Here is a 115954-nt window from a genome sequence, read left to right on the forward strand (position 1 = left end):
TCAGAATGTGACTTTATTTGGAGATATGGTCTTTACAGAGGTGATTAAGCTAAAGTGAGGTCATTAGAGTAGGCCTTAATCTAATCTAACTAGTGTCCTTATGAAAAAAGGGGGAAATTTGGACAGAGAGACACATGTAGAGGTAAGACAATGTGAAGAAACATAGGGAAAAGACGGCCATCCACAAGCCAAGAGGGGAGGCCTGGAATAGATCCTTCCCTCATGACCCTCAGAAGGAACCAACCCTGCCAATACCTTGATTTCGGATTTCTAGCCTCCAGAACTGTGAGACAATAAATTTCTCTTGTTTAAGTCACTCAATTGTGGTATTTTGTTACAGCAGCCCTAGCAAACTAATACACTACCCAAGAGCTGAAAGCACCCATTTCCCCGAGAAGCACAGGTTTCTTTTAGGGAGAAATGATATTTTCAAGATCACAATCTGGCTGCTAGGTATGCTCATGACTACAGGATTTGTCACTGTTTCTAGGCCTCTTCAGTGGATGGAGACATGAAAAACCTTTCTATTATAAAACAATACACAGCTACAGAAAAACATACATTTTAAACATAAAATACCTCTAAGTTAATATTGATATTTTCAATTCAAATTCAGGACAGTAGGTTTTTCTATGTAACCCCTCCTATATTTAGTCTTCCACACTGAAAATGCTGGTACTCAAGGGCAGAGGGTAAAATAGAATTCAAATATTCCATAACTGCTATTTATATTACCCTGCTTTATATACATCACAGGCTCAGAAAAATACAAATAGAATTACTGAGAACAGACAAAAATTTTTCCCATATTCCTCTCCCCATTCTCCTCCCAGTTTTAGTAGTTGTACTGTATCTACATTGTCAGAGAGCCATTACATACCATACTATCCCTTTTAATCCTTATTTAATCCTAGTTGTACACGTAATTATTTGTTTAATGCTCATTAGCAGGCCTAATAGCAATGTCTCTTTAGTCAGTTTGATTGTCCAAAGGTTGTTGTCTAATAGACTCCTCAGTGAGAAAATGAGAGTGATATTCTCAGAGTTCTTGCATGTTGATAAAGACTTGTCTGTGCTTTTTATACTTGATGGTCAGCTTTGCAGTTTATCCTTGATTCTCATTTGTTTTCTTTGAGTGCCTTAAATATGTTACTCCATTTCTGTCTGGCATAAAGTGTTGATAAGTCTGATGATAATCTCATTGCGTGTGTCATATAAATCCCATGTTCCTTTTGCTTATATATCTAAAGGATTTTTTCCTTTTTTCTTTAAAGTCATTAATTTTACTAAATTATGTCTTGGGGTTGTCCTGGTGAATACTCTCAGATACATGGTGTACTCTTTCAACATGTAATTTAAGTTCTTTTTTCTTTATTATTTCAGCAAAGTTTTCTTGAATTATGTTTTTTAGTATTTGACTTGTTCCTTCACTTTGATTTCTTTTTTGAGGACTTCCTTTTATCTATATGTTGGATCTTTGTTGCCTTTAATTTGTCACTTTCTCTTGAATTGTTTCCAAATCTTTTAACTTCTTTTTCATTTGAAAAATTCTTACTCTTTTCATCTTTTATTTCCCTTAAGGTATTATTTATATGTTCTCTTGTGTTCTTTTTAGTTAAGACTTCATTTCTAAAATGATTTTTTATTTTTAATTTTACGTTTAAAATAAAATGTGATATGTTTTTTTCATGTCAATATCATTTAGATTGTTTTTCTTAATACCTTTTAGATTATTGTCAAATTAAAGCTTATGGTCTCGATGTATTCTGTGGACACATGTTTCTGATGTCCTTGCACTGTTGGAAGTGATGTCATTCTGCTCCTTATTTTCCCCTCCCCCTTTTTTGGTATAGTAACTAATTTATTGTCGATTTTTATGTGAAAAGAGATTTCTGAATTTTTAGAAGGAGGCATGGTTCAGGGTAGCTTTGGTAACCTCACAGAGCTCCCTCTTTTGTTTCCATGAAGGGTTAAAAAGTGTTAACTGCTTGCTTCCTGAGATTTCCTGCCTGTGGTTCTTCTCTTTCCTTTGTCTATATTGCCTTTATCTTGATTAATTTTGATTCTACTCTCAGAAGGCTGGGTCAGGCTCTATTCTGGAAGGGAGCCCTAGCTGGTAATTTCATAAGCTTATTGAGACCAATCTGTTCTAGTCCCTTCCATCCTCCCTGTAGGCCTCTCACATTCATCTGCCATTGGAGTAGGGGAAACACCTCCCAATTTCAACTGCTATTCACAAATTGGTCTTTTGCCTTTCCAGTAAATATCTATTGGCTATTTTTTCTTCTCTGTTTTCAGGTGCATCAGAGGCCCTATTGCTCTCCTATGCTTTCTCCCACACAAATGGAAGGTCTTGTGGATTTTGGTGGCTTGTTCTCATTTGCTTGTAGTTTGGGTTTTCTGGGGATACCTTATCATCTAATTTTATGACAAATGTTTTCGGTTTTGCTATCTAGTGGCTCTAGGTATTGTAATATGGGGATTTGGAAAGATTAAAAAACTATGGCACTGCTGCCATCATCCCAGAATCTTCTCACTCTTAAAACATTTTTTTTTTTTTGTGGTACGCGGGCCTCTCACTGTTGTGGCCTCTCCCATTGCGGAGCACAGGCTCCAGACGAGCAGGCTCAGTGGTCATGGCTCACAGGCCCAGCCGCTCCGCGGCATGTGGGATCTTCCTGGACCGGGGCATGAACCCATGTCCCCTGCATCGGCAGGCAGACTCTCAACCACTGCGCCACCAGGGAAGCCCCTTAAAACATTTTTAAATGTATATTTAAAGCACAACAATAGTGTCCAGCACACAGCCCATAATAAGGTGGTGTCCTGACCCAGCAGGTTGCATCAGAGATCTTAGAGCTAGACAGAGCTTCAAGGAATCATCTGGTCCAACACCCTGTGGTCAGGCAAGAAAAGCATCATCCTAAATTTCAGAATAGGTAGCAGTAGCACTCCGAAATTAAGCACAAAGTGGAACCTACTATTTAGTAGTTTTAAATTTTGATGTTTTCTTATAGTGTTTGTATAAAAATCTAAATAAATATCTACCACAGAATATTATTCATTCAAACTAAAATAAACGTCAACATACAAACAATTCAACAGTGCAAACAGCAGGTTTATGTTACATTGGGTATGGATGAGTGTTAAAATGTCTGTATTGGTTATAGTCGTGAATTGGAAATATTAATTTAAAATAGCTATTTAAACCAAATCTGAAAATCAGCTAAGAGTAACATCCAATTCAATCAGTTCATGAATAGCTTTTTGAGTGATCCAGAATATTTTAATGCAAATTCTTGTGAATTAACTGGGGAATAAAATCTCTGGTGATGGTAAAATATTGAATTAATGATAGAAGCTTCTTTTTTAAAAAAGAAAGACAGCTCTCCATAATAACAAAAAGAAGTAACTACAATACAAGATGAAAATAACCTAAAAGCAAACAGAACATGTCATTGATAGAGTCCTTCATTATCTAGCATAGCCTGTAATGGAGAAAATGGCAAGTATAATTCTGTTATCTTACCATAGGCAGTACACACACACACTGTAAAATCCATCTCTTCATTTTCTGGTTGAAAAGATCATTGTAGAAAAGGAGTGCCAGGGAGTGGAGGTCATGCTGATTTATTGGCAATTAAACCTGCAGGATTTCTGCACTCCCTTCAAAACAAAGTATCTGAGCCTATTCAGCCAGGATGATTATATAGTGGGCTATCTACTAAAACCCAGGAGTCTTTCTGTTAGCGCACAACAAACACAATTGACTTGTCTGTACTTAGAAGATTACTGCTATTTTCTGTGCAGATTCATGTTGTATTTTCCTCAAATAGCCTAAGCCCAAAGAATTACCTTGTTCATCAGTTCAATAAGCAGACTCTTACCAAGTGGTATATAATTCTGCTTGGGTGTATAAGAACTTTGGTACAAATAAAAATATGGACTCATTTAAAGCAAGGGAATGTATTACTGAATCCATATAATCTCTCTATGGTGCCTCAGCCCCAGCTTAATGAAATATTTGAGATAATATTTTGAGGGTTTGATGCTTATTATGGACTGAATGTTTGTGTCCCCCCAAAATTCATGTTGAAATTCTAACTCCTAAAGAAACAACATTAGCCAGTGGGACCTTTGGGAGATAATTAGGTCATGAGGGTGGAGCTTTCATGTATGGGATCAGTGCCCTTACAAAAGGAACCCCAAAGAGCTCCCTTGTCCCTTCTGCTGTATGAAGATACAATAAGAAGTCAGCAGTCTGCAACCCAGAAGAGGGCTCTCACCAGAACCTGTCCACGCTGGCATCCTGATCTTGGAGTTCCAGCCTCCAAAACTGTGAGAAATAAATTTCTGTTGTTTATAAGCCACCCAATCCTTGATACTTTGTTATAGCAGCCCAAACTGAGACAATACTAGTGCAAATTAACTGGCTTTTATCCATTCCATGTCTAGATACAACCCAGGTTACCTAGGCTAGCTGTTTAGACCATGGATGCCATTTATATACAAACATTCCCACTTGTCCTACAGATGGTGATAGGTAGGCTTAGGTGCTAGGAATGAATCTCAGCAACACAGGTAGGTGAGAAAGAGAAGGAAGGTAGGAATAGTTAGTTGAGAGTGGGGAAAAGTGATCAGGTTAACATTTCTGCCTCTGTCCAACCTCATTATACCTGAATTGCTTCTACTCCTTAGGAATAGGAATATGGCCACTGTACGTTGTACCATATAGGATCTGCCTCAGGCACTTGCCTGCCTCCACCATTCCTACTTTCTCTTCCTCCCTACCGGCCTGTATTGCTAAGGTCTCAATTATTCATCCATTCATTTCATTCATTCATTCATTCCGTAAATATTTATTGAGACTTTAATATACACCAGTTACTATTCTAGGCCCTTGCAAAATGGCATGGCTCTGTAATGCATCTGTTTTTAAAAGTTGTTTTCATTTATAAAACTTTAAATAAAAATGATATATTTATTTTTAAAAATATAGAAAATGAAGAAGAAAATTTAATCTGCATTATAATCTCAATAAATACTATTAAGCATTTCACTGTGTATCTTTTTGGTCTTCTTTTTACCTCTTCTAATGTTTTTAAGTTGAAACATTACAGGCATACAAAATGTTAGAGATCAACAAAATAAGCACCCATGGACCTATTACACCGTTTAAAAAATAAATTATTACACAAATTGTTGAAGGCCCTTTCCCAGTTGTATTAAACTTTGTCACTGTCAGGGGTTACCACTACCACGAAGGTTATTTTTACTTTTACCACACTGACAGGTAGTATTGTAGTATATTTTTACTACATATATGTGACATATAGGACTGTTTTGCATGTTTTTAAAACTTTATATGAATATCATTCTGAATATACTCTGCAATTTGCTTTTATCCCTTATCATTGTTTTTGAGTTTTATTCATGTTTGTGTATATAGCTCCATTTCATTGATTTTAACTGTTGTATCATAGATATTCCAGTGGATTCTTTTTACTCATTTTCCTATAAATTGACGTGTAAGTTGGCTCTAATATCTTGTTGTTAAAAACATGCAATGACCATTCTATTCATATCCCCTTGAGCACAAAAGGGGGAATTTCTCTAGGAATAAAATTGTTGGAACAAAGGCTGCAAATTATCTGGATATTACCAAATGGCTCTTCAGAGTGGTTGTATTAACTTATACCTACCACTAATATAAGTGTAATGTACTCTTAAAGTGTAAAGAGATATAGCCATACTCACACTCATGCACATATTGTATATATATCGGTGTGGATATCATATGTATGTATCAGGACTCAGAAGATCCAAGCCTGGATATTCCCACCTGGTTCTCTTTCCTTCTCTTCTTTGCCCTGACCAAATTTCTCTCACCTCCCTGGCCTTCGAGGCCCTGCTCCAGTTCCTCAGGAGGCCTTCCTTATCAACACCCCTCTCCAACCCCTGACTTCCCGAGGCAGCCCCTCACATATACTCAGCATCTATGATGGGTATTTAGTGTTTCAGAGGTCTATGCTCTAGCTCCACATCATATAATCAGCTCCTCAAAGGCAGGAGCCATTTTGAAGATTTATCGGCACCTTCCAGAGTCCAGTGCCACATTCATAATGGGTTCTTGAAGAGATTGGTGAATTGTTGTTAGACTGAAGTCAGTTTCCTTTTGAAACCAAGCAGGACCCTGTGGGGCCCTCCCTGGTACAAAAGACTTTCTGTGTCCAACATTTCTTGTTTGTGGGAAAAAGGCTTCCAGCCTCCTAGGCCTTCCCTGAGTTCCAAAGGGCAGATTCAAATGGTTACTAATTAGGAAAGTGAGGGAATGAAGAAACAAAAGAAAGGCAGTCAAGAAACAATAGTGCAGCTATGGGGCAGGGTTCTGGTTCCTCCTCGGGGGATATGTATAGCAATCTGATATTTATCTCTGAGTTCCTATAGGAACTAAGGCCCCCAGGTGGAGGATGGTAACTTCAGGCTGAGCATAAGCACAGGGAATCTAGACTGGTTGGAATCAGAAGGCTGATGATTGAGATTCCTGGAACACCACCCTGTTAACTTACCACCAACCAATCAGAGGAAGGTCATACACCCCGTAGTCCTCCCCGCAAATTTTGCCTATAAAAACTCTCCCCCAAAGACCGTCATGGAGTTTGGGCTTTTTGAGCACAAGCAGCCCGTTCCCCTTGCAATAAACCTTTCTCTGCTCCAAACTTCGATGTTTTGGTTGGTTTGGCCTCACCATATGTTGGGCACATGAACTTGGGTTGAATAACACTTTTCCTCCCCTAGAGAGGTCAGATTATATTCTTCGAGTGACTTTCTAGGAACAGCTATCCTCCCCAACTTTGGTAATAACCAGTTAAGATGCAGGTCCACACACCTATGGCTCCAATAATTTCATTCCCCTGTGTATATCTTAGAGAAATGCCCTCATTTTTCTTACATTCCTCCTCTTACTAAATTCTCAATGACAGCAACAAATACAGGCTTATCTTCTTGAATCCACTATAAGTGATACACTATTCTTTGAAAACCATAGCTACATAGAGGTAAGCATATACAGGTTCACAGTTCATCTTTGTTCAGCTTAGAAGAAATCTATACTGAGAGTTTTAACCTAGTCAGTTACCCAAGCACATTCGATTCTTAGTCCTGGGTCCTTGAAAAGTCTTCACTCTCCTTCTGTTCTCTATTTCTAGCTATCTTCTAGTCTTCTCCTCCCATGTCCTGAGCAATATGCCTTTTTTGCCATATCTACTCCCAAAACTTGTTGTATTTCCCTCCACAGGGTATCAAATTTTTAGATTTGTTTTTTTATCAGAATTTACTGAACCTTCTTTGTTTTTTTTGTTTTTGTTTTGTTTTTACTTTTTTTGGCCACATCATGCAGGATGTGGGATCTTAGTTCCCCTACCAGGGGTAGAACCTGTGCCCCCTGCGGTGGAAGTGAAGAGTCTTAACTGCTGGACTGCCAGGAGAGTCCCTGAACCTTCTTTCACTCTGAAAGCAGCATGATGTAGTGAAAAGAAAGCAGACTTTGAAATGGATAGAACTCTTCAAATTCTTTGTACAAGTGAATCTCCACTCTATCACTTTATTGTGTTCAGAAAGTTATTAAACCTCCACCATTTTTCAGGTGGGGAAGTTGGTACCTCTGTCTCACAGCTGCTGAGAGGATGAAATAGGACAACATAGGTTAAGTGTGTTTACCATAGTGTCCTGCATATAGTAGGTGCTTGGTAACTCTTAGTGTCATTCTTCTTATTCTCCTTCCTCCCTCTTGTCTGCATTCCAGAAATTCTATCACTACTAATTAATTATTTTAGACTCCTAACTGACAGATATTTTAAGTCCGTTGTCCACTGTAAAGGAGTGTATTAGGCACTTTGTCCCAGGAAAGAGAAATCTGATGTAAACCTGTTAGCCAGGTATATAGTGGGGCACTGAAATGGACACTCTTTCATCTAACCAAAACAATCTTACCAGCTGCGCTCAGGGACCTAATGAATATTTGCTTGTCTCCTAAAAGGAAAGAAATGTTTCTGTCCATGTATATTTTATACATATGTATTATATATATAATTTCCAATAAATATATACAATTGTCCAATAAATATACCTATACATATCTATACCTACATCTATATATCTATATCTATATCTATATCTATCTCCTTACACTGGTTTTCTTGTACACATACTGTCTTAGTCCATTCAAGCAGCTATATAACAGAATACCATAGACTGGGTAGCTTGAACAACAGAAATTTATTTCTCATGGTTCTGAAGGCTGGGAATTCCAAAATCTAGGTGCTAGCAGATTCAGTGTCTGGTAAGAGCCCACTTCCTGTCTCATAGACCACCATATTATTATTGCTGTGTCCTCACATGGCCAAAGAGGGTAGGCAGCCCTCTGGAGGTCTCTTTTATAAGGGCACTAATCCCATTAATGAGGGCTTCACCCTCATGACCTAATTACCTCCCTGAGTCCCCACCTCCAAAATACCATCATACTGAAGATTAGCTTTCAGTGTATGAATTTTCAGGGGACACAAACATTCAGTCTTTACCACATACAAAAAGTAATGGCATCATTACACCAGAGATATCCTGCCTCTCTCTACAGTTAATGTGCTTTTTACTACAGGACTTCTAAAATATTTTTAGACTATTTTAGAATAACATGTTATTACTTAGAATATTTAATTACTTCTTTTAATAATAAAAATCTCGAGGGACTTCCCTGGTGGCGCAGTGGTTAAGAATCCACCTGCCAATACAGGGGACATGGGTTCGAGCCCTGGTCTGGAAAGATTCCACAGGCCATGGAGCAACTAAGCCCGTGCACCACAATGACTGAGCCTGCGCTCTAGAGCCCACGAGCCACAACTACCGAGCCCACATGCTGCAACTACTGAAGCCCGCACTCCTAGAGCTCATGTTCCGCGACAAGAGAAGCCATTGCAAGGGGAAGCCCATGCACCACAGTGAAGAGTAGCTCCCGCTCACCTCAACTAGAGAAAGCCCACGCGCAGCAATGAAGACCCAATGAAGCCAAAAGTAAATACATAAATAATAAATATATCAAAAAAAACACTTGATACCAGTAAGATTGCCTCAACACAGTGCAGTTACTTTCCTTCCTATGTGTATCCATAAAGTAAATTCTTTGAAGGGTAAGCAGCTAGAAAAGAGCTAGTTCATTCTAAATTAGTTACCTGAAAAAGCTATTGGAAAGTCTCAGCCACACTTTTACGTATCAAAGTAAAAGAGCTATCCTAGATCGCGGCAGGACTAGATAACTTGAGACTAAGAAAAAAAGAATCATTCATTAGGAAGTGTGAGAAATGTCTTAGGGTTGATTTTGTTTAAATGCCAATGTGAATTGATCATTAGCATTAGCGAGAGTCGTGCAAATAACACCACCTAAGAGGCTAAACCAACATGGAATTGTTTCAGAGCAATTAATTAACTTCCAAGCTTCTTGTATTAACACCACCTTATTTCCCTAGTGTAGATAGACAATTTGTTTTAAAAGTCAACCAAAAATTGTGATATTCTGCCAACAAGATTACAAGAGTGAAAAAACAACCCCCTAGTCAAATGCAAATTGTAGTCATATTAGTATGCTAATGAACTAAGTGATAAACTGTGGGTCAAATTTCCTCCTCTTCAGCTTAAATAGCACTTGAAAAGGCTTATTTTCTAAATGTTTGGGAAACCTAGGAGAAGCAACAATTAAGGTTTATTACATGAATATTATCTGTTCAGCGATATGAAAAATTAATAGATGGGACTAAATTAAAATGAGACATAATTCTTTCTAGTGATTTACAGGTTATTGAGAAGCACGGCTTAAAGGAAGCATATGTAACTATTCTAAATTTGGAGTGAAGTCTTTTCGAAATTTCTTATTTAACAATTAAAATAAAAAGGTCTGTTTTGTCTGTTTTGAAAGGAGGTATGTTATCATGAGAAGGAATGTCTAGAGATGTAAATTTCTCTTTCTTGACCACTTATCAAAGAAGACTTTCTGGATTGAATTTACTCTCATCACCAGATTTCACCCTCTCACAAAGCAGTTATGTGCTTTTATACAATTTTTCTATAAATATTAACTACCTTTTATATATTTGTGTTCATTTTATAAGTTCCTTAAAATCCACAGCAAGTCTGATTGTATTTTGCAGCATCCAACTCAGCTCCTTGTCTGAAGACCACGCTCGGGAAAGCCAGGTGAAGATCCAAGAGGGCCAGAAGGTGAGGTGGTAAGAGCCTGAAAATGGGGTCACATGGATGCCGCTTCTTTTCTGTGTACCCATGTCCATCTACCCTCTCTTCCACTTTTGCAAGCTGGGCAAGTTACAAAATGTCCCTGGGCCTCAACTTTTACGATTCTAAGAGGGAGATGATAAAGCTTTATGTCCAAGGCAGTGGTCTGAACCTTGGCTGCACAATGGAATCACCTGGAGAACTTTAAAAATACTGATGACGGGGTCCGATCCCCAGAGCTTCCGTTGAGGAGCACAGGCTCCGGACATGCAGGCTCAGCGGCCATGGCTCACGGGCCCAGCCGCTCCGCGGCACGTGGGATCCTCCTGGACCGGGGCACGAACCCATGTCCCCTGCATCGGCAGGCGGACTCTCAACCACTGCACTACCAGGGAAGCCCCCCCAGAGCTTTTAACTTCATCGGTGTGGTTTTTGCCAGGGTACAGGGAATTTTAAAATTCCTAGGTGATTGTAATGTACAGATGAGGTCAAGAACCACTGCTCCAAGTGCATTAGAAGAATTAAATAAAACAAAGAAAAATAGTACCTGATAAGTAATAAGTCAAAAATCATTTGTTTTCTTTTTTCTTCTGTTGGTTTTTCTGTTTGTACTGGTAATTGTATTTGATCCTGGCTGGAAGCTAAGGGACAGAGGGAGAATTTCATTCAAAGATTTGTTTTATTTTTTTTAACTTTTTATTTTGAAATAATTTTAAATTTACAAAAGAGTTGCAAAAACAGTTCAAAGAATTCTCATGTACCCTTCACCCAGATTCACCAATTGTTAACAATTAATTACATTTGCTCTCATTTTTTTTAAAAAAAATATTTATTTATTTTTGGCTGCATTGGGTGTTCGTTGCTGCCACGGGCTTTCTCTAGTTGCGGCAAGTGGGGGCTACTCTTTGTTGTGGCGCCCAGGCTTCTTATTGCAGTGGCTTCTCTTGTTGCAGAGCACGGGATCTTGGCGTGCAGGTTTCAGTAGCTGTGGCTTGTGGGCTCTAGAGTGCAGGTTCAGTCGTTGTGGTGCACGGGTTTAGTTGCTCCGTGGCATGTGGGATCTTTCCGGACCAGGGATCGAACCTGTGTCCCCTGCATTGGCAGGCAGATTCTTAACCACTGTGCCACCAGGGAAGCCCCTGCTCTCACTCTTCCACATTCTCTTTATACATACAATTTTTTTTCCTGAACCAGTTGAGAGGTAGTTGCAGAAAACATGCAACTTCACCCTAAAGAGCATATATTTATTAAGAACAAGGGCATTCTCCTACATAACCACAGGACAATTATTTGGAACGTTTAATATTGGTACAATACTCTTATCTAATCTACAGGCCATATGTAATTTCTCCAATTTTCCTTATGTCCTTATGGCATCTCTCCCATGCCCTCCACTGCCACATTCAGGATCCAATCCAGGATCATGCATTACAGTTGGTTGTCATGGCTTTTTAGTTTCTTCTAATCTGACATAATACCTTCTGCCTTTCATGATATTGAGATTTTTGGAAACGTACAGGCTAGTTGTTTTGTATCCCATGCCATCTTTTTTGTAAGTATTTATTTAATGATTTTTAGTAAATATATAGAGTTGTGTAGCCATCACTACAAACCATTTTAATAATATGTCCATCACCCTCCAAAAATTCCCTTCTCCCCACCCCCACAGCCTTAAGTAACCACTAACCTACTTTCTGTTTCTATAATTTTGTGTTTTCAGAATGTCAAATAATAGAAACATGCAGAATGTGGTCTTTTATGCCTGACTTCTTATACTTAGCCTAAAGTGTTTGAGGTTCATCCATTTGTAGCATATCCCTGTAGTTTGTTCCTTTTTATTGCTGAATAGTACCATTGTATGGATGTACCACATTGGTTGCAGCTTCTAAGATGGCCCTCAATGATCCCTGCCTCCTGGTTTTCATGCCCCTGTGTAATTCTTTCCCATTGAGTATGGGCTGGACCTAGTAACTCACTCCTAATGAACAGAATGTAGTGGGCTATCACTCCTGAGATTAGGTTAAAATCTAATTAGGTTAGAATTTAAAATAAAAAGACTATGGTTTCCATCTTGGGGGCTCTCATTCTCTCTCTCTTTCTTGAATCCCTCATTCTGAGCTGCCATGTTGTGAGCAGCCCTATAGAGAGGTCCACATAGCAAGGAACTGATGTTTCTGGCCAATAGCCAATGAGAACCTGTGGCCTGCTAACACCACATGAGTGAGCATGGAAGCAGATACCCCTCCTCTGCAGTTGAGTCTTCAGATGAGACTGCAGCCCTGGCCAGCACCTTGACTGCAACCTTAGGAGAGACTAAGCTAGAGTTACCAACAAAGCAAGATGCAGACTCCTGACCCTTTGATTTCTCACAAGAATGGTGAGAAAATAAACGTTTGTTATTTTTAGCCACTACGTTTTGGGGTGATTTGGTCATAGCAATAGATAACCAATATATCACATTTTGTTTATCCATTCACCAGTTGATGGACATTTGGATTGTTTCTAGGTTTTGGCTCTTATGAATAATATTGCCATGAACATTCACATGCATGTCTCAAAGGACTTTTCTTAGGGACTTCCCTGGTGGTCCAGTGGTGAAGACTTTGCACTTCCACTGCAGGGGGCACAGGTTCGATCCCTGGTCAGGGAACTAAGATCCTGCATGCCATACGGAACAGCCAAAAAATTTTAAAAATAAAAATAATAAATAAAAAGGACTTTTCTTATGGCACCAAGTTCACCTGGCTTGTACTATTCCTACAGTTCCAAATACAACTTTGGTTTTTTAAAAATTTCCCTGCTTAAAGCAGTTTCTTATCTTATCAAATAAAATTGTGCAATTTATCACCTATGCCCTTCAGTAATATTTTAAGTCAGAACACAGTATGTTGGAGAAATGAATTGACTTAATTTTTAAAACCATTAGGGTCCAATCTATACTAACTACCTCTTGATAATCAGAGAATTAATGTTTCAGGAATTAAAATATAATTTAGGGATAGCAGTGACTATTTGTTTACTTTTATTTGATGCTAGTTATGTGTAGAGGGTAAAGGATAGTTTTGTGTCCTGGAAGAATTAGGGTCATTCTTTTGCCACTTAATTGCTCTCCAAAGCACACGACTCTTAAAAAAAATTTTTTTTAATCTACTACACCTGCACAGTGGTACCTGAACTCCTTTAATTCTTAACTAAAGATACAGTTACCATGACAATGTGTTCAGTATTTTCTTTGCATAGCCAAGATGTGGACCATTTTCTAATAGTTAGTACCTAATGAACCCTTACCATGTGCTGGCACTGTTCTAAACCCTTCATATGCATTCCGCTTCTTTTAATCCTCACAATGATCTTAATCATCACAACTCCATGAGATAAGTACTCCTAACAGGATGACCCCTTTGCACAATTCTAGGTGATGCTATTCATGTTGTAGTCTATATGAATGGGATTCCTGGAATTGTATAGTGCTAGGCTGTCTACCGATATTATCTATTAGACTATCTACTTTACAGATGAAGAGGCAGAGAAAGGTTAAGTATCTTGCCCAAGTTTACCCACTTTGTAAGTGGCAGAGCCAGGATTTGCATCTAGGTTATCTGGCTTCATCCAGGGTATGAACTCATAACTATTGCATTCTTCTGAAGAATCTTAATTTTTGGTTTTAAAAAAAAAGTCTTGTTAGCTATGGTCACCTTAGATGATAATTTCTAGGGCATTGTTTCTCAAGGAGTGGTCCTTGGACCAGGAATATCAGCATCATCTGGGAGCTTGTTAGAAATGTGAATTATAATGCCCCGCCCCCATCCCAGATATATTGAATCAGAAATTCTGGGATGGGACCCAGCAATCTGTGCTTTAACAAGCCTCCAGCTGATTCTGATGCACGCTCAAATTTGAGAACTACTGTTTTAGGAAATAACTTAGTTTTTTTAAAAGGAAAAAGTATTTTAAATTTTTTTCTATTTGTTTTAGAACAAGTTTTATTTCAAGTAACCTACTCAAATTAGTTCAAGTGTTTATTATACTCTTGATCTGTGATTTAAGAAATACTGATCTTACAGAATTCAAGGAGAAAGCAAGGGTGGGAACAGGGCAGTCACCTTTTCCAGCTCCCCTATGAAAATGATGCAGCTAACCACTCCCTAGGTTTCTGTGTCTCCTTTCTCAAATGTTCAAAAAGGAGGATTTGATTGGTTTAGCTACAAAATAGGGTGCATCTCCTTGGGCCAGCCAACTGTCTGCCCTTTGCTTACTTGCCTAAGTCCAGGGGAGGGGTGGGATCACATTGTACAAACAGGCCAGCAAGGGCTCTATTGTGATGGAGGCAAGAGTCAGAATCTTTTAGAAATAGAGGATGGGTAGAATCAATGATCTGCATCCTTAATACACAATTTATGTTTAAAATTATATGGTAAAAAGAAAAGAATGCATTTAATTCCATCACATTTGTTATTGAACAAGTGGCATTTGATATTCTTAATTGGTTTGGGAAAAGAAGAAGATATGGGCCTGGCTAGAGAGCACAAGCCCAATGCAGAGCAGCAGTGGGTGAGATTCAATGAATTTCTCCATTAAGGGGCAACACAGACACCCAAGAAACATCTAGTAATAATTAAATAAAATAATAAGAAGGAAAATTATTTCCTATGCCAAATTAACGGAATTAAGGTTAGCATTTTTTTCTCTTAGAGATCTGAAGATATTTTACAACAGAATGTGAAATACAGTATTTATTGATGAGAAAATAAAGCCAATGGTAGTTCAGACTTGTTTAAAGTGACATCGGGACTTCCCTGGTGGTACAGTGGTGAAGAATCTGCCTGCCAATGCAGGGGACACAAGTTCAATCCCCGGTCCAGGAAGACCCCATGTGCCGCGGAGCAATTAAGCCCATGTGCCACAGCTACTGAGCCTGCGCTCTAGAGCTCGTGAGCCACAACTACTGAAGCCCACACGCCCTACAGCCCATGCACTGCAACTACTGAGCCTGTATGCTGCAACTACTGATGCCTGCGCGCCTAGAGCCTGTGCTCTGCAACAAGAGGAGCCACTGCAATGAGAAGCCCACGCACTGCAACGAAGAGTAGCCTCCGCTTGCTGCAACTAGAGAAAGCCCGCGCACAGCAATGAAGACCCAACACAGGCAAAAAATAAATAATAAATAAATAAATAAAGTGACATCATCATTGACTGAATTATTCATTGTATCTAGCTATTTCCTGAACAGTGTATATAACCTCTGAATAAATGACTGGGACTACTGTGGATGCCCTTTTTCTACTATGTTGCCATCTCCTCAGCCACAGCTGATTGGATCAGAGGTAGACATCTGACTAAGGAGAAAAAAGCCATTTCAGCTAATAAGATTTTCTATCTCAATACTTTAATAGCTGAGGCACATTAATTGGTAGAGCACTAGAACAAAGGTCTCTAAATCTTGATACTGAGAGTGCCAAAATGTATTGATTCCTGTCCTTCCTATGGCTTAGTTGTTCCTGCTTTCTTTGGGAACTGCAAAACGTTATTTTTATAATACAACTCTTTTAAAAATAACATATGATTTAACACCACCTATATAGATGGTAAAATCTGTAAAGAATAAGAAGAGAATGATTTTCTCAAAAAAGCAGTATAACAGTTACCTCTGCAGGGGAGGGAGAGAGATGTGTTCAGAGAGGTGCAAACAAGGGGCTTCTAAGGTATGGCAGTTTTCTATTTCTTAGTCTGAGTGGTGGTTACTTTATAGTTATTTTTAATATGTATTCATACATGTATATTTTTTACATTCTTGTTCTACATGACACAACTACTCAAAAAGAAAAAAAGAATTTTTACTTGAGTAAATTCAGTACGTTTCTATTCATTTCATGCAAATATGCTCCAAGACCCATAGTTATTAAAAATAGTTTAGGGCTTCCCTGGTGGCACAGTGGTTGAGAGTCCGCCTGCCGATGCAGGGGACACGGGTTCGTGCCCCGGTCTGGGAGGATCCCACATGCCGCGGAGCGGCTGGGCCCGTGAGCCATGGCCGCTGGGCCTGCGCGTCCGGAGCCTGTGCTCCGCAGCGGGAGGGGCCGCAACAGTGAGAGGCCCGCGTACCGGAAAAAAAATAAATAAATAAAAAATTGTTTAATAGTAGTAGTATTCATTCAAATAAATAAAGTGTGTGTGTGTGTGTGTTTGTATGTGTGTGTTTAAAGCATGCTATTCAAACTTCATTGGATTCCAGGGTTGGAAGAAACCTGAGAAATTTTCTAGTTACTTGAAGGTCTTTATTTAACAAACATAAAACTAGGAACCAGAAAAGTTAAATAACTTGTCCATTTTCTTCTTCTATCTCAGAATCCTGGGTTCTTTCTACTAAGCTATACCACTTCCCTAACAAAAGAAGAGACAGCAAATGCATATTTCAAAGATTCAATTTTTTTTTTTTTTCCGCTGCGTTGGGTCTGTTGCTGCACGTGGACTTTCTGTAGTTGCAGCGAGCAGGGGATACTCTTCGTTCTGGTGTGTGGGCTTCTTATTGCAGTGGCTTCTCTTGTTGCAGAGCATGGGCTCTAGCGCACGGGCTGCAGTAGTTGTGGTGCACAGACTCTGTAGTTGTGGCTCGTGGGCTTAGTTGCTCCGCATCATGTGGGATCCTCCCGGACCAGGGATTGAACCTGTGTCCCCTGAATTGGCAAGGAGACTCCTAACCACTGCTCCACCAGGGAAGTCCCCTCAATTATTTTTAATGCTTATTTTATTTTTAGAAGACTTGTATGCCTCAGAACTGAAAATAAATTCTCCTATGTCATATAATATCTATACAGAAGCAACATTTTATATCATGGTTGCTGGATATCAAGAACATCCAGAAAAGAAATTACTGCAATTTAAAATGAAATATTACTGACAACTACTAAATTTTCTTCCCTGCTTATTAATTTTAAATCATTCAATAAAGTGAATTTAACAATACGGTAATTCTTATGGGTATGGGAAAAACTGATTCCCCTTTGCTAAACCCATCAAAGGTAACTGAAGATTAATAATATGTGTTGTAAAAATTGGCTTATTTTCACGAATTAAAGACACATCACCATGTCTGATGTTATAACCTGTTACTTAGAAAGGAAAAGAAGTGGAATGCATACAGACAGGACTGGCCACATTATCTGCAGGGCCCAGTAAAAAATGAAAATATAGTGCCTTGTTCAAAAAGCAGAAAAATTGCCAAAGTACTGTAATATTAAAGATACCAAAATATAAAACATTCTTCTTTCTTCTTCTCTCTCAACTCATCATGGTGTTTTGTATTTACTACTTAATGTCCTGTTTCCTTGCCCGGGGATACTTTCAAGATGCCTCTCAAAGGCACCCCGGGGCGCCATTCCACAAATGTGTGCACCCACCGTCCACCAGCTGCCAAGTTCACCTCTTTTTTTTTTTTAACATCTTTATTGGAGTATAATTGCTTTACAATGGTGTGTTGGTTTCTGCTTTATAACAAAGTGAATCAGCTATACATATACATATATCCCCATATCTCTTCCCTCTTGCATCTCCCTGCCTCCCACCCTCCCTATCCCACCCCTCTAGGTGGTCACAAAGCACCAAGCTCATCTCCCTGTGCTATGTGGCTGCTTCCCACTAGCTATCTATTTCACGTTTGGTAGTGTATATATGTCCATGCCACTCTCTCACTTCGTCCCAGTTTACGCCTCCCCCTCCCCAAGTCTTCAAGTCCATTCTCTAGTAGGTCTGCGTCTTTATTCCCATCTTGCCCCTAGGTTCTTCATGACCTTTTTTTTTTTTTTAGATTGCATACATATGTGTTAGCATATGGTATTTGTTTTTCTCTTTCTGACTTACTTCACTCTGTATGACAGACTCGAGGTCTATCCACCTCACTACAAATAACTCAATTTCGTTTCTCTTTATGGCTGAGTAATATCCCATTGTATCTATGTGCCACATCTTCTTTATCCATTCATCTGCCGATGGACACTTAGGTTGCTTCCATGTCCTGGCTATTGTAAATAGTGCTGCAATGAACATTGTGGTACATGACCCTTTTTGAATTATAGTTTTCTCAGGGTATATGTCCAGTAGTGGGATTGCTGGGTCATATGGTAGTTCTATTTGTAGTTTTTTAAGGAACCTCCATACTGTTCTCCACAGTGGCTGTATCAACTTACATTCCCACCAACAGTGCAAGAGGGTTCCCTTTTATCCACACCCTCTCCAGCATTTATTGTTTCTAGATTTTTTGATGATGGCCATTCTGACAGGTGTGAGGTAATATCTCATTGTAGGTTTGATTTGCATTTCTCTAATGATTAATGAGTTGACATTCTTTCATGTGTTTGTTGGCAATCTGTATATCTTTGGAGAAATGTCTATTTAGGTTTTCTGCCCATTTTGGGATTGGGTTGTTTGTTTTTTTGATATTGAGCTGCATGAGCTGCTTGTAAATTTTGGAGATGAATCCTTTGTCAGTTGCTTCATTTGCAAATATTTTCTCCCATTCTGAGGGTTGTCTTTTTGTCTTATTTATGTTTTCCTTTGCTGTGCAAAAGATTTTAAGTTTCATTACATTCCATTTGTTTATTTTTGTTTTTATTTCCATTTCTCTAGGAGGTGGGTCAAAAAGGATCTTGCTGTGATTTATGTCATGGAGTGTTCTGCCTATGTTTTTCTCTAAGAGCAAGTTCACCTCTTGCCAGCTGCAGGACCTATGCACTGTGCCCTGGACAGGGGCAAGAAGTCAACCTCCCTTCCCATGGCCCACCACCTTAACCCGTGGCAGACGGGCAATCCCCAAAGGATTGCAACCTCCACTCCAAGAGGCACTTGGTACCTTGATGGGGGTACTGAGAGCTTGCCCCTGCCAACACACCCACCAAATGCACTGTGGTGCTGCCAGCCTGGAGCAGGGGTGGCCACTGTCATGCCTGCCCCAAGATGTTGCAGGTGCGTGCTGGGAGAATGTAACTTCCATCATTTCCCCATGACCCAGTTGCCACTCTAGGTAAGGGCAAAGAGGAGGGCAGGTCATCATAACTATGAATATTTTCCTTTTGCCTTTTCTTTCAAGGCTCTGTTCACTTTTTATCAAAGAAGCTAATTAGTCTCAACAAGTGTGTTAATGAAAAATGGGATGGACCCTACCAAAATCTCCTTGCCTAGGCAACATTTAAACATTTAAAACAGATATTTTGGGGAGACAGACTCCTAAACCAAAAGGAGGGCTCTAATTGTATGAATTTTTGCCATTTTTATGGTTCTTTTCCTAACACTTCTCTTAGTTACTTGAATAGGTCTTTATTAGTTCTGCTAATCCTACACCTAAAAGTTTCCTTATGTAGGCCTGCCATGGAAGCCTCCATTTTGGCCCCATGTCAACCTTGAAGTAGGAATCAGAACATATTCAAGTCCCTTCCAAGGAAAACCCACCCTTCAAATACTTACAAGCAATGTAGATTCTACTGAAAATTTTGTAAAGGTGCCAAGGGAGGGCTTTATATACCACGGTGTATAGCACACAATTTTATTAATGTCCCCATTCCAATTTGTCTTCTTTCCCTTGTCCCACGGGGAAAGGGGTAAGAGAGAGTCAACCTTTTCACATGAAGGGCCAACCCCCAGATCTTCCTCTATGCACCACTGCTCCTATTCTCTCCGTTCTTTACAGCAATAATCCTAACCCAGACTACTGGCCTCAGGGTGAGTGTCACTCAGCCAATACATAAGACTAGGCAGCCCTAAAAATAATGAATTTTTGGACATATACGTTCTGTTCTGTGCATAGATAGGGTATGGCTGAGTACTAGAAAGGAAATGGAAATGGCATAGATATATATTAAATGACATGAGGAACATGGGTTCTTAGGTGAGGAAATATGAATGTCAGCTTAAAATAGAGTTGTTTTGAGATATTTGGGGATTTTATAGTAGCATGAAGAAGAAATTGAAAACAAAGAGAAGTAAAAAGAAAACGGGAAACCTGCAACTCATGCAATTAGATTTATTAAATTATTGTCAATTTAGTTTAGTCTTTGTCCAAATAAGACAGTGCAACAAACACACACAAAGCTAGTAACCACAAAACAAATTAATTCAACAAATATTTGTTGAGTGTGTACTATATGCCAAGCAGTGTTCTAGATGCTTAGAATACATCAGTGAACAAAACAGAGACTGCTGCCCCTCTGAAGTTTACACTCTGGTATGTGTGGGGGTGGGGGTGGGGGTGCAGACTTAAGCAAAATAAAATAAATAAGCTATCTAGTGTGTTGTAAAATAAAGTACAAGGGAAAGAGGATTGGGATTCCTGGGATATGGTTGGGGGAATTTTCAGTATAAAATTAGGAGGTCAAGGCAAGCCTCACTGAGAAAGTAAAATTTAAGCAAAAACTTAAAGGAGGTGGGAGAGTTAGCTAAGCAGATATCTGGGAGAAGAACATTCCAGGCAAAGAGCAATGGTCATAGGGCGGGGGTGTACCTGGCATTGTAAAGAAAGAGCAGGGAAGGCCAATGGTGGTGGTAGTGGTAGGGTTAGATTATGTGGGCTATAAGGACTTCAGCATTATTCTGAGTGAAATGGGGAAGCCAGTGATTAGTTTTGAGCTAAGGAGTAACATGAACTGACAGATTTTAAGAGGATCACTCTGACTGCTGTGGTAAGAATACTGCATGGGGGCAAGAGTAGATGCAGGGAGTTGGGAGGCTATTAAAGTCATTCGGTGAGAGATGACTGAGGTCTTGATCAAGGTGGTGGCAGTAGGGGTAGGGAGAAGGGGTCAGATTCTAGATATATTTTGAAGTTATGAGAGAAACAGAGGCACCAAGGATGACTCCAAGGTTTGGGAGTTGCACAATCAGAAAGATAGAGTGAGGCAATGGACCATAGTTACTAAAAATGCCTGACTCCAAATGCAACACTGCTGTGGATCAAAAAGTTGCATTTGCTATAATATAATTTGGAATCTCCTTAATACTCTCTGCCTTCCCTAAACATTTGCCTCATTTATCAAGAACCATTTTCACAACTGCAGTATTTAATTTTGAAGAAACTATTTATTAGATAGCCTGTTGCTGCAGATAAATTTGTTTTACTCTTCCAGCAGTGGAAAAGAAAACAGTTTTCTCTAGCTTCACACGTGTAATCCTTTTAGGCAATTTCTAAAATTGAAGTAGGTTGACTTTTCAGTTGTTTATTTAAAAATAATATTAGACATGAAGAGGTTTAGAAAATGTTGAACTATTTTGCGTGGGTTGGGAAGTAGCTGAGCCAGGATTCAAACCTGAACCTGTCTAAATCTAGGGCTTTTAAAAACTGCACACACTGTCTCTCCACTTCACTGCTAAATAAAAAGGAAAATGGCATTTTAACACTTTCTTGTTCCTGAGAATTACTGAAGCTTCAGATTTGCCTCTGTCTTAGTTCATTTCAGCTGCAACAACAAAATATGATAGACTGGGTGGCTTACAAAACAACATTTACTTCTCACGGTTCTGGAGTCGGGGAAGTCACACAATTCGGTGTCTGGTGAGAATCCTGGTTCACAGACTACCATCTTCTCACTGTAATCTGACATGGCAGAAGGGGCAAGGGAGCTCTGAGGGGTCTTTTATAAGGGTACTTAATCCCATTCCTTAGGGTTCTACTCTCATGACCTAATCATGTGTCAAATTTCTTACCTCCTAAAACCACCTCCTAAAACCATCACATTGGGCATTAGGGGTCAAATAGATGAATTAGGAGGGACACAGACATCAGCCCATAGCAGCCTCTTTTGTTAGCAATCAGTGTAGTTTTAAATGTGGCCATATTTTAATGGAGTTTCATTGGTCACATTCTGAGCCTGAGTTTCCCCATCTTTAAGCTGAGAGAAGGGATCTAGATCAGTGATTTTCAAGTCTTTAAAAATTCCAGCTCTCTCAAGGCAGGACATATCCTATCACTAACAGGGATTCATTGTAGTAGACGTTCTCAATGAGGTAGAAGTGGAAGAGGGCCTGGAAGTTTGACAGAGTCTGGCCCTGAAGATTCTAATTTTACTTCCACTCATTCTGTTAAATCAGTGGTTTTCAAATTGTGTTCTGGAGGAACATTGGATGGAAATGCCTGGGCTTTTCCAGTGCTTCTCCGCCTGTCAGTATCCACCCATCTTCAACCAGAGAAGGTCCACTTTGATTGATAGAGTTGAGCTCCATATAAGATTTCACTAAAATAACAGAAAACCACAACTGTTCTACTTAGAATGGTCTGAAAACTACTGTTCTAATTCAGTGCTTCTCATACTTTAATGTGTGGATGAATCATCTGTGCAATCTTTAAAAATGCAGATTCTTAATCAGTGGGTCTGGGGTGGGGCCTGAGAGTCTGAATTTCTAATAAACTCCCTGGTGATGCCAGTGCTGCTGAGTGAGCTCAGCTCACACTTTGAGTAGCAAGGCCTAGAATGATCTGTAAGATTGTTTAAACTTTAATAGTTTTTCTACTCAACCCTAAAGACTGCTTATGAAAGGTCTTCCCCAGAGTGATCGATCTGTCTCATTTTCTCAGTGCCTCCTCTCTTTTTTTTTTTTTTTTTTTTTTTTGCGGTACGCGGGCCTCCCACTGCCGTGGCCTCTCCGGCCGCAGAGCACAGGCTCCGGACGCGCAGGCCCAGCGGCCATGGCCCACGGGCCCAGTCGCTCAGCAGCACGTGGGATCCTCCCGGACCGAGGCACGAACCCGCGCCCCCCGCATCGGCAGGCGGACTCCCAACCACTGCGCCATCAGGGAAGCCCTCGCTCCCTCTTTTGAAAGGTAAATGTTTAACCTTCTGGACACGCATTTAAAAATCTTTGTTTGTACAGTGACCACTGTGCCTCAGCCAGTTCATCTCATCAAGAGCTAACTGTGGAGGGTCAGGGAAATTTGCCACAAGCGAGTTATTTATAGGTAGTTTCTGTGACAGGCTCTCCTAAATTTAGCATCTTAATGAACTTCTCCAGATTAAGGAGTAACTCTCTTGCACTCTCCCACCCTTTGTGTAAAAAATTTAGCGCATACTTAGACTGATTATCTTCTTTCCTGTGTTAGAACATTCAAAGAGTTCTTTTCTCAAAATACTTCCTAGGCTGCCTTTGCTCCACATTATCCTTTTTCTGCAGCGGGGCGGGACATGGTCATCCCCTCTCGGAACTGTTACCAGAGCTGACCCTCCGCCCTGCCCTTCTCAAGCCTCTACACAGCCCTATGACTCCACATCCAACTGCCTGATGCAGGGGTAAGCAAACTTTTTCTTGAAAGATCTAGATAGTACATATTTTGGGATTTGTGGTCCATAGGTTCTCAGCTGCAACTACTCAACTCTGTCCTTGTAAATGCCAAAGCAGCCATAGACAATATGTAAATGAATGTATTTGGCTGTGTTCTGTTATAACTTTATTTATAGAAGTGGAAGTCAGGCCAGATTCCCCCCACACCACCCTGCCCCCAGGCTGTAGTTTGCTGACCCCTGATCTACATGCTTGTTGAAATAATACCAGTCAGACTACAACTTGGAATTGCGACCCTGAGGCTGAGTTAAGGAATAACTGTGGGTTGCTAAGCAGGAAAGTTGGGCAAACTGGGTGAGGGCCAGTGGTGGATAGCTGGGATCACTATTTGAGACAGTCATAGGCCACATGCAAGCAAAAAACAAGCAGAAAAGCCAATCTGCAGAGAGAATGAAGCAGGCATATGAAGAAACACCAAGACTAGAGACCATAAAATGAGAGAGAGAAGGGGGGGAAGGGGAGTTCTTGTGAAGTTGGCTGTGCTTCCCACAGTTGTCTCATGTAATCCCTGCCTATTTTTACATTCGTTCCTCCTTCCCTTTAGCCAGCAGGCATGAATTCTGTTTCTTGCAACTAGATAACCCCAAACTCGATCAACCTTTTATACTCTAGGCATTCCAAATAACTGGCAATCCTCGGACTTGAACAGTCACCTCTCACACAACCAGGCTTTGCTAGGTGCAGGGCCACTGCCCACCCCCACACTGCCACTTCTATTCTATAGTCTTTTCTTTTGTCATATTTTGCTCAGGCATCATCTGTGGCTGAGTTAGGACTCAGTTCCCACTGCTCCTTATGTAAAGATCTATCACTGCACTTACAATACCAAATTATATTTTCTGATTTGCTGGTCTGTAATATATATATATTTTTTGGCCATCCTCACAAAATGTATTTATTCATTTTTTTTCTTATTAGTCATCCATTTTATACACATCAGTGTATACATGTCAATCCCAATCTCCCAATTCATCACACCACCACCTCCACCCCTCCACCACTTTCCCCCCTTGGTGTCCATACATTTGTTCTCTACTTCTGTGTCTCAATTTCTGCTCTGCAAACTGGTTCATCTGTACCATTTTCTAGGTTCCACATATATTCATTAATATACGATATTTGTTTTTCTCTTTCTGACTTACTTCACTCTGTATGACAGTCTCTAGATCCAACCACATCTCTACATATGACCCAATTTCATTCCTTTTTATGTCTGAGTAATATTCCGTTGTATATATGTACCACCACTTCTTTATTCATTCGTCTGTCGATGGGCATTTAGGTTGCTTCCATGACCTGGCTATTGTAAATAGTGCTGCAATGAACATTGGGGTGCATGTGTCTCTTTGAATTATGGTTTTCTCTGGGTATATGTCCAGTAGTGGGATTGCTAGGTCATATGGTAATTCTATTTTTAGTTTTCTAGGGAACCTCCATACTGTTCTCCATAGTGGCTGTATCAATTTACATTCCCACCAACAGTGCAAGAGGGTTCCCTTTTCTCCACACCCTCTCCAGCATTTGTTGTTTGTAGATTTTCTGATGATGCACATTCTAAGTGGTGTGAGGTGATACCTCATTGTAGCTTTGATTTGCATTTCTCTAATAATTAGTGATGTTGAGCAGCTTTTCATGTGCTTCTTGGCCATCTGTATGTCCTCTTTAGAGAAATGTCTATTTAGGTCTTCTGCCCATATTTGATTGGGTTTTTTGTTTGTTTGTTTGTTTTTGTTTTTCTAATTTATTTATTTATTTATGTTTGGCTGCATTGGGTCTTCGTTGCTATGCACGGGCTTTTCTCTGGTTGTGTCGAATGGGGCTACTCTTTGTTGCGGTAAATAGGCTTCTCATTGCGGTGGCTTCTCTTGTTGCGGAGCATGGGCTCTAGGCACGCAGGCTTCAGTAGTTGTGGCACGTGGGCTGAGTAGTTGTGGCTCATGGGCTCTAGAGCGCAGGCTCAGTAGTTGTGGTGCACGGGCTTAGTTGCTCCACGGCATGTGGAATATTCCTGGACCAGGGCTCAAACCCATGTCCCCTGCATTGGCAAGCAGATTCTTAACCACTGCGCCACCAGGGAAGTCCTTGGGTTGTTTGTTTTTTAAATATTGAGTTGCATGAGCTGTTTATATATTTTGGAGATTAATCCTTTGTCCGTTGATTCATTTGCAAATATTTTTTCCCATTCTGATGGTTGTCTTTTCATCTTGTTTGTAGTTTACTTTGCTTTGCAAAAGCTTTTAAGTTTCATTAGGTCCCATTTGTTTATTTTTGTTTTTATTTCCATTACTCTAGGAGGTGGATCAAAAAAGATCTTGCTGTGATTTATGTCAAAGAGTGTTCTTCCTATGTTTTCCTCTAAGAGTTTTATGGTGTCTGGTCTTATATTTAGGTCTCTAATCAATTTTGAGTTTATTTTTGTGTATGCTGTTAGGGAGTGTTCTAATTTCATTCTTTTACATTTGCTGTCCAGTTTTCCCAGAACCACTTATTGAAGAGACTGTCTTTTTTCCATTGTACATCCTTGCCTCCTTTGTCATAGATTAGGTAACCATATATGTGTGGGTTTATTTCTGGGCTTTCTATCCTGTTCCATTGATGTATATTTCTGTTTTTGTGCCAGTACCATATTGTCTTGATTACTGTAGCTTCGTAGTATAGTCTGAAGTCAGGGAGCATGATTCCTCCAGCTCCGCTTTTTTCCCTCAAGACTGCTTTGGCTATTCGGGGTCTTTTGTGTTTCCATACAATTTAAAAAATTTTTTGTTCTAGCTCTGTAAAAAATGCCATTGGTAATTTGATACGGATTGCATTGAATCTGTAGATTTCTTTGGGTAGTATAGTCATTTTCACAATATTGATTCTTCCACTCCAAGGACATGGTATATCTCTCCATCTGTTGGTATCATCTTAATTTCTTTCATCAGTGTCTTATAGTTTTCTGCATACAGGTCTTTTGTCTCCCTAGGTAGGTTTATTCCTAGGTATTTTATTCTTTTTTTTGCAATGGTAACTGGGAGTGTTTCCTTAATTTCTCTTTCAGATTTTTCATCATTAGTATATAGGAATGCAAGAGATTTCTGTGCATTAATTTTGTATCCTGCAACTTTACCACATTCACTGATTAGCTCTAGTAGTTTTCTGGTGGCATCTCTAGCATTCTCTATGTATAGTATCATGTCATCTGCAAACAGTGACAGTTTTACTTCTTCTTTTCCAATTTGTACTCCTTTTATTTCTTTTTCTTCTCTGGTTGCCATGGCTAGGACTTCCAAAACTATGTTGAATAATAGTGGCGAGAGTGGACATTCTTGTCTTGTTCCTGATCCTAGAGGAAATGCTTTCAGTTTTTCACCATTGAGAATGATGTTTGTTGTGGGTTTGTTGTATATGGCCTTTATTATGTTGAAGTAGTTTCCCTCTATGCCCACTTTCCGGAGAGTTTTTATCATAAGTGGGTATTGAATTTTGTTAAAAGATTTTTCTGCATCTATGGAGATGATCATACGGTTTTTATTCTCCAGTGTGTTAATATGGTGTATCACATTGATTGATTTGCGTATATTGAAGAATTTTTGCATTCCTGGGATAAATCCCACTTGATCATGGTGTATGATCCTTTTAATGTGTTGTTGAATTTTGTTTGCTAGTATTTTGTTGAGGATTTTTGCATCTATATTAATCAGTGATATTGCTCTGTAATTTTCTTTTTTTGCAGTATCTTTGTCTGGTTTGGGTATCAGGGTGATGGTGGCCTCATAGAATGAGTTTGAGAGTGTCCTTCCTCTGTAAATTTTTGGAAGAGTTTGAGGAGGATGGGTGTTAGCTCTTCTCTAAATGTTTGCTAGAATTCACCTGTGAAGCCATCTGGTCCTGGACTTCTGTTTGTTGGAAGATTTTAAATCACAGTTTCAATTTCATTACCTGTGATTAGTCTGCTCATATTTTCGATTTCTTCCTGGTTCAGTTTTGGAAGGTTACACCTTTCTAAGAATTTGTCCATTTCTTCCAGGTTGTCCATTTTATTGGCATAGAGTTCCTTGTAGTAGTCTCTTAGGATGCTTTGTATTTCTGCTGTGTCTGTTGTAACTTCTCCTTTTTCATTTCTAATTTTATTGATTTCAATTCTCTCCCTCTTTTTCTTCATGAATCTGGCTAATGGTTTATCAATTTTGTTTATCTTCTCAATGAACCAGTTTTTAGTTTTATTGATCTTTGCTATTCTTTTCTTTATTTGTATTTCATTTATTTCTGCTCTGATCTTTATGATTTCTTTCCTTCTGCTAACTTTGGGTTTTGTTTGTTCTTCTTTCTCTAGTTCTTTTAGGTGTAAGGTTAGATTGTTTGAGATTTTTCTTGTTTCTTTAGGTAGGCTTGTATAGCTATAAACTTCCCTCTTAGAACTGCTTTTCTGCATCCCATAGGTTTTGGATCGTCGTGTTTTCATTGTCATTTGTCTCTAGGTATTTTTTGATTTCCTCTTTGATTTCTTCAGTGATCTCTTGGTTATTTAGTAACGTATTGTTTAGCCTCCATGTGTTTGTGTTTTTTACGTTTTTTTCCCTGTAATTAATTTCTAATCTCATAGCGTTGTGGTCAGAAAAGACGCTTGATACGATTTCAATTTTCTTAAATTTACTGAGGCTTGATTTGTGACCCAAGGTGTGATCTTTCCTGGAGAATGTTCCATGTGCACTTGAGAAGAAAGTGTAATCTGCTGTTTCTGGATGGAATGTCCTATAAATATCAATTAAGTCTATCTGGTCTATTGTATCATTTAAAGCTTCTGTTTCCTTATTAATTTTCTGTTTGGATGATCTGTCCATTGGTGTAAGTGAGGTGTTAAAGTCCCCCACTATGATTCTGTTACTGTCGATTTCCTCTTTCAGAGCTGTTAGCAGTGGCCTTATGTATTGAGGTGCTCCTATGTTGGGTGCATATATGTTTATAATTGTTATATCTTCTTCTTGGATTGATCCCTTGATTATTATGTAGTGTCCTTCCTTGTCTCTTGTACCATTCTTTATATTAAAGTCTATTTTATCTGATATGAGTATTGCTACTCCAGTTTTCTTTTGATTTTCATTTGCATGGAATATCTTTTTCCATCCCTTCACTTTCAGTCCGTATGTGTCCCTAGGTCTGAAGTGGGTCTCTTGTAGACAGCATATATATGGGTCTTGTTTTTGTATCCATTCAGCACGCCTGTGTCTTTTGGTTGGAGCATTTAATCCATTCACGTTTAAGGTAATTATTGATATGTATGTTCCTATTACCATTTTCTTAATTGTTTTGGGTTTGTTTTTGTAGGTTTTTTTGTGTTTCCCACTTAGAGAAGTTCCTTTAGCATTTGTTGTGGAGCTGGTTTGGTGGTGCTCAATTCTCTTAGCTCTTGCTTGTCTGTAAAGCTTTTGATTTCTCCATCGAATCTGAATGAGATCCTTGCTGGGTAGAGTAATCTTGGTTGTAGGTTCTTCCCTTTCATTACTTTAAGTATATCATGCTACTCCCTTCTGGATTGTAGAGTTTCTGCTGAGAAATCACCTGTAAGCCTTATGGGAGTTCCCTTGTATGTTATTTGTCGTTTTTCCCTTGCTGCTTTCAATAATTTTTATTTGTCTTTAATTTTTGCCAATTTGATTACTATATGTCTCGACATGTTTCTCCTTGGGTTTATCCTGTATGGGACTCTCTGCACTTCCTGGACTTGGGTGGCTATTTCTTTTCCCATGTTAGAGAAGTTTTCGACTATAATCTCTTCAAATATTTTCTCTGGTCCTTTCTCTCTCTCTTCTCCTTCTGGGACCCCTGTAATGCGAATGTTGTTGCATTTAATGTTGTCCCAGAGATCTCTTAGGCCGTCTTCATTTCTTTTCATTCTTTTTTCTTTATTCTGTTTTGCAGCAGTGAATTCCACCATTCTGTCTTCCAGGTGACTTATCCATTCTTCTGCCTCAGTTATTCTGCTATTGATTCCTTCTAGTGTAGTTTTCATTTCAGTTATTGTATTGTTCATCTCTGTTTGTTTGTTCTTTAATTCTTCTAGATCTGTGTTAAACATTTCTTGCATCTTCTCGATCTTTGCCTCCATTCTTTTTCCGAGGTCCTGGATCATCTTCATTATAATTATTGTGAATTCTTTCTCTGGAAGATTGCCTATCTCCATTTCATTTAGTTGTTTTTCTGGAGTTTTATCTTATTACTTCATCTGGTACATAGCCCTTTGCCTTTTCATCTTGTCTATCTTTCTGTGAATGTGGTTTTTGTTCAACAGCCTGCTGGATTGTAGTTCTTCTTGCTTCTGCTGTCTGCCCTCTCTGGTCTGTAATTTTAACTATAACTTTCGTCTCTGTGCTAAGTACAGTGCCTGGCACATAGTAGGAACTGAATATGCTTACTTAATGAATGAAGTAAAGGTACCCATTGGTAAACAGATCTGTAAAATACAGATGTGTTCCAAACAGGTGATATGTTCCAAAAGGGATCCTTGGATGTCTCTTCCAGCTTCATGAGCCCAAACAGAAATAAAATAAGTGATGAATTTGTTCATATGTAAAGGATTATAGAAAAGGACTCAATATGCCGTTATATTCAACCTCATTAAAAGTGTTGTTCAAACCTATATTCTTACTGAAATTTTTCTCTGCCTATTTTATCAGTAACTGCATATGTTAACATCTCCCACTAAAATTGTCATTTTTTTCTTCCTTGTCATTCTGTAATTTTTGCTTTATGTACCATGAGGTTATGTTATTAGAACAATACAAATTTAGAATTTAAAAAATCTTCCTGGCTAATTAAATCTTTACCATTATGAAGAGTCTCCCTTTATCTCTAGCACTACTTTTTGTTTTAGAGTCTACTTAATCTATTCCAGCTTTCTTTTGGTAGTATTGCATGGTTTAGTTTTTTCCATCCCTTTTCTTTTGAACTTTTTGCATTTTTATAGTTTAGATATATCCCTTGTAAACAGCATGTAGTTGGATTTTGAATTTTTGTCCAGTCTGACAGTCTGTTCTAGCTGGTTACATGTACTAGTGGCCCCAGGTTCATCACACCTCCTAATATTTATGTCCTTAAATAGTTCCCTCCCCTTGACTCTGGGATGGACCTGTAATTTGCTTTCCAGTAGAATGTGGCAGAAGTGACAATGTGCTATTTCCAAGCCTAACCCTTTTGGAAGCCCTGAGTTTGTATATAAGAAGTCTGCCTATCTCCCTGGAGAGACTACATGGAGAGGCATATGGAAAGGAAGAAGTCATGAAACTATTTGCACAAAAATCAAAGAATCCAATCAACGGTGAGAACCAATGCCCTATACATATGATCTCAGTCATGCTGGTCCAGCTAACACTCACCATTGGAGCCATGATAACTGATGTGCCAGACATAAGAGTAAAGCTATCTGGGATGCTTTAGCCCCAGCAGAAAATCACCCAGAGATAAGCCATTCCCTTTGTGTCCTATCCAAGTTCCTGACCCATAGAATCATGAAATATTGGTAAAATGGTGGTAAAGTTACTAAATTTGGGGGCAGTTTGTTGCACAGTAATAGGTAACCAAGGAAGACCTTTAAGATGGTGGAGGAGTAATATGTGGAGATCACCTTCCTCCCCACAAATACATCAGAAAAACATCTACATGTGGAACAACTCCTACAAAACACCTATTGAATGCTGGCAGAGGACCTGAGACTTCCCAAAAGGCAAGAAACTCCCCATGTACCTGGGTAGGGCAAAAGAAAAAACAGAGACAAAAGAATAGGGATGGGACCTGAACCTCTGGGAGGGAGCTGTGAAGGAGGAAAAGTTTCCACACACTAGGAAGCCCCTTAACTTGCGGAGATGAGGGGTGGCGGCGGGGAAGCTTCGGAGCCATGGAGGAGAGCACAGCAATAGAGGTGCAGAGGGCAAAGCAGAGAGATTCCTGCACAGAGGATCAGTGCCAACCAGCATTCACCAGACTGAGAGGCTTGTCTGTTCACCCGCCTGGATGGGTGGTGGCTGGGAGCTGAGGCTCTGGCTTCGGAGGTCAGATCCCAGGGAGAGGACTGGTGTTGGCTGCGTCAACACAGCCTGAAGGGGGCTGTTGCACCACAGCTAGCCGAGAGGGAGTCCGGGAAAAAGTCTGGACCTGCCTAAGAGGCAAGAGACAATTGTTTCGGGATACACAAGGAGAACAGATTCAGAGCATCACCTAAACAAGCTCCAGAGACAGGCATGAGCCACAGCTATCAGCATGGACCCCAGAGACGGGCATGAAACGCTAAGGCTGCTGGTGCAGCCACCAAGAAGCCTGTGTGCAAGCACAGGTCACTCTCCACACCTCCACTCCCAGGAGCCCGTGTAGCCCACCACTGCCAGGGTCCTATTATCCAGGGACAACTTCCCTGGGAGAACACAAGGCGCGCCTCAGACTGTTGCAATGTCATGTCTGCCTCTGCTGCCGCAGGCTCACCCCGCATTCTGTATCCTTCCCTTCCCCCAGATTGAGTGAGCCAGAGCCCCCTAATCAGCTGTTCCTTTAACCGTGTCCTGTCTGAGCGAAGAACAGACACCCTCAGGAGACCTACACGCAGAGGCGGGGCCAAGTCCAAAGCTGAACCCCAGGAGCTGTGCGAACAAAGAAGAGAAAGGGAAATGTCTCCCAGCAGCCTCAGGAGCAGCAGATTAAATCCCCACAATCAACTTGATGTACCCTGCATCTCTGGAATACCTGAATAGACAATGAATCATCCCAAAATTGAGGTGGTGGACTTTGGGAGCAGCTGTAGACGTGGGGTTTGCTTTCTGCAACTAATTTGTGTTTGGTTTTATGTTTATCTTACTTTAGTATTTAGAGTTTACTATCATTGGTAGATTTGTTTATTGATTTGGTTGCTCTCTTTTTTTCTTTATGTATAGATATATGTATATTTTCCTTTTTCTCTTTTTGTGAGTGTGTATGTGTATGCTTCTTTGTGTGATTTTGTCTGTATAGCTTTGCGTTTACCATTTCTCCTAGGGTTCTGTCTGTCCGTTTTTTTTTTGTTTGTTTGTTTTAGTATAGTTTTAGTGCTGTTTATCATTGGTGGATTTCTTTTTTGGTTTGGTTACTCTCTTCTTTTTTTCTTCCTTGTTTTCTTTTTATTACTTAAAATTTTTTTTTTAATTTTTTAAATAACTTTAATTTATTTTATTTTTTTCTTTCTCTCTTTCTTTTTTCTCCCTTTTCTTCTGAGCCATGTGGCTGACAGGGTCTTGGTGCTCCAGCTGGGTGTCAGGCCTGTGCCTCTGAGGTGGGAGAGTCGAGTTCAGGACACTGGTCCACCAAAGACCTCAAATGGCAAAAGCTCTCCCAGGGATCTCCATCTCAATGCTACGACCCAGCTTCACTCAACGACCAGCAAGCTACTGTGCTGGACACCCTATGCCAAACAACTAGCAAGACAGGAACACACCACCACCCATTAGCAGACAGTCTGCCTAAAATCATAATAAGGTCACAGATACCCCAAAACACACCACCAGATGCAGTCTTGCCCACCAGAAAGACAAGATCCAGCCTCATCCCCCAGAACACAGGCACCAGTCCCCTCCACCAGGAAGCCTACACAGCCCACTGAACCAACGTTAGCCACTGGGGCAGAGAGAAAAAACAATGGGAACTACGAACCTGCAGCCTGTGAAAAGGAGACCCCAAACACAGTAAATTAAGCAAAATGAGAAGACAGAGAAGCACACAGCAGATGAAGGACCAAGGTAGAAACCCAGCAGACCAAACAAGTGAAGAGGAAATAGGCAGTCTACCTGAAAGAGAATTCAGAGTAATGATAGTAAAAATGATCCAAAATCTTAGAAACAGAACGAAGAAAATACAGGAAACATTTAACCAGGACCTAGAAGAACTAAAGAGCAAATAAACAATGATGAACAACACAATAAATGAAATTAAGAATTCTCTAGAAGGAATCAATAGCAGAATAACTGAGGCAGAAGAACGGCTGAGTGGCCTGGAAGATAACATAGTGGAAATAACTACTGCAGAGCAGAATAAAGAAAAAAGAATGAAAATAATTGAGGACAGTCTCAGAGACCTTTGGGACAACATTAAATGCACCAACATTTGAATTATAGGGGTCCCAGAAGAAGAAGAGAAAAAGAAAGGGACTGAGAAAATATTTGAAGAGATTATAGTTGAAAACTTCCCTAATATGGGAAAGGAAATAGTCAGTCAAGTCCAGGAAGCGCAGAGAGTCCCATACAGGATAAATCCAAGGAGAAACACGCCAAGACACGTATTAATCAAACTACCAAAAATTAAATACAAAGAAAAAATATCAAAAGCAGCAAGGGAAAAACAACAAATAACATACAAGGGAATCCCCATAAGGTTAACAGCTGATATTCAGCAGAAAGTCTGCAAGTCAGAAAGGTGTGGCAGGACATACTTAAAGTGATGAAAGGGAAAAACCTACAGCCAAGATTACTCTACTCAGCAAGGACCTCATTCAGATTTGACAGAGATATTAAAACCTTCAGAGACAAGCAAAAGCTAAGAGAATTCAGCACCACCAAACCAGCTTTACAACAAATGCTAAAGGAACTTCTTTAGGCAGGAAACACAAAAAAAGGAAAAGACTTACAATAACAAACCCAAAACAATTAAGAAAATGGTTATACGAATATACGTATCAATAACTATCTTAAATGTAAATGGATTAAATGTTCCAACTAAAAGACATAGACTGGCTGAATGGATACAAAAACAAGACCCATATATATGCTATCTACAAGAGATCCACTTCAGACCTAGGGACACATACAGATTGAAAGTGAGGGGATGGAAAAAATATTCCATGCAAATGGAAATCAAAAGAAAGCTGGAGTAGCAATTCTCATATCAGACAAAATAGACTTTAAAATAAAGGCTATTATAAGACACAAAGAAGGACACTACATGATGAACAAGGGATCAATCCAAGAAGAAGATATAACAATTATAAATATTTATGCACCCAACATAGGAGCACCTCAATACATAAGGCAAATGCTAACAGCCATAAAAGGGGAAATCGACAGTAACACAATCATAGTAGGGGACTTTAACACCCCACTTTCACCAGTGGACAGATCATCCAAAATGAAAATAAATAAGGAAACACAAGCTTTAAATGATACATTAAACAAGATGGACTTAATTGATCTTTATAGGACATTCCATCCAAAAACCACAGAATACACTTTCTTTTCAAGTGCTCATGGAACATTTTCCAGGATAGATCATATCTTGGGTCACAAATCAAGCTTTGGTAAATTTACAATAATTGAGATTGTATCATGTATGTTTTCTGACCACAACGCTATGAGACTAGATATCAATACAGGAAAAAATCTGTAAAAAACACAGACACATGGAGGCTAAACAATACATTACTAAATAACCAAGAGATCACTGAAGAAATCAAAGAGGAAATCAAAAATTACCTAGAAATAAATGACAATGAAAACACGATGACCCAAAACCTATGGGATGCAGCAAAAGCCGTTCTAAGAGGGAAGTTTATAGCAATACATCCTACCTCAAGAAAAAAGAAACATTTCAAATAAACAACCTAACCTTACACCTACAGCAATTTGAGAAAGGAGAACAAAAAAACCCCAAAGTTAGAGGAAGGAAAGAAATCATAAAGATCAAGTCAGAAATAAGGGAAAAAGAAGGAAACAATGGCAAAGATCAATAAAACTAAAAGCTGGTTCTTTGAGAAGATAAACAAAATTGATAAACCATTAGCCAGACTCATCAAGAAAAAAACTGAGAAGACTCTAATCAATAGAATTAGAAATGAAAAAGAAGTAACAACTGACACTGAAGAAATACAAAGGATCTTGAGAGATTACTACAAGCAACTATATGCCAATAAAATAGACAACCTGGAAGAAATGGACAAATTCTTAGAAAAGCAGAAGCTTCCAAGACTGAACCAGGAAGAAATAGAAAATATAATCAGACCAATCACAAGAACTGAAATTGAGACTGTGATTAAAAATCTTCCAACAAACAAAAGCCCAGGACCAGATGGCTTTCACAGGTGAATTCTATCAAACATTTAGAAAAGAGCTAACACCTATCCTTCTCAAAATCTTCCAAAATATAGCAGAGGGAGGAACACTCACAAACTCAGTCTATGAGGCCACCATCACCCTGATACCAAAGCCAGACAAAGATGTCACAAAGAAAACTACAGGCCAATATCACTGATGAAAATGGATGCAAAAATCCTCAACAAAATACTAGCAAACAGAATCCAACAGCACATTAAAAGGATCATACACCATGATCAAGTGGGGTTTATCCCAGGAATGCAAGGATTCTTCAATATACACAAATCAATCAATGTGATAAACCATATTAACAAACTGAAGGAGAAAAACCATATGATCATCTCAATAGATGCAGAAAAAGCTTTCGACAAAATTCAACACCCATTTATGATAAAAACCATTCAGAAAGTAGGCATAGATAGAACTTACCTCAAAATAATAAAGCCCATATATGACAAACCCACAGCCAACATCATTCTCAATGGTGAAAAACTGAAACTATTTCCTCTAAGATCAGGAATAAGACAAGTTAGTCCACTCTCACCACTATTATTCAACATAGTTTTGGAAGTTTTAGCCACAGCAATCAGAGAAGAAAAAGAAATAAAAGGAATGCACATAGGAAAAGAAGAAGAAAGCTGTCACTGTTTGCAGATGACATGATACTATACATAGAGATTCCTAAAGATGCCACCAGAAAACTACTAGAGCTAATCAATGAATTTGGTAAAGTAGCAGGATACAAAATTAATGCACAGAAATCTCTTGCCTTCCTACACACTAATGATGAAAAACCTGAAAGAGAAATTAAGGAAACACTCCCATTTACCATTGCAACAAAAAGAATAAAATACCTAGTAATAAACCTACCTAAGGAGACATGCAGAAAACTATAAGACACTGATGAAAGAAATTAAAGATGATACAAACAGATGGATAGATATACCACGTTCTTGGAGTGGAAGAATCAACATTGTGAAAATGAATATACTACTCAAAGCAATCTACAGATTCAATGCAATCCCTATCAAACTACCAATGGCATTTTCCACAGGAGTAGAACAAAAAATTTCACAATTTGTATGGAAACACAAAAGACCCCAAAGAGCCAAAGCAATCTTGAGAAAGAAATACGTAGCTGGAGGAAACAGGCTCCCTGACTTCAGACTATACTACAAAGCTACAGTAATCAAGACAGTATGGTATTGGCACAAAAACAGAAATATAGATCAATGGAACAGGATAGAAAGCCCAGAGATAAACCCACACACATATGGTCACCTTATTTTTGATAAAGGAGGCAACAGTATACAATGGAAAAAAGACAGCCTCTTCAATAAGTGGTGCTGGGAAAACTGGACAGCTACATGTAAAAGAATGAAATTAGAACACTCCCTAACAGCATACACAAAAATAAACTCAAAATGGATCAAAGGCCTAAATGTAAGGCCAGACACTATAAAACTCTTAGAGGAAAACATAGGCAGAACACTCTATGACATAAATCATAGGATCATAAATCAACATAAATCAAGGATCACAGCAAGATCCTTTTTGACCCACCTCCTAGAATAATGGAAATAAAAACAAAAATAAACAAATGGGACCTAATGAAACTTAAAAGCTTTTGCACAGCAAAGGAAAACATAAAGAAGACAAAAAGACAACCCTCAGAATGGGAGAGAATATTTGCAAATGAAGCAACTGACAAAGGATTAATCTCCAAAATTTACATGCAGCTCAATATCAAAAAAAAAACCAACTCAATCCAAAAATGGGCAGAAGACCTAAATAGCCATTTCTCCAAGAAGATATACAGATTGCCAACAAACACATAAAAGGATGCTCAACATCACTAATCATTAGAGAAATGCAAATCAAAACTACAATGAGGTATCACCTTACACCAGTCAGAATGGCCATCATGAAAAACTCTACAAACAATTAATGTTGGAGAGGGTGTGGAGAAAAGGGAACCCTCTTGCACTGTTGATGGGAATGTAAAGTGATATAGCCACTATGGAGAACAGTATGGAGTTTCCTTATAAACCTAAAAATAGAAGTACCATATGACCCAACAATCCCACTACTGGGCATATACCCTGAGAAAACCATAATTCAAAAAGAGTCATGTACCACAATGTTCATTGCAGCACTATTTACAATAGCCAGGACATGGAAGCAACCTAAGTGTCCATCGACAGATGAATGGATAAAGAAGATGTGGCACATATATACAATAGAATATTACTCAGCCATAAAAAGAAACGAAATTGAGTTATTTGCGGTGAGGTAGATGGATAGAGTCTGCCCTGCAGAGTGAAGTAAGTCAGAAAGACAAAAACAAATACCGTATGCTAACACATATATAGAGTCTAAAAAAAAAAAAAAAAAAGGTTCTGAAGAACCTAGGGGCAGGACAGGAATAAAGATGCAGACATAGAGAGTGGACTTGAGGACATGGGGTGGGGGAAGGGTAAACTGGGACGAAGTGAGAGAGTGGCATGGATATATATACAGTACCAAATGTAAAATAGATAGCTAGTGGGAAGCAGCCACATAGCACAGGGAGATCAGCTCGCTGCTTTGTGACCACCTAGAGGGGTGGGATAGGGAGGGTGGGAGGGAGACCAAGAGGGTGGAGATATGGGTATATATGTAGATGTATAGCTGATTCACTTTGTTATAAAGCAGAAACTAACACACCATTGTGAAGCAATTATACTGCAATAAAGATGTTAAAAAAGAAAATAGGCAACCAAAAAAATCTTTTTCATTAAATTAACATCTGTTTTCACTTAATGTAATTAGCAATATATTTGGATTTAAATCTACCATCTTATTAAGTACTTCCTATTTGTCTTGCCTGTTGTATACTGTTAGTTTTGTCCTATCTTAGATTGATTACCTTTTATTACTCCATTACTTCTCTCCTTTTAGATTGGAAATTGTATGATGTGATGGTTAATTTTATATGTCATTTGGCTGTGCTACAGTGCCCAAATATTTAGTCAAACATTATTCTAGATGTTTCTGTGAAAATGTTTATTGGATGAGATCAACATTAAAATTAGTGTACTTTGAGTAAAGCAGATTACCCTCCATTACATGGGTGAGCTTCATCCATTTAGTTGAAGGCCTTAATAAAACAAAGACTGATCTCCCCCGAGCAAGAAGGAATTCTGCCAGCCAACTGATTTTGGACTCAAACTGCAATTCTTCCTTGGGCTTCCAGCTTGTCAGACTACCCTGTAGATTTTGGACTTCCAAGCCCCTCCATAATCACTTGAGCCAATTCCTTAAAATAAGTGTCTTTCTCTCTATCTCTCTCTCTCGCTCTAGCTCTTGCTGTCACTCTACACACACACACACACACACACACACACATACACACACATGCTGTTAGTTCTTTTTCTCTGGAGAACCTTGACTAATACACATAGTCTTATATCATTCCTTTAGTGATTTTTGTAGAGATTACAAAATGTATTCTTGACTTAGAGTCTATTATTAATTGTAAGTTTTTCCATTTTCCTAGACAATGCAGATTTTAGAACACTGGATTCCTTTTCCCCTCTCCTGACATATATACAGTTGTGTATTTTTAAATACAGAAGACATTACTACTATTGACTTAAATAGTTAATATCAATATTCATGTAGAATTATCCACATATTTATTATTTTGATTGATCTTTATTTCCTGTCTTTTTTAAAAATAAATTTATTTATTTATTTATTTATGGCTGTGTTGGGTCTTCATTGCTGCGTGTGGGCTTTCTCTAGCTGCAGAGAGCATGGCCTTCTTATTGCGGTGGCTTCTCTTGTTGCGGAGCATGGGCTCTAGGCATGCGGGCTTCAGTAGCTGTGGCATGCGGGCTCAGCAGTTGTGGCGCGTGGGCTCTAGAGTGCAGGCTCAGTAGTTGTGGCTCACGGGCTCTTGAGCACAGGCTCAGTAGTTGTGGTGCATGGGCTTAGTTACTCCACGACATGTGGGATTTTCCCAGACTAGGGCTCGAATCTGTGTCCCCTGCATTGGCAGGCAGATTCTTAACCACTGCACAACCAGGGAAGCCCTCCTCATGTATCTCTGATTTAACAATTAGGATAATTTCCTTCTGCTTAAAGAATGCCACTATCAATCTGCTGGTGACAAATACTCTATTTTGAAAATTTTACCTTCATTTTTAAAATATTTTAGAAATATTTAGTCCTTTGAAGTTATCATTCTATCATTTTCTGGCTTAAGGTAGTTCTGTTATAAAGTAAGTTGTGGGACTTCCCTGGTGGTCCAGTGGTTAAGACTCCACACTCCCAAAGCAGGGGGCCCAAGTTCAATCTCTGGTCAGGGAACTAGAGCCCGCATGCTGCAACTAAAAGATCCTGCATGCCGCAACAAAGATCCTGCATGCCACACCAAAGATCCTGCATGCTGCAATGAGTATCCCACAACTAAGACTCAGCACAACCAAATAAATAAATAAATAAATATTGTTAAAAAAATTAGTTGTCAGTCTAATTTTTGTTTCTTTAAAGATCAATTCTTATTTTCTCTAGCTGCTCTTAAGATTTTTCTTTGTCTTTGGATTTTAGCAGTTTTTTCATAATGTGTTTATGTGTCAATTGTGTTGATTGAAAAATTTTTTTTATCCTGCTAGGGATTCATTCATTCAAATATTACTTCTGCCCAATACTGTCTTTTCTTTCCTTCTGGAATTCCATTCACGTGCATATTAAACTTTATCACTGTATCTTCTACATACTTTCCCTGTGTTCTGTATTTTCCATCCTTTTTATTCTTTGTGCTTCATTCTGAGTATTTTTTTCTGACTTATCTTCTAGTTCCCTAACTTTATATCTGTGTCTAATATGTTATTATACCCATCACTGAGTTATTTTCAGTTAGTGAACTTTTTGGTTCTAAAATTTTCATCTGATTCTTTTTTCAAGTTTCTAGTTATCTGCCTAAATTATTAATCTTGTGTTTTATTTATTTATATATAGTAAGCATTGTTATTTTTAAATCTGTTTGATAATTTCACTCTCTGAACTCCTTTTGGGTCTGTTTTTGTTCTCTGTTGTTTCTGCTGATTTTTTTTCCTTGTATGACTTACTTTTAATTGTACACTAGACTTTGTATTTGCAAAATTATTAGTAGAAATGACTTCAGGCCTAGCATGATATTACTTTACTCCAGGAAGGATTTTAGTTTGCCTCCACCAAAGTCTTGTGGGTATTAGCTCAAGGAATTATCCTAATCCACTCTCAGGGTTGAGATGTTTTGAAAATGAGATGTCACCCATTTACTTCTAGGATGTAGCCATTTGGATTCCTAGTACAAAGCAAGGGAGTTTCAACAGAGCTCTCCTCCTGCCTCCTTAGCACACCCTGAATTCCAATCATTGTCCCTCATCCCTGCTCATCCTCCCAGCAACCTTCTATGGAATGGATAAATGGATGTCCCTGGGCCTCCATCATTCCTCAGATCCATGGCCTGGTAATTCCTATCTTATTAACTCTCTGATGCCTTTGAATTGATTTTTTAATATTTTGTTGAGTTTTTCTAGTCTCCTCAATAGGAGGATTGGTCCAAATTAATCCCAATACCAGGGCTTATACAAATGTAGCTATGATTAAACATAGGTAGTTGTTTTTAAGAAGGACTTTGAAAACAATCCTTAAAGGAAAAAAGAATTAACTTTCATTCACAATCTTTTGAGTCCAAGTGGCATCTCAGTATTTAGGAATGTTGCATCCGAGTTCTGATATCATGTGAGGAAAGTTACTTCTTTTATTGACAAATACTATTGAACATCATCTTTGTTCTGAAAGCTATTCTAAGAAATTACATTATAAGGATGAAAAAGACATGATCACTGACCTCAAGGGGCTTGAAGTCTAGATTCCGTGTTGGTAAACTGGTTACTTTTGGACGCATCAATTCATGATCAAACAGTCTTTTGTTAAATACACATGATACAATGATAAATACATTTAAAATTTAAACATGTATATTTGAGTTCCTATCACTTTTCAACCTAAACATGAGGGCATTTTAAACAATATATTTTCTAATGCATTTGTCTTCTAGTAAAGTTTACTAATGAGTACGTTCTTTTAAAGTATTTTGGAGAAAGAAGAATACAAGCTTTGGGACTTCCCTGGTGGTGCAGTGGTTAAGAATCCACCTGCCAATGCAGGGCACACAGGTTCCAGCCCTGGTCCGGGAAGATCCCACATGATGTGGAGCGACTAAGCCCGTGTGCCACAACTACTGAGCCTGTGCTCTAGAGCCCGCGAGCCACAACTACTGAGCCTTCATGCCTCAACTATTGAAGCCCACGTGCCTAGAGCCCGTGCTTGGCAAAAAGAGAAGCCACCGCAATGAGAAGCCCACACACCACAACGAAGAGTAGCCCTCGCTCGCCACACCTAGAGAAAGCCCGTGCGCAGCAACAAAGACCCAACGCAGCCAAAAACAAATAATAAATAAATTTATTTAAAAAAAAAAAAAAGAATACAAGCTTTGCAGGAGATCTTAAACGCCAGGATCCTTTTTTTCCTAAAGAGTTAGGCTCTGGTTTCCTAGACTTTTTACTCTTGTAAACTCCTGGGAAAAAGCTACTCACCCTGAAACATTATTATTTTTAATCAGAGCTTTTCCTTGGTAGATATTCAAAGCCCTCTAAAATAGCCTCTAAGTATAAAAGTGTCCCTGGACTCTGAACTGTGTGACAGATTTCCTAAGAGACCTGAGCCTTACCCGCAGAGATTATTTAAATGTGCCAGCCTCTCTGGGGTGAATCAGTCAGTAGAGAGGACCAGCAGAGAAAGCTTAGTGGATGCGGATGCAGTAGGTTCATTATTTGACCATGGACAAGTTACATCACTTTTCTGGATTTGTTTTCCCATCCATGATAGATTGGGCTCCTAGATGATATATCTCTAAAGTATATATAACTTCCAGTTCTCAAATTCTGCAATTCTTCTGGAATTGAGGAGGATTGTTTTGTCACCTGAGTTTAAAATAGATTAGAAGGAAAAACAGAAACTAAAGTTCCATATATCAAGTAAGACACTAGTGCAATAATCTATAAGGAGATGAAGACCTATGTTAGTGGCCACCATGACAATGACCAGCAGAGATAAAACAAGACTGAGGTCTGAGGAGACTGTCGCTCTCCAGAAGCCACCTTCTCTCAAACTTTCTTCCTTCTTACCTCTTCTCCCTTTCTGCTACACTGTTCCTCTAGAAACTTCCTTGACTTTGTCCACATGAGGGGGTAACAGTGATTGAGCTTAAGGGAGAAAGTGAAGCAACTCTTGCTTCAAATGAAGCAACTGTTGCTTCAACTGAAGCACATTGTACATTTGCCTTGTGGTCTCTTACTCTGAATGCAGCTACGAGGCCCTCCAGGACAGTGTAATGAAAAACAAATGGAACTAGTAGATGACTGGACAAATCGTATAAACAGTGTTTTCATCTGTGGAATGAGGGGATGAAACTTCCATTTTTGTTATTATATATTGTGATTCCTATAATTCTTCTGTATCTCTGTCACCCCCACAGCTTGACTTGTTTAGTTGTCAGTAGGCAGCTTGTTTCATATTCTGCCCACTTTATACTTAGAGCCTGGCACATATACAGTTAACATTCATTTTTCAGGAAGGAAATGAACTTCTGTTAGTACCTACTATGCCTCAGTCACCGTCCAGGTCTCTTTCATATACCCTTTTAAAAAAAAATCCATTCAACACATTTGTGAGATAGGTATCACTACTCTAGTTTTTGAAGATGTAGATATAGGAATTCAGAGATTTAATTATCAGGATCAAAATGATAGCAGTAAAATGGAGGCTTAGTTTTGTCACTTACCCTCTATTTGACACGTTATTTTTCTATGCCTCAGTTTCCTTATCTGTAAAGTTGGAATTAGTAACAGTTAGGATAGGGTTGGCAGATTTAGCAAAAAAAAAAAAACAAACAAAATAAACTAGGAAGTATTTCCCAAATGGTACATTCTTATGCTGAAATTCAGATTTAGCTGGGCACACCTGTATTTTATCTGGCAATGCTATTTTAGCACTATGGTTATGACAATGCATGTAAAGAATTTAGCCCAACCCGTATCACTTAGTGAGCGCCCAGTAAATGCTTATTAAATTTTGGATCTGATTCCTGTCTTTTTTTTTTTTTTTTTTTACCTCAGACACGTTGAGCTTAGTTTCCACACAAAATTTCAGTCAAGCGAGGGTGATACTACTTTAAGTTTCTATTAGTTCTTTATCGTTCCTAAAGCTCTTTCAAAGCTTGGCCAATGCCGGAAAGCTCCTGAGGAAACCCACAGAAGCTCGGACTTTTGAGGGCCGTCGCTGCAGTCCCAGCACAGCCTCCGCAGACGGACCAGCCGGGCGGCCACCCGTCGCTCCGCCCAGCCGCGACCCGCCTCCGCCCCATCTCGGCCACTCAGCGGCCGCGCCGCGCCCCGCCGCATTCCTATAGGTCCTTCGCGGGGCAAGCGAGGCCTTTCCATTTTCCCGCCTTCCCCAGCCCCTCCTCAGCCCGAAACCCGACTGGCCCACAACGTCTCCGCCCTGCTTTCCGTGCGAGCCCCGCCCTTCCGGACACCGCATCCCCCTTCCTCCCACACCCGCCGCCTGGGCAGCCTGCCGGGTCCCAGTCCTGGCCCCCCGGTAGGAGGTGGGAGGGGACAGAGAGGGACGGGAGGAGCCCCCCTCCCAAGGGGTCGCTGGAGGCGGGGACCGGAGGGAGGGGCGGGGCTCATCTCCTTGGCGCCGCGTTGCCATGGCAGCGGGGGAGGGCGGAGGGAGGGGAGGAAGAGAGCCGGAGGGGGATGTGGTACTGCCGCGGCCGCCACCGCAGCTGCCGCTGCCTGCTCGTTGCCGCGTCTTCCCGGAGGCGGCTACTGGAAGCCGCCGAGAGCAGCTGCGGTGCTCTGCCATATTGTGTCTTCCCCTGCTCGTTCCTCACCCCTCCGCTGCGGCGGCCGAGCTGACGGTGAGTCCCGGGAGGAGCGGCGCCCTCCTCAGCAGGCGCCGCCCGGCGTCCGCGCTCCGGGCAGAGAGTGCGGCGGCCGCCGGGTGTGGGGCGCGGAGGCGGCTGTCCCGTGACGGGCCCGGACATTTTTGTCCAGTGAGGGATTGGCGCTGGCGCGGGGGTCTCCCCTGCGCGCGCCTTTAGTGGCGTGTGGGCTCCCGGGGGGGTGGCGAACTGAGGGTAGTGCGGCCCCGTGAGGAGTTAGGAGTTTTTCCTGAGGGGTGTAATGACCGCCCGGGAGGGGGTGTCGCGCGGCGGAAACCGCGGCGAGGGGTGCCGGCTCTTCAGAAAGGCTTGGAGGTGGCCCCGAGGACGCTTAGGGTTCGACTCGGGACGAATCTGCTGTTGGGGGAAGCGCCCCAAACCCGTCGGGAGTCTTTGCAGCACAGACGCACCCCCTCCCCCCGCCCCCGGCATAAAGTGCAGCAAGACGTGCGGGGCGTGGAGCCCTCGCCCGGCCCCGGGCGGACTGGCTGGGCCCGGCCAAATAGTGCCCGGGGAGGCTCCGGGCGCGGCCGGCAGTGAACTTCGAGCAGTGGGGCGGCTGGGCGTTGGGGGTGGGCAGGGGCGGGTCCCGGATGTGGGGGTGGCCGACCCAGGCACTCTCTGGCCCCTCCTCCAGCGGGCGCCCGGGGGGCCTCCGAGGGTTGCTGTCTTGGTGGGATGGGAGTTAGTGTTTCAGCGCTGCAGTATGGTCACTTCCTGTTCGCCGCTTCTCTTGGGCCCTTGGTTATCTGTGCCCTTACCGGGAAGGTGAGAGGTCGTGTGGGCGTGTGCGAGGCCCTTCAGCCTTCTGAGTTCGCCCCATCGCAACAGCAGCGAGGCTGGAACCCGGGAGGACGGTGGGAGTCAGGGGAAAGCGGCCCATGTGCGTAGTGCTCCGTCTTACTCAACTCCACCCCATTGCCCCTTTGCAGAGTGCCTCTGTTCCCATCGCAGCTCACGGGAGTTGGCGTGTCTTAATAAACTGGGGGCACACTCTCGGGATCTTCCTGGACCTGATTTCTGCTTTAAAGCCTCTTTAAAGCCGCCTCTGTACTTGGTTTTCTCCTTACAGAAAAAAGTCTTAGCGTGCAAAGAAATGACGCATACTTTATTTCTTCTACCCCAACTCCGAGGTTGTGGGAGGAGGTTATTATTTTCAGGTTAGTTTACGCTGTTAATCTTATCTTCTGATTGTGACAGCCACGTGGCCGGTTGAGTGTAACTGAGCGCCCTAGCGCAGCCAGGGCTGAGGCTTCACTGGTAGCCAGGGGGCTTTGTAACCATGCAGTAGCTTTGCATCCACATGTATTTTGGTGTTTTCTGAGATGGAAGTGGAAAAAGCTGAACCGTTCATGTGTATCTCTGTACCAACCGAATGGAAGACTTTGTTTTCTAGCAGTCCTTGTAATGTATATATTGACATTTTTGCTTTCTGCTGTTTTGATGATTTATCTTTAAAATCTAAGCAGCAGTGTTAGGTACCATTAAGGAGTGATGGGGAATAGAAGAGTACATTACGGAGTTTCTCAACTTTGGGAAAAAACCGTTTGAATTTCAGAGTCGTTAATGAAAGTTTCTAATGTAATCAGAAATAATCACATTCTGCAGGATTTCTGCAGAATAGTTTCATAAAAATCTCAGTTTTTCTCTTTTTACATAAAAATTGTGATCTGAAAAGATATAAATATATTACCAGTGAAAATACTTGTTTAGGGATAAAATAAATACTTGTTTGATTTGTGCATGGGCACTTTCTTAAGCTTTTTTAAGGAAAAGTATTAACAGTTTATATAAATGTTAACATCAACAGATATTAAGGGAATGAAATTAAAGTTTTAGAATATATAAAAGTAAAAGGTCAAGGGCTGAAGAGCAAAAAATTAATAAAAAGTAAAATAAATAAAATGAAATAATTTTAAATAAATTATTCTAAAGTAAGGTAAAAAACAGGTTGAAGATAAACTTTTGGAGAGTTTGGAATTTATAGAATTTAAGAATTACATACAATCCTTGGTTACTAGTGCATCGTGTTTCATTTTGTAAATGTTTTGGTGCATTTGAATTATTTCTGTAACATGTTTTTATTTGAATCAGTTTTACTTGAAGAATGCTAAACCACAGAAAACACTTAGAATGTTTAAAAGAACTGTGTGGAGAAGTTACAGTAGTACCATTAGAATTTTAATTCTCATTCTAATTCAGTGAAGCTAATAGTTAAAAAGATTGGAGAGGCTTAGGTGCGGAAAAGATAATGCAATTGAGAAATGAATATGTGTGCTGACCACTGAGAGCAGTGCATAGTTGAGAAAGAAAACTAAATGAGGTGAAGAAATACTTATATAAAGCAGGAAGCACTGAAAACATATGCTGGGAGATAGCTACATTATTAGTTATGGAATCCGGCTATCAAATAAAACTTTAAAAAGTGCCATCCAAACAAGGATTAATCTTGTTCTTATGGCAGCTTATATGTGTGTGCCTTGCTTTTAGATTGTTGTCATTTTAGTAAGTGGGTTTTGCATAAATGTAAAAAGGTCCTCCAAAAACAAAGTTTTGAGGGCCCAATTCTTTGCTGATGTTTTTTTTTTTTTAATTTTTAATTTTTGGCTGTGTGAGGTCTTCGTTGCAGCCCGCAGGCTTCTCTCTAGTTGTGGTGTTCGGGTTTTCTCTCTCTAGTTGTGACACACTGGCTTAGTTACCCCACGGCATGTGGGATCTTAGTTCCCTGACCAGGGATCAAACCTGGGTCCCCTGCATTGGAAGGCGGATTCTTTACCACTGGACCACCAGGGAAGTCCCTTTGCTGATTTCTTAGGGAAGAAAAAGTGTTCTAATATTTGATCCCTATTCTTGGGTTGAAGAGACATGATTAATATATGTGAAAAAAAGTTTACAATGTGAGATGATATAGATAGGGGAGGCTTCTTGAAGAAAGTAAGGCTTTTGTTTTCAAAAGTCTAACCTTCATGTTACTCCCATTAGATTAATTTTCCTAAAGGTTATATCACTTTAACAACCAAAACACCTTATATCAAGCATAATACCAAATTTCTTCTCAAGATTTTTCAAACTTTGGTCTCAGTCTTCTCCCTTCTTATCTTCCACTGACGTACAGGAACTGTTCATTATTCACTACTTCAACATGGTATAACAATTTACTACTTTTTACGTTTGCTGATACAACATTTTTCTGTTGGAAATGCACCTGCACACATCCTCTTAACTGTTGAAGATCTTCTCAAACTTGAGGCTTGGTTAAAATCTTGATTGCCCTGCTAGCCTTAGAATCATAGAATTTTAGACCTGTCTTCCACCTCTCCAGCTGAAATTCTTTTCTCTAATAGCATATTATTCTGTTGGGTTGTAGCATTCTATACTGCCTCGTTTTTATTTAATAAATATTTTTTGAGCACCTACCATGTGCCAGGCACTGTTACAGTAACTGAGGCTACAGCCTTGAATAAGACAAATTCCCATATTCTTTGTTATCTTTTTAGGTTTTATCACCCCAAGAAAATTATAGTCTTTGACCACCCAGAGGAGTCTTTTCCCCCCACCTCAGGTATATGTTATATGCTTAGTGAGTATTTGATTATTTTCTGAGTAAAGGAAAGGCAGCACTTATGAGGTAGAGAGATGGATGGAAAGGTCTTTCTTTGTAAGTGAAGGGTACAAAGGAATAACCAATTATGGATGGGCTTGAAAACATCACTTTTGAATTTAAGCATAGTTTAATGCCAAAAAAAAAATGGCATTTAAGCTTGGGCATGATAGGATAAAATCCTTATTTGAGGAAGGTTCATTTGACAGCAGCGTGCAGGACTAATTATTGACTATGGGAAGGAAAGAGATCTATTAAAGGACAAATTAGTAACTTTGAGAAGGAGGTTTGGAAGGGGAGCATAGTCAAGAAGATGGTGAGTTTAGTTGGAGTGTTAGGTGAGTGGGAGATGTCAAGGTGAATATAACCTTTAATGACTAGAGATTAGAGCTGTGAGATAATCCATTCAATATAGAGGTGACAGCTAATGTTACAATTTTTTGTTATAGAGTTAGTAATTGAAGTGTTGAGGCCTAAGAATGATGCTTTGGGAAACAAGAATAAGGGGCATCTGCTTTGGTCATATGTGACTTCATAATTAATACTGTAGACTTGTTCAGTAACTTAATTTCCACTCTATGAGAGTGCTACCAAATATATAGGAACCAAAAGAATGTTTATCATCATTCACTTCCAAAGGATTTTGATTCATATATTTCTTATTCCCCTTACCCTAACTTTTTAAATTTAAATAAACATTTAATTTTAGAATAGTTTTACAGTTACAGAAAAATAACAAGATAGTACAGTATACCTCACCCAGTTTACCCTATTGTTAACATCTTACATTACAGTGGTACAGTTGTCACAACTAAGGAAACAAAATTGCTACTTTATAACTAAATTACATACTTTATTCAGATTTCATTAGTTTTTCCCTAGTGTCCTTCTTCTGTTCCAGAATTCTAGTTTCTCAAATTTTTCTTATTTCTGATGATTGTGACAGTTTTTAGGAGTACTAGTCAGAAATCTTATAGAATGTCCCTCAGTTGAGATTTATCTAACATTTTCCTCATGATTAGACTGGGGTTAGAGTTTTAGGGAGGAAGACAACAGAGGTGAAGTGCAATTTTCTTCACAGCTTATTAGGGTATATACTAAGAACATAAAATTGATACAATGTTGACAAATGTTGATCACCTGTTTGAGGTCTTCCTTGGGTTTCACTCCCCACCCAATCATACTCTTTGGAATCAAGTTTCCAAGCACAGCTCATGCTCAAAGCCTTGACCTAATTTTAATTCATGTATATTTTTATTTCCCTCAATCTAATTTTCTTGTCCATAAATAAACATTAAACTTGGACAAATATTCATTGAGCATCTTCTGTATTTAAGTGCTAAGGATATAGTGGTGAGCAAGAGACATCATTTCTACTCTTTTGGAGTCTGCCTGATGTGAACATAAAGTAAATAGAATTTATCCCCTCACCTACATAGGTCTTTTCACTGACAGTTGTAAGTATAGTATTACTGTAAGCCTAAAAGGCTAAATAAAGTTCTTAAGTAGCCATTTAGAAAATATGCTGTTATCAAAAAGATTAAATATATATACCATTAAAATAACCATCTTTTTGCTACCAACATGGATAAGGGAAAATTACTTTGATTCTCTCCAAGTAGGTGTACTACTGTTTAATTAGCAGAATAGTTTAATTATTGTTAATTATCTTCGTATCTTATAAAGTTTGCAGGTTGTATAAGAAAATTCTTGGCTTCTTGATTGTATTTCAGAGGCATTTGGTGCTTTTGCTACTTAGAGGTTTTTTTCTAAGAAGTGGTTTGAAAGACGTGTTGAATAAGAATTGCAGTTAATTTTTTCTCCTTAACTGGGTTAACTAAAAGCACTGTTACTTTGGACTCTTATTGAAATTCTCCCTAAAATGTATTATTAATACATTTACACTTTTCACATTTTATAGTGTTCAGCCCACTGAGCATAATTTAATGTTTAACTTAGAATTTTGACACAGAGAACAGTTATTTTGAGTTTTTATATAACCTTGGAGGTAGAGAATTGAGGAAATTGATAAACTTACATCCTTGTGGTTTGTTTATCTTAAAAGAGGAAATACAGGAAAACAGGAAGAGATTTCTTGTAAATTGAGATTTTACTGTTCCTTCTGCCTGCCCTATGCCTCTGTCCAACTCCTCCATCCTTAAAAGTTCAATTTAAATTCTACCTCTATGCTGATTGAGCAACATTTATTAATAATCATGGCAACAATTACTACCTTTTATCAGGTGCCTACTATGTTCTGGCGTGGCATTATACTAGACACATGAGTATATAATTTAATTCTCCAAAACAACTGTGCGGGACATATTTTATTATAAAGAAACGGAAGTTATGTAAATGCAGCCCTGGGTGTTTGAGCCCAGGTCTGTCAGATTTTAAAATTTCATATTCTTTGTACTGTGACCTGAAGTCTTTGAAAAATGGATATTTGCCAGGATGAGATACTTCTTTCCCAGGAAAAAGTAAGGAAGAATACAGAGTAAAGAGAGCAAACTAATATTTATAGAATGCCTATTCTGTGACATGAATGCCACTACTTTATTGTCATAGTGAATTAAGTAAGTGGTGTTATTCCTTGGGATGTAAGGGGGTTAGGTCATTTGTCAGAGATTGCATAAGAAAGTTGGTAGGTGATGGGTCTGCTTGACTTCAAAACCTTATTATTAGTCTTTTACTTTTCTAGTACAGGATGCTGCTATTTTCATTCATTTAAACATTTGCTTACTAAATGTTATGGTCTGCGGTAGAGCATAAAAATGAATGTATTTTTGTTCTGCCTACAAGGATTTATATTCTAGTACAGTATTTCTTAAATGGATGATAGAGAATCAATATAGTAAATTGTGACCAACATCTCTTAATACAATCAAATAGAAAATTTCAGTGTGTTGTATGTGGTAAGGGTAAAAGTGCTATTTCATTTTGTTTCCGTTACATATGTAAGTATCATGGATCTCTTATAAAAATATACTTCTTATTGTGGGATAGCATCAAAAGTTTGAAAACTACTGGTCTAGTGGCTGAGTTGGAAAGATAAGCAAATAATTATGAGTAATCAGAAATAGCAAGTAAGTTCTATAATAGGGCTCTAAATAGGATGCTAAGGAAGCATGATTGGAAGAAATTGTATAATTCAAGGAAGGCTCCTAGAGAGATGACTTTGAGTCTCTCTGAAACATGGGGTGGAGAGCCTAAAATACATCTAAAAGCATGAAGAAGTTAAAGAGCATTGTATATTCCGGAAGCTTGGGGTGGTGTGAAATAGGTGCAAACAGGAACCAGATTTTTTATGGAATTTGTAGGCCACCGTACTAAAGATTGTAGATTTTATTAGGCCCATGGTTTTTCTGGAGTCTCATGGCATTCTTTTGCTAAAGAACAGATACATTTGTATATTTGATTCTATCATACAATCTAGAAACAATTTTAGGAATAGAAAATTTGACCATATAACACGTTATGTAGTATAAAATGGTGGGTATGAGCACAACTTTTGATAAAAACAATCACAACCAAAAAAAGATTAAACTGTTTTGAGGCTACGATCAAATGTTCCTTTTCTACTTTTTCTTGCATTTTTGCTATTGCTAGCAGACTAATGGTAGCAGATGCTAAAGTTTGAAGAAAACTTTATAAGAGAAAATTGTTCATTTTTTTCCTTTGAATTGGAAGATAGCCATTATTCAATTTTGAGGACAGTAGGGACCCTCTATTGGAATATTAATATCAGACCCATTCCTGTAAGCCACAGTTTGCAACCTTTACCTACAGCTGTGTTTTGTTTGGCCAGGAATATTTAAAAAAATTTTTTTTGCATATTTGCCAACACTTAAATATTGGTACATTTCACACAAAAATCTAGAGTTCTTTTGTCCCTTGGAAAATTGAACATCGTGGCAGCATTGGTTTCATGGGTTTCATTGGTTTCATGGGTTTCATTGGTTTCATGGGTTTCATTGGTTTCATGGGTTTCATGGGTGAAGCTTATAAGCAGCTGCCCTCTTTTGGCAGTCTCCATAATTCTCTGTTGTCTTACAGAAGACCAGCTTCACTTGTTTGTTGCCTGCCTGGTTCTTGTAAGGCTTTTGAATTGCCTGCTGTGTACTGTTATTTTGTGAAGTGTTTTAAAAGGGGGACTTGGGGTCTTTGAAAGATCATTCTGCCAGTATTGTAGAAGATGGATTGGAGGAATATGAGATGTGTCTGGTTCGAATTTTAATGCAGGTGGGATGCCCTTTTCTTCTTCTGAACCCATATTACTTTGTACCTTTCTCAAAGCACTTACTATATATAGCTTCCTCTTATATGTGTTACATATCTCTTCAACTAAATTGTAAACACCTCATACATAACATGTGCTCAATGAATGTTTGTTGAATTTAATTATATTTATTTTTAAGAAGACCGTGTTTGCTTGTCTCAAAGGTGAGTTTTCTTCGCAGTTTTAGAGTACCTCTTAACTGAAAAAATCTTTTACAAATTTTAAGTATCAGTTGAAATTTATTCTAAGAATAAGTAAATGTCAAACAGTTTTAAACTATGTGTTACATGTGAAAAGCAGAACAGGTAGGTTCTATATAATAAGATGGTGGACTTTTAATTCATTGTCCTGTTTACCAAACTTCATGATGAAACACTGTGGGAAACTTGTCTCTCGGTTTGCCGTGTAATTTTTTTAAGTCATTTTGAAGATTATTCCAAGAGCTTTTTGTTACTATGTTTTCTACTGATAGCTAGAAGTTTTAAATTAATACCATTTATGGTTTTTTATTTTCTAAATTTTTAAAATGCTTTTTACTGTAAAATAAAATGTAGATGCAGAAAACCACGCAAGAAATGTGCAGCTTAGTGAATTATTCTAAGGCCAACCCTCATGTAACCATCTTCAAGGTTAAGGAATAGAATTTTGCCAGCCACCTTAGAAGCCCTTTCGAGTGCCTCTTCCAAAACATAACTCCTTCCTTCAAAAACTAACCACTGGGCTTCCCTGGTGGCACAGTGGTTTAGAGTTGGCCTGCCGATGCAGGGGACACGGGTTCGTACCCCGGTCCGGGAAGATCTCACATGCCACAGAGTGGCTGGGCCTGTGAGCCATGGCCACTGAGCCTGCATGTCTGGAGCCTGTGCTCCACAACGGGAGAGGCCACAACAGTGAGAGGCCTGCGTACCGCAAGAAAAAAAAAAAAAAACCTAACCACTATTCTAACTTTTTTGAAAATCCCTTAAGTTTCTTTTTGGTTTTATTACCCAAGTATGTGTCCTTAGACAGTATGGTTAGCCTGCTTGCACCTTTCCTCTCTCCCTTCCTCTTTATTCCTTTCTGATTAAGTTTTCTTCCTTTTTACCCTTTGTTTCTCTTAAGGCTTTATCTTATATGTTTATTTTTTCTTGTATTCCTTTAAGTCTTCATTTCTGAAGTGGGTTTTTTTTCCTTTTATTTCAGATTCTTTCTTGAGCTCTGTCACTTTATTTTTGAGCTTCTCTTTTTTTTAATTTTTAAATTTTATTATACAGCAGGTTCTTATTAGTTATCTATTTTATACGTATTAGTGTATACATGTCAATCCCAATCTCCCAATTCATCACACCACCACCACCACACCCCCCCACTTTCCTGAGCTTTTCTAGTTCTGATTTTTTTTTCATGTCTTACATAATTTTTTTAAGCTCTTTTTGAAATAGAAGCTCATTTTTGTCTCTCCTGTGAGCATATCTTTCTGGCATGCTTTCATTGTAGGATATCATTTTATTCCCTGTTTTTTCTTTTATATCTTTATTTACTTATTTATTTTTACTGTGGTAAGAACATTTAACACGAGATCTACCCTCTTAAAATTTTAAGTGTACAATACAGTATTGTTAACTATAGGAAATGTGTTGTACAGCAGATTTCTAAAACATATTCACCTCGTGAAATGGAAACTTTTACCCATGGAACAACTCCCATTTCCCCCTCTGCCCTGCTTCTCTGCATTTAACTATTTTTCTTTTAATATTTATTTTATTTATTTATTTAGGCTGTACTGGGTCTTGGCTGTAGCACGCAGGATCCTTGTTGCAACATGCAGGCTTCTTCATTTGCGGCATGCGGACTTCTTAGTTGAGGCATGCGGGCTTCTTAGTTATAGCATGAGAACTCTTATTTGCGGCATGCATGCGGAATCTAGTTCCCTGGCCAGGGATCGAACCCAGGCCCCCTGCATTGGGAGCACAGGGTCTTATCCACTGGACCACTGGGGAAGTCCCAAATTTAACTATTTTTGTTTCTCTTTCCTTATTGTAACTTTGTATGATATTCAACCCTCAACACTTTTCATCATTTCTTTTTATGAAACTAGTTTTCTTGAACTTGTAGGAGGAGGCTTGGTTCCGATAGCTCTTTTAACTTCACAGTCCTCTGTTTTTTGTTTTTATCCATCGTTTAAAAAATGGTGGATGGCTTTCAGAGATTTTCTGGCTCTTTCTACTCTGGCACTTATGTCCAGACCCTCTTTCCTTAATCTTGTTTTTCCCTGTCCTGCTCAATTTTGTTTCTATTCCCAGTACTTCCTCTTAAGTCTAGGGTCTGTCTTGGAAGAGAGCCCCAAAGGTCAAGTTTTGAGAGCTCAAAGGGACTAGATTGTTCCATGCCTGTAGGCCTTACTGTAGACCCCTTGCACTTACCCACTTTTGGAATAGCTTCAGCTTCTGTTCACAAACTGTCTCTCAGTACTTTCCAGGGAATACCTTTTGGCTGTTTTGTGCTTCTCTTCTCAAGTTCCTCAAACACCTCATTGCTTCCCTCTATTTTCTCTCACTTAGACACTGATAGAAAATAAGTCTGTGGGCTGTTGGTGGTTTGTTTACGTCCTTGTATTTTGAGGTTTGCAGGGAGACTTTGTTAAATAGTTTTATTGTAGTTATTACCCATGGGTTTGGGGTTTGCTCTATAGCTGCTCTGCCTGTTTTTATGTGAAGATTTGCAAGGAATCAAAAATTTGCTGCCGGGCTTCCCTGGTGGCGCAGTGGTTGAGAGTCCGCCTGCCGATGCAGGGGACATGGTTTCGTGCCCCAGTCCGGGAAGATCTCACGTGCCGCGGAGCGGCTGGGCCCTGAGCCATGGCCGCTGAGCCTGTGCTCTGCAACAGGAGAGGCCACAACAGTGAGAGGCCCATGTACAGCAAAAAATAAAAATAAAAAAATTTTTAAAAATAAAAAAAGAATTTGCTGCCACGACAGCTGCCATCTTCCCAAAATCATCTTCCTGGTAATTTTAATTCAGGGAGTGGTCATGTCTTTTTTTCCTAAAATCTTGACAAAAAACTTTCATTTCTTCTGAAATTATTGCCACTTAATGCCGTCCACTGATTGTATATAGATGTCACAAAATTTTGAACCTGTTGTTTTGCCCTGATTATTTCTTCATAGTTAAGAGAGCCTTTAAGAATCTATTAAAGATCCTTTGGGAAATTGTGAAAGGGTCATGGGATTGTCTTTCTGTTGCACATATACAAGTCAAGTGTTAGTGCTTTGACTTTTAATGCTTTAGCTTTTTCCAATATTCAAAAGCTAACCTACATTGTGTACACCTAGGACCATTCTTAAATCATGGAGAAAAAATTGGGTTTAATAATAAGAATCAGATGCATGAAAGTAAATAATTGCAGTGTGAGACATACCCTTCTAGACATGGATTCTAGTACTGTGGGAACACAGAGTAGGAACTTTCCCCAATGAGTGGGATTGAGTGAGGTGGATTTTATAGTCATAATGGAGGCTTATGAATGGTGTGTCAGTACCTTTAACAACTCATTATCTCTGTTTTTTTCAAACTTTTCCTTTAGTAGTTCTTCATACACGTGGATTAGCATTAGGCTTTCTTTAATTGCAACTTCAAAAGAGCATGTTGTTCAGATGGAATTAAAATAATTAATGTTTAAAAGTTTCCTTTTGTGATAAAACTATTTTCCAAATAGTTCTTAAGTAGAGAACTGAAATTTAGGAAGTGAAAAGATCACAGAGCAGAATGGAACATAGTTGTCTAACATAATATTCTTTACTTGAAAGTTAATGCTCAGTAAATTTTTTTTAATGAATATCATATTTCACCCTTCAACTTTTTGTTCCATATAGTTTGATTAAAATGTCTCCTTTGAAAAAAAAATGTCTCCTTTGTTTAATTGAAAAAACTCATCATGCAGTATAATTTGAGTATAATTTTGCCTTTGTGTTTCTTGTCTAGTTAGAGCCAGGTTGTACCTGCTTGAAGTATTCTGCTTAGGTGTGTTGAACCCATTGTTTCCTAGTCTCCTCTGGTTTTTTATTTAGTCTGGATTAAATACTTTATAATATAGAACTTTAGTGTTTATAAAGTGATTTCATGTCAATTGTTTCTTTTGAGCTGTTGACACAAATAACTACTGTAAAAAGAGGACATATAAATGCAATTGGAACATTGTGAGAGAGATTGAAAATCCCTAAGAGAAGTTCAGGTGGGAATTACATGGAGGAGTTGTCATTAAGTGAGGCCTTAAATATTAGGGTTTTGACTGATTGGTGGTAGGAGAGTAGACAATCCTGATGTTTAGAATAGCAGGAGGAAGCATATAAAGAAATGTACAGGAAGTATTTGAACAGGTTTGTCTAGTTTGGACGAACTTCATATGGAAGAGCATTAGGTTGAGGATGTATTGATAGATACTGAGTCAGATATATTGATGATAGTATGTAGCTTTTTTGTTGTTATTCTTATGGAGCAATCTAGGTAGGGTGGCAACTAGTATACTAGTGAAGAGCATGAGCTCTGGAGTCACATTATTCCCTGAGCTTATATCCCAGTTGTGCCACTTCACGATTTGTGATGTGGGCACACTGTTTAATCTCTCTGCATCTGTTTCCACATAAAATAGACACTGATAATAGCAGTTGCCTGGTAGAGTTGTTACAAAGATTAAAAGAGTTAATACAAGTAAAACACCAGGTATCAATAAGCATTCAATGAATTTTTTTATGTAAGAAAGTGTTTTTATGTAAGAAAGCTCTCATTTACATAAATTATGTGTACATAATTTATACACACACTCACACATGTTGGAAATGTACATACAAGTAGGAAAGGTAGGTCTTACCATGTATATAGCTACAGGAAAGCTAGTAATATTTGAATTTCAGTTTTGTTTTGTTTTGTTTTGTTTTTGCAGTACGCCGGCCTCTCACTGTTGTGGCCTCTCCCGTTGCGGAGCACAGGCTCCGGACACGCAGGCTCAGCGGCCATGGCTCACGGGTCGAGCCGCTCCGCGGCATGTGGGATCTTCCCGGACCGGGGCATGAACCCGTGTCCCCTGCATCGGCAGGCAGACTCTCAACCACTGTGCCACCAGGGAAGCCCTGAATTTCAGTTTTTAATAGCACTTAGATTATTGTAGAACAAAAGTTCAACCATCTCAGTTTATAGATGTCACAGTTATGTAGTAGCAGAGCTGGACAATAAATATTTGAGCAGTAAACAAAACAGACAACTGTTTTGTCTGCCATTATGGAGCTTTCAGTCAGTTAGGAAAGATGCGTATTGAGCCATCTCAGGTGTGCCAAATGTTATTAAAAAGTATAGGCAATTATGGAAGAAAAGAACTTGGGGCCCTCTGTAGTCTGGGATGTTAGAGGAAGTCTCTCTTAAGATTTTTAAGCTGAAATATGAATGATAGCCATTAGCCACGGCTAGGTGAAATGTACATACAAGTAAGAATGAAAAGAAGAATATTTTAGGCAAAGATAGTAGCATTTGTAAAGACCCTGAGGGAGGAGGAGAAAGCATGGCCTATTCAGACATCTCAAGTGGGGAGAACAAGGGAGAGTGGCAAAAGATAAGGCCAGAGATGTTAGACAGGGGCTAAGTTAGGCAGAGTCTCATACACCATGTTAAGGCCTTTGGACTTTGACCTAAGGGTCCCTTTGATGGATTAAGCAAGAAAGGGACATTTTCAGTTTTGCATTTTATAAGATTATGCTATATTATAGAAAACAAATTAGGAGCATCAGGCATAGATGCAGGGGGACTAATTTAGGAAGATATTATCAGAGCCACTGTGTATGTTTGTGCAGAACACAAACCGTAGGGGGTACCATTCATGTAGACTACCATTGTAGTGGTCTAGATGAGAGATGATGTTGACCTGGACTATAGTTGTGACTGCGAAAGTGGAGAAAGATGGGCAGATTTCAGGTTTAATGACTCCAAAATCTATCTCTAGACCAAACCTCTCTCCTGAACTTTAGATCACATATATCCCAAATGCCTCCTCTACTTAAGAATCTCACAAGTATCTCAAGCTCAACAGGTCAAAACAAAAAATACACACACACACACACACACACACACACACACACACACACACACACACACACACACACACACACACACACACACACACACACACACACACACCACAAACATTGATCTACCTCCAAGAAGAAAAACAGCCATATTCTCTTTCAGTATTCTCTATATAGTATTATCAAATGGAACTAACATCCACTCAGTTGCTGATTCTATCTACTAGTAGTGACAACTAGCTGTAAATAGCTGCAGTTGATATGGCTACTTAGAATTCGGGTTTTATATTCCATGTAAGTTTATTTAGAAACTTGAATGATTATTACAGTTAAGTATTACTACTTTCTAAAATGCCCTGGAGATAGTCTATTTAATAACATATACTTTCTAAAAAGTACATTTATTTATTTATTTTTGGCTGTGTTGGGTCTTCTTTGCTGCAGGTGGGCTTTCTTTAGTTACGGCGAGCGGGGACTTCTGTTGTTGCGGTGGCTTCTTGTTGCAGAGCACGGGCTGTAGGCGCACGGGCTTCAGTAGTTGTGGCACGCAGGCTCAGTAGTTGTGGCTTGCAGGCTGTAGAGCACAGGCTCAGTAGTTGTGGCACACGGGCTTAGTTGCTCCGCGCCATGTGGGATCTTCCTGGACCAGGGCTCGAACCCATGTTCCCTGCATTGGCAGGCAGATTCTTAACCACTGTGCCACCAGGGAAATACCAATAATATATACCTTTAATAATTTTTAGCATAAATATATTTACTTAAGTGTTCATATAGGGTTAGTTTAGTCCTATTTTAAAGAGAACTTAATTCTGTGTTAAGTTAATCATGCTTTTGTATTGTTTTTAGAATTACATATAAAATCAGTATATTAAGTCAACCAGTATACAGTCTTAAGTTTTAATCATGGTTTCCAAATTTGATATGGGGGTTATTAGTAAGGTAAGATATCATTGTCTGCCTTTATTAAATTTATTTTGATCATGAGTGTGCTTTTGAAAGATACTTATTTTCAGTGGAACAATTCACTGTAGATTTACTGCATGGCTGACTAATTATAGCTTATATTCAAGGCACTGAAAACCATATTACACATAAATAAATTTTGGTGATAAAGAATACCACCTGTTTGTATTCACATGCCAACCAAATTTATCTTTGTACTTTAGGACATTAGATCTGTTGATTTTCAGGTTTCTGTAACTTTGTTCCTCTCAAAATAACTTTTCAAGTACAGTTACAAGGCTATCAAAAAAACAAAGTGCTGGGCTTCCCTGGTGGCGCAGTGGTTGAGAATCTGCTTGCTAATGCAGGGGACACGGGTTCGAGCCCTGGTCTGGGAGGATCCCACATGCTGCGGAGCAACTAGGCCCGTGAGCCACAACTATTGAGCCTGCGTGTCTGGAGCCTGTGCTCGGCAACAAGAGAGGCCGAGACAGTGAGAGGCCCGCGCACCATGATGAAGAGTGGCCCCTGCTTGCCACAACTAGAGAAAGCCCTCACACAGAAATGAAGACCCAACACAGCAAATAAATAAATAAATAAATAAATAAACTTCTACCCCCCCCCCCCAACATCTAAAAAAAAACCCGAAGTGCTTGTTGGCTAACTGGTCACTATATGGTTTGTAGCACAGGTGACATTACTTCTAATTCTAGATGGTAAGGATATTTCTCTCCATTTGTGGTTGGTTGGTTTGTTTTTCTGTACTGTCAGTTTTTTTCAGCCTTTAACGCATTTTGGTTCAGATATGGCATTGATTGTAGTCCCAAAGATTGAGAAGATGGGTTTTCTCAGGTAGATTTACTCTGAAAGCTAGTAAGCGCTTTTTTTCTATCACTATGTTTAGTAACATGTAAGGTAAACTAGTGCTATGTTTTAGATACTAATAGAAGTTTACAAATTATTTTGTCATGAACTTTTAAAAAACATTTATTAGAAATAGCTATTTTTCTCGACAGAGAAAACAATTTTCACTCAATTTAGATCTCTTATGGTACTATTTTTTGAAACCAGTATTTCTCTGTGTGAAAGGCAGGGTTATGCGCTAGGGATTCATTGTTTAAAAATATATATATATATTTGGTCTTTATATGGAAAATATCATGTTTGTTTACTGGTTAGAAGCAGTCTTTTTTTTTTTAACTTATAAAGCTATTGCTTCATATTACTTTCTCCAAGAAACAAATGAACAACTGAGACTTTTTTGGCGGGTGGGGGGAGACAAGTGCTGTAACAATGTGTAGGGAACCTCTATATACTGTATACAAGTAGCACAAAATTGTTTAGGTAGACATGGCATTTGAACCATGGTTACACAATGTATTTGGGCAAGTTAACTTAGGAGAAAAGTGGATTCAGTGGAAGATTACCACAACAGATCCCACTCCCCTCCCCACTTTTAGTGTTCTCTGCTTTTAGCACGAGTTGGGGAAAGGTGTTTTCCCCCACTCAATTTTTTTTTTTTTTTTTTTAGTACGCGGGCCTCTCACTGTTGTGGCCTCTCCCATTGCGGAGCACAGGCTCCGGACGCGCAGGCTCAGTGGCCGTGGCTCATGGGCCTAGCCGCTCCACGGGATCTTCCCGGACCGGGGCATGAACCCGTGTCCCCTGCATCGGCAGGTGGACTCTCAACCACTGCGCCACCAGGGAAGACCCCCCCCCAATTTTATTTCTTTTTTTACCCCTATTTGAAAAACTGTTTCTCTATGAGACAAATCTTTGACCCTTTTGTATTCTGCGTCCTTCCCTCCCTTTCCCTTTCTTGACAGGAAAATGCAGCTGCACACATTTTTTGTTTAGAGACAATGGGTCACATGCTGTGTCACCTAAATCTATGACCAAGAGGCAGTTTTATCCCTAAGAGATCATAATGCTTCAGTTGTCCTGGATACATGACATCATGTAGCATTATAATCAAATATACGTCTTTTTGCAGTAGTACTTTTGGGATTTGAATCTACCCTGTAATCTCAATATTGGATTTTATGCGATGGACAGTATTTATAATAGAGAACCTTAAAACAAAGAATGTATTGTAGGAAAGGTTGTGAGTTCCTTTTATATGGCTTAATTTTCTAACCTCAGGGTTACCAAAGTTATCAGATAATTTGAGTTAATAGAATATCTTTAAAGTTCTAGCATTAAATTTGTTACACAAAGCCTTGCAAATAGTATGTGCTCAATAAGTGTTACACTATTATCACTACCAATGTGATAAATTAACAAGAAAATTGTTTTCCTTATTTAAAAATGAGGAACTCTTAAGATTTTGAAAATAGTATCTGTAAACTGCTAAAATATATTTTTTTTTTTTTTTTTTTTTTTTTTTTGCGGTACGCGGGCCTCTCCCGTTGCGGAGCACAGGCTCCGGACGCGCAGGCTCAGCGGCCAAGGCTCACAGGCCCAGCCGCTCCGCGGCATGTGGGATCTTCCCGGACCGGGGCACGAACCCGCGTCCCCTGCATCGGCAGGCGGACTCTCAGCCACTGCGCCACCAGGGAAGCCCGCTGAAATATTTTATGTTGAGCTTATTATAAGCTTATTATACTGCTGAATAAATCTAGGAAATATAGTACTGTGGCTTCCAGTCTTGAGTTATGGTATGTTTTATAATTAATTAATAAAAATGGTTTATTCCTAAGGAGGTGCAGGTGAGGAAAGGAGCGGGAAATTAGATGGAAATTCCTTTTATTATATCGTAAATCTTAATCAGAGACAAAGCTTAAATTACAGTAAAGAATTGAAGTAGTTGCCAGGCAGTTCTGATAAAATTCACAAACATTTTCGATTTCTGTGTATGCCTTAACTCTGTAGTAGATTTTTTTTTCCTATGGAAAACATTGTTTAGTCATGTGAGCTAAGTGAATGACAGCCTATTTCCCCTTGCTAGGGTTGTCTTAGCCTGTCAAATGGTTTTTTATATTGGTTACTTTAAAGTGATTGGATGGGAAAGCCACAAATCTGAGAAGGGGCCTACTCTTGGGTTACTCTTTTCACACTTCTAAGATTGTTTAATTTACTGATGACATTAAGTTCTTGGTGAGAGGTAAAATAGCAAGTCAATAGAAATAAAGTTTCCAGATGTCTTAAGACCATGTAAAAAAGCATAATTAGAAATTGTAAATATGTATAATTAAATACAACCAAATATCATACTCATTTGTCACATGCTTCAGGAATTTAGATGTTTAAAGTATTTATAATGAGACTGATTTTAAATAGGAAGCTAGACTAGTAGGGTGAAGACGGTGAGAAACAACTGTATCTGTAGGTCAGATGCTGCCACATAGTTCCAGATTAATCATCCCGTGCTTTAAGTCTTCTTCGGGGCTTCTCAGTACGATTGCTCAAGAGCTGGTTTCAACTTCTTTCCAGTTCTAGTAGAACATAACAGATGGCATGCTTCCTTTTTAGTCCAGTGTAGTAAAATTTTTTTAGAAACAGCAAAATTGATTTTCCTCATTTATCCTTTCTGTGTAATGAGGACAGAAATATTCAATGATTGGCTCAAGGGTGCAGGGAAGAAATAAATTGGAATAAATTTCCTTTGGGATATCAAAAATTAACTATTATTTTATTTTGATGTCTTTTTTCAGTGCTATTTTTCATTTCCTAAAATGAATTCTTAAATAATATTATGGATTAAATCTAAATTTGTAACAATTAAAAAAGTATCTTGCAAACAATAACTTACGGATTTAGGGTTCTTAAGAACTATGATATAGGTAAGATAAAAACGTAATTAAAGTTGAAAGGTATAACATGAAATTCAATAATATAATTTGAAAAGCACTTTTTAAAAGTATTAAACACAGTAGAACTGAATTAATTGCAATTATTTCTTATTTGCTATGGATTTATATTACTAAGGTATACATTAAAAAACTTTTATGTTCATGAGAATTGCTGGACTGAGAGCCTGATTTTTTTGGGTTGTTAAATTTTATATACATGAGTCTATTTTTAAGGTACTATAGATGTTATCCTGAAATTTACAGTATAAGTAATATAAGTAATATCTTAAAGAAATTATTTTGAATATTTTAACTTGGTAAGAATTCGGTAGATTCATGATAGATTCTGAACTAGTCAGATACAAATAAATATAACTATATATGTAGATATTTATATTCCTGTCCTGTTTTGATTATAGCATTATATTTGCCACTGTATCTTTTTGTTATTGAGAATGTCATTACTAGTGAAAACTCAACATATTTTATTTCAGAGGTAATGTAGTTATTTTTTTTATATAAATTCTTTTGTTAGAATGTTAGCATTAGGCAGCTGTTAATAAATGAACTTAAAATCTTTTGGGGCCATTAATAACAAAAAACTAAAAAAAGTTCTGAAAGTTTATATGGTTTAAATGCTTTTAGATTGTTAAACTAGAAAGATTTGAAGAAAGGTTCTGTCATGTGGTATGATTGGTAAAAGACTGACATACATAAAGTTCATGGAAACAGAATAAGGAAGTGAAAGTCGCATCATAAAGAAAATGATGAAACTGTTATTGCAGCACTCTTCTGAGAAGTCCTAATTTCTGCCTCACCAGAGGGTGTCACTGGTCATAAAGGAGGCCCATCCTTAATACTAGAATTTTTTTTTAATTTCTTCAAAACACAAAGTATAGTTACTGATTTTATACCCTCATTTTTTTGTATTCGAGAGATATAACATATATAAATCTACTACTTTAGGAAGAAAGCTAATAATAATTTTAAAATTAATAACAGTAATAATAATTACCATCTCTATAGCTAGTATTTATTGTGTACTTACTCTCTACGTTTGTTCTGAGTCCTTTATATTTATTCTCATTTAATTTGTACTAACAATCTTATGAAAGTAGGTACTGTTAGAATTCTTCGTTGATAGGTCTTATAGCCTGTTGAATGGCAGACCTGGAATTTGAACCCAGGCAATATCTCTTCACAGCTCATGCTCTTTAACCCTCTGCTTCACTGCCACCAGATGTGATTCTAATGTTAATAATAATGATTTAGATTTCACTTTTATGACTTTATAATATGAAATTGCCTTATCTTTCACAATTTTAACTTCAAATGTACTGCCTCCCCAACCTTCTGTTTAGTACCTTCTAGTATTACATATATATATTCCTTTCTCAAGGAAGAAGCCTTTCATTTTATAGTTGTACACTGTTTTACCATAGAATCTAACACCTATGACAACGGAGCCATGAGTGTAGTAGGAGTAAAAGGTTTCTTCTTGAAGCATCTTAGAAAAGGACAAGGAGAGATTATTCTGAATAGTATATCTCTTATACTTCGCTTTTTCTATCTTTTATCCACATTACCAGATGTAGAGATATTATAATCATAATCCAATATAGCTTATATGTTAGTTTTGGAATATATTTTAAATTCCTATATACATTTAGATACTTAAGACATTTTAGAATTTATAATATAATACATTTCCTGGTTGTCAGGAAATTGCTTATTCTGTATCCTCAACTATTAAACTACAAGTAGACAAAAAGGGGTTCCTAAGTATTTGGGGAAAAAAATTACAAAGTTGATGCATTAAATTCATGCACCTTAAGGTGCATTATCATATCTTATATGAAATTCTAATGAAATTTATCTGGATTTCCAGTCTATAGCAGATAATGCTTCTATAATTGTATTTCCATGTTTTAGAAATCCAAAGTGCTCCGAAAGCCAAAAGTTTTCTCTTAACCCATGTAGTGTTAAAACATGATCTGAACTGATATAAGACTATTGATGGTCTTTATTTACTCCCTTCTTACTGTGAATATACATTTTTCTGCAGAAACATTAACATTTTTATTATGGGGTCCTGCCTCAGACCTCACTGACACACTGTATAACATATCACATGTGCATTGTAGTCCCTTTCTAACATCCAGAATATTCTGAATTCTGAAATATATCTGCCCTCAAGGATTTTAAGTAAGGGATCATATACCTGTATAATCAGGTACAGTGACTACAGTACAACTGAGGACTAGGATATAGAACTAGGAAGATTAATCCAGTAACTCAAGCATAGCAAATGTGAGACCTTTGAGTGTGAAGCAGTATTTGTAACTGGAATAATATATGGATCCCTTTTAAAGAAAATAATTATATATCCCATTTTTAGAATCACTGACTTTAGTTTCTGAAGTAAGTTTATTTTTAAGTCTTTCGTTTTTTTCTTTATATTGTTATTGAAATGAAAACACAAAATGAAAATTTGCAAAACTTGTGGCCCCCAGAGTTTATCCATGGCACACACTTATTGAGAAACACTGAGAAAGTGGCAAATAGTCCTATATACTTGAGCAATCCCTATAAGTATTATTCTTTACCAAATCTTTGTTTATAATAGCCTGAATCATAGTTAAGGGGTTAAAATACCTTTCCTATATTTAAAGTATGATTTTTTAAAGGGATGAGAAGAAGTAACCTCTTGAAAAAAAAAATGTACTCACAATTTTTGATTACCACCTTTCACCTCCAAGGAAATGTCTTCTACCTACTGCCAGTTGGGAATCACTGTCATAACAAGCAACTCTTAGTGATAGGAGTAAGTGAAATTCCTCAAGTGTGTGGAGGCAGAAGAAACTTAAGAACCAGTGCTCTAAAATACGGTGTAATGTAAGTTAGAGAAGAACCAGTGCTCTAAAATATGGGATAATGTTCTTTAGAGATATTGCCATCAGAAACTAATGTAAACATCCGTTTCCAGAGGCATGGGGAACTAAGTACCTGGACTAGTCTTTCTGCTGAAAACAACCTAAAATGCTGGACAAAATGCATCAGTGCTGTGGCACAAAAGTAAAGAATATTTAGACTGAACACTAATTGGAAACCCAGTGAGGTAAGCTGAGTACTGAAGCTGGCTGTTGCCTTGAGGGTATTTACCAAATCAAGTGAGCTTCTGTTTTCCTGGCCTTTTGGGGGCTCAGGGATCAGGAAGCAAAGCCCAGAGCCACCAGAGTAAAACATTTAGCAGTCTTCTCCAGTAATAACCCTTTTTCCATAGGGGTATATACCTTCTAGGTGTAAGAGTGATCTAGAAATTCTTTCCCAACAAAGAAAATGATCTTTCTATAATATTGCTGCTAACAGGAAAAATAAAAAATCTCTACTGAAAATTTGTTACCACAAACCAGCCCTCACACTGGTTTGCAGCCTGAATTCACACTAGACCTCAAGCTAAGAATTTTATTTTATTTTTTGTTTGTTTTGTTTTGTTTTAATATTTATTTATTTTTGGCTACTTTGGGTCTTCGTTGCAGCATGGGGGATCCTTCGTTGCGGCGAGCAGGCTTCTCTCTAATTGTGGCACGTGGGTTCCAGAGCACATGGACTCTGTAGTTGCAGCACACAGGCTCTCCAGTTGTGGCACACAGGCTTAGTTGCCCCGTGGTATATGGGATCTTAGTTCCCTGACCAGGGATTGAACCCGCATCCCCTGCATTGGAAGGCGGATTCTTAACCACTGGACCACCAGGGAAGTCCCCTCTGCCCTATTCTTTTCTCTCTTTGCTTTTCTTACCTTTTTCCACTTCCTCACTTTCTATACTTCGCATTTGAATTCTGTTATAAGAATTTTAAATGATCCTGGATTGTTACTGCTCCCAGGGGCCTGACAGAAGCAGCACAAATCATCATTGTCAAAGAATTCCTGTTGGTAAAGTTATAATGAAAATGAGTTGCTTAAAATAAAAATTTACAAGCCATCTAAGGAAACAGGGCACAATGTAAGAGAATCAGTAGAATCAGACCTACAAATGGTTCACATCTTGGAATTATCAGGTGTAAAATATAAAATAATTATATTTAATATGTTCAATGAAAGCTCAAAAATGAGGAAAAGAGCAAACAAACATTTTGTAGAAGAATCAGAAGTTCTAGAAATGAAAATATACAGTAACTGAAATTAGAATTCAAGGAATAGGTAAAAGCAAACAGACCCCATTGAAGAAAAAATGATACAATAAAAGATAAACGTGGGACTTCCCTGGTGACACAGTGGTTAAGAATCCACCTGCCAGTGCAGGGGACATGGGTTTGAACCCTGGTCTGGGAAGATCCCACATGCTGTGGAGCAACTAAGCTCATGCGCCACAACTGCTTAGCCTGCACTCTAGAGCCCACGAGCCACAACTACTGAAGCCTGCGTGCCTAGAGCCCGTGTTCCACAATAAGAGAAGCCACTGCAATGAGAAGCCTGTGCACCGCAACTAAGAGTAGCCCCTGCTCGCTGCAACAAGAGAAAGCCTGCACAGCAACGAGGACCCAACGCAGCCAAAAATAAAATAAATAAGTAAATAAATTTAAATGAATTTAAATAAATAAATTTAAATAAATAAATAAACATTCCGATTACATCATTTTGAAAAAAAAGATAAACCTGAAGAGATTCAGAATGCAGTACAGAGAGACAATAAAGTGGAAAATATAAAAGAGGTTAATAAAGGGGAAATTTTTAAGAGAAAACACAGAACACTTTCAAAGGGTTATCAGGTTTCAATAACAATAATGGAAATAGAGATCATGAAATGATGTACTCAGTGAAAATAAATCTAGAAGCTGTGACCTGCTCTAGTTCAACCCAGAATTCTACAGCTAGCAAAAAATAACTTTCAAGAACAAGGGCAAAATAAAGACATGCTCAGAGAAATCCGAAAGTTCACTAGCAGACCACTTTTTTTTTAACTGAAGTATAGTTGATTTACAGTGTTGTGTTAATTTCTCCTTTTTAGCAAAGTGATTCAGTTACATGTATTCTTTTTCATATTCTTTTCCATTATGGTTTATCACAGGATATTGAATATAGTTCCCTGTGCTATATAGTAGGACCTTGTTGTTTATCCATTCTGTATATAATACTTTGCCTCTGCTAACCCCAAACTCCCACTGCATCGCTCCCCCATCCCCCTAGCAGACCATTTTAAGTAGAAGGAAAGTGGTCATTGAAAGTCTGAGATTCAAAAAGGAATGATGATCAAAGACAGTGGTAAGTGTATGTTAATAAAGTGTAAGTTAATTTTTTAAAAACTGTATAAACAATAATAATAGTGTCTTATGGGATTAAAAAAACTGAAATAGCAGTTGTTTTAGTTATTTACTAATTGTCAGTTTATTTTATAAACTGGGGAGAGGTGATTGGAGCTAGTATCCAAAAGATCTTTTTGTTACTCAGGAGAAGATTAAAAGTAACTTTGGATTTTGATGAGTATGTGTGATAAAAATGTTATGGTAATGGGCTTCCCTGGTGGCGCATTGGTTGAGAGTCCGCCTGCCGATGCAGGGGACACGGATTCGTGCCCCGGTCCGGGAAGATCCCACATGCCGCAGAGCGACTGGGCCCGTGAGCCATGGCCGTTGAGCCTGCGTGTCCGGAGCCTGTGCTCCGCAACGGGAGAGGAAGACTTGATAAGTAATGGTAAATGTTTCATTTCGCCATGAATGTTTAGAAGTTTTAATTGTATGCAACTAATAACCAAAACCACAAATAAAGCAAAAATTAATAGAACTACCAGGAAAAATTGATAAATTTCACCAGTATAGTGGGAGATTGTAATATATCTTCCTCATTAATTGGTAAAGAGAGCAGACCAAAAAAAAAAAAAATCCGGAATATAGAAAACTTAATGTAATTAACAAGCATGATCTAACGGACATATATTGCACCCAGTCACTGTGGAAACATCAGCTGAATCATCATGAAAATCAACCACATACTGGACCATCTAGTAAGTTTCAACAGATTTCAAAGGATTCATATCCTATAGATCAATTCATTTAAGTTAGAAATCAGTAAGAAGAAAAATCACATGGAAATTAAGATATATTCTTCTAAATAACTCATGTATGAAAGAAGAAATGTTAATGGAGCTTGGACTGCCCTTTGTCTGGGAGATGTTAGGTCATCCCTCAATTTTGTTTGTGGCAAACACAACCCTGAGAAATGGCCCACATAAAGACCTTTCAGTCTTGGCATACCTGGTGAGAATGTTAGAGATGCTAAGGGCCAATGATGAATTGGTTCTTCCAGCAGGAAAGAGAAAATTTTTAACAAATAATGCTGGAACAGATGTGTATCCATATGTAAAAAAATGAAATTGAGTAAAAAATACATACATAACTTTTTTTATGAATTGAAGACCTAATGTGAAAGGTAAAAACTATAATACATTTAGAAGACAGTATGGGATAAAGGCTCTATGAATTTGGTGTACAGAAGGAATTTTTTTTTTTTTTAATAAATTTTATTTATTTATTTTTGGCTGTGTTGGGTCTTCGTTGCTGCGTGTGGGCTTTCTCTAGTTGCGGTGAGCGGGGGCTACTATTCGTTGCAGTGCGCGGGCTTCTCATCGCGGTGGCTTCTCTTGTTGCGGAGCATGGGCTCTAGGCATGCAGGCTTCAGTAGTTGTGGCACGTGGGCTGAGTAGTTATGGCTCGTGGGCTCTAGAGCTCAGGCTCAGTAGTTGTGGTGCAGGGGCTTAGTTGTTCCGTGGCATGTGGGATCTTCCCGGACCAGTGCTTGAACCCGTGTCCCCTGCACTGGCAGGCGGATTCTTAACCACTGCGCCACCAAGGAAGTCCCCAGAAGGAATTCTTAAATGAGAAACAAACTATGGTAACCATAAAGAAAAGGGTTAATCCACCCTATTAAAGTTAAGAACTTTTTCATTAATAGGCAACTAATAAAAAGACAAGCCACCTAAATAGGGAAAGATATTTGCATCACATATAAGGATTGGTATCCAAACAATACAAATGACTTCAACAGACACTTAATAGAAGAGGGAATCTAAATGGCAAATATATATATATATATATATGTTTGCCATATATATATACTTGACTTTTATGTTTCTTTTGTATATGAAGAGATATTCAACCCCATTACTTATATGGGAGATGCAAATTAAACCACAAGGAGTTACAATTTCATAGTCATCAGGTTGGCAAAAAAAATTTTTTTGATGAGTACATGGAGCAAACAAAATACACATACAATCCTGGTAGCAATTTGTCATTATCAGTTAAAATTGAAGAAAAGAATACTCTGTGACCCAATAAGTCCACTCCTTCACATATATTCTGCTTTTAGAATTTCAGAAAATTTATTTACAGTTGTGTTCCAAGGGATATGAACAAGGATGTCCATAACAATACTACTTGTAATAGCCCCAAACATAAACATAAATAAATGTTTTTAAGAGTATAATAAATTGTGGTATGTTCATAAAGTAGAATATAAGTCATCTGTAAAAAGAATGAATTACTGCTGCAATAATGTTAATGAATTTGGTGGGGGGAAAAACAAGTTTCAGTACAACTCAGTACAACAATTTTACATGATGTGTGAAAAACTTAGAGGGCTAAATAATATAATATTTAAGGATTCTAACTATAAAGGAAAAATTTGCTTAATCTGATACAATCAATTAAAAATGTGGATAAATTAAGTCATAAAATCTATGTGGTTTTAACCAACATTTTGTGTTTAGGAGGTTCCTTAGTTATTTCGGGTTAAAAAAAGGTATCACTGTGACACCTCTAATACCTTGTAATTTGGCACCTTGTACCTTAGATGACACTGAAAATTCTCTGCCTTAGTTTCCCTTCTCTTACTTACTCTCTGTCAAGCATTTCCTCTCAGACCAGTGTTAATACAAACCTAAGCAAAAGTGCTCTCCTCTAACCTTTTGAGAAGTGATGTGAGAATTCCAATATGGAATCTTATTATGTTTTTCTTGCCCTGGAGTTGAGTGTCATTGTAGCATTGAACATTATATGCAGACATGCAATTCTCTGTTGGACAGCTGTGGAGATGCATGAGCTGCATAGCTGTGGGAAAAAATGGTGCATTTTAATCCTGAGCTGTCTTCTCAAGATGCTGCCATGGCCGTCATACAGTGAAGCTCTAGACAGGGGCTCCAGAGTGATTGTACTGGGTTTATTTGAACTCTCCACTTTGAAAATTCTCCTTGTGAGAGGTAATTCTGTCCTTCCCTGAAATGTAGATTTGGAGTCTTAACACAAATGTGTACTTTGCTAAATCGTCTTGTACATTTACATGCCTTTTTTTGGTACCAATGTCTTGGTTTTGGAAATCTATTTGTAGTGGATGTATTCATTATTTGGGTTATGTTATTTATACACCTAAGAAATTAGGATACATTTTCATATCCCACATTTTATTTTCTAGGCCTATTTTCTAGTGCCTATTTTGAGTGACATTTATTATGTGTAACAGTTAAATTTGGTTTGTTGAAGTATTGTTCTTAAAAGATTACTAAAAGGAAGTGTTATCAATACATCAGTAGCCCAGATTTCCTTTTATTTCTTTACTTATTTTGCTTTGTGAAGCAAACTTCCATGCACATTATTAATTATCTGCTATCGAATGCTTTCAGTTCATTTTAAGAAGTAGTTTCATAAAAATTTAAAACTAAAAGTTTTCTTGATTTTGGTGTAAAATATACAGACCTTTCTGTTGTAATGTTACATATTATGTATTTCTGAGAACACTGAAATTGTGCAGAGCTGATGGGTCGCACCCAAAACATGCAAAGCTTTGTAATCAGAACACTAATAAAAATAAGTCTTAATAAGAATACTAGAATATTTTAAAAGGTATATTAACTCTGTTACATATAAAGAAATACTACAGTTGACTTAAGGTTAAAAAACAAGAGATGAAGGTAGCCTGGTGGAAGGGTGTGCAAGGAAGGGTTGAAGCTACAGGGTTATGGAGGCCAGAGTGAAATGCATAAAGATTTGCAGAGAAGACTTCATTAAGTATTTTCAAGACAATGCGTGTGACCAGGCTGTGCCAAGAGGAAGAACATGGGTTGAATGAGAATTGCGTACAGTACTGTATTTTCAGCAGCTTGCTGCTTTCCACTGTGTTAGCTTGTTTGGGGTTCAGCTCTTATTATTTAGTAGTGCAAAGACATAGGCTGGGAAAAATCATGTACAAACCAGTGTGACTTTCACATTGTACTAAAATCTTTCCCCTACTTACCAGTGAACTAATTTGTGTTACAGAAAAGCTTAATAACAAAATAAACTGTACTAAGAATGAGAGGTGGCTTCTGTTTTTGACTAGAGGTCTTTGATCAGTCTGTGACCTTTTTGTGATTTTGTTTCTTGTGAAATGGAAATACTACAACTAAAAAATAGTCTAACACAGTCTTTTCCCCCTTGAGTATATTGTTTTAACGTTAAACTATAAAAATAATAAACACCTTAAAGAAAAACCGGATAATATAACAGAAAAAAATTACCAAGTTACTAATATAAGGCACTGTTAGCTTTTTGTATATTTCCTACTTTTTCACCAGTTTTTAATAAGCTTTTTTGTTTACTTCACCATCTTCAAGACAGTCATTTTTAACGACTACTAAATATTAAATAGATGTGCTTTTACTTAGCTATTTCTCTATAATAAAATATGTAAGCTGGGGCTTCCCTGGTGGCGCAGTGGTTGAGAGTCCGTCCGCCGATGCAAGGGACACGGGTTCGTGCCCCGGTCCGGGAAGATCCCACATGCCGCGGAGCGGCTGGGCCCGTGAGCCATGGCCGCTGAGCCTGCGCGTCCGGAGCCTGTGCTTCGCGACGGGAGAGGCCACAACAGTGAGAGGCCTGCGTACCGCAAAAAAAAAAATACTGGAATTTACAAATAAATAATAAATTTATAGTAAATATAATTTTGCTAGTAACGAATTTAGTTTGTTACTAAGGAATGTTATCTTTTTAGTATGATATACTATAAAAATATTCGAAATTATTTATGGTAAGTATTTCAGATTTGAGGAAAGGGTTTATTTGGAATTATTATTTGAGCTTTATTTTAAATTTGGTTATTGTTTGTATTGAGCCATATGTATGACTGTTAATTACAGTGAAGTCATAGATCCATAAGATGAATAAATTATAGTTTTATAATTCAAAGAAATAATTGTTCATTTTTAATAACAGCAAACATTATTAGGCAGTTACTAAAGCCTAGGGACTTTAATAAGTATTCAAAATACATTATTTAATTCTGTTAATATCACCTGTACATATTGTGCTATAGTGCTGCATTTTATTTGTGGTCATTTCAAATAACATGAAATAAGTTCTGTTCCTTGTATAGTAACCTTTAGCATCTTTGTTATACAAATATTGTGCTTAAATATTATGTGGGATATTGATTGCAAAATTTCTCTGATTTGGGGATATTTAAATATGTTTCCTTCTTCCATGAGTTTACGAATCTTAAGTATTACATTGACTGATAATTGTTTCTTTTGTTGCAGAACTGTAAGAGTAAATGGGTCCAATAATTGGAATGACTCCAGAAAAGAGAGCTGAAACTCCAGGAGCTGAAAAGGTTGCAGGATTAAGCCAGATTTACAAAATGGGAAGCTTGCCTGAAGCTGTTCATGCTGCCAGGCCAAAGGCCACTCTAGTGAACAGTGAGTCAGCAGATGATGAACTCACAAACTTGAACTGGCTTCACGAAAGTACTAATCTCCTAACAAACTTCAGCTTTGGAAGTGAGGGTCTTCCAATTGTTAGTCCATTGTATGACATAGAGGGAGATGATGTGCCATCCTTAGGACCGTCGTGCTATCAGAACCCAGAAAAAAAATCAGCAACTTCAAAACCCCCGTACTCCTTTAGTCTTCTCATTTATATGGCTATTGAACAGTCTCCAAATAAATGTTTGCCTGTCAAAGAAATTTATAGCTGGATACTGAACCGCTTCCCATATTTTGCAACCGCACCAACAGGCTGGAAGAATTCTGTTCGACATAATCTGTCCCTGAATAAATGTTTTCAGAAAGTGGAAAGAAGCCATGGCAAGGTCAGTGTTTATGAACATTGCTATATTTAGGGAGGTGGGGGAGAATTAACATGGAGATCGTAACATATGAGGAAATCAAAGGAAGACAAAAAACAGTCAATCAGATTACTTCAGCTTGAGGTTAATTATATTCACCATTTGCTTTCATTTGAGAAGTTTTAAAATTTCTTCAGTATTGATATAAACCTAGAATTATTTTCAGTCTACTATAGGTACATAAATTAGGGTTTATTTATTATTATTTTCTCTCTTTTTTAAACATTTTTAATAATTGAAGTATAGTTAATTTACAGTGTTGTGTTAGTTTCAGGTGTACAGCAAAGTGATTCAGTTATGATTAGTTTTTTTAATGTTCTAACTTTCTATTCTTAGTTTCTGTAATGTTCTTGTCACTGTATTTATGTATTATTCTTATTTATTCACCGTGGCCATCTCTGCCTTATAACTGGAGTGTGGATCATTTACATTAATGTAACTGATATGGTTGGATTTAAATCTGTCATTACATTATTTTTTTTCTATTTGCTGTATCTGTTCTTTTTTCCTTTTCTCCACTTTTCCTGCCTTTTTGTCAATTGAGTATTTTTTTATGATTCAGTTTTATCTCTTCTATTGGCTTACTAGCTATTCTTTTTTTTTTTAACTTGTTGCTATACAGTTTTCAGTATATATTTTTAATTTATCACAGTCTACCTTCAAATAATTTTAATTCACTTATTATCTGGCCTTTTACAGAAAAAGTTGACTAATCCTGATGCCCTATCTGGATCAATTCCTTTTTCCCAAGAAGTTGATTTTAACATTTCTTATAGTTTGGGTCTACTAGCAATGAAGTATTTTTTTAACCTTTTTGTGGAGGATGGGTATGGAATTCTAGGTTGACAGGTTGTTTTTTTTAAGTACTTTAAAGACTTTACTCTCTTCTGGCTTGCATAGTTTCTGAAGAGAGGTCTGTTATGATTCTTATCTTTGTTGTTCTGTTTGTAATTTTTTTTCTTACTATCTGTCTTCAAGATTTTTCTCTTTATCACTACTTTTTAGCAGTTTGACTATGATGTGCCTAGGTGTGTTTTTCTTTATTTTTATCCTGCATTGGTTTCTCAGAGGTTCTTGGATCTGTGGTTTGTTGTCATTCATTAAACTTAGAATTTTTTTTCTTCATTATCTCTTCAGATATTTCTTGTGGTTCACCATCTACTTCTGGGCTCCAAGTAAAAATATATTAGACCATTTGCTATTGTCTCACCTCTTGGTTGCTCTGTCCCTCTTCCTACTCTTTTCTTTCTTTGTTTCAGTTTGGATAATTTCTATTGATCCTTCTATAGTTTGTGGGGGTTTTTTTTGAATATTTGAATTTTATTTATTTTATTTTTTATACAGCAGGTTCTTATTAGTTATCTATTTTATACATGTTAGTGTATATATGTCAGTCCCAATCTCCCGATCTTTCTGTAGTTTTATTCTTTCCTCTATTGTGTTCATTCTGCTGATTAGCCTGATAAAGTTGTCTTCATATTTTTTAAGTATTTTCATTTGCCTTTTAAAAAATAATCGCCATATTTTTGTTAAAATTTCCTGCTAGATCTTTAAGCATATTAATCATAGTTATAGTGTTTGTCTGGTAACTTCAATATCTGGTCCATCTCTGGGTCTGGTTTTGTTGATTGTTTTATCTCCTGCTTTTGTGTGTTGCATAATTTTGGATTAAGTGGCAGCCATTGCTTGTTAAAGAATGGTAGAGACTGAGGTAAATAATATTTCGATCCAGAAATAGATATTCCTCTACTTCTGTCACATTGTTAGTATGAACAGGTATTGGTCAATCTAGTAAATAATTGAGCTGGGTTTGGGTTTTGTGGTTGTCATAGTTACCTTCAGTGTACCATAGTCTTCACATTCCTACAGAGATGGACTGTTGACACTTTGTACTTAGTGTGCGGCCTGCAATGTCAGGTGATGTTTCTCAGCATTTCTGCTCCAACTCCATCTTTCAGTTTGTGACACATTTAGAGGTGAGAGGAGTTGAATATTTCTCTCTGTACTCTTGCCCCTTCCTTAGCAATAGATTGCTCTTGCTTATTACTTGGTGCAAAGTTCTTAGTGTGAACAGGGTGGGTTTCTTGGTTCTTCTGCTCCAGTTTTAGTCTTAATCAGACTCTGTACACCTGTGCCTCAAGAGTGGGACTTTCCTTGTCTCCTCCACGAGTGGACAGTCTCTCCCATTTACTCAGAGTGGAGTCTAGAGCTGCACTCATCAATAGCCAATTACCTACATATGGCTAGTGGTTGGCATATTGGATAGCACAAAATAGGATATTTCTGTCATTGTATAAATTCCTACTGGACAGCACTGTTCCAGCACTCAGGCCAATTTCTTTCTCATTCCCATCATGGTGGGTAGATGTTGCCTAATATCAGTGGGAAGTTCTAGGTTCAAGTGAGTGACCATTTCCCAGCAGCAGCAGATCTCTGCTTTGTATCTTTGAAGGATTTGGGCATGAACAGATTTCCTGCCCTTCTAATGGCATGTAGTATTGAATACATTGCCTAGTGTCAGTAAAATGTGAAGATAGCTGGGTTTTGTACTTTTCTCCCAACAGCAGCCATCCTTTCCCGGGGACTGGGGTGAGGAGTATACTTTGCCTCTTTCTCAATGGCAGACTGCTTTTGCTTGGTATGGAGCTTTGTCCAGGGTTTAGGCAGGTTTTGTGCCTCTGCCACAGTGACACCTGATCTCACCTTATGCTCATGCAGGGCCTGGAGCATGAATGGGCTTTGCCTGATATCTTTGCTCCAACCTCAGACCGTGGTAGGTTCTGCACATCTATCTCCGTCTCCAAGGGTGTCTTCCTTCAGTCTCCTGCCTGCCTACAGTTTTGAGTATTTTTTTTTCTTGCCTTTTATTGTGACTACCACTTCTTCCATGGCCTACCAAATGTGAAACTGTTCATATGTTTTGTCTCTCCTCACAGGACCTGTCATACTTCAAAATTCAATTATTTCTGTTGTCTTGCAGCCTTAGATCTCAGATAGGCTCATAAAAAATTATGGTTATGTAGGCTATTTTGTTTTTTAAAAAAATTAATTTTTTTATAATTTAGTTTTGGCTGTGTTGGGTCTTCATTGCTACACATGGTCTTTCTCTAGTTGCAGCAAGCGGGGGCTACTCTTCATTGCAGTGCGCAGGCTTCTCATTGTGGTGGCTTCTCTTGTTGTGGAGCATGGGCTCTAGGCCTGCAGACTTCAGTAGTTGTGGCACACCGGCTCAGTAGCTGTGGCTCGCGGACTCTAGAACACAGGCTCAGTAGTTGTGGCGCACGGGCTTAGTTGCTCCGCGGCATGGGGATCTTCCTGGTCCAGGCTCGAACCCATATCCCCTGCATTGGCAGGCGGATTCTTAAGCACTGTGCCACCAGGGAAGTCCTGTTTTTTTCTTGTTAGGCTGGGAGTGATGTTCTTTTATGGCTTTCTATACCCCAAGTGGTAGCAGAAATCTCCTATTCTTATTTAGAATAAAAGTTAAAAGGATAAGTACTTATATTTTTTGGTAACTGAAGGATTTTATAGGATAGTGCTGTTCAAACTTGACTGTACCTACTGATCATCTGGGAATCTTGTTAAAATACTGATTCTGCTTCAGCAAATCTAGGATGGGTACTGAGGCTCTTTCATTTCTAACAGGCTCCCAGGTCATCCTGATGCCTCTAATCCATGGACACACCCTGGGTAGCAAGACATTTGGACACATCATCGTCTTATAACTAACTTAAAGGAGCTTATTAGTTATCTATTGCTATGTAATAAATTGCTGTGTAACACATTCTCTACTACACATGGAACATTTATGGAGGCCAACTATGTGGTTAGGCCATTAAACAAAGCCTTAGCAATTTCAAAGGATCAGTCTCTGTTATAGCCAGCCTCCAAGATGGCCCCCAAATGAGCCCCACCTTCTGGTATTTGTGCCCTTGTGAAGTCCCCTCCAATACTGCATAGGGCTGACTCGTGTAACCAAGAGGATATTGTGGAACTGATGAAGTGTGCCTTTTGAATCCAGGTTATAAAAGACATTATGGTTTCCATCTTGGATTCTTGGCTAATTAGCTCTATGGGAAGTCAGCTGCTATATCATACAGACACTTAAATAGCCCTGTGGAGAGGCCCCTGTGGCATAGAAATGAGGCCTTCTTCCAATAGCCATATGAGTGAGCCATTTTGGAAGCAGATCCCCCTGCCCCAGTCAAACTTTCCTTTCAGATGACTGAAAGCATTGGAAATTTTGGATGTATCCTTTCCACCGTGCATTATTAGATTTTATTTTTTGAACTGTATCCTTAATTCTTTTCTAGTTTTAGACCTATTGTGTTTATGCTTATGATGGGATGTAAAAGGGGAACTGTCTACTAGATATTTAGAAATATGATACAGGAATGGTAGTGATGTTATGGTATTAAAGCTCTAAGTTTAAAGCCTTCAGCGTTGATTTTCAGTAGAAGAGTCTAGGAAAAGTATGGTATAATGGAAGCCAGGGAGAGTCAGTTTAAGTGTGAATGATCGACAGTGTCAAATGCTGCAAAAAAAAAATAAGAAAAGAAAGAAACTTGAAAATGATGAGCTAAGAAGTGATTGAGACAAGTAGCAGCCAAAAGATTAGAATTAAAAATATATGGGGCTTCCCTGGTGGCGCAGTGGTTAATAGTCCGCCTGCCGATGCAGGGGACACAGGTTCGTACCCCGGTCCGGGAAGATCCCACATGCCGCAGAGCCGCTAGGCCCATGAGCCATGGCCGCTGAGCCTGTGCGTCCGGAGCCTGTGCTCCGCAATGGGAGAGGCCACAACAGTGAGAGGCCCGCATACCGAAAAAAAAAAAAAAGTTTTAAAAAAATATATGAACAGTGGTTATTTCTATTGTGGCCACTTTCGAGCTACCAACATTATGTCATTAAATGCGAAGTGGATAGGGGATGTTTACAGTCAGCAGCACACCGCTGTATGTAAGGAACACATACAATCCAATACGAAAAAGAAAGCCTGATAGGAAAATTGAGAAGAATATGAACAGGGGCTTCACAGAGGAGGAAATACACATGGCCATAAACATATGCAGTGATGTTCATCCTCTCTAGCAATCAGGGACATACAAATTCAAAGAACAAAACAGTTTTTACCCATTAGATTGCAAAATTTTTTAATGTTTTATTAGTTGAGGATATGGGGTAATAAATCAATATCAGTAGTTTCTCACCATTAATAGGAGTGTAAATTAGTATGACCATTCATGAGGGCAACTTGGCAGTAGTTATTAGAATTAGAAACGTGTGTATCCTTTGATCTAGTGGATCAGATTCTGATTTTTCCCCTTAAGTAAAACTCATACTTGCACACAAAGAGATGCATTCAATATATAAGAATATTCATTGTGGTAAAGTTCTAGAACAATATGTCTAGTGTGGTATAATTTGTGTTAGTGATCAAAAGGGATTTGTTCTTGTCCCTAATTTTTAATTGTATGCATTATTTATATAATTAACCTGAGCATTTTTGAATCTTTAGAGAAAGAAAGGAATTAAGGAAGTGGAAGTTCACTGGACATACAGTCCAGATTTCAGGGAGAGTGTGATAAAGAGAAAGAAATTATCTTATGAGCTAATAAAGAATATGAGAATAAATACAGAAATTGTAATACATTGGCATAAAAATTAGCCAGCTATTGCCACAAGTCGGGGTGGGAGGGAAGGAACTGGTAGGTGATGGTCTTCACGAAAATCAATGGATCACTTTACTTAAATGTCTGAAGTTTGGACAGAAAGTGATACATTCAAGTGGGATTGGGAAGGCTTGTGAATTTCTTTTTTTAAAATTTATGAAATACTTCTTGAATCAATGCCTCAAAAGGGCAGTATTTCTCTTCCAGTCGGCAAAAGGCAAGCAAGTTACACTTACTTCCATTAGATGCTGGAACTGAATTTGGCAACCTTGAAAGCACTTTTCTGATGAAAGCTGTTATCTAGAGATGGTAATCTCAAAAAAGAAGACAAGATTGACAAAGGTCCAGGTCAAACTACAAATTGATATTGATACCTAGCCAGCTGGTATAGCTGTCGATTAGTTTCCTACCCTCATCCATACCATGGTTACCACTCTCAAAAGATGGGTCTAAAAATCTTGGCTTGGCATTTATCTGTCTCAGAATTTTAAAATTACAAAAACTAGGCATGGTGTTTTTTTGTTTTGATTTGTTTTTATGTTTTAAATGTTAACACTGAAGTCTTAAATCTGCTTTTCAAACTTTTTGTAAAAGCCAAACTAAAACAGTTAATGGAGATTTTAACTGGGAAACATGAAATTAGAAGTTTTGCCTGGTTTAGTACAATTTTAGTCTCTACGTTTTCGTAGTCGTGATTTGCTTCAATAGCTAAATCCCAAGAAAGGAAGTCATGCAAGCAACCATAGAAGTTCACACTATAAGCAAGAATTATGAATAATGCCCTTTTTAAACTTAGTGGTTCTAAAAACCACTGAAAAAGGTAGTCAAGGGGGGAAACTATTAAAATGTACAGGGCAGGTACATAAAAACATTGCAGGAATAGGGAACATTGTTTCTTCTCCCAGTTTTCTTTACAACTTCCATTAAGATAAATCTTTTTAAAGTTCAATTCTTAATATATATTCCTCATTTCTTCAAAAGCTTCTGTGGTTCTTTACCAAATAAGTCCAGAAGCCTTAGAGTTCCAAAATGCAAAATAGTACATGAGAGAATGCACATTTCCTGTTTCCATTGCACAAAAAATGTGTCTTGTAATAGGCAAATTTATTTTAAAACAATACTTCTAAAACTCTTTATTACTTGTGTTCCATCATCTAAGCACAACTTAATAAAGAAGCAAAGTTTTTAAGTGAGACTTAGATTCCAAATAAGTTTTTTGCTCTAGACTCTGAAACATAGATTAGCAAATACATAATTTTATCTTGTTACTGATAGTTTGTGAACAGACCCAGTGAACGGAAGTGCTGCCATGGTAACATAAACCAGACTGTTATTTGGAGAACTTACTCAAGACACTTAACTGCCCTGAACTACAGGTTTTCAGTACCAGTTCTTCCAATTTGCTGTTTCAAAGAAATAGTTCTTAAAAGATCAAAATTATTTGCAGTTCTCTCACAAGAGAATTTTAAAAGTAGATTTGATCTAAACAGCTTCTAGGAGTATAATCTCAGGAATACCAAGATAGAACATGGTTAGAATTATTAAAATAATTGTCTTAGTCAATATATGAAAAATAATTCATGCATATCTTTTCTGTATGAAACCGAAGTGGTTTTGGGGCAAAGGATGTTGTGGGTGCTAACATTTTAAAGTTTTATTTCCCAATCTTCAAAACACATTTACCACTTAGGTCAAGCAACTGAAAATATATCTAATTTAAGATGTTCCATCACTTAATTCAAAACTACATTTGTAAAATTTGACTTCCTTTGGAAAAAAATTAAAATTTCAAATACTTTTTTAGTGTACTTCATGTGGTATCTTGCTGCTGTAGGCCAGAAAAGGTTTCACCTGATAATATGGTATGTTTCTTACTATATTACAGTGTGATTTGACACCCATGGTTTTTCTTTTCCAATATATTTAAGTTGCTAGGATGTTAAAAACTGCCTTATACTCAATTACCATACTTTTCCTCAGACAAGAATGTTTTTCCTTTATCAATTTAATTCATCTCTTTTTTTTCTAACTTTTGTCTCTTCGGAATTAATTGATTTTTGTTCTTATTGTTGATGTTTTTAAAAACTCCCTCATCTCTTAGAAGAGGAGTAGGAATATATTGTTATTAAGCCATATACACTTACTATTGATATATGCCAATTTCAGTATAATCTCTTAGTATTCACTTAGTTTGCAGCTCTATGTCGCTTACATATGAATTACCTTATTTGACTCTCATCACAACTCAATGAAGTGGCCTGTTTTTTTAATTCTACAGATAAAATATGAGAGGACAGACTCTTAGAGATTAAGTGATTTGTCCACTATCAAGTAGCCAATCAATAAGCAATGATTAGCACCTCAGTTTGAAAACGTGTGAAACAGTATTCTTTCATTATGCTATTCTGCTATAATAGTTATGACATGATATTTAGAGATAAAAAAGCCTCAGTAATAGGCTAATGTTACCTTGAAAAAGAGTTCAGGAAATGGAAGCACCCTGGAATTTATCACATTAAATCTTCAGCAATGATAATAGCATACATAATATAGGATTTTATACAAGCAGAAAGGAGCAGGGGAACAGGACACAGGTCAGTTTTATTGTTGTCTGTATAATTGTTAATGTTGTGAAGTGTAATTCAAATTTTAAGAAAGGGTTTTTGAAATAGAAAAGGTGTAACATAAAAACAAAAATTAGTAACAGGGCTTTCCTGGTGGCGCAGTGGTTGAGAGTCCGCCTGCCGATGCAGGGGACACGGGTTCGTGCCCCGGTCCGGGAAGATCCCACATGCCACGGAGCGGCTGGGCCCGTGAGCCATGGCCGCTGAGCCTGTGCGTCCGGAGCCTGTGCTCCGCAACGGGAGAGGCCACAACAGTGAGAGGCCCTCTTACCGCAAAAAAAAAAAAAAAAATAGTAACAGTTTGAATCTCACTAATCTTGTGAGTTAGTTCTAAGGAAGTTTTGTACATCATGGTGGGAGGGGGGTCAGGTTATACCTTATATTTAATTTTTGACATTTGTATCTTCAAAAGATTAAATATATTCAAAAATATTTATTAAAATTTAGTATCAGTAACTAGCGGAATAGAAACAGAAAAACAAATTTGCATGCTATTAGACTGGAAGAAACGAACAATTTTTAAAACTACAAAGAAAATGAACATAAAATATAACAATAGTAGTAGCCAATGTTTGAGTGCTTTTGTGTCTGGTAGGTACTGTTTTATATATATTTTGAGCATACTAGTACACAGAGAACATAGACATTTTTCTAAAGGTTACACAGCTGTTAAGTGACAGAGCCAGGATTCCAAAATAGGTATTCTTCCTCCAAGGCTTGTACTCTTAACTTCTGTACAAGTAGTGTTTAGCTCTGGGGCAGTGTGGGATGAATTTGCAGTTGGACCTCCTCTTTGCATGGCTATAGGGTTTTGTATGTAAACTGTAGGTAGATGTGGTACATTTGTAGGGATGTGCATCTAGTCAGACTGTTCAGGATGTGTAGGTAGGGATGGATGTTCAGCTAAAGAAGTAGGAAAGATACATCCTGAAGGAAGAGTTTGCAGGTGATCTTACAGCTCCTGAAGTCCTTCAGTTATTTAGCTTGACTAGCTCAATTAGTATGTGTGGCGTTTGACCACACCCACTTAGTTTTTATATAACTGTTTCTTATACCTTTTATTTACTAGATAATCTATAATTGTAGTTTGGATATATTTTTTTTTGGATATATTTTTAATACAAGAGTGTTTATAAATTTCCAAGTGGTCAGAGAATTTTGTTGTTGGGATATTTTTTTTTCTTTTTACGCTACAGTGATCTTTAAAGGGTAATTTATTTTTCTTCATGGTCTAATCAATGTTTGTAGTTTTTTCTGTTAATATTTGGAAAGTATACTCTCCAAGAATTCATTAATTACATCAGTGTTTTTCATAGGTGTTCCACAGAACACTAGCTTCCTCAGATGTTTCCTGGGAGAAAGAGGTTCTGTGTCAAATAACTTTGGGAAACTTCTTAAAACAGGTTTAATTAAAGCAGGACTGTTTAGGACCCTTAATCTGCTAGTATGTAATGTAACCTTCTAAGAAGGAAAGAGGTAAAATACTCAGCATTTTTCAAACCTATTTGAAGGAATTATCTCAAAGCCTGGCCTTTCCCCTTGCACATTAGATCATTTTCGTGAGATTCTTCAGGTAAGTTGTCTACTTACCTTCCTGGTAAGCTGTTCCTTCATATTAGCGGAATTGTGGAGCAGGCAAGCCAGTCTTTCAGGCACCTCCCATTTGCAATTTAGCGGGCACTTCTGTTATATTTTCTCTAGTTTCCAGAAATCATACAAATTGTATTATTTTTAGATTCTAGTGACTATTTCCATGAAATCTGGGCTTGTGTGCCCATTACCATATTATCCAGAAGTTCCTCGAATGTTGTAACTTAACCATCTTGAGGGAAGAGTTGATACTTCTCCCTCTTTTTTATCTTTTACAGGAGTCTTTTCCATGCCTCAGTTTTTGACTTAACTACTCTTTGAGACTTTTGCCATCTTTTCATTAAATTGTTTGCCTTGAATTTAAACAGTTTAAATGGGAAACTAAACACTAGTGTTAATGCCATAAAAAATGAAGTTATTTTTATATGCATCACCTAATATATTGTTTAGCACTTTTGGGAGAATGACACTACCTAATCTTTTCTTTCTTTAACAGTAATGATAAGGGTTAACATTTGTTGACATCTTAGCATGTGGAGGGCCACCTTGTACAGCCCTTCATGCTGTTCTCTGCACAGCTTGGTGTTGAATCATTCTCACAGAATGTGATGTGAATGCCATGTCCTAGAGTTGTGCAGTCCTGTGGCCCTAGTGCCATGCAATGTGCAGAGTACTCTATGCATAATGTAATCCATAGAACAAACCTATGAGGTAGGTACTGTTATTATCCATACCTTACAAATAAGGGAATAATGGCCCAGAGAAATAGAGGTTAGTTAACCTTCCTAAAATTACACAGCGGGTCAGTGGCAGGGCAGGGGATAGGAGCCCAGGCAGTCTGCCTCTGGGGCTTTTAGTCACACAGTCCATTCCTAGCAAATTTACATCAACTTTTGCCTTGTATTCAAAAGGTACTATTGGGTTTTTTTCCCCACACACATTTATTAAAAGCATTCAGACACTGATTTTGTGTGTCTTAAAGTTCCAGGTTACTAATTCTTATATATTTTATTCTAGGTTAATGGAAAAGGCTCCTTATGGTGTGTTGATCCAGAATATAAACCCAACCTTATGCAAGCACTGAAGAAGCAACCTTTTCCCTCAAAATCAACATTTTACACCCCTCCTGCATCACCACAAAGGTACAGGATCTACATGTAAACGTCAGTGGTGATATATAAGATTTCATTATATGAGATGGAGAAACTTAGAGTTGTAGTGTTTTTTTGTTTTTTAATTATATAGAGATTTATGAATAAGACATTAGCGTAATGCATTTTTACTTATAGTCTAACTTATTAGGAAACAGAATGTTGGATAAGTGAGAACATAAATTCTGGAAAATGTAGTTAATAATATTCTAACTAAACTCTAAAGACAGTGATAATATGATTTCAGGTATCACCTGAAACCTTTTTGTAAAGGTTGAATCATTTAAATTGTCTGCAGTGCTAATGCTGACCTGAAGACATGGGAAAGTAAAAGTATATTTAAAAATTTTTAAATAAGGTGATTAAATTTGTCATTGCAGCATTTTTACATACATATTTATATTTCTTTTTCTATTTTAAGTTTTTTTCCTTCACAATATGTTTAATATTAGAAAATTATGTTCAAGTCTCAAATTTTTAAATGTCAAGTAAAATAATGCTTTGGAGTTTTTTATTTGTTTTGTTTCTGCTGGTAAATATAATTATGATTTTCCTTGGCTTTTGTTTTCTAACTCAGTGATCAACAAATTGATCTTAGAGCTTTCCAATTTTAAGTTAAATCTGAAAATGATACGATGTCCTTAAATCTCATTGTTTCCTTTTCTTAAAGAAACCTTCAGAATCTTTTTTTAAAATTCTATTACATATATTCATTTGAGTTAAAAATGACAGATTTTGTCAAGATACTTTTAAGGGTAGTCTATAAAAAGTTTTTTAAGCTTTTTAATAAAATAATACATGGCAATTTTGAAACATACACAAAAGTAGGGAGAAAGTGAACTCCCATTTGCAACAGTTATCAACATTTCATGTGTTTAATTTCTTTAAGTATTATTAGATGACTTTTAGAGGAGTGGTTATAGCTGAGATACAGTTAAAAAAATTAGTAAGACTGAAGTTGAAATGTCAGCAATATATATACATATATACTCATTGAGATTTAAGCTTATTTACCATATTAGTAGATTAGAAGGATCATTGTAATAAGAACTGGTTTATCCTTATGAAATGAAACCTAGAAAAGACGTTATCAGAGTTTTATATTCTCATTGTTTGGGAGTTGATAACCTTCTTTAATGTTGGTGCTTATGAGATGTCCTAGTTAAAAAAAATAATAGTTTAGGGCTTCCCTGGTGGCACAGTGGTTGAGATCCGCCTGCCGATGCAGGGGACACGGGTTTGTGCCCCAGTCCAGGAAGATCCCACGTGCTGCGGAGCGGCTAGGCCCATGAGCCATGGCCACTGAGCCTGCGCGTCTGGAGCCTGTGCTCCTCAACAGGAGAGGCCACCAACAGTGAGAGGCCCGCGTACTGCAAAAAAAAAAAAAAAAAGTTTAGAAACTAATGGTAAGTTCTGCTGATGGTCCTTTCATGTTTTATTTAGCAATGTTATTGTTTATTAAAAATTAAATGGGAGAATTGGCACTCTATTTTGTATACCATCAAAAATACACTTTCCTGTGCCTTTGATATGATGCATTTTCATGTTTATATCTCTTAGCTTTATCATATGTTTATATGTTAAATAAAGCTGATTTTGTGGTTTAAAAACAGGTAGATAAAACAACAGCATAAAGATTATAATCTTTGACTTTAAAACATTACCTTAATATTTTTAGAAACATTTTCTCTTTATCATTGTTTGGCAAAATGACAGTTCCATCTGACACAACTTTGTGTAGCCCTTTCATGTCATAATTGGTAAGTCTGAGGAAGAGAATGATCTGTAGAGTATGTAAAACTGTGACTAAGAAATAGACTTTTTTTTTTTTTTTTTTTTTTTTTTTGCCGTATGTGAACCTCTCAGTGTTGTGGTCTCTCCCGTTGCGGAGCACAGGCTCCGGACGCGCAGGCTCAGCGGCCATGGCTCACGGGCCCAGCCGCTCCGCGGCATCTGGGATCTTCCCGGACCAGGCCACGAACCCATGTCCCCTGCATCGGTAGGCAGACTCTCAACCACTACGCCACCAGGGAAGCCCTAGACTTTTAATTTGGTTAGCAAAAAGCAGATTTTTTAAAAATACTATCAAAAATTCCAAAGAAGAGGAATAGTTTGTCCCAAAAATGTCTTAATTTTTGGAACTAAAAAAACAAAAACAAGAAAATAACTACTGGTCTTTTTTCATGAATATAGAAAGTTTAATTTGATACTGATATTTATTGATTAAATCAGGAGCTTATCTGTTTTTTGTCATCACCATACAGTCTTCCTTAAACATTGTTTTGATAAACACTTTATTTGTATTGTAACACCTGTATTAATATCAAACTTAGGCATACAATACAAAATCAGACAGTAACTATTACTATTGTCTATTGTTCCAGGCATTTTAAATTCATTATTCTTATTCAATTATCACAGCAACCCTACGTGGGAGGTTTAATTACTCCTGTTTTACAGATGAAGAAACTAAAAGATTAATTATTTTGCCTAAGAACACCCAAATAGTTGTGATTTAAACTTGGATCTTATGCTCTTTCTGCTTTGGCAGACTCTTCCTAAACTGAATAGTATTAGCAAAGAAAACAAGGTAAAAATAGTTTGTGTTTTTTATTGTACAAATTAATTGTATTTGTAACTAAGTTCTATAAAATGTGAAATAAAGATCTTTTATAAGTACGCTTGTCTTATCTCTTTATTTTTCAGTGGTTCTTTATCACCTCACTACTTAAGCTCTGTACTCAAGCAGAACCAGGTGCGAACTCTCAAAGGTATGTGAAAGATCAGTATTTTAAATCATAAAAACTCAGATCAAAATTCAGAACTTTTGTTTAATTATTTTTAAATTATAAAAGTATTAAATGTTCATTGTAGAAGTTTTGGAAAATAAAAACATTTATAAAAAAGAAACTAAAACTTACCCTTTATTCTGCTGTTAACTTTTTAATTGAGGAATACTTGATGGTATACTTGATATTATACGTTTCAGGTGTACAACATAGTGATTCACGATTTTTTAAGGTATACTCCGTTGATAGTTATTATAAAATATTGACTCTATTCCCTGTGTTGTACAATATATCCTTAAAGCTTATTTCTTTTATGCATAGTAGTTTGTACCTCTTAATCCCCTACCCCTATCTATCTTGCACCTCTGCTGTTCACATTTTAATATAATTGCTTTGGTCCTTTTTATGCTTTTCACATGAGTAGATATGTTTGCGTGCATGCACATACATGCACATACACCCCCCACCTCCCACACACACTTTTTCTCCACTGGGATTATACTGTGTATACTGTTTTATATCCCTGTTTTCATTTCCTTTTATGTATACTTTTCCTTGAAAATAGGGAAATATTTCTTAGTAATGCCTGCAATAGAGAATTACCTTTTTAAGTCTGTCAGACTAGAATAGAGGTTGACAAACTATGTCCCATGGGCCAAATGTGGCCTGCCACCTGTTTTTGTACGGCCTTTGAGTTAGGGATGGTTTTACATATTTCTTTTATAGGTTAAGTGTAAAGAACTATAATTTAGGAAGAAAGCAATGTTAACTTTTAGAATTTTGTAGACTTCTAAAAAGTAGGTCAAAATTCTGAAATTGCAGTTTTCCCCCCCTACTCATAGTTAGTATTACAGGTTAGTGATATATTAACATAAGTTTTCCTAGCATTGTTGCTTTGGAGCCTACAGATGTTTCTATGACCTTTAAAAATAGAAATTCTCAGACTAAAAGCCTTTCTGTGTATCAGAGATATTTAGGCTCTTTAGAACTACACTAAGCCAAGCCTAGGAAACAATATGATGGTGGTCTGTAAAAATAAGGGAGGGAAAGAGTGTGAAAAAGCTTAAGAGGACTCTGCAGAGAAGTTAAGCGGATTGGGAGTCTGCTTCAGATATGCTGTAACTTAACATAAGGCAAGTATCCATTTTCCTGTTACCTGCATGAGTAGATGTGCTCTCTTTACATTTAGGTATTGCTGAAACTTCCTTTATCTTTTTATTGCCTCAGTGAGTTCTGACCCTTAGTCTTTTAAGCTTAGTTCATATACACATTTTGAGAACATTTTCTCTTTTGAATTCTGGGGTTTATTTAGAATTTCTTTTTGCTCTTGTTCTATTCCATCCAAATTCTTCTTCTCCCTTTGGGGAGCAGCTTCCACAACTAGAGCCTAGGTACTTCTTCATCTAATGACTTTATATCTCTCCATGACTGCTAACACCTTACTTCCCTCCATCTCTATCATTGTGAGTCTTAGGGCTATTCCCCTTCTAGTAATTCACTTGGTGGGGAGGGTGGTTGGCATTCTGTCAACCAATGCAAGTCTGTCCTGGAATAGAATACACAATTCTCATGAGTTTTAACAGGAAAACGTAATACCACACAAAAACTTAAGAAAATTTATCATTAAATCAGGTTGCTCTAGCACATATTCATAGACTTCTGAGGAAATTTGCTTCTTCATAACTCTTGATATTATTTCTAGGGTAAAGTTTGAAAATACAACGATAAGTCGATTAAACATTCAACTGTTTATTCTACAAGTACTTGCTGAATTCCTCCATTGTGCCAAGCATTGAACTGGGTGCTTTGGGATATGCAGAGATGAAAGAGACCCAGGCCCTACTCTCAGAAAACATAGAGTTTAATTGAAGAAGGTTGACTAGAATTATGCAGAGTACATTGGGAGAAAAGGAAGTGGGTGGCAAATTAAGCTTAGAGGTGGGTCAGGAAAGGCCTCTTAGAGAAGAAACTGTGATGCTTGAGCTCTGGGCCTCAGAAGTTGGGAGGATATTTTTGGGTAGAGGTTTGGTGGAGGACAGTTGCTGGGAACTGCAGGTCGGTAAGTGTGGCTGAAACCTAAGAGCATAGAAGAGGACCAGGTAGCCTCGGTCCAGTGGCTGTAGATGTGATCGTTTAGTGTGGGCAAGGCAAATGAAGAAGTTTAAGCAGGCATTAGCCAAATCAAGGAGAGCGTATTTAGCATAATGAGTTTGAACTTCTTCCTATAACTATAACATTAGTTCGCATTGAATTCCTGACTGTGGTGTTTCGCATGCATTGCAGCAACTCTTTGAGGTATTGTTACCCTCTCTTACAAATAAGGAAGCTGAACTTCAGAGAGATTAAGTAACTTTCTCAAAGTCACACAACTAGTAAATGGTATAGAAGGAACTCTGATTTCAAAGCCTGCACTCCTACCAGATATGAGGCGTTGGAGGAACTGCTGAAGGTCTTTAAAGAATGAGATGACATTGTCAGTTTTGTGTTTTGTAAAGATCACAGAAGTTTCATTGTTGGCTCCAGTATTAGAATCCAATATAAGATTCATCTGTCACTTCACAGAATCATCTTTTTTAAAGTCTAATCTTTTTTGCTCATCTTGCCAATAGCTATTTTACAGTATTGTATAGCGGGCAGCAGGAGGCACAGGAATCTCATACTGAGATAGCAAAACAAAAGCTGTTTTTGTCAATATTTGGTGTGGGTTTGGAGTAAATTCATCTGTTTAAAAATATTTATCGAGCGCACTTGTGTGCTGGGCACTGTTCTAGGCACCAAGGATATATCAGTGAACAAAGAAGACAAAAACGGAACTATATTCTAGTTAGTAAATTTTAGTATTTATACTTAAGCACTAGCATACTACAAGGAAATATGAAATTTAGACAGTTAATGATGAAGTTAGGGGCTAAGTGCATATTCTAAGTTCAATTTTCAGGTTACAAATTAGCATAATTTTTATCTTAATTGAAATGAAAGTAAACTGGTGGTCCAAGCAGCTTAAAGTCTTAGTAATTTTTTGAAATCGCTCTCCTACTTCTTTAAAGAATCATGAGAAACAGCTTCTCTGTTTGGATGCTCTGTAAATGTGTATATTGGTTTTGATAAAGGCAGTAAGTCCTATTATATTTATTACTTAGCTTATAACCATTTAAATTCTGCCTCTGGTTCTCATATCATTCCTTAAGCAAATGACTGAGAATCAGATGATAGAAACTTATTTGTCTTATTGTAACCCTCACTTTCACATAGTTAAGCCTGATGTCTTTTAAATTTTTTTCTCAATTATTAATAATTTCTTAGCATCAAGGCTAAGAAAATATAAACCAGGAGGCATAAATTAACACTTTTTACAGAGATTTATTTGAACCAGTTATTAAATCAGTAGCATATTTTGAACCCCAGTCAGAACTATGAAGGATAAAAAGGGAAATAATATGACTTAACTAAGTTGTTGTTGTTATTGTTTAACTCACTGTTTTGATGGCTCTCATGGCTCTAATGACAAATGACTGTAAACTGGAAGTGAATTATAGGATTAAACTAAATAGTGTCAGAGAAAATATATACAAAAGACTTTATAAATGAACCAAATTTTTATTCTTCATGAACTGAATATGTTAAATAATATAGCTAATAGTATGTTTATTAAAACCCAGCACCATCTTTAAAACAGCATGAAGTACTTACTAATGAAAAAAAGCATTATGAAGTGTGTTCAGTTGTGACAATAAACAAATAAGTCTTAAGTTTAATTTTAATACCAAAACTGATTTGGTACTATAAATAAAAATTGTTTGTAAGATCTACACAGACAGTTTTTGTTCCAAGAAGTTCAAGATTGTATTGATAACCAGGTGTTCTTGATTACCGAGTGTCTGCGATCATTGGTGCTTATTTTAACACTGAAGTTAAACTTTTTTTTAGTTAATTGGCAAGGCATTGTGGGAAGCATACTTAGCAAATGTTCTGAACCAAACAAATCAGATGTAGATAAAATCCTTTTGCAAAGAAGTTTTTGCAAAGAAGTAATTTCATGTGGGAAAATTCAAATTAACTTGCCTGTAACAAATTCCTACAAGAAATAAGGGTATTTAAGGAACACTTTTCCTATCATTCTACTGTTATAGAAACAGTACCTAATTTTGTTATTATTTTAAGAAAGGAAATGGTACAGGATAAGTCTCTTAATCAATTTTCTTTAGTTTTAGGTATTTCAGAAATTAAGAATGTTTTATAGGTGCTTCATTTATAAGATTAATAAATTTCCTGAAATTGTTTCCTCATTATAATGCATTTCAGTATTAGATTCTCTCCCTCACTACCACTCCCTTTTTTTTTTTAATAAAGTTGGAAACAAGGTAGATATTTAATTATTTCATGGAGCAGGAGTCTCTCTGTTAGTATAATGCCATGCAAGTTGTGCCCTGCACAAGGACACCTGGCTGAGGCAGTGAATGGGCTTTGAAATCAGCCAGCACTCCAGTCCCCAAGCTGTGTGCCTTGGTATAGGGAAACATTCACCTGGAGGCAAGTTTTTTTTTTTTTTTCCAGTTCACACAGAGATACAATATGGGCTATAGCTGTACCTTTTTTTCTTCAAAGACATGTTAGAATACTGAACTCTATCGTATTGTAGTCAGATCTCATTCTGAAAGATAGGAATTGCAGAGGTCTTTGTTTTGCTAGCCTCTGTGGCTGTGGCATGTGGGAATCACTGATTCAAATTCTTTTTAACTTGCTGTTTTTTTCTGCCTGAAATGCTTTTCCTTTGGGTGTCTTCATGGTTTCATTCTCTCACCTCCCTGAGGTTTTTGCTCAACTGTTACCTCTCCTTGAGGCCTTCCCTAACCTCTACTTAAAATTGCAACCACCTTTCCCCTCATTCTGTGTCTCCCTTCCCCCTTAATTCTTCTCCCTAGTGTTTTTCACTCTGATATACTGTATTTCTTTGTGTTATGAGAGGTTAGGGATTTTCCTGTTTTGTTTTCTGCTATATTCTCACAGCCTGGAATGATGTCAGCCTTATAACAGGACACTCTATTGAATGAATAACAGAATAGAGAATTTCCAGTATACTCGGTAATTTTCTACAAAATTTCCTACTCTAATTATAGATGCTTAGTAAATATTAAGGGATGATGATAGAGTACAAATTGAAGGCCTGGGTTCTGGAGGTAGACTGCACAGGTTTAAATCCCACCTCTGTTGTTCTTAGAGGCCCATCTTTGTCCATTTTCTAAGTTGATAATACTCAGAACATGCCAAAGACTCTGTAATTTGGTGATAATCAGCTTAATCTAAGGAAAGGAGGGAGGGCAAAAATGTAATATATTCTTTACACATTTATCAAGGAACCACTATTTGTTCCAGGCTTATGGAACATAAAGAGGATAAGACATGATTCCTATCTTAAGGAAGCTGACAGTCTAATTGGAAAGACATTCATCTAGAGACTCTGATTCATGAGATCACATTTTATTCAAGGGAAAAGAGTATAGTATTATGTGCTCCTTCATAGCAACAATCTTCTGATAAGTTAAGCCTGTTTATTAAGGTCAAAAACATTTCCTGCCTTCACACAGTTTATGGTCAAGATGAGGAGAAAGCAAGTCACTATCCTCATGAATTTATTATCAAAAATAACTTTATAATTAGATATTACAAGTAAAATGCAAAACTTTGGGGTAATAAAAATTTTCCAGCTTTGAGATATAGAAATGGGGGGTTTCATATCAGTCTTGTTTTAAACTTATTCTTTATAACCTAAAATTTATAAACATTTTCTAACTTTTCCTTCACATTTTAGATTATACCATTTTACATTTATTCAGTCACGATTGTTCAGACTAACAGAGATGGCTAAGATGGAGAGGGGTGAACTTTTAGTACAGAAGTAGGTATGAGAGCATAATGACCTCTGGAATAGAACCTGCTGATTTTACCAGCCTTTCTTTTAAAACCCATTTTTCTTATGGAATATCCATAATTATGTTTGAGCTCTTGAGTATTATATAAATCTGTAGTACTTGTAGGCTTGTATATAATTATGACTAAAGACAGTATTAATATTTTTGTGTTTTCTTGGCTAATTTAATCTGTTTAAGGGCAATCCTTATTGAAATGCAGGTCAGGTTCTTATTTTCATTGTGAATAATTAAAGAAGAGAACTTTCTTTATCTCTAGTACCTCTTAATTCTCCTTTATAATAGACTCTCTTTTATAAAGAACATGAATATTATCACTCTTTTCCTTTTTCAGAATCTGATATTGACGCTGCCACTGCAATGATGCTTTTAAATACTTCTATAGAACAAGGAATTTTGGAATGTAAGCAATCACACTTTTCTTTTTAAAATACATTTTTTGTGAGTGTCTTTCAAATGTCATTTTTTTTTTTTTTAATATTTATTTATTTGGCTGCTCCAGGTCTTAGTTGCGGCACACGGGATCTTCGCTGTTTCATGCAGGTTCTTTTAGTTGCAGCATGTGGGCTCTTTAGTTGTGGCATGCGGCGTCTTTCAGTTGCGGCATGTGGGATCTAGTTCCCTGACCAGAGATAGAACCCGGGCCCCCTGCATTGGGAGCACGGAGTCTTAACCAGGGAAGTCCCTCAAATGTCATTTAGGATGCAAAATATTAGTGTTGCAGGCAGAATTACTTCTTTCTAACTAGATTGTGTTTTCATCTGAATAACTTAGTTTCTGTTTTATTATATTTCTTTTAATTTATGTGAGCAATTGAGAGATCGAGGCTAATGCTGTGATAGATCTTGTTACATTGACTAAGAAATGAAGAAATAAATAGCATACTTAGAAATTAAGCTTGAAGATTTAAAAGTAAAAATGAAAGCTATGAATAAGAAAACATAGAAAAGTATGTTTATAACCTTGAAATGGAAAAAGCCTTTTTTGAGATGAGATACAAAATGCGAAATCCATAAAAGCTGTGTAAATTTAATTAAACATCAAAATTTTAGAGTTCTGACAACAGCAGATATCTTTAAGCATAACACTGGGACAACATATTTCTTCACTTTATATACAGACAAAGGAATAATATTGAGTATACATGTGTATATAAAAAAGATTTTATAAGTAAGAAATAAGGAAACAGTTCAACAGAAAAGTCAGCAAAATATATGAATAGGTGGGCCTCAGAGGAGGAAATATATAGATGGACAACACACGTTTGAAAAGATGCGGCTTCTCTAGAAATCAGGGAGATACAAAATGAAACGATATTGATACTATCTTTTTGTCCATGAGATTATGAAAAATTAAAATGATAATATTGGGGTTAAGTATAGGAAATGGGTATTGTCATACACTGTAGAATATAAATCGGTACAACCATTTTGGAAGGCAGTTTGGAAATACCAATTAAAACTTAAAATGTGTATATTCTTTTACTTATTAATTATATTTCTTGTTACCTCTCCTAGAAAAATATTGTGTATGTGTAAGAAAAGGCTTGTGGATGGATTTTCATTGCAGTATTATTTGTAATAGTGGAAAACTGGCAACAACCTAAATATCAATAAGTAAATGGTTAGCTAACCAGTGGCACATTGATATTGAGGCATTCTGTGCAAGCAGCTCAAAGTAATTATATTGTCCATGGAAAGGTCAAGACATACCATTAAGTGGTTTAAAAATGTTTCACATTAATACCTACAGGATGATATGGTCTGCATAAAATTTGAAAACCCACAAAACATTACCAATCTAAAGCACTTATTCAGGAGTGATGTAGTAGTTTTAAATGGCCTGTTTCTGCAATCAAATGCATTTGATTTATTGATGGAAGCTTTATTTTCCACAGGTGAGAAGCCTCTTCCTCTTAAAACAGCAGTGCAAAAAAAAAGGAGTTATAGCAATGCATTTAATCATTCCAGTGCTATGCGATTACACGAGAGTGATTCTTTAGCCACCAGCATTGATCCAAAAGAAGACCACAATTACAGTGCAAGTAGCATGACAGCACAGCGTTGTGCATCCAGGTCTAGTGTGTCTTCCCTGTCTTCTGTGGATGAGGTATATGAATTTATCCCAAAGAGTAGCCATGTAGGAAGTGATGGCAGTGAAGGATTTCACAGTGAAGAAGATACAGACGTTGATTATGAAGATGATCCTCTTGGAGACAGTGGCTATGCATCACAGGCTTGTGCAGATACCTCTGAAAAAGGGCAGCCAGACAAAAAGATGCGAAAACAGTCGTGTCAAGAAATTGATGAGGAGCTCAAAGAGGCAGCTGGATCTCTGCTCCACCTTGCTGGAATTCGTACATGTCTAGGTTCCCTAATAAGTACTGCAAAGACACAAAATCAAAAGCAGCGGAAAAAATAGAAATACTTATTAGTGTGAAATTATTTTTAAATGTGGCAATACTCTTCTACTTAATTCTTTACAAGGGATATCAAAGCCATAATGGACTTCTTTTGTTTCAGGGTGGGGGAGGGGTGCTAATTACCTGTTTATTTCTAAACATTTTTGTTTTTTAAATTTTTATTAAATAATTGCTGTTAGGATCATGCCCAATCATAAATATGATGTGAAGTCCTAAAAGCATAATTTCTGTGATAAGTGTGATAAGATTTGGAAATATTATGTAAAAAAAATCCCCAGCCTCTGTCTTAAACTTGTAGGGAAAATCTTTTATTCTATTAATGTGTCCAAATATATGAATTGGCAACTCTGTAACATATTTTTTTCATTTTCTCTTCCAATCTGTAATTAATTATAGTTGCTGATCCAGCTAAAAATTTTGCTGCTTTCTTTCTCACATACTCCTCTCTTGACACAATGCAATCCAGTAGGATGAGATTTCAATTTTTTATTTTGTCTTAGTTTTTGTTTTTAATTATTTTTTTGTTGACACATGAACAAAGTTGAGTATAAATTAGAAAAGATCCTAGATGTCTAGAAAGTTCCTTTTGGATACATAGGCAGTACAGCAAAAATTCTAAGATTTAGAAAAGGCAATTTTGTGATGTAATTTCATTTAAGAACCCTGTAATTCCTATTACTGTATTATCTTTGAAATTTTTTAACTTCCCAGATATTGCATAGCATTTATTGGAGCCATTTCTTCTTTCCCAAAGTGCTTTGCAACCATTGTTTGAATTTTAGCCACTAACTGTCTTTGTTGAGGAGAAACTATCCAATGAGAGGATATAGCCATAGAGTGTATTAGGAAGTTAACACCCATTTTGGCACACTTCTGCAATAAGAGGATCTTTCATTTGCTTGTTAAATGTCCTGCATTCTGAGAATCTTGTAGTACGAATGGAGTGTAATTTAATATAAACACTTTGAATACGTATTACTTATGTTATCGTAAATAAAGGTAGATCATTTAGGAAAAAAATTCTGCCCAAACTTTGTATGAATTAAATTTGTATGTGCACCCAGTTAAGGTAAAGGATTTAACAAAACTATAGAGACAAAATGCCTTCGTGGATTTCAAAATTCGTATAAAATTAAATCTTATATAATACATCCTTTTGAGGAGGCAGTGTAATACCTATTATGTGCCATTAAATCCATGCTAAAAGATTTTGTTACTGTTCGAAATGTGTATTGACCAAGGCCTTTTTCAGTATTTGAACAAATCTGCTTGTATGATACATTTTTTCATATCATTTATATAATGTGACTATATCATTCAAAAGGAACAGGGATACTAATAAAACTCAACTTATTCACTATATATTTTTTTACAACGGCAGGAGCAACTTTCCAAAAGTTCAGTCTTATCTCATGCTACATCCTGTTTCATAGACAATGACCTTGTTTTCATTTTCTGATAATTTCATATATACATATACATACACACATATACGTACATACACACATAAGCTCACGATTTTGGTTTGTTACTTTCAGCTACTTCTATGACAATAAAGCATTTTCTTGGATTTTTTTTAAACAAATATTTTTAACTTGTAGAGTTTATTTGGGCAAAACTGAAACGAGAAGCATAATGAAAACGTCTTTTTCAGTTGGCAAGACTTTAAGCCAGGGATAACAACATTAATATTACCTGTCCTGTTCCCATGTTAATTGTAATTGAACCTGGATAGCCACATTTATAGAATCGGTGCTGTTGAAAAATAGTAATCTTTCAATGTGTTGATAATGAATAAGTGTGCAGGATGAGGTATTGGATTTTTTTGTTCTTCGTATATGTCACATCTGCTACAGAAAATGGCTAACCCAAGTTAACATCTTTTACTGTAGACAGTGCTTATAACACCAGAAATTGTTTTTACCATGGTATAAGTAGTACCGAGATTATAAAAATCATTTTAATAACAAAATGTTTTTAAGCTATTTACTGTGGCCCTCTGTATAGACCTTATTAACAGTGTTTTAATGATCTGGTTCCAATTTATCTTGTTCAGCTGAAATTCTGTACCGCAAATGTTCTGTCTGGTTCCAGTCCATTAGATAATTAGTATTTGTGAAGTAAAGGAAAGTAAGATAAGGAGGGGGAAAGTCCTTCCCAGTTCAAATAGAGATCTTCAAAGTTATTTTTGTTTTAATATAAATAACAATAACTCTTTAAACTTGATTTTCTCTCCCTCTTCATTGTACTCTTCCCACAAATTTAAAAGTTAAAAGTTCTGTTCATCACTAGCAAGGTCAATAAACTTTCACACTAAAACCTAACAGGAAGAAGTTATAGGATATTTTATATTGAATTCTTATATAGAATTCAGTGCATCACTTTCCATGTGCTGATTTACCAAGGCAGTTATTTTTAAGGTGAAGAACCTTTTTAATTATGGTCCACCATTAATACTTCCATAGACATCCCATTCCTCAGGTTTGTTGAGATAAAAACATAGCTAATAACCACCCAGTTAAGGAAAGTCATTTCAAGTCCTATGGACTGGAAATTGTATTTCTAAGAATATATTACTAGCAAATTTTACTATAATAAAAACAACTTGGCAATCCTGGAGAGATTTTATATTTTAAAACTGTGACTTAAACTAACATATAATTTGCCTTGCATCAATATAAATTGTTACAACCGATTCCAGTTTATAATAGATCCCTAGTAGAAGTTTTAACAGTTAATCTTCATCTTTCACATCCCAAATAGAATCAGTGTTTCATGAATATGTATTTTTGAAATTGATTTGTGCAATATATTACTAAGTTAGTTCATGTTTTATTTTACTTTTCAAATTCAGAGAAAGAAAGTATTACATGGAGAAGCTAATTATTGGTGGATCACCTCCTTTTCTCCACCTTTGAGCCTTTCATGTCCTCCTTGTAACCAATGTGACTTCTCTTAACTCAGATTCCTTTGTATATAGTAAAGTTTAGAATATATATATTTTTTCTTTTGCTACTTTCTGAGGCATTATGTAAAGTGTCATACTGGGTCGTCAGTTAAATATATGTTAGCACGAATTCAAAACTAGAGAAAGTTTTAAGGGGGGAATGTGTGTGTCTTCGTAGACCAGGAGGCCTTTCCCAGCAATTTAAGCAACAGGTGTGAATACTTCACAAAGCTGTGAAGACTATTGTCTTAAATACTACAGTAACTTAACAACCTTTTGTGAAGACCATAGCATTTAATTAAGAAACTTTGAGGCTTTCTAGTTTACATATATTTTATAGTTTTTTGTTAGTTTGAAATGTTATATAAGCTTTGATTTAAACAAAGTTTGCTTTAGTATGTTAATGATGTAGTCAAAATATTTATTGAAAGACAAAGTAGAGTATTTTAATGTTATACCTGCCATTTTTTTAAAAGCACATTTTTTGCATCTAACTGCCAGTGCCATTGTCAAAACTTGTTTTTAAAATTGTTGTACATTTCTTATTAAACTAAGTGCTTAATTTTAAAGTATTATGTTGCCATTACATAGTGTATAAAAATGTATAATTGCCAATTCATTGTAACTATTATTTATTTTTAAGTGAAAGAATGCTGATTCAAGAAATTTGAGTTATTAAACTGTCCTTATCCTCTTTTCTAATGTAGCATAAAAATTACCGAGTTTGAGTTATAATTGCCAGTAAGTAGATGACCAGTCCAAGTGTACCACTTCTCAGTTGCCAGTCTTTGCTCATATTAAAAACAACTTAACAAATGTTTAGTTTTTGTATCTAATCTCTGATTATTAAATTGTTTATAAAGTTTATTTTTACCAAAGAGATGCAATTCATTATGATAAAGTATTACAGAATAAACCTTGTTTTATAACGTACTTGTACTTTCTCTCTCCTTTGGGGGTTGGTAGTATAGATGTAGGTGGTTCATACTCCTACACTGACACACTCTTTCTATTCCAGTGTTACAAAGTTGGAGTCATGCAGATGAAGAATAAAAGTTTTAATTTCAGAATTTTTTAAAGGCTATTTTTTGAAAGTATTCTTTTTCCTGGTTTTTATATGTCATCTTGATCATTGAAAGCTAAAATAGTGTGAATTACATTATTCTCTTCCTGAAGTTGAACTTTTCCTGTTCGTATATATAATGAGATATTTTGAAATATAACTAAGAAAAATTGAGTAGAATATGTAATTATTAAGGTTTATTTCTGAGAATTCCCTGGTGGTCCAGTGGTTAGGACTGTGCACTCTCACTGCTGAGGGCCTGGGTTCAGTGCCTGGTCAGGGAACTAAGATCCCACAAGCCACACGGCACGGCCGAAAAAAAAGACTATTTCTAAATACAGTTGACCCTTGAACAACGTGGAGGTTAATTCACATATAACTTATAGTCAGCCCTCTGTATCTTCAGTTCCTCCGTAAAGGCAGATTCAACCAACTGTGGACTGTGTAGTATTGTAGTACTTACTATTGAAAAATATCCAAGTATGAGTAGACTCTCGAAGTTCAAACCCACCTTACTCAAGGGTCAACTGTACAGTAGTTTTACTTCAAAAATACCCATAATAGTCACCTGTTAAAAATTGGGCATCCATTGTAAAATGGAATAATCTACAACCACTACTTTGATTTTAATTTCCCCTGTCACTTCTTTGAAGTTCTGTGCTGGTCATTTAAACGGTAGTATCTACCTAGAGTTGTGTATTCAAAATGAGTTGGTGAGACAGCCATATTGATTTTAAACTCCCTTTGAAATCCAGATTCATTTAAAAGTAGCCATTTGGGATTCATGTATTTGTCCCTTTAAAGAGAATCTTATTCTCACTGTTAGATTCACCACTTTCTCGCTCATACAAGTTCTGAGCTAGTATAATTTTTTTTTTTTTTTTTTAACATCTTTATTGGAGCATAATTGCTTTACAATGGTATGTTAGTTTCAGCTTCACAACAAAATGAATCAGTTATATATATACATATGTTCCCATATCTCTTCCCGCTTGCGTCACCCTCCCTCCCACCCTCCCTATCCCACCCCTCCAGGCGGTCACACAGCACTGAGCTGATCTCCCTGTGCTATGCGGCTGCTTCCCACTAGCTATCTACCTTACGTTTGGTAGTGTATACATGTCCATGCCTCTTTATTGCTTTGTCACCGTTTACCCTTCCCCCTCCCCATAGCCTCAAGTCCATTCTCTAGTAAGTCTGTGTCTTTATTCCTGTTTCACCCCTAGGTTTTTCATGACATTTTTTTTTTCTTAAATTCTGTGCCAGTACTATACTGTTTTATTTACTGTAACTTTGTAGTATACCTTGAAATCAAATAGCATAATACTTCCAGCTTTGTTCTTCTTTCTCAAGATTATTTTAGTAATACAGGGTCTTTTGTGTTTCAGTTCAAAGTACTTGTTTTAGTTCTGAGAAAAATGCATTGGTATTTTGATAGAATTGCATAGAATCTGAAAAATTGCCTGGGGAATCCAGTCATTTTAGCAATATTAATTCTTCCAGTCCATGAGCATGGAATATTTGTTTGTGTTATGTTCAATTTCTTTCATCAATGTCTCATAGTTCTCTCAGTACAGGTCTTTTACCTCCTTAGTTAGATTTATTCCTAGGTACTTTATTCTTTTTGATGTAGTTGTAAGTGTTGGCTGTAGGTTTGTCATATATGACTTAATAAAAGTCGTATGTTCAGTTATGTTCCTTCTGTACCCACTTCACTGAGACTTTTTATCATAAATGATATTGAATTTTGTCAAAAGTTTTCTGCATCTATTGAGATGATCATATAATTTTTATTCTTCAATTTGTTAATATGGTGTATCACATTGATTTGAGATATTGAACCATCCTTTCATTCCTGGGATAAATCCCACTTAATCATGGTGTAGGATCCTTTTAATGTATTGTTGAGTTCAGTTTGTTAATACTTTGTTGAGGATTTTTGAATTTATGTTCCTGTGTTGGCCTGTAATTTTCTTTTTTTGTAGTACCTTTGTCTGGTTTTGGTATCAGAGTGATGTTGGCCTCAAAGAATGAGTTTGGAAGCATTCCTTTCTCTTCAATTTTTTGGAATAGTTTGACAAGGATAGGTGTTAACTCCTTTAAATATTTGGTAGAATTCACCTGTGAAGCCATCTGAAACGTCCTGGACGTATGCTTGTTGGGAGTGTTTAAATTATTGATTCACTTTCATTAGTGATAATCAGTCTGTTCATATTTTCTATTTCTTCCAGATTCAGTCTTGGGAGGTTATGCATTTCTAGGAATCTGTTCATTTCTTCTAGGTTGTCCATTTTATTTGTGTATAATTGTTCATAGTAATCTCTTATGATCCTTTATATTTCTGTGGTGTCAGCTGTAAGTTCCCTTTCATTTCTGATTTTGTTTATTTGAGACTGTTCTCTTTTTTCCTTGATAAGTCTGGCTAAAAGTTTATCTATTTTGTTTATCTTTTCAAAGAACCAGATCTTAGTTTTCTTCATCTTTTCTATTGTCTTTTAGTCTCTATTTCACTTATTTGTGCTATGATCTTTATTACTTCTTTTCTTCTAACTTTGGGTTTTGTTTGTTCTTTTTCTAGTTCCTTTAGGTGTAAGTTTAGGTTATATTAGATTTTTTGTTTGTTGAGGTAGGCTTGTATCACTATAAACTTACCATAAATAATATATAATATAATATACATACAATGTATATACATACCATAATGCATACCATATTTTGTTTACCTATTCATCTGTTGATGAACATTTGAGTTGTTTCTACCTGTTGGGTCTTATGCATAATGCTGCTGTGAACATTGGTGCACAAGTATCTGTTTAAATACCTACTTTCAATTTTGGTGGGTATATACCTAGAAGTAGAATTACCAGATGATATGACAATTCTGTGTTCAGTTTTTTTGTGGAACCATGATACTGTTTTCTACAGCAGCTGTACCCTTTTACATTCCCACAGCAATGCTCAAATGGTCCAATTTTTCCATATCCCCTCCAACACTTGTTCTTTTCTTCCTTTCTCCCTCTCTCTCTCATAATAGTAATCCTAAATCATCCTAATGGAGGTGAAGTAGGGTGTCTCACACTTTTCTATGTCTTGCAAACAGAGGCACTGGCAATCTTTTCTTCAGAACTATATTTTCAAGGATATTTTTATAGTGGATGACTGTGGAAGGTGGATATAGTGTCTACCTTCAGAGTAGAGGACAGGTTTCTTAGCGGTCCAGCATAATAAAGAGAATGGCTCACTTTGGGGCAAAGGTCAGACACATTTGCTTGCAGCCTTTATAAAATATTAGGGTTTCCTAAGCAGCATTCACCTGGGCTGCTCTGCACAGCCCCATGGGAAAACTGAAACCCAAAGTGACTGTGAAGCTCATGTTGCTTGCTGTACTGTAAGTAATAAATTTCTTTGTCTCTGACCCAGGAGTCTCATGTTTTCTGCCAGCATCCATGAAACTGTAGCAGGTAAGCTTGTTAGCTTGAAAGTACTGTGAAAGCTCACATCCTTCACAGTTCTTGACATTCTTCTGCCTGATAAAAGGCATCTCTGAAAAATCTACAGCAAACATCGTATCGAATGGTGAGAGGCTGACCACTTCCCCTTTAATTATGAATAAGCCAAGGGTGTCCCCTCTCATTACTTCTATATTTTACTGGGCCTCCTCACCACTTTGGTAAGGCCAAAAAATAAAATAGAGGAGGGGCGGGGTGGGATAACTAAAGGGCATAGAGCTTGGAAAGGTAGAAATAAAGTCACCTTTATTTACAGACAACATGATTGTGTATATAAAAAATCCTAAGAAATCTACAAAAGGCTACTAGAACTAATAAGTTTAACAAGGCCACAGGATACTAGGTCGAATGATTTATAAAAATCTATTGTACTCCAATATAGTAGCAGCAAACTTCTGGAAGATGAAATATTTTAAAATACAATTTACATTAGTATGCAAGAAATGAAATACAAAGGAGAAAATTTAACAAAACATGTGCAAGACCTGTGCAAAGAAAAGTATAAACCCTAGCTGAGAGAACTTAAGAACATCTAAATAAATGGACAGATACACTGTGTTCATGGATCCAAAGACTTAAATATTGTTAAGATGTCAATTCTCTCCAAATTTATCTACACATGCAATTCAGTCCCAATCAAAATCTAGCAGGTTCTTTTGAGGAAATTGGCATGCTGATTCTAAAATTTATATGGAAATGCAAATGACTTAGAATAACCAATAGCATTTTTAAACAAGAGTTGACTGGCTTATACTACCTGATTTCAAATTTCACTATAAAGTTATAATAAACACAGTATGGTTTAATACATATATTTCAATGAAACAGAATAGTCCAGAAAGAAAATCCACACATATATGAGCAGTTGATTTTTGACAAAGGTGCCAAGTTAATTCAAAGAACTAGGGATAATTTTTTTTTTTTAATGGTGCTGGACAATCGTATATACATGTGGAAAATGATGAATCTTGACTTATCTCTCACCATACATGAAAATTTATTTAAAATCAATATCATTGACCTAAATGTTAAAGCTAACAGTGTAAAACTTTTAGAAGAAAACACAGAGGAAAACCTTTTTGACTTCAGAGCAAGCAAAGATTTCTTAGATAAAACACACGAAACACAAACCATAAGAGAAAAAAATTTTTTAACTGATCCTCATCAAAATTAAAAACTCTTGCTCTCTGAAAGACACCATTAAGAAAATGAAAGAGTGGGTTTGTGCCCCGGTCCGGGAAGTTCCCACATACCGCGGAGCGGCTGGGCACGTGAGCCATGGCCGCTGAGCCTGCGCGTCCGGAGCCTGTGCTCCACAACGGGAGAGGCCACAACAGTGAGAGGCCCACATACCGAAAAAAAAAAAAAAAAATGAAAGAGCAAACAACATACTGGGAGAAAATATTCACAACATGTATATCTGACAAAGGATTGTATTCAGAATATTAAAAAAAAACTCCTACAAGTCAATATTAAAGAGACATAAACCGAGTAAAAAACAGGTAAAGATTTGAACAGACTGTTAACCCAAAATATATATGAATAGCAGAAAAATAGCAAAATATATATGAATAGCAGACCACAGAAAGATGCTCAACATCATTAGTCATCAGAGAAATGCATACTAAAACCCCAATGAGATACTACTACACATGCAATAGACTGTCTAAAATTAGAAGGATTGACAATACAAGTGAATTTAAAAATGTGAAGCAATTATAAATCTCATGGTTGCTGGTGGGAATATAAAGTAACACAGACACTTTGAAAAACAGTTTGGCAGTGTCTTATAAAGTTAAACGTACACTTATTATATAGCCCCGTGTACTAGTCTATTAGGGCTGTTTGCTACAATAAACTGCCACTGACTGGATGGCTTAAGAAACATACATTTATTTTCTCACAGTTCTGGAGGTAAGAAGTCCAAGATAGAGGTGTGGGCAGGGTGGGTGGAGTGAGAGCTAAAACACATACACAGACATTGGGGAGAAAAGCTCCTTGACCTTCTAACTCGTTTTAGCAAACCAAAAATAAGTTGTCCTATTTGAACTGCAGAGTAAAGGAGTTAATAAAAATTTGTTAGTAAGGAACAGATGAGAAGCTGAAATACATTCAACAGATTCTATTACTTTCAGAGCTGAGAGTTGAATAAAGACACCTCAAGTCAGACGGATGGCTCCCATACAAAGTATGAGATGGATCGGAGAGAAAGAAATATTCTCTGAGGAGGGTTGGGTGGGTGTGGAAAATCAGTTGCTGGGAGTTCAATTGTTTTTTAATTTTAATTAAATTAAGAACTACCTGAATCTGATCTAGTCATCTATGAAGTGTATTATCTGGAATGCTATAACTACTACTTAATGAGTGTTTTCTACTTGACAGGCTTGGCAAGTACTAAGCCAAGCATTTAGATATTGTTTGTTATTTCATTTAATCCTCATATCAACTCTTTGAGGTTAATGAGGTAATGTTATTTATAGACAAAGAAATCCACACTCAAGGAGCTTAAATTGCCAATAGTTACACCATCTAGTAAATGGTTAAAAAAAACCAAGCCTGGTTCCTAAATTTGTGCTTTAACTACCCGGCTTTTCTGCCTCTAGTTTATAGGACCAACTAAGCACAAGAAGAATGATTGGCGTTTTATTCATTTATTCAACAAATCTTTGCCAAGGCCCTCGTGGTTCTGCAGTGAGCAAAACAGATGAAAGTCTCTGCCCTCATGGAGCTTACATTCTAGTGGGAGGAGACTGGCAAAATAAAAATTTGAAACAAAATACCGGAAGTGATAGTGCTATGAAGAAAAACAGGGGAGGAAGAGGAGAGGTGACAGCTGCTGTGTGGTCAGGCCACCCAAGATGGCTGTCCTCTTGCTCTCTGCACATCCCCTGCTCAAGCAGTGTGTTCTTCACCTATATCCTAGTCACATGACTGGTCTTCCTACATACTTGCCCCCGGCCCAGCTAGTGATTGTTCTAACTTTAGATCAGACCGTCTCCACAGGGATAACTTATCAAAGGGGTGATGAGGGGCATCCCCCTCTGCCAGTTTCCCTAGTAACCAATGAGCCAACATGATGTCATTTCCCCTATAACTGGTAACCTCCCCCTCCCACCAAGAGCGGAGACTGCCGCCATGTCCTGCCAACTGTCTGCTGCACACGGTGGGGCGTTGCTCCAGGACCTTGTTTCAGACGTGTAAGCTCCCCAATCCATGAAACCATAGATGTCTCTGTTGCTGACTCCAGGCTCTTTCTCCGATCTTGAAACTAGGCAAGTACAGGGCTTGCAGGCCTGCGGGGTGCAGCCCAACAGTTGCTGTTTTAGATGGGGAGGACCTCTTACCTAGGTGGCTCTGAGCAGGGATTAGAATGATGTGCGGGAGCAACATACACAAATACCCAGAGGAAGGGAACAGTGAAGGCTAAAGTAGAGGCTGCAGCTATTTAACGTTTTTACAGCATTAGCAAGAGGAATGGCTATTAGCCTGGAGCATCCAGAGCAAAGGAAAGACTGGTAGGAGCTGAGGCCTGTGAAGTATTCAGGCACCAGGGGCCATGTCTTGCAGAGTTCTGTGGCCACCACAGTAAGAACTTAGAATCCAAGATTTGCACCTAATGTAATCAAATTATTGATATTTTTCTAAGGATCACTACCACACCTTGAGATTTAGAGATTGTCCATAGCAAAGCTTAAATCCAAAATCTTAATTAAATACCTTCAGACAAAACAGGGCATCCTCTACATGATCACCTGTTACAGTTACCCTTCAAGCCAAAATAACTCCAAAACCAAGAAATGTATGTAAATCCAGGAAGTTAAGATAGTAGTGGTGGAAAAAAAAAAAAAAGATAGTAGTGGTGTTTCTCTAAACTGGCACATATATTACTGTATCTTATTAACAAGTTGTTTCATAGGGTAAAAATCTTACCTCTTCTCATTATTATAAGGCTACATTACTGCAGTCTATTAAAATACATCATTATTACTTTTAAATATAATTGGATCTAAGCCACCCAAGTTTTTTATGGCATTAAGGGAATAGAGAGGAATAATTTTATAATTAGCCTATCTGAGAGGTTTCATTAAGTAATTCAAGCATTCCCTTAAGATCTTGTTTACAGTATTAAATCTCTTAATAAGTAGAGTAAAAGTAAATATAAAACTGAATCTTGATCAAATTATAGCACTGTCAGTTCTACAACAGCCTAATTCACTGTTACCAAGTAAACACTTTAAGAACCGAGATGTTTGGTATCTTTCTAGTCAAATGAGCAAGAACCATGTTGCAGCAGAATTTGCCCCTCACATCTATTAAGATTTCATTTAAAAGAACTCCCACCCACTTTCTGCTTTCACTTACACACCAATCTGAATTCTTAAAGGAAATTGTATTACAAATGAAATTGGTTTTTCCTGAAAATCAGTGTTTGATGATAATTCTGAGACTAAATATTTCCTTGTAACTTGATTCTGTGTAAATACTATCTCTCCCTTCTTTTAGATGTATTCTCCCCAGGAAATGTATGGTCAGCTTGAATTCACTTTAAGAAAAATGTTGATTATTCAAATGAGAAATTGCAACATTCAAACACTTGCAGCCAGCTCTTTGGAGAGGCAGTGGTGTATTTACACATTTCAGCTGACACACTACAGGTTCTTTACCAGTGCAGGTAAAAGCAGGACCATATATAATTTATTAGTACTCTCTCTCTCTAATTGCTTTCCAGTAGAATTGCAGAAAGGAATTCTCACTCTCTTCTGTTTCCCCTTGGGGGTTTCCTTTGTTACAGCTTAACTCTAAGCTTTATATGGAGTTGCAGCTTTCGAAATAGAGCGTTAATTGGAAGCAATTATCCAATTATACCAGCTGTGACTATGCTGTATACCCAATTTTTACCAAGAAAAGAGCACATTCAACAGATGATTTAATATAGCAGCCTGGCATAATGAACCTGCAACGGACACTCCAATCACATAGCTAATGTCTTCAATGCCTGAAATATTCAAGAGTACATGTGTAGCTGAAGTCAGGGCAAAAAATAAACAAACAAAACAAAAAATAAAGGCTATCAGGCTTGATTTTCAAAGCAGGGCAAACATGTGTGATGTAAATTTTAAAAGTAATCCAAGAGCTTATGTTTGTTTATTATCTAAAATGCGTGAGATTTTTCCAACCGCTTGATTTTAAAAGTAGGTGTGCTTTCAACTTTAGTTTTTTAAAAACTTTTTTGATGCCTTATGTATGTGCGCTGAAGGCTTATTACAGTGCTGTCCTTGAAACTGATGCTTTGGAACCACTTTAGGTACTTCTCAGATAAGCACCCAGAAGAACCTGCCTTGTATGAAATTCCACTCTGCAACCAGTAGTGTGATAATGAGCTCTGGGGTAGTCATTTTCTGCCTGTAATCTATTCAGCTTCTCAAGTGTTGACCAAGTGCTTGCGGGGCGGGGTGGGGGGAAAGGCTTTGGCAAGGATAGTGTTGATTAAATGGGTGGGAAGTTAATCCATATGCTGTCAAGGAATATTTTTATGAGCAAAAATTCACTACTACTAACACCTGCAAAATTGGCTCGGCAAGAAAAGAAGAAAATGTTTCAGCAAATTTGTTAGCTCTATATTAAAGAAACAAAAACAAAGGAACCAAAACACTTGGCCACCAACTCTTGAGTCATCTTATTGGTGCTGTCTTGACAAAGAGATGCCATTCCTCTCTGTGCTATGATGTCACCTTTGTCCAATCATAACCTTCCTTATGAGAGTGTGGGATAACTCTCTGGAGAAAAGGTGAGTGACAGCAGCAAGCAACGCATCAGTCACTAGGCAACAAGATCAGCCTTCAGTGGAAGAGAATTTTCAAACATTTAACCCTCACACTGTCAGGGTTTTTTGTTGCTGATATGGCAATAATCTCTAGACAAATGGCTTAGTATGAATAATGCAGCTTTTTTTTTTTTTTTAAGCTATCTTTCTAAAGGCCATGAGAGGAAACTTTCTATTTAGACTAAGGACCTTACTTGGTTTGAAAAGACCGGTAAATTTGGAAATTTTTAAAACCTCTTTTTCACAAGGGTCATGATTTAACTCACATGATTATCTCCTTGGTGTCTTTAGACCCATTATTTCCTTGCCCCCCATAAGCTGTGCTGTCACACAGGTGTATGGTCTGTGCCCAACACAGAGTTAGGGGGTGAATGGAGCTGAAATCAGCCTATACTCCATATGTCCGCACACACCCTCGTTCAGGTATTCTCAAGAAATGTGTCTTTAACTGATTTGTCACCCTGATGCCATTTTGTAATTTGTCTGCCTGGAGTAGTGCTTTTTCCTAATTTACACAAAGTTGTTGTATGAGTTCTCAGGTAGGGGGCCTTGCAAGTATATCTTAGTTTTCCAAGCAGTCAGAAAGTTCTGCAAGATTGTCCCTCCTCTTTTGCACTTGACTCTGCTAGAGAATTTAGCACAGGGCTAGACAGACCCAGGTGTGGACTGGCGGTATTGTTTCCAAACTGGATTTCCAGAATCATCTTGCTCAGACTGTTTGGTTTATTTCCCAAAAAGTATATTCTTCTAGAATTTCTCTCATGAAACTGGTATTTTGTTAATTTGAGAGCCCTAATTGTTTACCCTTTTTTTCTGCCCCCAGTTATACAGTATAACGATTTCCTTAAGAAGAGAAAGTTTTTTTTAATTGAAGTATAGTTGATTTACAATGTTGTGTCATTTACAATGTTATAGTTTCTGCTATATAGCAAAGTGATTCGTTTATACATATATATCAATATATTCTTTTCCATTATGGTTTATCACAGGATATTGAATATAGTTCCCTGTGCTGTGCAATAGGACCTTGTTTATCCATCCTATATGTAATAGTTTGCATCTGCTAACCCCAAACTCCCACTCCAACTCTTCCCCACAACACACCCTTGGCAACCACAAGTCTGTTCTCTATGTCTGTGAGTCAGTTTTTGTTTCATAGATAAGTTCATTTGTGTTGTATTTTAGATTCCACATATAAGTGATATCATATGGTATTTGTCTTTCTCTTTTTGTCTTACTTCACTTAGTATGATAATCTCTAAGTCCATCCATGTAGCTTCAAATGGCATTATTCCATTCTTTTTTATGGCTGAGTAATATTCCATTGTATATATATATATATATATACCTAATCCTCTTGATCTATCGATGGACATTTAGGTTGTTTCCATGTCTTGGTTATTGTAAATAGTGCTGCTATGAACATAGGGGTGCATACATCTTTTCGAAGTATAGTTTTGTCCAGATATATGCCCAGGAGTGGGATTGCTGGATCATATGGCAACTCTCTTTTTATTTTTTTGAGAAACCGCCATACTGTTGTCCATAGTAGCTGCACCAATTTTCATTCCCACCAACAGTGTAGGAGGGTTCCCTTTTCTCCAAACCCTCTCCAGCATTTGTTTTTTGTAGACTTTTTTTTTTTTTTTTTTTTTGCGGTACGCGGGCCTCTCACTGTTGGGGCCTCTCCTGTTGCGGAGCATAGGCTCCGCACGCGCAGGCCCAGTGGCCACGGCTCACGGGCCCAGCCGCTCCGCGGCACGTGGGATCCTCCCGGACTGGGGCACGAACCCGTGTCCCCTGAATCAGCAGGCGGACTCTCAACCACTGCGCCACCAGGGAAGCCCTTTTGTAGACTTTTTAATGGTGGCCATTCCGACTGGTATGAGGTGGTACCTCATTGTAGTTTTGGTTTGCATTTCTCTAATAATTAGTGATGTTGAGCATCTTTTCATGTGCCTGTTGGCCATCTGTATGTCTTCTTTGGAGAAATGTCTATTTAGGTCTTCTGCCCATTTTTGGATTGGGTTTTTTGTGTTTATTGTTATTGAGTTGTATGAGCTGTTTGTATATTTTGGAAATTAAACCCTTGTCGGTCGCATCATTTGCAAGGATTTTCTCCCAGGCCGCATGTTGTCTTCGTTTTGTTTATGATTTCCTTTGCTGTGCAAGAGCTTGTAAGTTTGATTAAGTCCCACTTGTTTATTTTTGCTTTTATGTCTATTGCCTTGGGAGACTGATCTAAGAAAACATTGGTATAATTTATGTAAGAGAATGTTTTGCCTATATTCTCCTCTAGGAATTTTATGGTGTCATGTCTTATATTTAAGTTTTTAAGCCATTTGGAATTTATTTTTGTGTATGCAGTGAGTGTGTGTTCTAACTTCTTTGATTCACATGCAGCTGTCTAACTTTCCCAACACCACTTGCTGAAGAGACTGTCTTTTCCCCATTGTATATTCTTGCCTCCTTTGTTGAAGATTAATTGACTGCAGGTGAGTGGGTCTAAAGAACAGAAATCTTTATTATTATTTTAGTTAGATAATAAATCAATTAGCAGATACTTATTAAGTGAGTTTCATGAGGACAGTCGGTACCATGTTTTCTCTCTCAGTGCCTGGCACATAGTAAATGCACATATATCTTTGCATAATTAATTAATGGTATTCACTTGGGGGACTCCAATAGGAGAATTATATATACTCCATTAGAATTGTAAGACGCTTGCAAGTTAACTAGTACAAGACTCATTTTGCAGTTGAGGAAACTGAGACTCAAATAACTAACCAATTCATAATCTAGTTAAAAGTGTGACCAGATTTCCCTATAATTAAGTCAATGTGAAGTTAATTTAGCTCACAAACATGTAGGGGGCAAAGATCATTTCCACTGACTTGTTATATGCCTTATCTAGTATTGTTAAATCTGTCCTCAAAAAAAAAAATATGTCTTCAACATGTTGGTGCTCATATATTTGAGGACTATACTGAGGTTTAAAAAATAAAGTCAGATCTTGTTCGGAAGTAAACAGGTTCATCAGGGCCACAAACCCAAAACCGTCTTTTTATATATATATAAATTTATTTATTTATTTATGTATTTATTTTTGGCTGTGTTGGGTCTTCATTGCTGTGCGCGGGCTTTCTCTAGTTGCGGTGAGCGGGGACTACTCTTTGTTACAGTGCGCAGGCTTCTCATTGTCCTGGCTTCTCTTGTTGCAGAGCACGGGCTCTAGGCACAGGCTTCAGTAGTTATGGCACATGGGCTCATAGTTGTGGCTTGCGGGCTTTAGAGCTCAGGCTCAGTAGTTGTGGCACACGGGCTTAGCTGCTTCGTGACATGTGAGATCTTCCTGGACCAGGGCTCGAACCCATGTCCCTTGCATTGGCAGGCAGATTCTTAACCACTGCACCACCAGGGAAGCCCCCAAAACTGTCTTAAGACTTTTGTGTCTCTAGGGATTGGTTCAATATTTGGCTTATGACAGGTGCTCTATAAATTTTTGTTGAAAGAATAAAAGGGTAAAATAAAAGAATAAGTTTTTAAAGCTCTTGTTATAGGGGAGATTTGCCTGTATTTTAAGTTTTGAAGAAGTAGCTGGCTATAGCCATGTGAACCAGTGAACAGAAGGGCCTTTGAAGCCCTGAGAGCAATTTAAAGCAGCAAATGGATATGTAAAACAGCATTCACTGTTCAAATCAATCCCAAGGGGAGACTGAACAGCCAAAATATCATGACCGGGTAGAACACTGTCTAAAGGGCATTACAGGGTGGATTGAATATAGAATAGCCTCCAGTTTCATTAATTTGAGTCTGATCAACTAAACACTCTTAAAAGTGAAATTTATAAGAAAAGTAGGAAAATAAATACATAAAACAAAAATTCAATGTACCAAAACTTATGGGATGCAGCTATAGCAGTACTAAGAGAAAAATTTATAGCTAAATGCCTATTTTAGAAATGAAGAAAGATGTCAAATCAATAACCTAATCTTCTCCCTTAAGAAACTAGAAAAAGAAGAGAAAACTAAATCCAAATGAAGCAGAAGAAAAGAAATAATAAAGATTAAAATGGAAATAAATAAAATAGAAAACCAATAAAGAAAAGTAATGAAATAAAAAGTTGGTTCTTTGAAAAGATCAAGAAAACAGACAAATTTTAGCTCAACTGACCAAGAAAAAAATATATATAGAGAGAGAAGACACAAATTACTCATATCAGGAATAAAATAGGACATTGCTACCAATCTTACAGAAATTAAAGGAATTATAAAGAAACACTTGAGCAACAGCATGTCTGTAAATTAGATAACTTAGATGAAATGGATGCATTCCTAGGAAGACCCAAAACCAAAACTGATTCAAGAAGAAAATAGAAAATAAATGTGTGTACATATTTTTTTCAGGAAGAGTATTTTCCCTTTTTTAAAAACTATGTTTTTAGAGCAGTTTTAGGTTCACTGCAAAATTGAGACGAAGTGACAGTGATTTCCCATACCTCCTGCCCTGGCATATGCATAGCCTCCCCCATTATCAACATCCTCCAGAGTGCTACATTTGTTACAGTTGATGAACTTACATTGACACATCATAATCACCCAAAGTCCATGGTTTACCTTGGGGTTTACTTCTGGTGTTGTACGTTCTATGGGTTTGGACAAATTTATAATGGCATATCTCCATAATTATAGAATCATGGAGAGTTTCTTCACTGCCCTTAAAATCCTCTGCACTCTGCCTATCAATGCCTTTCTCCAACACCAAACCCTGCCAACCACCAATCTTTTTACTGTCTCCATAGTTTTGCCTTTTCCAGAATGTATTATGGTTGGAATCATAGCCTTTTCAGATTGGCTTCTTTCACTTCGCAGTATGCATTTAAACTTCCTCCACGTCTTTTCATAGGTTGAGAACTCCTTTCTTTTTAGCGCTGAATAATATTCCACTGTCTAGATGTATCACAGTTTATTTACCCATTTACCTATTGAAGGACATCTTGGTTGCTTCTAAATTTTGGCAATTATGAATAAAGCTGCTATAAACATCTGCGTGAAGTTTTTTGTGGACATAAGTTTTCAGCTCCTTTGGGTAAATATCAAGGAGCTCAACTGCTGGATTGTATGGCAAGAGTACATTTAGTTTTGTAAGAAGCTGCCAACTGTCTTCTGAAGTTGCTGTACCACTTGACATTTCCAGTAGCAATGACTGAGTGTTTCTGTAGCTCAATATCCTCACTAGCATTTGGTATTGTCAGTGTTCTGGATTTTGTCCATGCTAATAGGAGTGTAGTGGTACATCTTTGTTTTAACTTCCATTTTCCTGATGATATATGATGTGGAGCATCTTTTCATATTCTTTTTATCATCTGTATATCTTCTTTGGTGCAGTATCTGTTAAAGTCTTTGGCCCATTTTTAAATTGGGTTGTTTGTTTTCTTATTGTTGACTTTTAAGAGTTCTTTGCATATTTCGGATAACTGTCTTTTATTAGATGTGTCTTTTGCAAATATTTTCTCCCAGTCTGTGGCTTGTCTTCTCATTCTCTCACCCTTGTCTTTTGCAGGGCAGAAAGATTTAATTTTAAGAAAGTCCAGTTTATCAATTATTTCATGGATCATGCCTTTGGTATTGTATCTAAAAAGTCATCACCACACCCAAGGTCATCTAGATTTTCTCCTGTTATTTTCCAGGAGTTAACAGTTTTGTGCTTTACATTTAGGTCTGTGACCCTTTTTGTGAAGGGTGTAAGGTCTGTGTCCAGATTCTGTTTTTTTTACATGTGGAAAAATATTTTCCTTTTAAGAATCATTTTTCTTCTAGATGTGGTATATATATACAATGGAATATTACTCAGCATCAAAAAGAATGAAATAATGCCATTTGCAGCAACATGGATGGACC

The 115954-nt window shown here is 37.5% G+C and overlaps 1 protein-coding gene across 2 annotated transcripts; it reads left to right on the forward strand.

The window, feature by feature from the left end:
* Positions 1 to 44575: 44575 nt before the first annotated feature.
* Positions 44576 to 100591, forward strand: FOXN2 (forkhead box N2). 2 transcript variants are annotated; one of them, XM_082671806.1, is made up of 6 exons: positions 44576 to 44697; positions 73950 to 74500; positions 85440 to 85564; positions 88280 to 88344; positions 94624 to 94692; positions 96187 to 100591. In XM_082671806.1, the coding sequence occupies exons 2-6, from the start codon at positions 73964 to 73966 to the stop codon at positions 96708 to 96710; spliced, it is 1320 nt and encodes a 439-aa protein (XP_082527932.1). In that variant the 5' UTR covers positions 44576 to 44697; positions 73950 to 73963; the 3' UTR covers positions 96711 to 100591. The 2 variants fall into 2 exon arrangements, with proteins under 2 accessions (XP_082527932.1, XP_082527933.1); XM_082671807.1 differs by lacking the exon at positions 44576 to 44697 and adding an exon at positions 45406 to 45489.
* The last annotated feature ends 15363 nt before the right edge of the window (positions 100592 to 115954 follow it).

The sequence above is a fragment of the Grampus griseus genome (genome assembly GCF_964374135.1).
Source record: "Grampus griseus genome assembly, chromosome: 15".
Taxonomy (NCBI): Eukaryota; Metazoa; Chordata; class Mammalia; order Artiodactyla; family Delphinidae; genus Grampus; species Grampus griseus.

Bases quoted from the DNA above. Each gene is read 5' to 3' on its own strand.
- FOXN2 (XM_082671806.1), top strand. From the start codon at position 73,964: ATGGGTCCAATAATTGGAATGACTCCAGAAAAGAGAGCTGAAACTCCA. The intron at 74,501-85,439 runs GTCAGTGTTTAT...ATTTTATTCTAG, and splicing joins TGGAAAGAAGCCATGGCAAG to GTTAATGGAAAAGGCTCCTT. The intron at 94,693-96,186 runs GTAAGCAATCAC...TATTTTCCACAG, and splicing joins AGAACAAGGAATTTTGGAAT to GTGAGAAGCCTCTTCCTCTT.